Raw genomic sequence first — 118,931 nt, 5'->3', positions numbered from 1 at the left:
TCTGCCTCTACTTTATATGTGGACGCCTGCCACAGCATGGCCTGCCAAGCGGTGCATAGGTCCACACCCAGGATCCGAACTGGCGAACCCCTGGCCAGCAAAGCAGAACATTCGAACTTAGCTGCTATGCCCCCTGGCCGGCCCCTTTGCTTTGATTATTTTTAAGAACAAAAGACTCTGAAAGAAACTTTGACCTTCCCCCTAACAGCCTAAAAGAATTTAACATAGAAGGCCTGTTCCAGGAACGGGCTAATACCATAAGATAACTATAGTATAATGTAAAATAAGTGTGAGTAAGTGTAGAAAGGCACAAGCAAGTCTATTTTTATCAAAGTTCTGTCTCTCAGGTCACATTTTCTCTAGATGGCCCAGCAAACACTTGCTTAACGAATATTTGCATTTCCATCTTCCTCCCTTTTGAAGTCCCCAAACATAACCCCAACATCCTCTTTTGTCATTCACTGAAGACAATATTTAAGGTGGTGGCTTCAGCCAATCTGGTGAGTTTCTCAGTCTTCCTGGGTTTCTCCCATGTATACATGTTATTAAACTTTGTTTGGTTTTCTCCTGCTATTCTGTCTCATGTCAATTTAATTCTTAGACCATCCAGAAGGACCTAGAGAGTAGAGGAATATTGTTCTGCTTCTATGTTCTTGGAAGGAAATATCATGATTATTAATTTGTCTTCTCAAATACCTCAGTACTAGGAAGGGAAGGGTCCTGGATAGTGAATGCAAATATTCAGTCACCGGAAAAGTGAAGCATCCCCTGGAAATTAGCACTTTAAAATACGTGTCTGTAACTGTCAAACTGAACTTCAAATTACAATGAAACCATCAAATTTACTATCCAGTAAGGCCCTGAGCAGCCTTTTTTTGCCTTCTGTCTCCAATATTTCAAACTTAGATGCTCCGATATCAAAGGCAAAAGGAACTCCTTTGAATTTATCCTCCTTCTCCCTGTCCCTGCTCACTCTATGGGACAAGCACTGAAGAGCAGGGAGACAAAGCAAACGTGGGCAGAAGGAGAGTGGCTAATCTACATCCTGGATAATTGCAACAGGTCATTTTGTTTATCTAAACAAGCACCTATATTGCATTTAATGTATGCCAGGCATAGATCTAAATGCTTTACAAAGAATAACTAATTCAATCCTAACATCAATTCTGTAAGATTGGTTCTATTATTAACTATCTTTTATAGATAAGTTAAGAGGCATAGAGAGGTTAAGTAAGTTGCCCAAGGTCACACAGCTGGAATTTACATCATGACTAACTGTAGCTTTACGTGTACAAAGTTCAAAGATTCTGCATTATATTAAAAAGCTGCAGAAACCGATGATGAGCTCATTTTCATTATCACTTGTAAAAACTATTCAGAATATATAGTATTAGCCATCATTACAGAGTGACTTTCTTAGGGACCAGGCAGAGTCCTTTAGAGGTACAGTCCCATTTAATGCTCACTACTGCCCTGTGAGGTAGGTATTAGGATTCTACTTTGCAGATGGAGAAATAGGAGAAGTGATCTGTGCAAGAGCACATTGTAGTTGATAGGAGATCCAGGATTCAAAACTGACTTTGAAGATGGTGCTTAGCCCAGACTCTAGGAGGAGGCTGAGATCCACTATCGAGAAGAGTTGAACACAGAGTCCAAACCATGCAAGTCAGTCTGGCTCATGGTGGCTAGCCACAGAGCCAGAATTCTCAAGCAGTGTGTGAAGTGACTGGGGTTTGGAGACTCACCTGAGCTCATACTTTCCGGACGTGAGTGATCACTTCTGGGGCCTGGGGCAGGGTCCCCCATCTTTGTCCTCTTTCTCTTGGCCCCTTCTTAGTTTCTGCCCTCCACTGCTTTTTCTCTTCCCCAGACCTTTGAGGGGCAGGGAACACAGGTGCAAGACTTTGCCTTTCTTTTCCTTTCTCTAAACACATAAACTCTCTTATGGGTTTTGTCCCCCTTAGTAACTACATAGCACATTATAAAGTCACAAGAACTTTTAACACCTCACACTTCTGTTGTTTAACGAAATGTAAGTGGAACTCAACTTCATCGTTCCTTCATCTTTTGCTGGCTTACCTCTTAATCTTTCAGGATTCCAGAGCCACCAACTACTACCCCTTCCATAAGCAAGCCCATTTCTCATTTTCCATATTTTTTTCTGCAAATTTCAGAATGAACATTTTTTGCCAAGTGTTTTTCTCTCTTTTTTTTAATTGCATGTTTCTTTGGAGAGTTTCCATTTTAAAAATTAAATGTGGTTTTGGATAATAAAGGATTGTTTACCCTTGAACCTATTCTATACATTTTATGTAATAATTTCCAGCCATTGATCTTTTACCTCTAAAACAATATTTCCCCTATTTTTCTGCTCCTACAGGTGTAAGCTCCTTCCACCTTCCTCCCTCCTCCATCTCCATCTGCCAGTTTTGATTTCTGGCCAACCTCTAGACACACAGTAACTGCCAGTTCACCTGGTGGGATCATGCCCTTAGTATAGAAACACTGTAGAAATTAGTCTGACCTGCTTGTTCTTCAGGCTCAAATGGCTATGGATGTGTTTTTTGATAAGAAAGAATCCATTGCTCATTCAAAATGTGGAGCTAGTGTGTGTTGTTTAACGAGGTGAGGGAACGTAAATCATTCCAATGGGTTATTCACTAGGAATCCTGGCATCTCCCTAACTATCATTTATCTGATTTGTGTTTCCAGCCTTTCTGTCTGGGTCATTTATTACCTGTTACTTTCTAGGCACCGTTCTAGTCACTTTTACTCATGACTTGTCTGACTTTGGGAAGTCGGTGGTGGATCTCAGTTGCCCCAGTATAAGTGAGGGGCTTGTATTAAGTGATCTCATAATTTTAAAGCCTCTAAAAGCAAAGGATGCAGGAGATTTTATTTCTTGTCTTAATTTAGTCATTAAGTTGCTGAATGCCGCTGAGAACAGTGTTTAGTCTCTGGATCTGTCTCTTCCTCTATAAAATAAATGGAACGTACTAGAGTACGTTTGAAAAAGTGTGTTCCAAGGATCTTTGTTAACAGGCTTATTTGCTTATTTCTAGGAAAAAAGGGTTTTGTGTTCAAGAAGGTCTAGGAAACACCGGAATCAACAGGTTTCTTTACTCCAGGACTTCTCAGAAACTTTACTTTGTCAATTTTGCTTCATGATTCACCAAGGAGGAGAGAGCAGATATGTTTCCCAGACTTAATTGACAATGAAACCCTTTTCCCCAGAAGCATCTTTGTAGTACTAATAAATTGTCCTTCAGAAAACATTTGGGACATGAATTACTATATACCTCCAAGGCCCTTTATTGCAGCAATACTCTCTACCCTTGGATCAATTTCATGTCAAATACCTGCCAGTTTACGTTCTAACATAGCTGTGCTGTGCTTCCTTTTTCTCTTCAAGTTACGCTATCGAGTCCCTTGATACACAGGCTATAATCTCACCAACCCTGAATACATGGCCTACAAAATCATGCCTCTCATTATCGCTTTGGTGAATAGTGTTGAGAACCAGCGCACAGTACGTTTTGTGGGGAAATATTCCAAAGAGTAGCACAGGGGAGGCTCCTTGGGAGAAAGGGATGAGATAAATGAACATGAGAAATAATAGCATTAATACGGCAGATTTCCATGAACTCTCAAAAAAATGTATTTGACATTTTGATGACTAAATAATATAGTCTTTCCTGTCACAGGACTTTGTTCCAGACCAAGACTGTTAGGACTCAGAGTAACAGAGCTGGGCGGCTCCATGCAAAAGTCTGTGGGCAACATCTGTCATGCTGGAGATCATTAATGTTCAATTGCTTCCCATTGTCTTCATGTTACTCAACTTCATTTCATTGTCATTGCTTCAGCGGGGGATTAATCAACAATTTATGGGAAGACGGGACTTGGAATCAGGGCAATCACAATGGGGCTTCAGTCCAAGGCAATGGTAAGGGAAGCAAGACACAGTTAAAACACTCCTGATTTGTGAGAACTTGCTGATAATTTAATTAAACAAAAATATCCGCGAACAATGCCAACATAATCCATATTCCAAAAGGAGAAAGAGCATACCTGATCTTCCTAAAGAATCCAGAAATGATTCTGGCCTGAATCTAGTTGGAGCTGGTCTCTTTGCCACTTTACTCTTCCTTAAGAGCTAGAAAGAAGCTGAGATGAGAGAATCAAGTTAATGGTTTTTCTGTATAAATCGGTTCACCGTTATCAATACTAGTGGAAATCATGCTTCATTATTGTTTCTGAGGTCACTTCACACAACTGCAATATCCAAGTAATATGTAATATTTACAGTTTGATGAGATGGGGAAAAAACCTTTCATTGGGAATTATTTTTAAAAACTTCACAAATTACTTAGGTGTCTCCATTTTGCACATATATGTGCATGCATTATGATTTTATTAGATTTAAATGTCACATTAAATAATTTAGTGATCATCATCTCAACGTATGTCCCGAAAACATTTATGAACCTGTGTTAAGGGAAACGGAGTATAAATTCTGAATTAATTTGCCTAAGTATCTGAACTCATGCAATCTAATTATATAATTAGAATAGTATAATTTTTGATATACACACTAATATCTTCTGATACGTTATAATAAATTATTCTGCAGAAAACAGCCAAATTATTTGCACAGTAAAATTCCAGGTCTGCAATATTAGGACCCGCTAATTTGTCCCAATTTAATAGCTAAAATAAACTGTTAATATATTCAATCAATATTATGCAAAATTGTCATACATCTTGACAAAGCTAAATCTTCTTGAATTTCTGATATATCTCATAATTCTGAGACCTACGTGTTCACACAAGTGATTTCTAATAATTTTAAAACCTCAGTTAAGTTTTTGATATATAAGCTGCCCGCTGATCTTGGGATGGGAAAAGATGGACCAAGCTCCCCCCACCCCCCACTTTGTTATTCTTTTGGGGACAGCCAGGCCACTCCAGATGGTGTGTTAGTGTTGGACATAGCTTTGGAGAAACTTCAACAGACGAAGGCTGTAATGTCAGGATTTTGCTGTGCGTCGTCCCCCTTCCCCCCCTGCAGTTCCCAGGGTAGGAAGGTGCTGAGATGGAAGCCGAGGGACGCCCGCCCACCTGCCACCACCTGTTCCTTCCTTCAGCCCTCTGCTATAAATTCTCCTCCTTCAAAGATTCATCCAGCACTCTCCGACAGCTACTGCGGAAAAAGCGCTCCTTCCCTATCTGAGCTTCGGGAAAGATTTCATCTTCCTGAAAAGAAGTCTCAGGCTTCCCCAGAGGACTTGAAAGGCCCTCCCGTAACCAGCCACACCAAATTCTGCTACGAGAAGCTTCCCTTCTCTTTTTCAACTTCACGTTGGGAAAATGACTTTCTCTTCAGCATCTCAATTTCCCCTAAATTTTGGCAAGTGAAGAGACATCATTTTGGTTATCCAGTAGGACAGAAGGCGGAGTCCCGCACTGTCCACTGTACACTTTGATTCCACGCGGGTTGCTTTGTGTATGACTTATTTGCTAAGAAGAGGCACGTTGGGGAGCCGCTCCACAGACCAGCCCACGGGCAGGTCCTAGCCGGCGAGCGAGCTCCGCGCCTCCCACCTTCAACGCCGGGGATGAAGTCCTGCAAGCCCAGCAACCCGGCGGCGGCAGCGCGCGCCGCGGCCCCGTGCGCGGGCGGCTCCGAATGCGCGGGCACGTGCCCCGGGGCCGGACGGCTGGAGAGCGCGGCGCGCAGGCGTCTAGCGGCCAACGCGCGCGAGCGCCGCCGCATGCAGGGGCTCAACACGGCCTTCGACCGCCTGCGCAGGGTGGTCCCCCAGTGGGGCCAGGATAAAAAGCTGTCCAAGTACGAGACTCTGCAGATGGCGCTGAGCTACATCATGGCTCTGACTCGCATCCTGGCCGAGGCCGAGCGATTCGGCTCGGAGCGGGACTGGGTCAGTCTCCACTGTGAGCACTTCGGCCGAGACCACTATCGTCCATTCGCGGGCGCGAAGCTGCCAGCAGAGAGCGAGCCCTACGGCCAGAGGCTCTTCGGCTTCCAGCCCGAGCCCTTCCAGATGGCCAGTTAGGGCGCGCGACCCCGCCGCGGTGAGAGGCCCAGCGGTCGCGCTCCCGAGCCGCAGCCCTCCTCCAAGATACAACAGGGGCGTGTGGTGGCCTAGGATCATTCTTAGAGTAAAATTAGCGAACTTTCAGGTTACTTTTACTCGCAGCACCAAGTCCTACGGACGAACGATTTTATTGCCTTTCTTTTTTCCTCCTTATCAGTGTGTTGTAGATGTCATGGATGGATATTGTGATGGTTTGGGTTGCTGTGCAAATAATGCCCCCTCTCCCCTTTCTGGACTACTTTGAGGGAAAACAATCTTAAGAAAAAATAGGATTAGGCTATACTGCTGTTTTAGTCCTCAAAGAAATAATGACTTTCTTAAACTTTGTAAGTTTGTCCTGTTCGGGTGAAGTTACAGTATCCATTACTTGTGTTTACTTAAAACAGAGCTATCTTCCTGTCGTGTAATTGCATTTATGCTTAGTGCATTGTTTGTGCATGCATGAGGTAGTGAGACTTTTTTTTTTGGTAGAGTACGTGGGCATGAGTGCTCTGTGTTTTTAAAAACTGTGTATACATTATTAAAATACAGATTTTGTAAAATATAAGTAAAAACGTCGGTTTGTTTTCCATGGGAAGTGCCCTACTAGTTTCCTGATGGCACTAAAGGCCTCTTTGCGGTGGGGACACTGAGTGCCCACCTGAGGAAAGATGTGGAGTGTTTCTGTCTAATCCCACTGGTTGGCAAATGTGCTAGTTTGTAATACTTGGTCCAAAAAGACAAGCTGATGAAAGTCCGAGTAATTAATTTGAAAGTTTTCTCTAACAATTTGGAAATATAAATATATTTTTCATGTTTTTTAAAAAAGATTAATTAATTGAAATATTTAGTTTTTAAATAAGTAGATATACAGTTCCTCAATATTTTATTTTCCTTATTAAGCCAATTAGTAACTACTGATTCCTTACAAATATATATATTTGTTCCTCTGTAGGAAACAGACATTGAGAGAAATAATAAATGTTGCTTTTGGAAGTGATTTCCTTTTAATCGGTACAAGTTGAACAATGAGAGGTTCACTACCATCAAGGCCAATCAAGATGGGAGCAAAATAATACACATGGTATTGGTTTGAATTACTTTTATAAATTTGCTTAACCATTGGATGGATAAACCAGAGCTTTTATGTAAAGAGTGACTTGGTAGTCAACAGCCCTGCATGCATGTGGGAGAATGCCTTACTAATAATTAGAAAAAGCAGGACTCTAATTATCTGTGCATTTGGAACTTGTCACAGGTCAACAAAAACAGCAACATCCTCCAACCCCTTTTTTTTATGAATTCCAACACCTAACATCAGACACAGGCATCTACTTGCAATTTGTCTACAAAGTCTCCATTAAAAATTTTCCTTTTTTATTATCCCTAATTATCAAAATCCATTTGGTTTGTAAGGAGTGAAGTATCTTCCCAAGCCCATAAATTAAAACTTACAGAGTCACAAGTGTATCTCTAGAAATCCATTGAGGAACTAACACTGAGTTTCCCTTTCCTTTTGATATCTGTTAATGAGAAACGGAGGTGGGCTCAGGACTTTGTTTCTTCACTGCACATTAGAGTAAAGTGTTTAACCTCTTGACTTCAACAGCTCTGAGAAGGTGCTGTAGTCCAGCAGACAGCGCAGCTCTAGAGTGACCATGCTTGGACCCCTTTCTGGCCATACTCCACTTTGCGGTGTCCACCTGGGCTGATGGCAAGGCTCAGGGCATCTGCCTTCCTCGCTCTTTGGGCACAATAGTCTCCTGATCTAGAATTAAAATGCTCATTAATAATCCCAGTAAGCTTGTAGAGTTTGAGAGTGAATAAAATTAATGCTAAAAAAAATGTCTTGTGTTAATCAGAGAAGGTCTCAAAGATGTGTTGATTATTAGTCCTTTTTCAAGCAGGGCTCACATCCTCCTCTCTGGATGGTAGATACCTTGTAAAAGAGAACTGTGGTTTTCATTTTACCTCTATGGCTTTTACTACAGAGGTTTAGACAGAATAAACAGTCAATAAATATTTCGTTTTTGGTTATTAACAGCAGTTTCTTGATGAAATTGAACAATTGAATTAAAATGATGGGATTCTAATCTCACGCCTCTCCTTTCCCCTCCCCCACTCCTTCAAAAGAATGGGATTCTGTTAAATATGATGCCTTTAGCTGCCTGTTTCTGTGTTTTGGAAATCTCTGGAAGCACCTTAGCTCTTACCAAATCCCTATGCTTTCCACCCTACTCAATGTACCATTTTTTCCTAGAAGACATTTGAAGGAAATGTAAATCAGTCGCAGTGACCAAATCCAATCTTTCATAAACCTCCTCAAACTGTGTGTTGGGAAATCCATCACGGTTTATGGATTAGGAGCTTGCATAAAGCAAGTGTAAAAGCTTTTTGAAGTTAAGATTCATTTTTTTTTTTTTTTTGAGGAAGACTAGCCCTGAGCTAACTACTGCCAGTCCTCCTCTTTTTGCTGAGGAAGACTGGCCCTGAGCGAACATCTGTGCCCATCTTCTTCTACTTTATATGTGGGACGCCTGCCACAGCATGGCGTGCCAAGCGATGCCATGTCCACACCCGGGATCCAAACCGACAAACCCTGGGCCGCTGAGAAGCGGAACGTGTGAACTTAACCGCTGTGCCACCGGGCGAGCTCCAAGATTCACATATTATTATATATAATAGAGTTTAGATCACCAAGCAACCTAAAAGTTGCTACAATATTCTATACTGTTCACCTTTGAAAATGTGTGTTCTTTCTAGTTTGACAAGAGGACATAATTAAAATTCAAAAATATTCTTTTACCCGGGTTCCCTTTTCTCATTAATCAACAAATATTATCAAGCGCCTACTCACACCGAGGCTTCCTCGACACTATCCTTGTCCTTGAGTAGGCAGCCAAGAAGAGTACACATGTGCTGATCAATAGGCAGTCCTAAACAGAGTGGAGCTGAATGCTTCAACAGTGTAGTACTTGTAATATGTGCCATAAGAGCTCCTAAGAGGGAGCATTAAATTATAAAGGAACACCCTCCCCGAGGTAGGGTTTCAGTTCAGTTAGGTATATGCCAGCTCTCCCTAGGTGTCAGCTGGAGGTTGAGGCCCCAAACCCCAGGGTCAGCAGTCTTGAAGAATCATAAAAAGTGAACGGGGCTATCCAGATGGGAAAGGCCATGTGAGCCAGTGGCTGTCAACCCTGACTGCTCATTAGAATCACACGTAGGGAGTCGGAAAAAACACCAAGCCTGGAGCTCCCAGCTCAGGAATTGATTTAACTGCTCTGCGGTGAGGCCTGGGCATAGATATTTTTGACATGCTCCCCAGCTGATTCTAATGGGCTGTCAGAGTTGAGAACCACTTAGTTAAACAATATCTACTATGACACTATTAACCTCATTACCCCAAACTGATTATATTGACTTCCCATTCTTTGTATTTGCAGATTTTAAGAAGGATTAGGCTATCTTTCTTAACATCCGGTACAGCCAGTTTCTTAGTTAATGAGATGACCTTTATACTAATGAAGATCTAAAATTTCTGCTAGATATGAAATAGATGGAGTGTATTTTGATTGTGGTTAATAGAGCTGCAGGATTCAATAATTAAGGATCAGTTTGCTTAAATTTTGCCATCTTACAGTAAAAGCGGAGTGCTATTCTTGGACTGAATTTGGCTAGACTCTGTTCTCTGCTTAGGCATCACTAAAAGATATCTCTTTTTGCTACCTACGGGTGAAAGAAATTTCAAAGTGCATATAAGACCATAAATATGTGACCAACCTTCTCACACGCATTCCCCTCTCTGGTCATGAATATACTAGTGAGTGCAGGCTTTGACAGGTGTTTTATGGAACTGACACAGGACTTTTGGACTGCTGTTTCAAACTGGTATTGTATCCAAAAAAATACTTGAGCTGAAAGAAAACTACTGAGAACAAGAACTGACTCATCTCACGTACAAAGTCTGGGACCAAAATATAAAACAAAACAAACCCAACAATTAATTGAGAATAAATAAAATTTTATTTAATGAATAAAGAAACAGTCCATCACATCCTCTAAATTGCTTTTTTAAACATCCAGTTTGAATTAAATACTGACTCTTAATTCCTTCTTTTCTTCTAATTGCAAAGTTTCCAAACAAAACACAACCTCCAACAAATCTTTAAGAAAGCACGACTAGGAAACAGCAAAGGGTGTCATGGAGATGACGTGGTCTACCAGAATACAGTACCATATACCTCCTGAAGAAAGACACAGTTTATGCTCACAAACGTTTTGGCTTAAGTGATCACTGGTTTTCAGTTCCACAGAACGTCTAACATGCACAATGCAGAGGAACAGGAATAAAAGCCGAGATGCATTAATTGCTTCCTAGCAATAGAGGCAAAATATACAGTTTATGTAATTCACGCATTTCAAAATGGCTATCTTAATGGTTTTTCCATTAGGATTTCAATAACCAAAAAAGGACTTTAGAAAATAAGTTGACTCAAGCTTCCTAAGATGGAAGCATACCACGTTTGTGAGCTTTCTGGGGCCTGGTGTGTTTTCAAGTGGAAAGAACTTATGCAGGAAGAGAAAGGAAATGCATAAAAGGTGTCACTTGATTCGGTTTGAATTAAGTTAGCTATGGATGCTCCACGACTCCTTACTTGAAGTGTGTGTTTGTGTGTGTGTGTGTGTGTGCACATGCCTTCAGGCACATGCACGTCTTTTGTCAGTCCCCATGGCTGACATGAATCTTCAGGGTTGAATTCAGACTTGCTGTAGCTGAGAATGCAGAAACAGAGACCAAAGGATATGCTCGTTTTTGAAAGTCTATATCTATCTGTTATCCTAAAGTTGATTCATTTTGGTGTAAGGCTGCTGACATGCTAGCATGGAACGCTTCTTCATTACGGTCTGGACCAGTAAAATGGAATTGCCCTGAACTGCCTAAGTCAAAAGAGAAGACAGGACTTCCTTGCTATTTCTCGGTGCCCTGTGGAGTCATTATTTCCACCAGCTTCAATCATAGACGCGGGAGTCAGAGTTCCCTTAGGCTATTCTGCCTGGGTCGAAATAAGTTTCCCTGGAATCTGCCTGCAGAATGCAGATAGGATATTTCTTGAATTCATTTGATTTTCCTCTAGATTTTTTTTTAACTGCCTGCCATCTTGGAAGAAATTCCATCAGTGTGTACCATCCTTCTAAGGAAAAATGAAGTAGTGGGGTAGGAAAGAAATGAGAGTTTTTAAAACAAATTAACCACTTACTTTGGAGAAAAGTATTTTTAACATTTTCCTTGGGGGAAAAAAAACACCTGCTACCGCTTTTTTTTTAGGGTCTCTGAAGTAAACTTTTCATAAATATTTATTTATTTATCCTACCTTCCATCTTCGTAAATGCTCAAGTATTTTGCTTATTTTATAGATGAAGAAACAGAGACCCCAGAGTTATAGAAAAATTAGAGGATGTGTCTGAAATTCATCTGAGTTATTAAAATCCCCCTTATTTCTAGGAATTCACCTAAGAATTCACCTAGAAATTCACCTAAGAATTCCTAGAAATAGAGAGCTCTCCTAATGCTGTTAAATACTTTACAAATTTTTATCTCAACAGGGAGGTAATGGGGGAGAAAGGTAAGCCAAGAAACTTAATACTAAAGATAGCAAAAATTAAGTGAAAATTAATCAGAAAAGAGGATAAGTTGTCTCTGAAATCAAAATACTGAAAAAATAAAATTTAATTTACCAATATGTATTAAAAAATACAGTTGCATTCAAATTATCTCATTTGAATTATTTCAGGATTTTAACTCTCCCTAAAATACACAGGAAAACCATTTAAACTATGTACATACAGGTGTTTACTAATCTTTTAGTAGTGTGACCACCATAGTCAATACTAGTATAAATTAGTTCACTGGATTCTTGGACCACTAATTGCGGGGAAATTACAAGTCTGCCTCTAGTTTGTAGATAACTCACTGGATCTGTGTAGAAACAGGTTCTTTGTAATTTTGGGACATCAAGCAATTCACTCTTCCCATACTATATGAAAATAACTCCTGTTTCTCCTGGTTTTAAAACACCTCTTATTGTAGCAAAACTATACTTGGATCTCTATTTATTTCCAATCTAAACTGGTCCAGCTCTCCACTCCGCTGGTCAAGCATCTTTCCCATCTTTAAGTCTTATTTTTTAATGTGTCTCTGTTTTCAGTTAGGAGGCTGAATGAATTTCTTGGAAAGTTAAAGAACATTCTATGAGAAGTCTACTGGATTTGTTTGATGTTTTAAGAAGACCAAACCCTAATTATCTTTCTGTTACTCTAGAGATATTTAACCAGGTTATAACTCATGTAGTAATTTATACAATTTGAATAAGAATAATTTTTAAAAATCATTTTTAAGTATCAATTTGTACATTAAAAAATTGCTCCTATCATCATCAAAAAGTAAACTTGGGGGCTGGCCCCGTGGCCGAGTGGTTAAGTTCGCGCGCTCCGCTGCAGGCGGCCCAGTGTTTCGTTGGTTCGAATCCTGGGCGCGGACATGACACTGCTCATCAAACCACGCTGAGGCAGCGTCCCACATACCACAACTAGAAGGACCCACAACGAAGAATATACAACTATGTACCGGAGGGGCTTTGGGGAGAAAAAGGAAAAAATAAAATCTTTAAGAAAAAAAAAAAAGTAAACTTGGAAACTAAACTGTTTTCTGCATTTTAAAGAGAAACATACATTTATTTCAGCCTTAAAATATTTATTGTCAAATAATGTTGAAATATTTTAAATTTTGTTATTAGGAAAACATTTTCTATTCACTTTTATGTTAAAATCTTCTGGCAAATTAGTATTTGTATTCCTCCACAGTACAGCTATTTTCTTTATGCTTATTCTCAGCATTTCTGGCACAATTCTCAGAGGATTGAAAAGTGCGTTCTTTCTCTATTCCTTGCAGTTTCAAGGCTATTGCTCTTCAGAGTGTGGCGTGGCCATCATTTATGCGTTAACAAAAGGCAGCCTGTTTATGGTTTTGTAATACCAAGTATGCTAACTAATGTAATTAGACAGAAATAAGAGGCAAACATACTTTTAACAAATATGCAATTTTTTTTTTTGCGCTGCACAGATTTTTAAAAACATGGTATTGGCAACTTTTTTAGCATACTGATGACCACTGCATTGTCAAAGTTTACAAGATGCTTGACATTCTTCAAACAATGCTTCATTAATTAACTTTCTGAAATATTGATCCGCTTAAAACTAGAAAAGGCAATTAGTGGTGAAAAGGACTCCAACAAGCCCTATTGCAATCTAAGTAACTGTTCAACTGGTAAGGCACGTTGATTTTCAACTCAACCTTCAGCAGAAATACTTTGAGTCCAGGTTACCCAAAGACTCTGGAAGTGACCTTGAATAATGGTCATTATGAGTAAATTTGCCTTTGAGTTTACAACCAGCTTATAAATAGCCCGTATACACAGTCCAGGAGCTCAGCTTGGAAAGTAGTTTGGGAGTGTGTGAGGAAGAGGAGGACAGGGGGAGGCTGTGATCAACAAGAACAACTTGGGTGTGTGACCCAGTCAGTTTTCTAGACCTCTCTTCATAGCCTTTTTTTTTTTTTTAACTTTGCCAGGAATTCTATCAATTAGAAGTTGACAGGAGTAAGAATGCAACTGCTTTAAAAAATGCAGCACCTCTGTGAAGTTAAAAGACTCTCAGGCATTCAGAATTTGTTCAATTGGACTGCTTTCTTCTGGACAACGAGCCACGATGCATGGAACTGGAGTTAGGTTATTTTGGAGCATGAAGCATGCTGGCAGGCCGTGGGGAAGGGGTGTGAAGGGATGGGTTACAGCAGGGATTACAGAACATGGGGCACAGGGCATCTGGGGAGAAAAACATGGAACAGGGGATAGATGCAGAAAGGACCATAATCACTCCAGCTTTGACACATCATAGACACAAAAAAGGAGGGGAAAGTAGTCTCTCTTTTCCTATTGGCTGCTTTGCCTAGGTCCCTCTTCTTGGGGTTATAACCCAATCTAGTGTAATAGATACTGTAACTCAGTCATGAATTAGACTTCTTTTGGGTTCACTTGGGAATCTAGCATTGGGTGATGTGGATATGTGAGGAAATATATTCTGAGTTTTAAACAACAAATTTACAGTGAACATCTAGATGGCAACCCATTTATCATTTGAGGAATATCCAAATTAACCTGTTGTCACAAAAGTCAGCTTTGACTCCCCCGGGAATTATTCTCCATGCTGTCTCATTCAAACCTCTGGCTCTACCCAACTGCTTGTCTCCTAACCATTTAATCTCATTGGATGCCTAGAAAAGTTAAGTGAGGAATAAAATGAGAAAGATGTATTCAAACCAGTCCCACTATTTGGCAATTCAGATTAAAACCTAACTTTGCTGAAGGGTGCTATGTTTCCAAAAGGCGGTTTGGTTTGTGTGCGTGTGTGTGTGTGTGTGTGTGTGTGTGTAAGATTGACCTTGAGCTAACATCTGTGCCAAACTTCCTCTATTTTATGTGGGGTGCTGCGACAGCGTGGTTTGATGAGTGGTGCTGGATCTGTGCCCAGGATCCAAACCTGCGAACCCTGGGCCACAGATGTGGAGCGCACGAACTTAACCACTGCGCCACTGGCCGGCCACAAAGCAGTTTGGTTTTAATGGTATGTTTTCTTTCTCCATTTTCCCTCTGATCCCCGTTTCCATGGCTAATCAAGTTATGAAAAACCTTCAGTTGTTTGGAGAGAAGGGTACTTTTGGGATCTGGGCTGCTTTTTGAAACAAAGGGCCAGAAGAGCTGCACCGACCTCCCTCTGCCCCCAGTGCCTTTCTGCAGGTTTTTGAGCTTACTCTGGGGCCTTCATGAGTGCTCTGTGTTTAATGAGCGTAGAGCAAAATAGTAGGGTCTAACAAGGCTAAAGGGCGTGTTTGTTTCTACTTCCCAGGCACGCACTGCATGTGCAAAAAGGGAGGGTACGCTCTTCATCCAGGCCGACAGTATAGCCTTATGCCGTCTGCAGCCCTTTGGACCTTGCTGGGTAGCTTGTGTGATCAAATCATGGTAATAAAATGATTTTTTTCAACCTCAGCTGCTCATTGGAATCACCTGGGAAGCTTTAAAAACTACTCATGCCTGTGCCATGACCCCAGAGCTCACCGATTTGGGGTTGTGGCCTGGACATCGGGATTTTTCAAAGCTCACCAGGAGATTGTAATGTGTAGCCGAGGTTAAGAACCACTGCTCCGAATTCAATTCACTTTGTTTAAAAACACACTGACTTACATAGAATTTTTAAGTTCAATTTAGGTTGATAAATATTTATTGAGTGCTTACTCTGTATAAGGCACATGGCAAACTTCTGACACAGTCCTTACTAAGAAGTAGCTAAAATCTAGTGCAGGCAAGACTGGGCTAGTGCGAGCAGAGGGACAGGCAGGTATATGGAGGCTGTGTTTTATATAAAATACTGTACAAAGTAAACTTCTCTTCTTCCAGCCTCAAGAAATTTGCTGTAAGCTTTCAAAGAAAGTAGAATTATATTTGATTGAGGTCTGGGGGATAAGAAAATATTTCAGAGTCAGTAGCGTTGGAGATGGACTGTAAGGAACAGTTAAGGTTTCCGTAGGCGGAGACTGGGGAGAGAGCCTTCCCGATGGAGGCAAAGAGTGGACTGTAGCTGGAAAGCAGGGGCTTATCTTAAATTTGCTGGTGCACTAGGTGTGTTTTCTGAGCAGCGGATGAAAAGCTTTGGGAGCATATTGACTTGCCTTGAATACCACAGGGCAGAACAGCGGGTACCTGGATTGGCTCCAAGGAGCCACGGGGGGTTGAAAATTGGGGAATGATATGATTGGAGCAGTACTTCAGGAAGAATGATCTGATGCTGAGATCCAGGCTAGATTCAAGTGGGGAGAAACAGCGGAACTAGAGGCCAGAAGACCAGTTAGTCTCTTATTATGGTTGAAGTCGGAAGTACTGAGGGAAATTAAGAAAGTAATGAAAGTCTGAACTGGTGAATTGGAATGGATGGGGATGGAAAAGAAGGCCTGAATATAAAAGAAATAGTAGAGTTAGAATGAACAGGATTTGTTGATTGATTGGATAGAGGAAGAAAAAAAATGACTTGGATGCTTTTTATTTGGATAACTAGGAAAGTGATCGTGCCGTTAATAGAAATCATTAAACCACGCTGAAGAATGTTTATGAAAGGGAAGATGATGAATCTGATTTTGGATACGTTGAGTCCAAATATATCCAGCGGAACTAAAATTTCTTGTATTAGTATCCCTTGTTGTAATTGAATTCCAAGAGCATTCTTAAAGCAGGGCATTGATTCGTTCAACACAGTGGCTCTCAATAAGGGGAGATCCCGTCTCCCAGGAAACATATGGCAATGGCTGGAGACACGTCGGGTGGCCTGGCCTAGAGAGACAACCAGGAGAGTGGCTGCTATGTCATTGGCATCTAGTGGGTAGAGGCCAGGGATGCTGCTAAACATCCTACAATGTGCAGGACAGTCCTCCACAACAAAGAATTATCCAGCCCAAAATGTCAATAATGCTGAGGTTGAGAAACCCTGCTTTAACAAAATCCAATAGTTCACATTTCAGGAATTTTTAGGTTTGCTATATTTTAGGTTGGACAGCTCCACCTAGTGTTCAAATATAATATTTATCTTTGTTCTGTGTTGAACACTAGACAACAGGTAAAAAATACTTAGAAAGGTAAGACATACAGAGATGAAGAATATCCTTTCTTCATCCAGACAGTTCAACAGAAGAACTGTCTAGAGTTTATACAAATAGATGTAAGGAGAAGATCGGTGCACAACTGTGGAGAAGCAATCCTAGAATTAGAAAGTGCTCTGGTCATAAAGAGATTTCATAATAAAGTCAATAGCAAAAAGAACATTTTATAGGATGTGTTCTGTACGAAATGCATTCTGTTTCATTACAGTTGCATATATTTTTACTATTGTTCCTGCATACATGAAAAAGTAAAAAAACTAATAATTCTGTTAAATAATTGACTGAAACCTTTATTTCTTAAGAATGTAACCTCTCGCATTTTTTTCATTAAGAAATAAAGATTGAAAATAAGATGATTTTAGAGTCATGAAAAATATAGGATGAAGAGTACTGGAAACTTCTATTTGATAAAGAATAGATTTTTGCCCCGAGAAGTAGACTCTACATGCCTTGTATTTTACCTCTCCTTCTAGATTGTGAGCTCACTGAGGACGGGACTGTGTTTTATTCATATCTTTGTGTCACCCACGGTCTCCAGCATAGCATCTTATACAGAGTAGAAACACAAATGATTTTTTGAGTGAATGAATTTATTTTTATACTGGAAATCCTTGCCTTGAAGTGAAGAAGGTTTCAAGCCTTTCTAAGCAATTACTACTTGTTCGCTTGAGTAAGATGCCAGGAGAGGGTGCCTGGCTCAGAGACCACCAGAGACCTGCCCACAGGGAGTCGGAGACAGCCACCTCCAGTTCATTTCACTGGTGAATCTGGAGCAAACCATGCTGTGGCGACAATTCCTAGGGCAATTTTTGCACTGCTGTGTGAATTGTAGATTCTCTTTCTACTACAAGATTCATTCATCTAACAAATATCTACTGAATGTCTACTGTGTGCTAAGCACTCATCTAGGCACTGGGGATATCGCAGTGAGTTTAAGTCTAAAAATTCCAGAAATTGAGAGGCACCAATTTTGAATTTGTGAGTTAGAATAAAGATGCATACTCCGCATTCCTCCCATTTTCTCAGCTAGCATAACATTTTCTATGTAGAAAATGCAATTTCAGTAATGATATCAAAGCAGTCCACAACTCTTAAAGACCTCTCCTTTCACAACCACTGCTTTGCTGGGGCAAGTGAAAAACAAGACTCTCCTATCACCTCTCTCCTTGTTTGCATCTCTTCCTTCCTCACTGCCTCATGCACTCCAGACTTTCGGGGAGAAGGGAGGAGCAGGAGGGTCAGTATTTTGTGGGAAGATGATGATGACTCGCGCATATATTGCAAGTGGCAATTGAAGCTAGTAGTTTTAAAAGTGACCCTGTAGAAGACTTCTTTCTGGTTGGTTTATTAACAAACTTTTAGTTCTAGAGTCTAGGGATATAATAAGTTGGAAAGAGAAACCACTCACCATCGTATCCAAAAGAAAATGGACAGACAGGCTGGTGGGGCTACAGAATAAGTGCACTGTGCAATATTGAGTGTTTCAATGAATTTTTTGCATCTCAAGCACATTTTGGCACCTTATTGTGTGGCTCAGTACACCCAGGATAAACAAATCAAAAGTGCTTCTCCACATATATGAGTTGCATCTCTAAATGCTAAGTTCAAGCTGATTTAATGAATCCACAAAAACCATTGCTATGGATGTAATCAACGAAAGGCGATGCAGACCTCCCCACTTTTCGCCTTTGCATTGTCCGCTGAGTTAGTGATACCTAAGGTCACTACTGTCTAACTCCTCTCAGCCCGAGCCTATGGCCCCTAATTGCCCCTAGAAGGGCCTAAACATCCCTAACACAGCAGGGGGCAGGGGAGCATGTTAGCTTTTTCCCAAAGCAGTGGATGGCAGCTGCATGACATCTTTGGTTCATCTGTATTGTATTCTCACTTTTTGTTGGAATCTTTAAAAGGCACAGCCCTCCATCTCTCCCTCAGCCAAGACTGCAGGAGTCCCTAGCTGACTTATTCAAAGCATTCCTTGCCACAGGTCCAGCAGCATGGGAACTTACTCAAATCCAGTTGCTTGGAAACCACCGTGTCTGGCTTGTCCTCCTTCCCCCTCCACAGTCTGCCCCCTTACACAGCAGGCACCCAGACATTCTTAAAGTTCGTCACTCTCCACTACACTCCGAGAAGAGCATGAATACACCATTGTGCTTTCCATGGAAGAGAAGGCAGAGAAAATGTCAAGTCCTTTACTGGTGAGAGATCCATAGCGACTGCCACTGGGCCGGACGGACATGGGCTGTGGGATCTGCTGGTGCCACTGGGCTGGAAAATGGACCAAATAACATGTTACAATCAAAAGAGTACAGTCTAGCAGGTACACTGCAGGAGTGCGCTCTGTCCTCACTCCAGCACTCTCCGTGGCATCTTGCTAAGGCGTTGAAATGTGTCTGGGTCTGAAATGCCTCATTTGTAGAAGAGAGCCGTAAAATCTCTCCTTCCCTGTTAGGAATAGGGAAACTGGGTTGGTGATCTCTTAAGCCCTAATTCCAAATCTATGATTCTAATCCAGTAAAATTTGGGACTATAAAAAGGAAGAATGGGTGACTAGTGTGATTTCTGAAAATTATTCCCTCTTGCTGACCCAGTGTGGGATCTGCCAGGGGCAGTGTAGTGAGGGCTGTAGGCTCTCAAGGGAGGGTACTTCAGAAGGTGGAGACAAGAAACCTGTGGAAGCGGAAGCCAAAAGATAGGTCCAGCCCTCTGAGAAGTCTCTACTCCACACCCTAATCACCCCAATCAGCCATAAGCAGGTTCTTATGAGTTACATCAAGAAGACTGAGAAGTAACTTATGTGCAATCAACTATGGTTCAGTGACAGACGAGAATTTATTAGTTTCCATGTTCATCAAGCACGGTCCAAAGGAGATCCTGTTTTCAGCAGACACTGTCCTTGGGCTTGAACATGGCCTGAATGAAATATCCATCAAAACCGCACAGTCCCCGCTGTTGTCTCCAACTCAGAAATTACCGAGCAGTCTTCTGATTAGTTTTCCAGGGACCTTGATGTGGAGAAGTGGGCACATCGGGTGGGAAACACTGAGGCTCTGAGTCCTGGAAAACTATGGACCCTTTCAGGTTCCCATTTGTAAATTGGCCCTTTGTTGATTTCTTTATTTTGAATTAGTTTTTCAGATGCTAAATACCTCTGAGTGAATTGATAAAATCAAATTTTGGAAGCTATAAAACTGAGGACAAGAGGCCAGCCAGGTGGCGCTGTGGTTAAGTTTGCACATTCTGCTTCAGCAGCCCGGGGTTCACGGGTTTGGATTCCGGGTGTGGACCTAAGCACCGCTTGGCAAGCCGTGCTGTGGCACATGTCCCACATAAAATAGAGGAAGATGGGCACAGATGTTAGCTCAGGGCTAGTCTTCCTCAAAAAAAAAAAAAAAAGAAAAACACCCCAAAACTGATGACAAAACATAAAGAAATTCCACTAACAATCAGGCACTCAGTGAGGCCACTGTGAACAGCTAGTCAAGTCTCTCCCTCATGCCCTCCTCTCTTAGCCTTTCCCTGCTCTCTCTGACACCTTAACCGAGCTACTGTAATTGCTACTGTTGGAAGTCCTCCTTTCAATGAGAGGGGAACCCACTGTCCCTGTTTCTTAGGCAGGAAGTGGTGGGGATAGGGGATTCATTTTAGCCCAAGTTCTCTATCTCTGCCTCCATCCCCAGGTCCCAACTGAGGAACTAGCGCCCCCTATTGTTGATGCTGTGGAATCAGGACAGGAGCTGGGGAGAGGTGAGCCGGGACAAATTGCAATGGGAACCCAGTCACCGGCAGGCAGGATTGGGACAAGGTTCATTAGTTTCAGGGCTTATTGGTACTGAGTTCCTTAGTTGGGGACCTGTTTCCTTCTGACATAGTGAAGTGGGCAAAATGGCTAAGGAACTTAGCCTAGATTAAGAAACATATCACTGGTCTCTCTCTCTCCCCACCCTCCCAGGGGAAAGTACATTAGTGTCAGCTTCCTCACAGCTGAATTTCTTTTCAAGTCCAAGGATCAGGGAAAATAACCAGAAAGCTATATATTTCCTCCAAATATTAAACCTAGAGAAAATGCCAAGCCACGGCCCCTCCTGTAGTGCTACTAAGAAAAGGGATACCTGATGTGCATCTATAAATAGCAGGGGCCTCAGGTTCTAGACAGAGTTACTCTTATTTGTTATTTTGGTTAATCATTAACCAGTATGTAATGAATAAGAAAGTTATCAAGCTTACTGATTATTATTTTATTTCATTATTTACTTATTATTTATTTTTTTTGAGGAAGATTAGCCCTGAGCTAACTGCTGCCAATCCTCCTCTTTTTGCTGAGGAAGACTGGCCCTGAGCTAACATCCGTGCCCACCTTACTCTACTTTATATGTGGGACGCCTACCACAGCATGATGTGCCAAGCAGTGCCATGTCCTTACCCAGGATCCGAACCAGCAAACATCGGGCTGCTGAAGCAGAACGTGTGCACTTAACCACTGTGCCACCAGGCCGGCCACTGATTATTTTTTTAAAAATCACCCTTCTTGGTTAAGAAATTTGTCTCCAAAAAATACCAGTTAATGTCAAAATTATAGAGGAGAGGAGTAGATTATACAAACACCTTAATAAAGGTTAAATTGTTAAATCTTGTTGAAAATTAGAAACATAGCTCAAAGGAACAATACAAACACCTGGATTTGCATCTGGCTGTAGTCGTTTAACCTCTCTGAGTCTCAGTTTCTTCAGCATTTAAATGAGAGTAACAACAATTACAATAATCTCATGGGTTTGAAAGGATCTAAGGGTACAATTTGGTAAATTACAAGTCACTATACAAATGTCATTTGATATTATTATTATTATACAGCTCTGTATTGTTAGTCTGATTGTGGGGTTAGGGCAATAAATATTTATGGACTAATTTAACAGATGAATAGGGTCAGGAAAATTCTGCTAGGGGGAGGTCTGTCTGGGGTAAATGACAGGCAGTGAGGAGGGAGTTCCAGTGGTGGCCCACAGCAGCAAGGAGTCGGCCTGAAGACGCTGGATGATTAGAAGCACAAGCACACGTGCGCTCTGAAGTAGCTCTAATTCCTAGTATTAGAGTCTCTCTTTTGGAAGAAGCTTAACCTCATAGTGAAACGTAAAAGTGTACAAAAGCTGTGAGGTGACTAGGATGAAATGACTTTTAAAATCCGTCCCTTAAGCACTAAAACATAATCTAACCAATTCATTTATGGAAGCATATTGCACCTATGCTTAAAAAAAAAAAAGATTTTTGAGTTGCCTATGATACACAGATGTTTGACCAATGCCATTACACCTACCGTATATATCCAGCCTGGCAGTGCATGACACGATGCCTGCTTCATTCTTGGCTGACAACGTGTACCACCCAGCGTCTGATTTCTTGGCTGGCTGGATGAGAAGGCAGACATACCCAGTTGCGTCCTGGTGCATACTGGAGGAAAGAAAGAATATATTCATATTGTATTTGGGGACAGAAACAGCCTTGTCGAGTTTAGGGCTCAGGGGAACTCTTGGGGCAAGTGGAGCAATGCTGTGCTCCCCTCCTGTCCCTGCCCCTAGGGAGAGGACAGGGCACTCAGCTTAAGGCAAATATCAAAGGCACACTTGAAGGTGAGAAGAAGTCACAAAAGAGCAGCAGTGAACCTGATGAGGCCGAGGTGAGGGTCGACAGCCAAGGCTGAGGCCTGCTCTTGCCCTCCCCACTGCTCCAACTCTCCTGGAGTTGTACTCCTCCACCAGGGAGATTACCACTCGTCACAACCAAAGCCCAGAAAAATCTCTTTTCCAGACGAGGTTGGAAATTTCAACAGAACTTTGTTAGGAAGCTGTGGGAATGGAGACCAAAACGAGAGCCCAGGGATGGGTGAACTGTGAGCGGGGAGGGGGTTATTTCTTAGTGTAACCGACTGGGCATTCAGCATTCCGTAATACAGTTCAGGAGCAACTCAGCATGCTCCCTTCTGTTTTCTTTATGTCAGCAGTTCTCAACCTTGGCTGCATATTGCAGTCCTGATAATTACTCCAGAATTTCAGCCTGGGTTTAACATGCTGCGTCAATTTAGACTGAAGTGTTAACTCAAGAACATTTCTGCTCTTGCCTAAGTTTTACCAGAGAAAAATCCTGACCTATATATACATAGCCTTCTTAGATGCGAAAATTCTGCAAAACCTGATAGCTACAACACCCTCTGGCACAAATTCAGTTTACTGTGAAGAAGTAATTCTCAGTGGAAATTTTTGTACACAAGCTACCTTTGTTTGCTTGCCCCCTTGTGGCATAAAACCCAAATGACAAGGAAATAAGATTGGTTAAGGGCCATCAAGGGGGGCACCCACTTTAAGAAACTGGATCCTTAAAGTTACTTTAAAAATAACCACGTAGTGATGGCTGGAGAAGGAGTGTAACTGCCTTAATATTTTGTTTTGCTTTATCCTATTTTAACTTTTTACTGTCAGAGGTTTTCTGGGTACTTATATTACTGAAGACACATGACAAAAAATAGGAGGATCTCCATAAATTTCTCATACATTTTTTAAACTTAAAAATTAAGCTTTTAAGGGGCTGGCCCCATGGCCTAGTGGTTAAGTTTGGTGAGCTCGCTTCCCAGGCGTGGACCCATACCACTCATTGGCAGCCGTGCTGAGATGGCAACCCACGTACAAAATAGAGGAAGATGTGCATAGATGTTAATACAGGGAAAATTCTCCTCATCAGGAAAAAAAAAAATTAAGGTTTTGGGCCAGCCTCAGCAGCCTAGTGTTAAAGTTTCGCATGCCACTGCTTTGGTGGGCTGGGTTCGGTTCCCGGGCACAGACCTACACCACTCATTTGTCAATGGCCATGCTGTGGCAGCAGCTCACATACAAAAAGGAAGATTGGCAACAGATGTTAGCTCAGGGTGAATATTCCTCAGAAAAAAAATTTTTTTTTAAATTAAGCTTTTAAAACTGTGGGACATTCATACAATAGACTACCTTTCAACAACAAAAAGGAATAGATTCTTGATATACACGATAACATTGATGAAACTCAAGTGCATTATGCTAAATGAAAGAAGGCAGATTCCAAAGGCTACAGACTCAGTTGGGTGGCCCAAGAAGCCCCACTAAGCTTGGAAGTGCCTTTGAACATGGATGGGGGCTGTACCTGATCCTCTCTCTGGTGAAAGGGATGGTCTCATTGTCCTTCTTCCAGTAGAACACAGGTGGTGGCATGCCTATCACGCGGCACTCCAGCCTCACCGGGTGGCCTTCGGGAACCCCGCTGTTCTGCAGTTTCTCCAGGATAACTGGCGCTTTCTTCACCTCTTTGGCTGAATGAGAGAAGAATAGTTCTAGTTTGACTAGTAAGTGCCTTGGGGTTCATGCCTCAGACTCATCATGGTTCTGGAGTTTAGTGGAGTGGGCCCCCACCCACCTTACCGCCTCTTCAGAACACTTCCCAGGCCTCAAAGTGAAGATCACTGGCTTGATAAAAGCTCCAGAAATGATTAAAAAAGAAATGAAGAGACTGTCTGCACATCTTATGAGAGATGACACTCAAGGACCTGGGTCCCACACAGAGGATGCAAATGGTAGGTGTGGAATTTAAAGAGTTTCTTTCATTGCTCAGCAGTCAATTTTGAGGAATAATACATTTTATGTACTGAATATATCCTTTCTCTTTTTTAGAGGACTTTATTTTGAGGAAGATATATTAATTTTTCCTCAACTTTTTATTTTAAAAGAGTTTATAGCTACAGAAAATTTGAAAGAAGTATACTATTTTTTTTTAAAAATATGAATTATGCTTCCCAAGCAGGCATTTTTGTTCTGGCCAGAACCAATTAAGGCAAAGATACCTCATATTTCAGAGATCCAGAGTCAATATTTTATTAAAATAGTGGGAAAAAAGTAAAAGCTGGCAATCAATATATGCTTGCACAATGAGCTTTTCCTAGTCTATTGGTAAGAGGAAATTAAGAGTGAGAAAAAGAAAAAGATATATGGGGGAAACAGCCACTGGCCTCTAGCGAGGATTAGCATGCTGGTTACCCTGATTTCCTTTAGGTGCCACACATGGGAGAAAGCCTAGCACTAGAATTCGTATATTCAGAAGTCTAATTCTGGCTCTACTACTGCCCCCAGGTGATGGTGACTTCTGTCCTTGTTGGTAGGCATTACAGCATTTTGTTCACATCATTTTATAAGGTGAAGGTTCATTAGTTTAGTTATCAACTCAACGTTTGTTGAGCACCTTCCGTGTTCCAGGCACTGAGTCAGACACCAGAGATACACAGAAGAACAAGTCAGAATCTCTGACCTTAGAAGCTCATAGTTTCCTCAGGGAGGCAAAGGAGTAAACAATTACACAGAAGGCCGTAAGTGCTCTAAAAGTCTCTCCTTTTCTAAGTGCTAAGGAAACAGAGGAGGATGCCTGATGGATCCACTGTGCCTTGGTGGTGACCTTTGGATTGAGCCTTTGACGATGAGTAGGAGGTTGCTAGGCAAAGAAGGCCATTCCAGGTAGCGGAATCACGGATGCAAGGGCGTGGAAGCTTGGGGTCAGGGCAGAGCTTAGTGTGTTCCAAGGGTGACGAACTGCAGGGCCAATGACTTGAAGTCAGTGATAATCAATCGATTAATTGATTAATTAACTATTACAAATTACAATGACTCCTACTTATTGCATGCATAATATGCACAAGGTACCATATTATGTTTTTAGCTTACTAATTTGTTTTTGAAAGCAATGTAGGAAATATGGCCCTTACTACAGGGAAGGGAAAAATGAAGTTAGACTTGGTGGGGCAAAGCACTAAGGAGTTCTTTCAGACGTTCTGCATACTTGGGCAATAACTTTGGAGGGGGTTATGTTTAGGGGTCCCAGCAGCAAACCTCACCTACTACAGTGAGCTCCAGACTGAAGGAATTCTGTCCGGTTTTGTTGGTAGCAACGCATGTATAGGTCCCTGCATCGCGTTGAGTGAGTGGGTCAATGAGCAGAGAGTGGACTCCGGTCTCCCTGACCAGCATCTTGTGGGAGGCATCTGGTAGCACAGGTTGGCCATTGAGCAGCCACGTCAGCTCTGGGGGTGGTAAGCCACTCACCTAATAAACAACAGGACAGCTGAGGCAAATGACAGACTGATGACAGGAAGATTTATTTGGTGGCTGAATTCTTCATCCTTGTCTGGCACCAAACAGACAGTGAGAGAAAATATGGGGTGGTAAAAAACCTCTCTGTGGGGGCATCAGGACAAGAGGGGTCTGAATTTAAACTGTTTAGTATTTTGACCCCAATTCAGGTCATGATTATATTCTAGATTAGAATAAATGACAATTAAAAAGCTAAATAGATTGATAACATAGGCCTGCAGTGTCAATTTCAGAGATGATATTTGCTTACATACCTAATAAGCAAGAGGTCGCCAAGAAAAAAGCAGACATTAAGCCAATGTTCTCAAACCTTGCTGTGTATATAATCACAGGAGGAGTATTTGACAATCCCAATGCCCACTGACTGTATTAAATCAGAACCTCTGGGGACGGGACCCATGGGTATCTTTTAGGGTTTGGGGTAGAAGAAGTAACGGTCAGTCCTGAATATTGTTTAGGCAGCCACTGGGAGAATGAGAACCACTTAGAGAACTGGCTCATACATGCTTAACCTCAAGCTGTTACTAATTTACGTCTAAATTTCCCTTAGCATTCCGCATCTTTGTCTGGGGCAGAAGGGGTGACAAGTTTCTCTTCATGCTGAGAGATATCCACACTGCTCAACTGAACCTAGTTTCTGGTCAAAGACTCGGAACGTAGAACAGCTAAAGGAGATGGATGCTGATTAGGATGAGAAACCAGCTTCTGTTTTCATAAATTGCCCTGGAGCCATTTTTTCATGACTGTAATTTTTCCAAAGGCTATGCCTCACAGCAATTCACTCCGAGGACGCGAAAATCACACCTTCGGCTTTACAGTAATAAAGACTTTCCAGGCTCCATATGGAAAATGTCTGAATTGTATCACCTTTCTGGTTGTCTTTTACGAGTGCAGAGTTAACTTCATAGAGAACCAATGTAATTTTTATTAAGATATAAACACAAAAATGTCATGAAATCCTTTCGTCTGGTATTAAGCGGTCCAAAGGGCCTTGTGGGAAAAAAGTGATCTTTCTCCCTTCCCCAGTGCTCCTTTCCTTGAAAAAAAACCCAAACCAAACAAACCATAAAACAAATAAAAATAAGTGCAAACAAATAAACCAGTATAAAATATGAACAGATCTGGAGCCAAGGATGGGTGCTAGAGTCTACCTTACAGTCCAGCCGACAGAGGCGCCCCTCGTGAGCCACCAGATCCCCAGGAGCCTGCAGGAAATGTGGTCGGAAAAAGCGCTCCTGCAGGGGCTCTTTGTCTCTTTCTTGCACTCGGGACCTTCCTCTATAACGACAAGCATGTTCAGGAATTAAACATAGAAACTAATTTACAAACTTACGACAGTAGGCATTTAGGCACAGCTATAGGGTCCAGAGAACAGATATTTTTTTGTGGGGGGAGAGAAAGGAGGTTGCTAGACCAAACAAATAATAATACAAATAATAAATAATAAATAATGATGTAAAACACAAAGTGGTAAGCATCTCCTACACTGCAGGATTATCTTGTGAGATCTGAAATCCAATAAACAGGCTTTAGCTTCTTTCTCTCTGAAGTCATTCTGGGTTAAGTGGCTCAGCGCCCCTTATCTTGGGTTGACCAGTTGTTCAAAAGTTTCAAAATAAACAAATAAATCAGTATTCAATCTGAACCTCAAAGAAGAGCCAAAAGCAAAGTCTTGTTTATTACCCAGAACAAGGCAGTGATAATCCCTGTGTCTGTGAGTAATAGAATTTAACCTGGCTAATAAATTATGGCAGACCATTAGAGATGATCATGAACTAAAACTGGTTAAAACCGACCAACAGTAACAGCTGCTCTTGAAGAAGAAACAACAAAATGAAGATGAAAGTATAGTTGCAATGATGGTGAAATACTGTATCTGAAACGTGGGTCTCTATTTTTGTTCCTTTGGTAAGTCAAATTCAATTCATCCACGTCAGCAACTGTGGAATGCTTTGCTAAGGCTTTGTGGCACCACAAGACTCAAGAGAAAGCCAGGCTCTTTTTTCTTAGTGGTTAGTAAAACCAGAGAGGAAGAAAGCCAGTTACTATATTGGAGACAACCACAACCAAAATATTTGATCTATATACACATAACCGTTAATGGCTTCTGTTTCATTAAAGAAAAGATGGTAATTTAATTCAAAGAGTCCAATTTAGATATTATGTGCACAGGTGCTACTGACGGTTGCAAATTTTGAACCATTAAAATCGTGCCGTAGATCTGTGCTGCCCAAATTCAGTGTGCTTATGAATCACCTGGGGATCTTATTAAAATTCTGATTCTGATTCAAATTAAGATTCTGATTCAGAAGGTCTGGGGTGGGGCTTGGGATTCTGTATTTGCCACAAGTTCTCAAGTGATGCTGATGTTGCAGGGGGAGGGCTACCCTTAAGCAACAATCTGTGAACTCAATACTTTGGTGTACACTGTAAGGGATGGATGCTTGGGAGAGACTAGAGGGGGAAGTTCTTATTGTCTTTACCTGTGAGACTGACCAGCGGATGTTAGTCGACTGCGAATGGGCAAACCTTGTACCATCAAGTGGCCAGAACAGCTGATTCTCCCCTGAAAAAACAGAAAAGGAATGAGATTCAATAAGAATTCCACATTTTTTCAATATATAAATTTTTCTGGACTTGAACATTATGAAGCTTTTGGCTAACTATTATGAGTTTTTCTTTGGATCAGGGGATGAAAACAATATAATGTGACTTCTTAAATAACTGTTAGTATTCCAGGGGGAAGGATTTTTAAGAATATTGTGATGACTTTCATTTTTAAGCTGAGAAATGAACAGAGCACAAATGTAAAAAAATTTGAATTATTGTGAACTTAACCTTATCTGCAGCCACATGCAGAGATCATGGCCAACTATTTTTATACTTTACTCAATAGAGATTATCTTCAAAACTAACAAACATTTTAATAGGAAGAGTGGGCGAGATTAGAAATTATGGTTTTGTACTTCCTATTTAACAGTAGTGGAAGATATTTTATTCTGCCATATCTTTTAGGGGAATTTTAAGTCTTGATCTCATTCAGAAAAGCAAAGTAAAAGATTATGACTTTCTAATTTTTACCAATGAAAAAGGACCATATGAGTTTGAGGGATAGTCACAAGCCTTTATAAAGTAATTTGCTTATTCTCAAAAGAACAAAAATAAGAAATCATTCTTTGATAGAATGACTTATTGACTTTTCAAGAAAGTCAATGAATTGATAAACACAAGATTTAGCCCAAGAGATCTGGGACATAAGGAAGAAATACTAATGTCCTTTGACAAAGGCTGAAGATTTGAGAGATCCATCAGTGTCTAACTGATCTTTTAAGCTGTGATACTGTGCTCTCACTACACACAATCACAATGCTTCTCATTCATTTTCCTCAGCAATCCTTAGTAACTCGCACTTCTCAAGGTCTCATTCACAACATCTACTGCTCCTTCCTCTGAGTGCAGCACAGCGCAGAGCCCTGCGTCTCCACCTGGGGGTTGGCAGCCATGATGGTGTAGTTGCCATCGTCATCGCTGGTGGTAGATTCAATGTGCAGAGAACATGTCCCATCTTCTTCTCGCCTCATTTTGCAATGCCCATTTCTCTTTGAAATCTGCTTCCCATCTTTGAACCAGTAAACCTGAAATGAAAGATGATCAAGGGAATATACACTGTTCTGTCTATCTTTAGAGGGAAATGAAGTAGGGAGTAAAGTGAGGCAAGGGCTGATTGCCATCTCTACAGGTGACCCATCCCTTATAAAGTACTTAGAAAAAAGTGATAAAAATGGCAGTATAATATGCTCCTCCGCTTGTACATATACAATGTTTAAGTCAAAAATTCTACAAAATTTAGGATCGAGATAAAGCTTTTGCCTATTTTTATTGTACTTCATAATTACTTAAAAAACCACCCTAAGGACCAGACATGTCTTCAAAGCCAAAATAATGAAAACCAAGAGCTGAATCTTTTCCCTTCATCCTGTTTACAAGCTTAAGTCTTCTGTAGTCACAGAGTCTCAGGTCCTAGAATAGCCCACCTTGCTTGAAAAGGTAGTTTGGTTTATTATACCAAGTGGAATGAAGCCAGGATTCACTCAACTAAATTTCTCATCTGGCTAAAATTTAAATAAATATATTTTCCAGATTAAGTTCTGCATGTATCAAGGAGATTTCTCAAAGACAGGAGGAGAGAAAGTACTGGCTGCAGCTGCCGTCCTCTACATTTCCTGGTTACCTAACCATACGTGATAACGCCACGGCTAACGTTTGTGAGAGCAGAGTGGAGAGATTCTCTGCCGCAGCCGCACTGAGTATCAATCCTTCTCTCAGCTGACTGCCAGAAAATCTGGTGACTCATAAGATTTTTTAGCAGTCAGTGATAATGACATGACATTTTCAGCATTTACCAACCTAAGAGTAATGATACAAATATAGTTCACTTTGTACAACAACAGGAACTGTGTGGATATTCAATAGATGTTAAATAGGAACAAAAATATCAATTTGGTGAGTTTGATGGCTGACAGAATCAATAGCCCAAAATAGAAGATCATGACTAAGAAGTTTATTTTAAGCTTTTATTAAAATTCTAACACCCATAAGTCTGATTTATTTCTGGCCTGACTATTTAACAATCCTATTCCTGAGTGTCTCTTTTTTCAGTCAAATTATCTGGGCTTTGTCAATTTTCTGTTATTGGTTTTCATTCTCTCTGTAGATGCTTCACTAGGGTCTGATAAGACTTTCCTGAAGGCGCTGTCTACAGTCCTGCACAGTTGGTCGGCCAGCTGGCTAGTCATCTTCCCCTACCTTTGGAACAGGTATCCCAACAATTTTGCAGGTGAATGTGACTGGAGAGCCTTCTGTGACACGGAAGTGCTTGAGTCTTTTGTCAAAGATGGGAGCAATACACTTGCCCGTGGGGATCTCGTCATGTTGGATTTCATCATCTGATTCATCAACAGGGGTACGTTCCAAACGAAACTCTATTTCATTCATCAGCCTCTGCTCAAAGCTTGAAATTTTGTACTCCTGTCAAAATGGCAAACATGTTTCAATTTCAATTTTTATAGGTGAGGAAGAAGTTGTCTATCAGTATAACTTGAGGATGCAACTCATTTTTAAGACTCAGATGTTAGATTTATATCACAAAACTCAAATAAACCAGGCATGTTCCATTTCCAGTTCCTCACCATGGAGCACTAAAGGTGATTTCAGTGTCTCTACTATAATCCCAAACTGCCTTAGTGAATCCTGATTCCTCACCTTGAGCATGGAGCCCCAGTAGAATCCTGTAGGGAATGGAATGAAGATGGAATGTAATTTCCATAACTATTATTCATGTCCATTTCAATATGTAGAACCGCCCATATGGTATCTTGGCAAAGCTACTCTGAACTGCATTCTGATGCATGCCTGCATCACCAACTTCCGGTCTCTACCGGACATTCCCATCTGCATGCTTGAGGGGAGCCTGTCTTGAACAGATCTCCCTTGACCTCACATTCACCTCCATTGCATCTCTCTGCTCCCCTCACAACTAAACTATTTCAAATAATTTTCTCTTGTTATGGGATCATTGCCTTGTTGCCTGTTCTCTCACAAACATACTCCAATTAGGTTTGTGTTCTCACCGTTCCACCAACATTACTATTATCAGGGTCTCCAAATTTGCCATATCCCGTTGTCACTTATCCGTTCTTACTTTACCTGACCTCTCAGCAGCATTAGACACAGATGGCTACTGTCTTCTTTTTGAAACATTTTCTTCTCTTGGTTTTCATGACACCAAACTGGTTTTCCTTCTCTTTCTCTAGCTGCTCCTTTTCAGTCTCCTTTGCTAGCTCCTAATCCTAGGTAGGTGATCTCATCCAGTCTCATAGCTTGAGATACCTTCTGTGTGCTGATGACTCCAAATCCACATCTCCAAGCCTGATCTTTCCCCAGAACTCATATACCCAATGGTCCACTCTACATCTTGGGAGTCATATACCAACGATTTACTCTACATCATGGTGTGGGTGCCCAATAGGCATCTCAAACTTAGCATGGTCCAAACACGACACACTTGATGTCTGTCCCCCAGAGATGCTGCTACCCTGCTCACCCTCATCTCAGGAAATGGCGCCACTATTCATCCATTAAAATTTCTTAATGGTTACTCTCAATTTCTATACTTATCGCAAGGTGGAGAGGTGATAGCTTTCAGACTGCCACAGGGCCTCAGACCACACTTTGAGTGTACCGAGTTAAACCCTAAATCTAGTACTTAGCCCGAATTCCTCTCTCTCTCCCTGCCGTATGCTAGCAAGCTTAAACGTCATCTCGCCAAAGCAGCCTTCCCAGGCCACTTCATCTCAAGTAACTCTCCATTCTAATTCTCTACATAGTACCGGTTGCTATCTAGTATTTTTCTTGTTTGTTTATTGATTGAATATTTCTCAACATTAGAATGTTAGCTCCACAAGGGCTGAGATTTTCTTTATCTTGCTCCCCACTATATCAACAATATGTGGAATATTGAATGCCTGACTCATGGCAGGCACTCAATGACTAACTGAAGAATGAGTGAATACTCGAATGATATGGGGGCAATCACTTATTCCAACACTACCACATCTTTAAGGAATCTGGAGCCAGGTGCTTGGAGTGAGGGTGAGACCTCTGGTTAAACTTGTGACTCTAGTGAACCATAATTTTATAATTTAGGTGGGCTCCATGGAAATGGTACCTGAATGCCACTGACATGGAATTTGGAAGCACACAGGATTCATATGATGTGTTCTCAAGCTATTAAATCACATTACTCATGTCTTCTAGTTATTGTCTTATGCATATTATCACCTGAATTTGTGTAGAATTGGAACTTAGAAAACACAGAAACCAACAATTTCTTGGTTTTAGTTTCTTGGAACCAATCATAAATCTGTCCCTCTCAGACACGTCTCACACTGGGTAGGCAAAAAAAATCCACAGCTCTTTTGGGGTAGAAAAAATGATTAATCTCCAGTTAAGCTTATTAATTTTTAATCAGGTAATTGAAACCAGTTAAAGTAACAAATTATTCACTTCTACTAAGTTGAAACCTAGTTTAGTTTAAAAGTGCTAAGACTTTTCTACATTATAGAATTTTTACAAAGTCAATAATTAGAGCTTCCAACTAGCCACCTATTAGGTTGGACTATACGAAATTGCCATTTTTTTGTAGGTCAAAAATGGTAGAATATAACCAATTTCATATGATTCAACCTAACATTTTCCATAGATATATTCAGAAGATCCCAAAAATTTGAAATATTTTGTAGTCTTTTCAGTTTAAATTTTTCTTCTTTGTTGAATTGCATTCATGCTTCCAAATTGGCATTATTTTTCCTTTTCACAAATTTGTTTATTTTTTGGGATGTGTAGGAGTAAAACCGAAGAGTTATTTTATTCCTTTACCATATGAGGTAGGTTCTAAATGGTAGCTTTATTACTTTGAAAATTACATTCATAAAGAATAATTCACATAGTTCTCAGACCTCGCACACAGATCCTAGAGTTCAGGGAACTCCAGACTTTTCGTGAGGGTGGCAGGAGGTCCTGGCCGTCTATGGTTTCTCAGCTTGTTTCATTTAAGGCTCCCAATTCCCAGTCCGTTCCATGCCGCCTCTAGCCGCTATTTTAATGGGGTCCTTGCTCCAAGCTAAAGAACTTTCTCTGCAGCTTCTCCTACTACATGACAGGTGAGGGCTGGTAAATTCCTCTCTAATTACATTGTCGGAGTTATTATAGGGGGAGATGAATTCCTGAAATTCTATATTGAAAGTATGAACTAATTTTTCCAAAGAAGTGTTATTATACATGGTGGTGAGCTCTGATTACACCTATACTTCAGGAGTGTGATGAGTGATATTCATAAGGGTCTTAAGTGCCTGCCTGAGAATATAAATACCACATTGTCTCTAGGTATTCCAAACAGCTAATTTTAGGAACTTGACTTTATCAAGTTGGGGCCTGATTTTACAGAATTTATAAACGTTTGAATTGATTTAGCCAAAGGGACTACAGAAACAATATGATGAAAATATGCACATTTTGTTTCACCATAAATGTATACATATTAGTTATATATTTATTATTTTACCAGTACTACAGATTGGGAGGTAATGAGAATAGAAAATTCAGTGAGTTATTTAAAATATACAGTTCATAACTAGGTACTAAGGATACAGCTGTAACCAGATTTTTTTTTTTTTTTTTTTTGCAGGGGAAGATTTGCCCTAAGCTAACATCTGTTGCCAGTCTTCCTTCTTTTTCTAGAGCCCCACACCCTGCCAAAGCCCCAGTACGTAGTTGTGTATAGTTGTATGTTCTTCTGGTTCTTCTCTGTGAGCTGCTGTCACAGCATGGCTACTGACAGACGAGTGGTGTGGTTCCACACTCAGGAACCAAACCTGGGCCGCCAAAGCAGAGCACACTGAACTTAACCACTAGGCCATCAGGGCTGGCTCTGTAACCAGATCTTAACTGGAAGTTTCTATTGAGGCATCAAGATGGACTAGATATGAGAAAACAAATGGTGTAGGAGACAAACTACCTTCCAGATATTTCAAAGCAGGTGCTTAAGGACACGTTAAGTGATTTAAATCCCTCACCTCCATCAGAGATACAAGTCAGGAGAGAGGAGATCCAGCGAGAGGACTTTGGAGAGAAATGCTAATGTCTATGAGTCTCCTACCTCCACGTCCAGCCCCAGGGTACCTGCTTTTCACCTCGTGTCTAGCCAGGGAAATTATATAAACCCATTTGGAGAGCTTGCTGTCCTTCCACATTGCGTTGGTGTCTGACTCCTGCCTAAGAAATCTAGAGTGAGGGGCGAGGCACCTTTTTGCTGGTGGGCAAGCTGAAGGCTGCTTTGGGTAGCCTGTACTCCTTCTGCATTGTGTCAGGGCAGAGGACCTGTGATGGTTCCTGTCATGCCTGCATGGGCCACATACAAGACAAAGCCAGTGTGGGGTCAGTTTTATTTCTCCATGGCTGGGAAAGGAAGGAGTCAGGAACAGCAGTTAGTGAGGTGGGGGAGAAGGGAGCAAAAAAGAGAGAAGTTGGCCATACTTCCCTTCCTGGCTTTAGGTTCACCATTTGCAGCAGTCCCTGGGGTGTAGGGTGCTAATGGGGGTGTTTGTGTGGGGGGTTTTATTTTTGAATAAGGATTGGAGTCTTGATTACTACAAGGGCTGGAAACCATAGAGCTTTTTATGAACGAAAAATGGCCAAAATGTTGCCGTGGTTTTCTTTTTTTGCTGAGGAAGATTTGCCTTGAACTAACATCTGCTGCCAATCTTCCTCTTTTTTGTATGTGAGCTGCCCCCACAGCATGACCACTGACAGACGAGTGGTGTAGGTCTGTATCCAGGAACTGCACCTGGGCCGCCGAAGCAGAGCAGACTGAAATTAACCACTAGGCGACTGGGGCTGGCCCCAAAATGGTTTCGAGATTGCCAGGAACAGGAGAAGAATTAGTCCCATTGGATAAATAAATGGTTAATGGGAGAAAAAATAAAAATTCTTTTTATACATATTTGTTTAATGTACCAGTTATATGACATAATGTATAAATTGCAGGTGAACAACAAAATAAGAAGACTGTAGATCAAGGAGTTTCCATGAAAGATTTCATAAAATATTTGGGAAATTGAATGTCAGGAACAAGGAAACCATGCAACTGTGTGGCAGGGATATATGGCCTGTCACTAAAGCACTGAATCTTTACATCTGAGTTGTTGACAAAGTGTACACCATCCCCCAAACAGGAATTTATGTTTTTTATAGTCCTTTGCAACTAAGAGTTGGTTATTCCAAGGATGATTACCCTTATTACATAAATCAAGGTTGTCATTCCAAATTATGACTGATGGGACTCAGACTTTGTGAGGGAATTTGCAAACTCAAGCAATATGTTTCAGTTAAATTGGGAGGTGCTTTCTGCACTGTTCTGCACAAAGGCTGCACTACTGATCCACTGTGAGCGGATGCACACTTTGAATTTCCAGAACTGGTTTACGCTGCATTCTGCACTCTCCCTTGCCTTTTTCCCTTTGTGAGTAAAAGCGGGAGTTTCAGCATCAGCTGCCCGTAGGTGATATCAGTGCTCAAAGGAGAGAATATTTTTTGTGTGTAAATCTGGCCTGTATGGCAATCAAATCAATGACATATGACCCATACTTCCCAGGCTTATGTTAAAGACCTTAAGTGAAACTGAATTGCATAGAATTTTAGTTGCTCTACGAAAGAAAATGAAAAGCTGAAAAAAATATTTCAGAAGACTATGCCACTTGGAAATATCATTCTGTTTTTTTCTTTAAAGATAATCCTCTTAAGGCTGATGATGTGACAACTTGAGACATTTGACTTCTAGGACACATCTGCAGAAATTTTCTTCAATTTGGAGAGTGCTTTCCTTTTTCTGAGAACCACAGGGTAATGACACATCCCAATCAGATATGGCATTTCCAAGGCTCTGGATTTCCAGAATGTGGGCCATCATCCAACACTTACTGCCCTCAGCTCACTGCTGGCTTCCTCTACTCTAGGTTCTGAGTCTGGGCTTAGGGCTCAGATAATCAAATAGAATCAAACCAGTTGGAAGAGGCTGCTCAAAGGGGTCCCAAAAAACTCTGGGTACGATGTTCACTCAAGAAAGACTTATGTGTTAAAGAAAGTGTTCTCCTTCGTTCCAAGGACAGCCACAGTCTGGAGAGCAGATAAAAGATGCCTAGATAAACTTGGAGGTGAACATATATAGAGGATGTCTTCTTTTACTATTTATCTAATAATTACATGCTACTTTCAATAGAAAGAACAGGGCTTCATTGCCTGCCTGCTGTCTCTGTTGTCAAATTCTTAGTAAGCACCTACTATGTGCTAAATACTATGAGAGGCAATAAGGATACAACATTTTATAAAACACAGACTTTACCTTCAAGGAGGTTGCATAAAAATACTTTAAATCCAAATTTTGTCCTTAAGAATAAATAATTGCTAAAAGATGCACAGATTTGCTTTACACTTAAATGTTCAGTTAACACCAGAGTTTAGCTTAATTTCAGTGTCTTTTTGAAAGTTTTCATCTTTTTAATCAGTTGATTAAAATAGGTTGCTACCATAGCAAGCAGTATCCATAATTAGGTATAATCAGAAGATATATAGTCAAATGAGATATTTTCCATAGATAAGAAACAAATCCAAATTTTTCTACTTGGTCAAAAGTTTCAGTATCCTATCTGTAAATAGTGTAAATCCCAAAGTTGTGTGTTAATTCAGCAAATATTCACTGAACACCTACATGACAAGGATTAGCTTGTGACTAGCATCCTGGGTGTGGCCAGGGAGACGACATTGTTCCCCTAACCAGCGGACATCACTGTTCCCCTAACCAGGGTTCTACACACCCAAGGCGTGCAACGTAAGGCCCATGGCTGTGTGGAAGACTTATTAGAAAAGGAATGAATGGCAAGACTATTTGCCCACAAGAGAGGATTTTCATAAAGGATTCATGGTAAGAGATGAAAGAGGTAAGATTTAAATGGAGGAAATGACTAAGCGGCTGAGAGAAGAAGGGGATTAGAGGAACAAAAGGGAGACCAAGAATTACGTACTTCTTTCCCCCTCCATCGTACATGGCAGTATCTTGGAACCACAGACAGTTTTAAAAAGCATTCATTTTAAAAAAGGGAAGGAGGAGCAGAATAAACAGATGGGAAGGTTTCCGGAGAAATGAGGTCAAGGAGGAAAGTTGAAATAGGACATTAAATGTGTGTGTGTGTGTGTGTGTGTGAGTGAGTGTAGATTGAGAAATTAACAGTCAACAAATATTTACTGGGTGCAGAAGATCATGCAAAGTCACGTGTGAATTAGAATCGCTGGTCATGATGGCTCCATTACATGCTGTGATCCTGGGTTCCTTTGACCTCTCAGACTCACCTTGCTAACCTAAACCATTTAAATTTTATTGCTGTCCAATGAAGATCCACTGGGGGTGAATGATTTTCTTCAAAATAAGAAATGATGCATCCTAAAATGTTGAAATCGGTTGCCTTTCTCTTGGCTTATCCCGAACCCAAAGAAACTTCGTTGTCAGTTTAGAAAGCTAAGAATTTTAGTCAATATGAACATCTGAAGGGATGATACCTTTATATTTCACAAAGTCTTAAGAATCAAAAAACAAGTGTTAATTGCTAATTGAAAATGTTATATGAAACGAGTAAGAGGATCAAGGTTGTAATGAAATATTACAACAGGGAAATACAAAGTGGGAGATACATCAAAGAAAACTCATTTTCTAAAGCATAATTTATAAGTTTGAGTTCTGGGGAGGAAATGGTTTATAGTCAGTAATACTCATTGTTTAAGGACTTCTGATTTATTTTCATGCTCAGTGTAATGTGGTGATGCTAGACCATATAAATGTTCTAGGATGATTACTACTCTTCATTTTCTTAGGACTAAGATAGGGCAAGAGTTCAACTTTCTGGACCTAAAAGTTTTCAAAGCAAAATAAAGCAAAACAAAGGCGTACTCTTCAGAAGGAATCATTTACTTTCCCCTGTAATGTGGGAGCTATTACGAAAATGAGAAAATAGATTATTTTGATTCCTGTGTCCTCAGCCTGCAGGTATAGATGGCTATCAATACACGTGCTTTTTATGATTGTTCTCCACTTTTCTATTGTTCTTACACTTTTCTAAGCAAATTTGCTTCTTCCTAACTTCACCAACAGGCCATAGTACGTTTTAGACAGTTCTTCATGACATTTCACTATCATTTCTCAAGGCAGCAATGGACAAAACAATATTATAATATGGTCATTGTTTTATTCCTCAAAACCAATATCTCCCAACCTAAGGCAAGCATTCCATCTCAGACAGCTCCTTAGTTTTCTGAACTGCATTTATGCAGCTTGGCTTTCATTATCCATGACAAGGTTGCTGTCTGAGACCAATTCTGTAATCAATGCATCATAATTCTCAGAATAGTAACTCTCAGAACAACACTGATGCATGTCACAAATATTCAGATGGAGAGGATTGAGATAATTTTTGAGACTGCTCCCAGTTCCTGCTATTAGCCCTGAAGCTAACTCATGATGGAGGTTTCATAAAGAGTTCTACCGGGTTTATGGCGCGCAACTCGTGGAAGCTCATGTTTACATGTAGTCACATTTCAGGCGATTAAGAGAAAAACCTGGCTTTCCCCTGAGTGGGGCAATGGATTAGCATGGATTCTACCTACAGAGTAACTATAAAAGTAAAATCAAACAGCCTGTGTGCTAACCTGGTATCATTTTTACAGGGTTCTAATTGCTCCCTGTCTGAGTTGTAAAAGACATAGGCTGAACACAGCTCTGATTGTGATGATACTCAGAAGGATTAACAACCACAAAGGTGATGACAGTGTTACAGGAAAACAAATCTGTGTTACAGCAACATTTATGGGGCTTGAAGGTAAGTGTTGTCATAAAACTGGGAAAGGCTGCAGAGTTTCAGGGAAAATGTGCAAGTGTCCTGGAGACCAGGGCTATAGTTCTAGTTCTACCACTGACAGTTTGACAGCCATGCCTCAGTTTCTCCATCTAGAAGATGGAAGAGAACAATAGTTGCCTTGGTATTTGCTTTCCAGAAATATACGTAATTTGGTGAGAGAATATATGGAAAGTGTACTCAATTATGGCAAGCTTAAATATTCTGCTTCAATTCAATAATTTAAAGTCAATTTTAAAAAGGTTTTAAGCAGCACATTTTGGAAAGAATCCATTCAGTAAAAATTGCCCAAGATAACACAATGGTAAAATCCTATATACCCACGGCTCCACTAGAAAAACGAAGGAAAATAGCATTTGGTCTGGGAAATTCTAGAGCCTTGTTTCCAGGGGTCATTTGTGTCAAAAGTTCCACAATATTTGGCATATAGTTTTCACTGAAATTTTATGGTATGTTTCAAAATAGATTTTATTAGTTCCCACCTTGGGAAATCAACCAAGGGTTAGATTATTAAAATATAAATCTGCATTTAAAAAATAACCAACTTAGAAAAAGCAAAAGTGATTGGCTCAAATAAGAAAATAGTCTTCTTTTATTTGATGTTCACATATGACTTCTTTTTTCTCCTTCAGCGTGAACACTCATTAGTAAGCAAGGAGTTGTACAGTTTGAACCAAACGGTATTATCAGATATTAACAGATATTTCGCATGTTTCGACCTAACGTAAAGATTGAGAGGAACTGGTGAGCAGACCTCCAGGCTCATTACATTGAAGGAGTCAGATAAAGGACGGCTTGGAACCTCAGTTCCTTAAAGTCTAGCTCATCCCAAGGCCCAGGTATTGAAATATCTCAAAGATGTGATGGTGTTTGCCAGTACTGAGCTGAGGATTGCTGGAACGGACAACAGACTATCTAGTCTCTCTTTCTTTCTATTCTGGGTAAATGCATGGAGACAGGTAAACTGAATTAAGTACTGGGGTAATCAAGAACTGAAGATCCATGTGGGCGAGTTTCCTACGTGACTCTTGGTTAATTTGTGCTCTACCTTCCAAGACTGCAGTGTCCACCTCACTGAGGTCAATGAGCATTCAAGGACTGAATTAAGCAAAATTATGTTCCTTACAACGAAATTTCAATAAACCATCTGAACCCAACAATCTTACCTGCTGGTTTGATCTGACATCACTGAAATTCATTTTTTTCCCCAAGTCTAGAATCACTGCATTCTTAGCTTCACGAATGTAATCATCACTCACTGGTTGGGCAGACTTTGTATTTTTCTTCATTAGTCCCTGGGATGGCCTGTAAAATAAATTCACACCTGACACACCCATGAAAAGCACTGGCCAGTGTACAAAGGCCTAAAAATCAGAGTGGTTGAAATGGCAGCCAGACGCCAGGAGTCATCAGGCACTAATGGAGGGCTTCTTGTGTGCAAAAGTTGAGCCCTGCAGAGAATCTGTGTTTGTAGAGGTGTTTTCAATATTTAAATTATTACAAATTATTTAAAGTAATCGGTACCCTTTGTCCTAAGGAGTCCAATATTCATTTTGTGTCTAAGAGAGAGGATTGTCTAGGACTACACTAAATGAGAGTCCTGTCCCAGACCAAGCTATTCTACGCTATGTCCCTTCTTGAGTAACATCTTTTATGTCAAGAACCCTCGGTGACACTTACACAGATGGTGCGCTTCTAGGCAGCCCCATGGCATTGGTGGGTGGGATGGCAGGGAGAGAAGGTAGAACAGAGCTGAGGAAAGCCACTGGGTTCTGAATCCGGCTGGTGGGAGAGACAGGAGTTGGGGATACACAGCGGGGCTGAAACTGGTTTCCACTGGAGATGGAAAATGTGAGTGGCGGTTGTGCTGGTTCTATTGGACCTGGAGGGGGTGGCTCATTTTGGATAGAAAACCCTCCTAGAGGTTTGGTTTGCACAGAGGGGTGAGAAAGTAAGAGGCTTTCTTTGCTCACTGTCCTCTGAATGGCTTGAGGAGTGCTGCTCAGGGTGAACACTGGAGAGCTGGAAGGGGACACGGCTGCTGCGGTGGTACTCATGGAGGGAAAGAAATGCTTTGGCCGGGCCAAGCTGAATGTCTGTGAAGGGGCCTTCATCTGCTTGCTGGACATTGTCACTGTTGGAGGAGCCACGGAGTTCAAAACACTCATGTTGAAGGGGAGCTCTTTAGGAGATGAAGGAGGTGGGTTCTGCAGCTGCTGTTGTTCCAGTAAGACTTGGTTGTGAAGCTGTTGTAACTGACTGGAATCGCTGCACACGCAACAAGAGAGAACGGGGAGAGAGAAGGGAAACCCGTCACCATCAGCCTCACCTTTCAGCAAACGTACAGACAGGCTGTCTATAACTTTATGCTGATTAAGAACACACAACCAGAGTCACCCAAAATCACCTTGTGAGTTGTTTCTCCTTCTTTCTACGCCTGTTTCATCGTCAGTAAGAAAGGAGAAGGCCCCACAACACACAACTCCAAGAGGTATCATTCACATTGTATTCTTTGTGCTGGGACCCTGGAGTTATACAACATAGCAGCCCAATTTCAGAATGTTTATAAATTAGAAAAAAGAAAGAGAAACAATGCTCCTCTTGTTGGGAATGCTCAAAGTTCTGAGACAAGCAGATGGTATGTCAGCTTCAGGATGGAAGGCACTGAGCTACACGCTGATGTGAATTACTGAAGGGCTCGAGTTCTCCCAGAATGTGCTGTATTCTTCCCTCTGCCTCATTACAGAACGAACTTTAAGAAGGCAGCTGGATGTGTCTTGGTTTTTCTCATCCTTTCCTGACAACAAAGCTTTATAGATAAAGTGACCATACATCCCGATTCACCCTAGGCAGTCCTGGTTTATGCCCGTTTTCCTGGCATAATTATTAGTAGTGCTCTTTCACTCTAAAAAATGTTGTGGTTTGAATAAGAGATTATATGGTCACCTTAATTATAAAAATTGCCTTAGACTTTTCCTGTTCCTAAAAGGAGAAAGATCAAGCTGGGAGCATTTTCTCCATTTATAGCACCTGAGCCACAGAAGTATTACTGCGTATGATTTGCCTTCAGTCCCACAGTCTGTTTAATTTCTCTTGACAAAACAGCTAACTATTTTTGTTTTAAAGATTCATTTTTTAAATTTATTTTTTATTTTTTTCCTTTTTCTCCCCAAAGCCCCCCAGTACATAGTTGTATATTCTTTGTTGTGGGTCCTTCTAGTTGTGGCATGTGGGACGCTGCCTCAGCGTGGTTTGATGAGCAGTGCCATGTCCGCACCCAGGATTCGAACCAACGAAACACTGGGCCGCCTGCAGCGGAGCGCGCAAACTTAACCACTCGGCCACAGGGCCAACCCCCAACAGTTAACTATTTTTTAAGGAAGAAAACGGAAAACAAAAATGCTAAAAATCATATATGAGTAAAGTTTTCAGGGCTGTCAAACTTTGCTGTTTAGGAGAATTTATACTTGAATAAGTTATCATAGGAAGATGCGCAAGTGAGACCACAGGGCTTCAAGGCCATTGTGGTTTTATGTTATTCGGAAATAGAGGTTGCTTCTGGAACATAGAAGGTGATCTGCTGGACATGAGATCTATTAAAAATGAAAGGTTTTGTATTTTCATACTGTCAGGAAAGTCAACACCAACAGCAATGCAGTTGAACCAGAAGGTTCTCCAAACCTCGATTTTTCTTAATTCTTGGCGTTCAAGAACTTTTCCTTTCCCTTCATTAACATTTCTGATACACGATATACGGAAAAGTAACTTCACAAAATAGAGACTCATCTCCATTTTCATTACTGCTGCCAAATGCCACAGACTGTGCAATCCTTTGTTCGTCTATGAAAACTCTTGTCTTGAGTTAAACTAAGCATTCAGGAATATTAGCCACTTGGCACAGTAACTTTCTTCTCCTCCTCTTTAGAAGTGAGTGTTTAAGCTGAGAGAACAAAGTAATATAATTAAAGATTAGTTAAACCTTTTTATTTCATCATAGATGAAAGATTAAGCAATCAAGAGAAGCAGAAATATCGTCGTTAGATTATCCTTACGAAAACAGATACAATTAACATTGTGTCTGCTGGTGTTAACTTTCCCAATGGTATGAAAATGCAAAAGCTTTAAATTTTTAATGGATCTCATATTCAGCAGGTCCTATTCTGTGACTGCTATAGCATAATGACAATGCTATATGGTGTTCAGGACAGGTTTATACTGTAGTCTGAGTAAATTTTAAGCTGATGATATCACAGAAATATTTTATTGTAGTTATGGAAATAGAAAAAAATAGTATATGAGAAGTAAGTAACCTTAGGAAGATAAGGATGGTAAAAAGGGGCCAGGAAATCATTTGGTATTGAAGGATTCTTATTCTCCTTAGTTCCCATTGAATGAAAATCAAGAACCAGTTTTTTACTGTAAGTAAGACTTCAAATGGTATCTTAGCCCTTATCATTCTATGCTGCATATTGGATTATAGAGGGTCACGAAACTTAAACATGATGAGGTCTGAGATTCAGTGTCAAATTGTTTTGATTATCTAGGATTCTGGAAGAATTAATTTTAGAGTAATGTCTCTTTTTGTTTGAAAAGATTTTTTTCATTTTATTAAATGCTGTCTTGTTTCAGAAGGGATTTAAAACAGCTGTTTGTATCCACTTATTCATTACATCATGGCGAGGTGTCAATTCCATTATTCAATGAACTTTTATTGACTCTTCTATGTGTTGACTTTGTTAGGTACTGTAGGGGATAGAAATATGCCAGAGATAGCATGAGCTATTCAGGGCTCAAAAATCTTACTATACATCCATATAACACAAATAACCATGGTTATTTACAGATAACATATGGGACTTACTATTTAATAATAAAGGTACAAAGTGCAATGAAAGAATAAAGGAAGGGAAGATTAATTACAAAGTGTACTAGTTTTAAAATCCTCAGTTATCTATCTAATTCAAAATAACAGCCTGTCATAAATAGCCTGTCATAAGCTCTGCTGCTCATTTCTTGTTGCTATGAGGATTTCTGAAATCAAGTTTATCCTCAAGCTTTCTTTCTGTAGATTTATCAACTCTCTCAGGTTACCTGAAAATATCTTCTCTTTTGCCACAACTTAATTTAAGATAATCCACAACATTATGCTCAAGAATATTGGTTCTCCAGACAGACTTAAGTCCTAATCTTGGCTCTGCCACTCACTATCTGTGCGGCTTTGAGAAATCTCTAGACTTTTCTGACCCCAATTTCCAAATAAGTAAAATCTCTTAACGTTGTTGTGAGAATTGATAAATAAATCACCTAAAACATATAACTGATTGATAAATGGTGGCTATTATATTTTTTAGTTTTTGAGCTACAAATATCAATTTCAAGATTTGTAAGAATGAAAATTAGAGTTTCAGAATTACAAGAATGCTTTTCGTTGTGGTTTCTGGAATACAAAAGAATTTCTTAGGGATTTTGAACTGTCGAGATAAAATGTCAAGACTTAATGACAAACAGAACAAAATGAACTTAGGACACTGTGTCAAATACTTTTGAAAGCAGTTTTGGCAACAACAATTTTGGGCAGTGTGTGCTGGAGCCAGCTCTCGATGGCTCTAGAGAGGAGATTGTGCATATCTCATCCCAATTCCCAGTTCAATGACCTTTGTTCAGTAGCTTGAAATTGGCCATGGTGGGAGGAAATTGGCAAATGCTACAAATCAGAGCCTCCCCGCCTCCCTCCATTGTTAAACATTTGCCAGCACATCACTGATTAGGACAACTAATTTTGAGTAAACGTGTCTCTGTAATCAGCTTTTAGCTGTGGTTTTAGCAGTGGTTACCATGCTGGCTGCATGTTAGAATCACTCAGAGAGCATAAAAGACAAACAAGCCTCACTGCTTTGGGCACCACTGCTCAGAGAGTCAATTGGCCTGGGAGAGGATCCAGGCATGGTTATGACTATCTCTTTCAATGTAGGCCAGTGGTTCTTAAACTTTACTGAGCCTCAGCACCCACTGGAGGGCTTGTTAAAACACAGATTTCTGGGCTGCACCCCCAGAGCTTCTGATTCAGTAGGTCTGGAGTGGGGCCTGAGACTCTGCATTTCTGTCAAGCTCCCAGCTGATGCCAGAGCTTTGAGCAGCAATGCTCTAGGTGATTCTTGCATGCATCCAGGACAGAGAACCACTTTCCCCTAAAGCGCAGGCTTTCCCCATACATTCTGATTTTCGTCTGACATTTTACTCACTTTAAATGTTAATTATTGTTTTTTCCTGCATACGGAGGGATGTGTCTATGGGGTGGGGTTGGGTGATAAAGGGTTGTAACTCGGATTCTCCAGCTCTAGACCAGTAGTTTCCAAAATGGCAGCACATTAGAACAAGCTGTGGAGAGATTCTGATTCAATTGGGTTGGAAGGCACAAATACTTTTGAAAAGCTCCACATTTTATGCCAGAGTGTAGCCAGGATGAAGAATCAGTGCTCTAGACAGCTTGATATTCAAGTTGAAACTTTCAAAGTCTGAATTATCTAGGCTTTGATGATACAATGTTTAAAAATGACAGTTTCTCTTTCTGTTGCAGTTTTAAGATCTATAAGAACTATGTCTTTCTGTATGAATGGCAAATTGAAGGAACAAGCTGAAAATCGTACCTTTGAGATTATTCAGAGAGCTAATACATTTTAATGCAAAAATCTAAAAGATTAAAACCAATGAGGTAAAAACCAATAAGAAAAGGTTGTAAGTACGTGGATTCATAAAGGTTGCATGTGTGTGTGTGTGTGTGTGTGTGTGTGTGTGTGTGACCATGTGTTTAACCCAATGTTAGTTTGGGTTTTCTGCAATATGAAGGTAAACCTGATCCTAACATACCTAAGAGCCCCTAAACAGAACATCTTACTGGGTAAGATGAGACTCAGCAAGGATGCAGTTCCCAAGGGGATTGTTATGAGTTACCTGTGCTCACAACTCCTTTCTCTGAGAACTGCCTCGACCCACAGTTTTGACTTGATCTATTTGACTCTTCCCTGCAAACATAAATCCTCTGCATCTGACCTGGCTGGACCAGTTGGCATTTGGAATCGAGCTGCTGAGAACCATTTAGTTAGCAGTGGAACTTGATGCAGATTGTGAGGTAGAACAGGACATGCCATGATGGGCCAGATGTGAACTGATGAGTCTTCAAAGAGAGAAGAGTGGAGCGGATATGCAAGGGAGAAGTGAGGAGGTGCGTGGTCTGGACAGAGGCTGGACTGACCAGGTGTCCCAGCTCTGAAATCTCTAGCTCTCCTCCGCACAGGGCCTGGCTGCATTTGTCTCCTGTTCCTCCTGTATCCCTAGAATAACCTCTTCCCCTCTTTTTCCTTTAAGTGGATTCCTATTTCCTGCGGCCGGCAGGACTTTGAGAGGACAGAGGCATTTCGGGATGTGACTTGCCAAGAAGCATATTTTATAACATTGAATTTTGTGCCTAGAATTTTGCCTTATCTGGTAGTGAGAAGAATATAAAATGAAACAACATGAACTGCTTCCAACCAACAGCTTGTGGTGAGCAGAGAGAAACACGTGATGGGGGTGATGGGGGTATGTGCAGCTACCGTGGATTTTAATGTTGATATGTAAAGATTTATGTACATAATATTTTATCATTTTGATGTATGGATCAAACAGAACATACTCGGAGTATCACGTTCTGTGTTTGCTTTTCTTTGGATGAACATTGAACATTGCAACATGGTTCTGATGGGAGCTTTCTAGAGAGTTAGGTGACAACCCCATCAGGCTCCTGAGGGGAGTCTGAAAATCATGACTTCTTCTTTTATCCCATTTATTTATAGGAAACCTACTGTGTGGTTGCTATGGTATATCTAGCAATAGCCAGGAACTATCCAAAATATACTATGTATCTTTTCCATTGTGACTACAAAAACTTAAGTTGAAACAGAAATGGGAACTATAAGGATAAATTAGAGACTATAAGGATTATTAGACCCAAGAAAGGGCTCTTTGAGTGCAGAGATGCTTTATCCGGAGCCCTCTAATTTTAGACAAACATCTTTTTGAGCTAGTTTAGGTGTAACATTTCTTGGAGGTAGAATGTTAATTGTAAAGATGATAGCAATAGTACACTTACATTGATATAAGGATGTACAGTTTGCAAAGCATTTAATGTGCGTTTTCTCATTTCATAATTTCCTTTTTCAGCTCCATCATTTTTAAGAAGGGCAGACTCAGAGAAGCTCACAGGCACTCTGATTATCCACTTTAACTTTTACTTACAGTTTGGGTTTGGCCAGAACTGGAGGGGGCTCTTTGACAGGTGAAGAAGGCTCAGAGATTTTTGCTGCCTGTCCATTGAATCTGTCCTGGAAAGAATCAGGCCTGATCTGGTTGGTGGTCACCATGCCGCCCTCAGAGGATGCTTCACTTCCTTTGTCATCTTCAGGCAGGTTGAAGTGCACACGGAGCCCAATCCTTGAGCTGGACCGGGGCTCGTTGTGGTTCACCAGAACCCCTTCAAGTTTGGGTTTCGGGGGTTGTTCCACAGAAGGAGGCTCTGGGTTGGGTGAGGATGGCTGTTGCTCAATAACAGCCAGGTTGGTGGTGGAGCTGGCTGAGTGAAGAGACCCATTATTTCTGACGTCTTCATTTCCTGAAAGGACAATAGCAGGACCTGTGCTATTAGCCTCACTGGACAAGACTGAGACAGGATGGTAATCCTGAGTGGGGGCATGTATCTAAACCAGGTGAGTGTGCTAATGGGAAAATGCTTGTCAAAAACAGTGAACATAATCTGGGGCATTAAAGAATGGTGAGGATACAGGAAAAAAACTAAGCTAAAATGCTAAGTACAATTTTGGAAAGAATATTAGAAGTGTGTTTAAGACCAAAGAAATGTTTTCTTACGGAGTATAATAGGTAACAGCAGGATAACTTGGGTGGTGGTTACAAATGCAAAAAACAATTGAAATTTGGATATTTTTCAAGAACACTTTCCCCGATAATTCAAGTGTTTTTTAGGGGAGCCAAGCTAGCTTCATATGAAAAGCAGTGAGAAAGGATAATACAAACGCTCCATACTCACATTCAAAGTCATAGTCTAAACTGTTCTGGCATCTAAGGAGCCCTTACCTCTTACATCCAGCTGTGCAATGCTGGACACGGTGCCGTACTTGTTGCTTGCAGTACACGTGAAGCACCCAGAGTCTTCTGCAAATACTTCAGCAATGACCAAAGTGCAGATCTCCTCTAAATGCCAATAAAACAGAATGTTTACTGACTTAATCATGGAATTTACTGATATCAGATGATGATTCCATAAAAGTCAATGTAAGAAATTGATTGTATTAATTGTTTAAAAACAATTGTTTGATTGAATTGACTTATTTGAAGTCTAAATGAGTCAAAAGATGTTGAACCAACAACTCCATACAGACAGACTGAGTATTGACAAGACGATTTTATGATAATAGAATGTATTAAATACCACGGATTCCCAGATCTTCTTCTGTTTTTATGTCATCAGTCCAGATGACAAAAATGGAACTGAGAAAAAATAAACTTAAAAATCACAAAAACAAATTAGAGGTTAAAGCAAAAGGAGGTTTGTGTGAGATAAAAGGATTAATAAAACTTTTTAAAACCCAGGTCGCTCACTATTTCCATGGGGAAATTTTACCATGACGTAATTTCAAATGAAGGTCACAACTTAAAACTGGACAATAAATATCCTTCTTAGCTAATAGGAATTAGTTGATAGAGTAACTTGAAATTCTGGTGAAAGTAGAGTGAAATGCATTTTTTCCTTTGTAACAATATGGCAATCCTTGGGGATTACTCCAACACATAGCACAAACCCCTCTTTGAATACTACAGAGGTGATTCCCAGATAGAACCATAAGATGATAGCCTAGAATTATTTTAGTTAGCTATTCCTTGATAGCTAATAAAGAGAGGTGTAAGATGGCAGCATAAACCTCCTGTTATCACTCAGTAGACCTGACATTAAAAACACCATTCATAAAAGCATAGTTGTATTAGGGGAGACTTGGCATCTCAGTGCTTCATGAGAACTGAACTGAATTAGCTGGACAACCTCTAGGAAAACTGGCCCGGAGGACATGGTACTCAATAACTCTTCATCCTCCTCCTTGCTTGTTAGCAGAATCCTGGCTTTGTCCACTTTCCTTGGAGTGGTGACGGGCTTCAAGGCAAGCCGGCCTCTCCCGGCCTGAGCTGGTGAATTGTGATTGGTCTAGCTAAGTCAGTCATGCTAACTCTGTTCTCACTAAGTGGTGGCATATGATACACAACCTGGTCAATGAGATATCAGGGAAGGTTTGCTGGGAGTTTCTGGGAAAGTTTTCCTTACATTTTAAAGGGGAGAAAAGAGAGTATTGTTCCCTATTTTTGCCTCAGGATATTGTCATATGCGTGTAAGACTCAGAACTGTGGCAGCTATCCTGGGTATATGAGTAGAACCAGCCTAAGAGCATATTCTGAAGATGGAAGAATGGAAATGGAAAACAGGCCCCAATGATCTCTGAGATGCTAAATTAACCAGTCTCAAGACTGCCATTTCTTAGGGCTTTTTGCTACATGAGAAAATACATTTTTCCTATTGCCTAAGCCACTTTTAGTTAGGTCTTCCTTTCTTGCTGTTCAAAGAATCCTAAATGGTGGAGAGGCAAAGTTTGGTTTTGCTGTCTCTGTCCTTTTTCTGAGCCCTTGGCCTTGACTTCCTTCTCTCTCTTCCCCACACATTTGTGCTCTCATCTTTCAGCAATCTGCTCTCAGAAAATGATCTGATAAGTTCATTCACGCTACACTATACCTGCCCGATAAGATAAAGTATTCTATCTCCAAAGTGTATTTGCAACATACAAGGTGGAAGGAAGAACTCTCTGGCTGTGAAATTTTAGGTCATGGAGCTGGGAAATGCAGGACTTATTTTGGGCGGGGACCCCTTTTGGGTGACTCTGAAATTATTTTGTGTATGAGACTGCCTAGTGAAAAAATCTTCTCTGGATGAAAGTATCAAAAGCCTGAAATATCTTCAAGGGGAGAAATACTGCTCCACTACAAGCAATGCAAAGGTAAGACCACTCTGGTCTTTACTACGTTCCCCCCAGGGCCTGGTATAGGACTATGCAACATGGATGTTCAATGTCTCCTTCTGGAATGCCTTTTCATTCAGTCTTCAGAAGAGAGAATTATAATAATGAAATTCCAAACCGTCATTCTTACCCAGGGGTACAAACAGTCTGATTTTTCAGGATGATCACAGAGAGGACATTCAGGTGTTTATGCTATAGTTTGTGAGTGGCTTGTGTTTTCCAGAGGTAAGATCTTCACCTACTGTCCCTTCCATGTGGTCTTACTATGCTCCCAACCAAATCTAATACCATCATGGACATTTTACTGATTCTGCAAATTTCAAAATCTGATGCATAAGTTTTGAGACACACAGGCTGTGGAACTGGAACTGACCTAGCATCATGGAAATTGCTCTGCCCACCTTTGGGAGGTCATGAGTGGGGGCCAAGAAAGGAAGGAAAATATTCCTGAGAATCATTCCCCAATAACCAAGAACCAACTGTATTCATATTAGACATTGTAGATATATTTCAAATTTTCACAAGCTCCCCTCCTTTCCTTATCTTACAGTAACAGCTAGAGTTGGTTTGGATCTTCTTTCTAAAACTTCATTTTTCACTTTTTCTTGACACCAGTGTAATTTCGATATGTTTTATTTTATATATACATCAAGTCACTGATCACATACTAATAAATTAAAGTTAAAATGATCTTTACCTGGCTCTGCCATGGATCGGGGTTCTAAAAGAAAAAAAATTGAAACATTCTGAGCATTTATTTTACTGAGAGGCTATATTTTCATCAGAAGTTTCCTATAGAATTTCATAGTCTCTTGCATACTCACCAGTGATTTGATAAGGTTAATCTGTAAATGTTAACTAAAATGACCTAAGCATCAATGACCTTGACAGGGACAGGACAGTTGTCCTAGAAGAGCAGCAAGAGAGCTGCTAACTAAACAATGTTGCCGTGTCTTGGGACACACGTGGGTTCCACTCAGGACACATGATGCTTAGGTGAGGAAAAGTTACTGAATTAGCTGGGATTCAGGAACGACTTGCTTTTATTGGTACCCATTCAGCCTTACTGGAAAAAAAGGTTGTGAAGACTGAGAGATCATTCTCGGCTTTGGGCTCTCACATCCTAATAAAATGTAGAATGTACCTCCCGCTCTAAGGTTCCTAGTATTAAGAGCCTCAGGATGGACGACAGGTTCCTCGAGAGCAGGTTCATTATTTTAAAATCCTCTGGCATTCCTGAAAGTGCCTGCATGGTGCTGAATACAGGTGTTCGATTAATGTTTCTGGAGTTGCAGGCATTCAGTGAGTTGTTGTTGAACTTAGTTACAATCTTCTACACTGATAGAACTACTTTTTTTTCCCTAAGTTTAAATGGTATTCAGAATATATTATTGTTGCTGCTACTGCTGTTAAACCTGACAGTGGTTTGACCCATATATAATACTGATCCAAGTATTACTATTTTGTGATTGGCAGAGACAAAGTGACCAAAAAGCAACAAATTTCAATGTAATTTATGACTGAAATGAGTCAAGGGGAAAGCACTGCATGACAAGAAAAGAAGAATTAACCACTTGAATATGTAAATAATTCTCAGAGTAAAAAAGAATAAAAACCAGTAAAAACGAGCAAGGATATGAACAGGTAATTTTTAAAAAAAGAAATAGAAAGACAAATACAATAAATATGAGAAAAAGTTCCATCCTACATCTAGTTAGTGAAGTGCAGATTAAAACAAGTGTTCCCATTTTGGGCTTATAAAATTAGTGAAGATTTAAAAAAGATGTTTAATGCCATTGTTGGTGAAGGTGTGACATGAAGAGCCTTCCCATATATTGCTGGCTTTGGTAGAATGTAGCCAGGGCAACATGTGTCCCAGCTCAACTGGGCAGACCTGGCTTATTCCTGGGATCCCTGTGTAATTATTCACAGCAGCCTCTTTCATTCTCCAAAGTGTCCCAGTTTGGATGATCAACTATGTGATCATCCTATATTTAGTTCAATCTTTTGGGATGGCATTTTGGCAATATATATTAAAAGCCTAAAAATATGAATTTACAGTAGCAATTCCAGTATTCAAATTTATTCTATAGGTATTCACAAAGATTTCCTCTGTTAACATGCACTGAAACATAGTTTATAACAGTAAAAATTTGTGAACAATCTAAATGTTCAACAAAAGGAGATAATAATACGTACTTATATATACATATTATTGTATCATATAGTAATAAATACGAAATTGATTGTATTGATTTATTTTTAAAAGTAAGAAACATCTATACGTATTAACATGGAAAGATGGTCATGAAATGTTCAGTGAAAAAATAAAAAAGTAAATTTACAAAAAAGAGTGTGATTTATTTTTATCTAAAAAACATGCACAGAAAAAATTTTGGAGGGTGTGTGTCAAAATATTGATAGTGTTCAGTTTTGGGGAGTATGTTTACAAGTGATTTTTATTTTATTCTTTTTGATTATATTTTTAATTATTTAAAAAGTTATAAAAATAAATGTATACAATAAATTTATAAAAATAAATTATCGGAAAAATAATTTTAAACAATTAACTTACTTTTCTGTAAAATCCTAAAATCTGGAGAATCTTCTATCAAGGTCCCTTCTCTGTACCACTCAACCTTAGGAGATGGAGCTCCTTTTACTCTGCATTCAAAGACAACCAGCTGACCCTCAGAGGCTGATAAATTTTGTAACATCTATAACGAGAAGAATAGTGTTAGAACCCAAAGTTACAGTTTTGACATCTAGCTCCAGAGTTGAATTTTGAAAAAGATACCATTGCCCCCACATTTGGATTTTCTCCAAATCTCTCACATCTCCAGGAGCTTCAATTCTGTGGAAGTACATTGAGTGTATTGTTGAAGACAGAATCATCTGAGATCAGATGAAACTTTTTCCCGTCTTCTTCCTTTTGCTGTCTGTTGCGGTGTCAGACAAGTTCATTACATACTAGGCGAAACATTTGGAGTGTTTGAAAAAATACTAATTTTGGGTAAAGTATCTCTGTTCCTAAATGCCCAAGTGGAGTTTTGTTTCCAGATATAATAACAATAAAATAAGTCAGCAGTGAGTATCTGCTAGGTATGTAAGCATAGGAGTAATACATTATTCCACACAAGAATGTTGCTGTCCGTGAGGTGGAATAGCTCTGCAGCCCAAGTAATTAACTCTGTCTTCCTGGCTTTGTCCATTCTGTAGTCCTGGAAATGGACTTTTATTTTGCAGTTTTGTTTTCCTTCTGTGGTCTTTACAATATAGTCTCGATGATGTGTTGAGGGATATAAACAATGACAATCTCTATAAAATCATAGTCACATGTGGAGTCTTGTGTCATTGTAAAATGTGTTGTAAATTTGTGAAGGAATCATTAAATGCTTTTCCACACTTCTGTGGAAAAAAGTTTACAAAATCCACTTTGAATTGTAGAACATCGGTGTATTCTAGAATAGACTCTACGGAACTCGCATTTTCCTTTCACGAGTCTTTCACTCATGATCTGTGAGCTGAAAGTCACATGTTCATTTGTGCAGTTGGTACTTCATTTGATTATGAAATGCTTCTTTGGAGTGTGTGTGGGCATATTTTTCCTTTTAATTTTGGCCTGAAGATTACAAACATGGAAAGGTTATCATTAAACTTACTCCACAAGCTCTATTAGTAACAAAGGCTGCAAAACTTTCTCTTATTACAATTTTGGGGTCTGCCTTTAGGAAATATTGGCTCTTGCTTCAGAGAAGGGGAAAGCCAGTCATTGTTTTGCTTTTGTCATTCATTCTTATAAATATTTTGTGATTGTTTACAACTCTTGTCTGAACAACTTTGATATTTTGTGCCCGGTCCTATTATGTTTATGGCCTTTGTCTAAAGAACATAAGGAGTTGCGATAACCACGTGGCTTTAGCTACAGGAGACTTTTACCTCAGAGGGGTGTGTAAGTTGATATTGTGACCGCCAGAGGGCGCTGTAGTTCAATGTTAGTGTTTTGTTCTTTTTTGCTTTCCCAGATTTGTTTGCTGAAGTAATTCAGGATGGGATTTGCACAGAGTGGTTTCTGAATTAATAAGGACTATCTATCAAAAACTTGTTTTCTTTCTTGTCTACCCAAAACAACATCTTCTAGTGACGAGAATGGTATGCTTTCAGTAAACAGGGAACATCAATGAATCTTGGGTGCTCCTGGCAAGCTGGTGAACAGACCCTCTACCCCGATATTTGCGCAAATTCTATGCTAAAATGGCAGCTGCGGGGTCTATTGAAAAGTTTAATGGAAGTCAGACATACCCCTGGGATTTGTACATAATGGAGTTTCATTTTTTCTTGAGGTAAACAAATTAGAAAACCAAACCAAACCAAAAAAAAAAAAAAAAAAGGTCGCTGAGGCAGAAGGGATTGAATAAATGAAATATGGCACATTTTAAAAATGGATGTAAGCAGAATGAGGTCAATCTATGTGTTCTGACATGGCTCGCAGTTCATTTCAGATACATGAGCCAGTTCTCAATCTGCAAAGTTTACACCAAAGCCCTGCTTGCAAAAGGACCTCCTTGTGAGACTATGTTGCTCACAATTAAGGCCAACATTAGTTGGTTGTTTTGTTCACTTGACATTGAAGGTTCAGACCTCTGTTCTATTTGAGAGTCCAGCCAAGATACCTGAGATACTACAGTATATGGAATATGCCCTTTAAATGTCTGTGATGTGAGATGGAGGCTCATTCCAGTGTGACATGTCATCAATACTCAGTAAAGGTGCCAACGGTCGTCTTACAAGCTACTTAGAAAAAGTTGTTGAAAGTCATCATTTGAAGGATAACAATTGTTATTGCTGAACACCGTGCTTTCCTACAAAAGTCTCACGAGAAGGAACAGGCTCACATTGCTGCACTTCAGGGTCCAAATCAGTTACATCACCTGAACATAATGTAGGTGGTGCCACGTTCAATGCAGCCATAGGCATTAGGCTGTTACAGACTGGATCATATTTATCTCAATTTCACTGAACACAAATAAGACAAATGAAACATTCCCCAACTAGCAAAGATTAAGTTAGTCTTAACTAGGAATTATGGATCTGGACGAAAGTCGTTATAACCAAAGGTCTACAACCTCCTGAGGTAAACAGTATCCAAAGTGCAAATCTGCCTTGTGTGTCATCACCATACTGATCCTCTGGGAAGACATTCTTTGTAGGGCGACTTGACAACAGAGCCTTGAGAAGCATGTCTTCCAAGGCCATTTGATATTGGATTTTTTTTTTTCTATTCCTCCTAGAGACACTCTGAAGCCACAAAGTGATGAAAGCAATAATTCCTCTGAGCTGAAATGGAAGTTTTATTCACCACAGAATAAATATTACTATGTGCCTATTTTGTGACAAGCATGTGCCAGGTGCTGTAAATGTGAGTTGGAAGGACACAGTTCCTGCTTAGGAGATCTATACCTACAAGCATAACAGAGGGACATCTTTGAGAAAGAGCATTTCCCATATTGGTTAAAAGATGTCAGCTACAAGGTTCATATTATTGTTTTATTCCTTTTTTAGTTCAGTTGATATTTTTGCACCTTAGGCGATGCTGCAGTGAATGTGAATAGGGCTTTAGGTTGGAGGTGGATCCGAGCAGTTTTTACTAATGATAGAGAACTGTTTGATTGAAGACCCTTCTGCCCCTTGACTGTCACAGGTGCCCAGTACAACAGTTGAGTCAGAAAAGTCTCTGGAACTGTCGGGATGTGGAGAGGGGCCCATGTAATCTTCAGAAATCTGAATCGAGCCACTGGCTCAGTTATTTCAGAGTTTCCTGCCTCTGCTATTATATAATGAAGTGCACTTCAAATTCGCACTTCCCCTGCCCCCTTGCACTCTTCAAATTACTGCTGAAGCAGCTGGAGCCAGGGCTGCTGCAGCCTTGAAAGCCAGCCACAGCAGCTGCTGTTGGAGTGGGGGCAGCAATAGGAGTAAGATTCTAATTTGATCATCTACCGCCCTTCACACTCAAGAAGTGTGAGCGCTGTTTTCCCCTCACAAGCGGAGCGAAAGTGTTTTTGATACTGTATAGAGGATAAAGGATAGTCTGTCTCCATAAAATATTTAAAAACATAGGTATCACCTTTGAGTAGAGCAATGAACTAGCATATGAAACCCCAGTATTCTCTCAACTCTACCACTGTTTTTCTGGGCACCCTCCTTTTCATGTTAACCTTCTTTAAAAAGAAAATAATATCAGCACTTCCCTATCACCAAAGGAGGCAGAAGGAGTTCAATAAAACTCTGCTCTCTAATTGTTGCTTTAAAAAAGTGGCATCTTGCCATTACTGGCAAAGAAATGCTTTGTTGGGCAGTATAGAAAGTGAGCCATGGGGACTGGAATGCCAGAAGTCCCTAAAGAAGTAAATAGAGCAGGAATAACCAGGACAAATATATGGAAATGATCAGTTATCATGGCTCATGCCACGTGATTACCGTCATCGGTGACTCTGACTCAGAAATTTTCTAATGACGCTGGCGGTGACTGTGACCTCAACCCCGTCCTCACTGACGGAAACTAACGCAAGCACACTATGGCTGATAAGTCCCTCTGGAATCTGAGCCGCAGCCTGTTCCAGTGCCCTACGTCTGAACAACCCTCATCCCATTTATGGAGGCAAAAGCACACATCCCGAGGGCTGAGAGACTCATCAGAGTGAGGGTCTTACTAAGGACCGTTTTCCCACATGGAGCTAATGTTTTTGGAGCTTTATCTAACAAATAATATATACTAATGATTAATTCATTTTGCCATTTTTATCAAAGGCATATATGTATCTGCCAATCAGAGCATCTATTTAGAAGGAGGTAATTGGAGTCACCACACAAAAGCAGCAAAACATATTGCTTTAGGGGGCCGGCCCAGTGGTGTTAGTGGTTAAGTTCGCACACTCTGTAGCCCAGGGTTTGTGGGTTCAGAACCCAGGGCGAACATACACACCGATAATCAAGCTGTGCTGTGGTAGCATCCCACACACAAAATAGAAGAAGACTGGCACACATGTTAGCTCAGCAACAATCTTCCTCACACACAAAAAACCAAAAACAAACAAAAAAACTGTTGCTCTAACCAGTCCTTGAAAATTAAATGTAAAGAACGTGTCAAAGTCCTATTGGACTTTTTTTGAAAAACAAAAATGGCTTTGGACCTATTATTACCTTTATGGACTCCTATCTAGATATCAGAGACAGCCTTCAAGGGGCTTGGGAGAGACAGAAAAGTAAACAGCTTTATTATTGTGCTAAATGTCGCACCAGAGGTATGCACCAGGTGATATAGATGCCGGGAAGACAGAGAATCTCAGAAGATTTGAAACTGAGTGGAGATGAGGAGTCCTCTCTGGGCCTGACTGGGCAGACGGTGGTGAGCAAGAGAACAGGAGAGGAGACTTTAGTTGGAACTGGGTCTAAATTATTCTCTGGTTTACTTGCCCTTAAATAGTCAGCACTGTCTCTAGGTTGTGACAGATGGGCATGACAAATTAAAGTGTCTTGATTTCTGGGGCACTTTTAGCTCTGCTTTAAGGCTAGGTGACTTAGCAGTGAAATAAGAGACAACTAGAGGTAGCTCTATAAGCTGTATTACACACACACAGAGTCCCCTTAGAAATCATCATCAAAGTCGTGTATTCACCAAGTCACAAGATGTCGCTTTCCTACTTCAAGTATTTGAAAACAGTAAAGTTGAAATTCCAAAAGCATGTTACAAGAAATGAACCTGAAAAATTGAGAGGCATCTTATGTTTCACATAAGCATGTTTGCTTGACTCATGTGAATATGGATGTGACAAACATGTCTCACCGTATGCTCTGCTTGATTTTGGAAAACCATCCTGGACAAGCTGATATAGTGAAACTTCTCTAAAAATGTTGTTTCTGTGGAAATTGTGGATTTAGCTCTTCCTTTAGGATCAGTACTCATTGGAAAAGACTCTTGTAGCCATTTTGCTCTAAATCAGGATTTCTCAGCCTCATGACTAGTGACATTTTGGGCGGGATAGTTCTTTGTTGTGGGAGGCTGTCATCCTATGCATGGTAGGATGTTTAGCATCTCTGGATGCCAGCAGCACACTCTCCAAGTTGTGACTACCAAAAATGTCTCCAGACATTGCCAAATGTCCCTTGGGGGCAAAATTAGCCATGATTGGGAACCATTGCTCTAAACTAAAGCATACTTCTGAGAGGGAAAAAATCTCTTTGGGCCTAAGTTTGGCGTTCATACAGCAAAAACTATAAATCCAGGCATATATTCCATCCGTTTGGTCTTACTAATACCAAAAAAAATCCAGTGTGACTCAAATTTTCACCTTTGAATTTATTGTCTTGGGGAACATATAACAAAGTCTATGTTATATAAGAGAAAGAACAATAGACTGAGAATTGGGAGAACTTGTTTCTAGTCCTGATTTTGCCACTAACTAGTCCTGTGACATTGGATAACTTGCTTAATCTCTCTGGCCCTCCATTGGTTTTTCCATTTGTTAAGGAAAGTACCTGAGTAAATTTTCCAGTTCTAAAAGCAAAGACTGTGAGACACACAATTTGATGCCACCACAATAGTTGATACCATGGACTTAAAAAAGAAAGCTATGGGGGCTGGCCCCGTGGCTGAGTGGTTAAGTTTGCGCGCTCCGCTGCAGGTGGCCCAGTGTTTCGTTGGTTCGAATCCTGGGCACGGACATGGCACTGCTCATCAAACCACGCTGAGGCAGCGTCCCACATGCCACAACTAGAAGGACCCACAACAAAGAATATACAACTATGTACCAGGGGGCTTTGGAGAGAAAAAATAAAATCTTTAAAAAAAAAAAAAAAAGAAAGCTTTGTCCTAGAGTGAGGCTTTGTATTAAGCCTCTTAAGATCATTTAACTTCATTTCCTTGAGCACCAAAGATGTGTACCTGCAACCCAATTGTTTTGAAAGTCCATAGAAACCTTTGGAGTAGTAGGTGGCTGGAAATTTATCTCTTGATCCAGAGGTGCAGCTACTGTGTTTAACAGCAACGGAAAGGCCAGAGAGATCAACGTGGCCAGTGGGGAAGACATTGCTCTCATTACACTGACTGTTACTAGAAATCTGGGATTTGAGGCGATACGGTGACAACCACCGAAAAACTCCCAACTCCTATGCTATACTTTGACCAAAATCCTGAGTAAAATCAGCAAATCTTAGATCTTACAACTTTGTTTGGGAGTTGTGGTGCATTTAAAGCCATGACAGAAAAAAGTACTATTTTGATTACCTTTGTAAACACAGGAGCTGCAATGATAGGTTTTCCATCCAATCCTTGCAAATAGTTGGTGGGGCTCTGACACTGTTAGAAGGGAACCAACAATAGATTCATTGTCACTAAAATTATAAGATGCATAGATAGATGGATAGATGGTTGGTAGATAGACAGATAGATAGATATAACAAATCTACAGAATTTGGTGTATGATATTAATCTAAAACCAAAGGACTGATGTTTTCTAAGTCTATGAATCACACACTTGAATTTTTAGACTGAATTGATTGTACTTATTTCTAGAAATACAATATAGAGCTATGTCATTAACCCTAAACCCCTGAAGTGGTTCCACAGAACTCTTGGGGCTCCACAGAACACAGTTTGAAAACTACTGGATTAGATGTGGATTAAAATGTGACCCCTCTGCATTACTAAATGGATTAGGTAAGTAACTCTGCTTAAAATGTTTGAAAAGGCTTTAGATCAATGTATTTAAATATATTTATTGATGATGGATAAATATGTCAATAACATATTACAAATACATTTAGATTAGTGTGATTCCATATTTTTAAAAGCATATGCATACATATATATTCATAGAAAATGCCTGGAACCATCTGCTGGAAACTATCAACAGGAGATACCTCTGAGGAGTGGAACCATGACTAAAGTTTTTATTTAACATACTTCTGTACTTTTTGAATGTTTTTAAAATAAGCATGTATTATTATTATCATCATAATGAACTTGAAGGATGAGAGCCTTTAATGCTTTCTAAAAAGCAATTCATGGTTGCTCCATCTTAGAGACTAGAACTCTTTCCAGCTCTGTGAAACTGAGTTTCATGTTGTCCTGGGCCAGTATGAGAGCTGGCAGTTCACTGTCTATGTAATCAGTGACCTTCATAAAGCTAGAATATCAGAGATTAATTTGTGAAGAGTTTCTTTTCCTATGAAATTTGCAGATGAAGCTACAGAATATGTTGCCAAAGTGATAGGAACCACTGATACCATACATCAGAAGTACAAAGTGATTATCAGGATTGTGGAAATATGTTGCCCAAGATCGTTATGAAGTTGCAACGGAGGAGAGCACAATCATGCCATACTAGATGGTCATGTTCACAGTGACTGCCTGTCACAGTCAATGGCACCTTTGTTTTACTTAGATTCTTGTACCTGCTGGATGGTTGACACACTGGGCTTGGCCACCACATGCTGGGCTTGGGGTACTGCTGAAGGAATGGTTGCAGAGGTAGTGGGAGGGGATGACACCTCACTTGGCTTCTGGATTCTGGGAAATGATTAAAATATAGATTATAAAACAAACCTATCATTGTGAAAATTCTTCCAGCAAAGCTAGTAATGCCATCACTGCTCACCCCTCTGGTTGAAGGGCTTCCACTCTTGCTAAAGACACCAGTCCCCAGTCACGTCAGGAAGCAACAAAGCACTGGACTTGAAGGGACCTCGAGGTCTGGGACATGGGCCTCTCCCCCATAATCTGTGGGGGTAGATGACCGATAACAGGATGGGCTTCCCTTTTGTCTGGATGTTACCTCTCTCTGCCTCAACTCCCCTGTCTCCAAAATGGAGAAATAATAATCCTGTCTCATAGGGCTTTTGTGTGAGATGCTTAGACAAGTGCATGATATCAAACTATTTTATATATATCCCAGGCATCTTTACACAACCTTGGAGGGGAAAAGGGACACCCAGTAACGACAGATTCAATTTTTCTCCAGCCAGGCAGGATGGGGTCTCAGAAGCAGAATTATGAGTGATAACAGAGACAACCAGTGTCCCCAAAACATCTATTTTCTTCTTCTACAATAATAGAATCCCTGATTTCTTTACATGGCTACTCTAAATAAAGACTACATTTCCCAACATGCATTGAAACTAGGTGTGGCCACATGACTACTTTCTGGTCATGAGATATGAGTGATAGTGATGTACGTAATTTAAGGGAGATGACTTTAAAAGGAGAGCAGGGCATACTCTTTATTCCTTCCAATCTTACACTAAGAAGATGAGGCCACACCTTAGAATGAGATAAAGCAGAAAGCTAGAAGCAGACAAGAACCCAGTGGAATGTGAAACCATTTTACCAGCCAAATTCATATTTATACATAAATGAGAAATAAATACCTATCTTACTGAAGTCACTATTATTTTGGGTCTCTATTACACACAACTGAAGCTAAATCCTAACTTCTGCCAGTAGTTTTAAAGAAAATAAACAAATGAGATATTTCTTGCTTAAGTTTGCATATCAAAATTCATACCCATTAGGCTTGTAAGCCATGTTATGAGAGCCTTGAGGAAGGAGTGATGAGTGTGCAATGGAGAAGGAGTTAGAACTTAAGTGGGTTTTGAAAGATAAATAGGAGTTTGCAGGCAAATGAGACTCGCGGTTTACAAGAATTTGAGAAAAGCTGGGTGTTTAATACTAAGATAGTCTTAAACGATTTGAGACTATACACACACATTATAGCGTGTCAGGTATTTCAAAAATTAATATTTGACTTTTTAATACTCCTTTTTATGGGTTGATGAATTATTTTACATGAGTTAGGGATTTCTGTTTTTTAATAGAGAAAACGAAAGCTTGAAAAATAAAAAGGAGATAGGGAACTCCTAGCAAAGTGAGCAGCTTGAACAAAAGGTGAGAATGAACTGTACATTGTCTGAGTGAGATGGCAGCAGTGTAAAGAGCCTGAGGTGGGAGGAAGGAGGAGGAGGCAGGAAAGCCTGGCTGCTACTCTACTGAATAAGGCTTTGAATGCCATGTTAAGTTTCTTTAAAAGTGTTGTTGTTGTTGGTTTTGCGTTTGATTTTTATTTTTGCATAGATAATAAGCTTTTTCAAGTCAGGAAATGATAGGATCACATTTATCTTTTAAATAATAATTGGTTGTAGTCTGGAGACTGTAAAAGAGAGAAAAAGGCTGGAGCAGATAGGAGAACCCGTAAGAAGGTGCCTGGTACCAAGAGGTAGGAAAGAAGAGGAATTGAACCAAAGTGCTGTGAATGATAAGGAAGAGAAACGGAGAAGTCATTTACTCTGGTTATGAATTTTCTTTCTTTTCTTTTCTTTTCTTTTTTTTTTTTAAAGATTGGCACAGCACCTGAGCTTACATCTGTTGCTAATCTTTTTTTTTTCTTTCTTCTTCACTCCAAAGCCCCCCAGTACATAGGTTGTATATTCTGTCGTAGGTCCTTCTGGTTGTGCTATATGGGACGCCACCTCAGCCTGGCTTGATGAGCCATGCCATGTCTGCGCCCAGGATCTGAAGTGGCAAAACCCCGGGCCGCCGAAGCAGAGCATGCAAACTTAACCACTTGGCCACAGGGCCAGCCCCTGAATTTTCTTATCAACACTAAAAGCTAAAAGCAAATTATCATTCCAAGGTAGGCATACACAAAGGATTTTGAAGAATAAGACCTGATTTCTGCCCTTTAGGAATTTACTCTGTGTAGGGGAGGTCAGAATACTATGCCAACAGTTAACAGCTCTTCAACTAGTCTTCCAAATTTTGCCATTTGTTTTAGGTAATCTCAAGGAATGGCTATTGTGTCTGCTCCCAGTTTCCATGCGTTTTGTCCACAGCCTCCTCTGTCTGCAATGCCTTTCCCTCCCTTGTTTGGGGGTGTCCACCTACTGTTCTTTTAAGAATCAGCTCAAAGTCATCAATACTGTGATGCCTTTCCTGATCTCTCTTTCTCTTCCCAAGCAATCAATAGTCCTTTGTATCAAATCTTATACATCCTGCACATGGTTAGATCATAATCTATTACACCTTATTACTCTTTTGGTTTATATGTTTGGCATACACTTTTTGCTATATTTGATATATATTTCCCTCTACTAGACTTGAGTCTTTTGAAGGCAGGAAGCATCTGATTTTCCCTAATACCTATTGCATCTAGTGAAGTGCCTGGTGCAAAGTAAGTGCTCTGTCAACGACTATGGAAAGTAATGAATGGATGGATGCAACCCTGTTCAGTACTTAGTACAATTGTTTAGCAAAAGGTTATGACTTGCCCAGATCACTCTGTATAATTTGGAATCACCAGGTTTTCTGTTCTTGTGAGTACTGTTATTCGTCAGAAACATAAATTTTTCGAACCACTGGGGTTATTTGTTTTTCACTCTGTAGGTATAAGTATGATGATATTTCATAGGTGATATCTCATTTTTAAAATATTGGAAATATTAACGTGAACCTGCTACGCAAGACTTAAGCAAAAGAAGTAGTGTTTTCTCCAATCTGCTCAAGTTTTTTTTGAAGTCACACCCTGGAGCCAAGTTCTGCTAACCAATTAGAAGCTTTCTGGGGATCTGAGGATGCTAAGGCTCAGAGATAGAAAGATAGAAAATTAGAATTACCGATTCATCTCTTCCTTGTTAGGGTCCCCTTCTGAGTCAGAAGAAGAAACCCCTGGAAAAATAAAAATAAAATAGAACATTTTTAAGATGAAAATTTCTTAAACTGCCTCCTAGGCACTTGAAGACGTATAGAATGTTAGCCCTAGAAGTGAACTCAGTGATTCTCTACCACCCAATTTTGCAGATAAGGAAATAGACTCTAAGTAGCTGAAGGACTTGCTCAAAGTCACATGGCTAGTTACTGACAGAGTTTAAATTAACTGGCCCATATTCCAAGTGTTCTTGTATGTAAAACACCTGCTGATGCCTGTGGACTAACAGAGCAGTCCGCAGACATGCTGTGTGTGGCATCCAACATAAATCCTCTTGCACTTGGCCAACACAGATTAAATAAAAGATGGGATTACACTGGATTCCGAACATTGTAGGTGTAGGTGGATGCTCTTCCTGCCAGTCCTAATATTAACAAGTCACATTTCATCTCGGGAATGGGGGTGTTTGAAGTTGTTACCACAAAGAAAAAAATCAGCAATCCAATCTCAGCACTGTTAGCAGAGCTTTGATCCCGGATTTACTTCTCAAGATAGTGAATTCCAGGAAGACACAACAGAGCTAAATCGGGAGGTATTTACTGTACTCGAAAAATCTGAGGATAAAAACATACAACACATTTCTATTCATGCATGTATTCAATAAATGTTCATCAAATACCCACTATGTACTTGTTACTAGATAAGGTATTGGAAGTAGAAAGAAAAATGAGACAATCCTTATCCCACAGTCTAGTTGGTAAATGGGCATTTATACCACAATAATCCAATATTTAAGTGCCAAAACCAAGGCCTCCATAAGGTATTATTTATGATAAAAGTGCTAAAGCATAGTATCCATAAAAAGCCTCAGAGGATGAGATAAATAGCAACAGAAACTTAAGTAGCTATATAAGGAATGTAAATTGATTTCTTCCCTAAAATTAGTCAGACAAGTTTGGTGCTGATGTAAACGCCTTTCCAAGGCTCCCAACGGTCTCACTGCCCCTACACTTGACTCCCTGCAGCATATGCTCAACCAGGAGCCAGAGTGACCCTAGTAAAAGCTAAGTCAGATCACGTCATGTCTCTGTTCAGAATTCTCCAGAGCTTCCCATCTCTCTCAGAGTAAAAGCCAAAGGCCTTGCAATGACCTGCAGGGACTTACCCCAACTCCATGAGGACAGAAGTTCCTGTACTCAGGACCCTCCTGTATCTTTTATTTTGCTGTTCATCATCGTATCCTTTAGTAAACTGGTAAACACAAGTAAGTGTTTCCTTGAGTTCTGTGAGCCTCTCTAGCAAATCAATCAAAACTGAGGAGATGGTCATGAAGACCTCTAATTTGTAGCCAACTTGGACGGAAGCTGTGGGTAACCTGGGGAACTACTACTTGAGATTGGCATCTGAAGTTGGGTGGGCAGGCAGGCTTGAGGGACTGAGCCCTTAACCTGTGGAATCTGATACTATCTCCAGGTAGATGGCATCAGAATTGAATTAAATCGTAGGACACCCAAGTGGTGTCGTGGAGAGTTGCTTGTTGTTGGTGTTGGAACCCTCCCCCAACAAAACACACATTGGAATTGGTGACCGGAACCATTTAATATACATAACATATTACAGTAGTCTCCTCTTATCCACAGGGGTACATTCCAAGAAGCCCCAGTGATGCCTGAAACTACAGATAGTACCGATCTCCACATGTACTTTGATTTTTCCTACACATACATACCTTGATTTATAAATTAGGCACAATAAGAGGATATCTGAATTGCCAGTATCACTACTCTTGCACTTTAGGGCCATTATTAAGTAAAACAAGGGTTACTCAAACACAAGTGTAAGATACCATGACAGTCAATCTGATAACCCAGATGGCTACTAAGTGACTAACGGGTGGGTAGCATACACAGCATGGGTATGCTGGACAAAGAGATGATTTACATCCTTAGGCAGAGGGAGTGGAAAGGTGTGAGATTTCATCAAGATATTCAGAACAGCACGCAATTGAAAACTTACGAGTTGTTTATTTCTGGAATTTTGCATTTAATATTTTCAGACCACAGTTGGCTATAGTAACTGAAACTCTGGAAAACAAAACTGTGGATAAGGTGGGACTACTATATGTATTTTACTTATTTATCTCATTTATTTTCTGTCTCTCCCATTACAACATAAATTCCATCTGTCCATGAAACTAGGGATTTTTTTTTTTAATGCTGAGGAAGATTCGCCCTGTACTAACATCTTTTGCCAATCTTCCTCTATTTTTTGTATGTGAGCCACTACCACAGCATGGCTACTGATAAACAAGTGGTGTAGGTCCATATCTGGAAACCAATCCTGGGCCACTGAAGCAGAGTGCACTGAACTTAACCACTAGGCCATGGGGCCAGCCCCTAGGGATTTTTGTCTACAGTAATGTGTCGCTTAATGATGGAGATATTTTCTGAGAAATGCCCCATTAGGCAATCTCACCATTGTGCAAATGTATTTACACAAACCTAGATGGTATAGCTTACTACACATCTAGGTTACATGGTATTAATCTTATGGGACCACCATTGTATATGTGGTCCACAGTTGACTGAAATGTTGATATGTGGTGCATAACTGTATTTGGTTCTCTGCTGTATTCCCGCTGCCTAAAATAGTGTGTGGTAGAGTAGGCCCTCATAAATATTTATTTATTATAACTATATGTCTTACTAGTAAGTACCATGATCTAAGAGTATTTTGCTTTACCTTCTATATAAATCTCAGCAGAAGTTGAGTCTGTCCCATAGATGTTAGAAGCAAAACAGGAATAGCGTCCTGTGTCTTCTTCAAAGGCTTCAGCAATGGTCAGTGAGTGCAGATTTCCTGCCTGGATGATGTGAATGTCTGGGGAATTTTCAAGCTCCTTGCCTTCACAGTACCACCTGCGAGGAAGGGAATATTGGACATGACTGAAATGTGAGAATTAATAACATAGATGGCTCCAGGTGTTCCCGAAGAAGAGAACTGTGACAAACGTATTGTCAAAATATTAAACAATCCACTATTATGATACAATTTGCTTGTAACAATGATAAAAGCTGGCAGTATTCAAATCACATTGACACTTTACTCAGGAAATTAGAAAGTGGCTCCTGTTAAGAATGATACAACTGAGAGAAGATGGATGAGAAAGCAAACACAGCTAACTATGACAAGCAGAATCTTTGATATGAAACTTGGCTTCTCCTAAAAAAAAGATTTACAGCTTTCCTTAATACACATTAAATAAGTGCTACTTTAGCTTATTTGGAGAGAGTCTGAGGGATGTTAAAGGTTTGTGAAATTGAGTGCACTCATTCCCTACTATCAAAATGCATCTGACCTAGCTAAATAAACTTAATTTGTTTGGTTACTTGAGTCATCAGAATAAGAAGGTTGGGTCATATTCTCCCAGGAGTGGCCCAACCCTGGCGAATAACCTAAGTGAAGTATGCTATGGTATTTTATTTTAAATCTGTAACTTAAAGTTAGAAATTTTTATTACAACATGGTTATACATGTTAACTATGTTAAGGAATACAAAATAACCTTTTGTCCAAAAGTTTACACAAAATAACACATAAAATAATGTTTAAAATGCAGAGATGTGTGATAAGAGAAATAGACATTAAAATTATATGGAAATATCATTTCTCATGTAACAGATGGCAAAAGTCTAAAAGTTTGACCACTCTCATACACTGCTAATAGGAATGTAAAATGCTACAACTCTATGAAAGGAATATGGCAATAGCTGCCAAAATTATAGATGCATTTAACCTTTGACACAACAATCCCACTTGTGGGACTCTATCATGCAAATATACTTGCATATACACAAAATGAAAAATATACAAGTTACTTATTTAAATAAGAAAATATTGGAAACAACCCAAGTGTATATCACTAGGAGACTGATGAAATAATGGAACACTATGCAGCTCTAAAGAGGGTGAGAAAGATCACTGTGTACTGATGAAGAAAGAACCCCAAGATGCATAGGTAAAATTTGAACAGTAAAGTGCGGAATAGTGCATATAGAATGATAACTTTTGCATAAGAAATGTAGGTGTTATGGGTTGAATTATCTCCCCCAAAAAGATATGCTGAAGTCCTAACCCCCAGGACTCGAGAATATAACTTTATTAGGAAATGGAGTCTTGGCAGGTATAACCAAATTACAATGAAGTTATTAGGGTGGGCCCTAATCCAAAATGAATGGGATTCTTCAAGAGGAGGAAAACTCCATGTGGAGACAGAGACACACAGGAAGAATGACGTGTGACGACAGAGACAGAAATTGGATGCAGCCGCGAGCCAAGGAATGCCGAGCATTAACAGCCACCACCAGAAGCTAGAAGAGGCAAGGAAGGAGTCTGCCCAGAGTCTCAGAGGGAGCAAGGCCCTGCTGCCACTTTGATGTCAGACTTCCAGCCTCCAGAACTGTGAGACGGTACATTTCTATTGTTTAAGCCATCCAGTTTGTGGCACTTTGTTACGTAGCCCTAGAAAACGAATAGAGGGGGCAAGAAATAAGGTCTATTCATATTGTTTGCATTTGCAAGAAAGAAAGAAAACTGGAAAGAATGAAGTGAAAATCAAAAGCGGCTACCTATTGAGGATGAGGGGAAAGCAGACTGATGAAGACAGATAGGAGTGTGATGTCTCAGTGTACCTCTTTTTATATTGTTTCCCTTTTTTGAAATAATAATTATTAATCAACATTGTAATAAAAAGTAATTAAGTGGGGAGGTGTTACGACTATTCAATGTCAAAAATTAAGCAGTCTTGGCAATTGCTAATCTTTCTTGCAGTTTCAGATTTAACCACTCAGCGCTTTAATCCCTCTTTCCCATCATTTATAAAGCAGCATTCTGGAGCACATTTAAGAAAACTCACCTATTCAGCTACTTCCCAACAGTCGAACATTCCTCTACTGTTCCATAAATATGTCATATTCACCCCTACATTCAAGTCTCTGCTCACGTTTTCCTCTTCATATGAGATTCCTTTCCTCTGCCTTTTAGCTACTGGAAATATAACTCATTTATCAAAGTTTGGCTCAGATATCACCTCCTACACAAAGTACCTTTTACCATCAATTCTCAATGATTGTTACTTTCTCTAACTCCACTTTTTGAAAACCTGTGCTATGTCATGAAAGACCTGATTATACACTATCTTTTATTATTCCCTATTTTGGGAATTTGTCTTGTCTCACCAATTTCGCTGGATTTTGGTAAGTTCTTTGAAGGTAGGGACTGCGCATTATATGCTCTGTAGCGTCCACAGTACCTAGCACAGTTCTCTGTACTCTCTCTGTTGGCCATCTTATCTCATCCCATAGTTTCAAGTATCGCCTCTATTTGGGATAACATCCAAATCTGCCTTTCCAGCCCTGACTTCTGGACTCCTTCTCTCATCACTCTTCTTTCACTATGTTCCAATCTCATTGGTCTTCTTTCTATTCTGTGAACACATTAGCTATCCTCCATTAGGATTTTTGTGCTTCCTGAAATCTTCTTCCCCCAGACCTTTACAAAGATAGGTCCTTTTCATCGGTCAGGCCTCAGCTCAAATGTGACCTCCTGAGAGAGTCTTCCCTGATCCTCTTCCGAATATAGTCCCCTTATCCTCAGATGCTCTATCTAATTACCCGCTTTTGTTATCTTCACAATACTTACTACTACCTGAAATTATCTTATATACATGTTTACTTTGTTACTGTTACTCCCCCCATAGATTGAAAGTCCATGTGAAGACCTTAGTCTTTTTTTTTTTTTTTTTTGAGGAAGATTAGCCCTGAGCTAACTGCTGCCAATCCTCCTCTTTTTGCTGAGGAAGACTGGCCCTGAGCTAACATCCGTGCCCATCTTCCTCTACTTTATATGTGGGACACCTACCATAGCATGGCTTTGCCAAGCAGTGCCATGTCCACACCTGGGATCCGAACCAGCGAAACCCAGGCCGCCGAAGTGGAACATGCACAATTAACTGCTGCGCCACCGGGCCGGCCCCGAGAAGACCTTAGTCTTATTCACCACTATAAACTTAGCACCTACAACAGTGCCCTGGTACAGGTAGAAAATATGTGTTGGGTTTGTTGAAAGACCAAATGATGGAAAGAATTGATTGTTAATATTTTGTGAGTATTTGTTATTCGCTTCAACAAATTCTATGCCAGTCTTTGATTTGATGTGGCACTAGCAGTGTGTGCAGCTGCTTAAATGGGTTCATAAATCTCCCAAAGCATAAATCTCAACAAGACCCCAAAGAGCTTGTGTGAACAAACCCTCAGAGCATGTATAGTTCCAAAAACAAATAGTGGGCGTTCAGTCAAACATGACATATTGAGCACATGCGTTAACCTTTACGTCCCTCCTGAAATGCCTCTTAAATTAGAACAAAGGAATTTTAAAATGGTATAAAAGCACAAGGACAAAAAGAATAGGTAGGGAGACAACAGCAAGCCTGAGACCTCAAAAACTTTCGGAAGGTGGAAAGCAGACTGAGGAGTCAGGAGAGTAGAAAAATCTGAAAACCAAGTGCCTACTTGGGGGTGTCAGCGAAAGAAGCCAGTCTTTGTGGCAGAACCCCAGCAAGTTTTAGGATTTGGAGACACAAGTGCGGGGATGTGGAGACACACTATGGGGGAGGATACACAGAGCTTAAAACAGGGAAACTAATTTCAAGTTTGGAAAATGAGCATTTAGATCCCCACAGCAGGTCACATCCTCTCTTCAGAGCAGTTTAGAGGATGTCCTAGGATGAAGGCTGAGTTGCCAGATGTCTGAACAGCTGGTCCGTATTGGAGCAAGAGGAAGAAGGGCTTCAGGAGAGACTTCCCTAGGGAAAAACAGATGGGCCTGGTGGCTTAATTGCATGAAACAGAATATTTAGTAGATATTTTACAAATGTATTGGAGAATTGAGACATATTTGTGATAGGACCACAGAACTAAGCACGTGAGAAAACAAGACAGTAATCAGCTCCAGGTCAAAATAAAAAGTTACACAAGCAAGAAAACATTCATTTTACCCTTCTGGGCTTGGCCGTGAATAATGCTTATATAGTAACAAAAAGGTAAACATTAAATATTTTTAAACAACAGTATGATATGATTTTATTGAGGCAACGAAGGAAGGAACAATGGAGGTGCTCATTTAGTGAGGAGTGCTAAAACCCCATCTTCTGGAACAGGAAGTCAATAGAAAATAGCTAACATCAGCATACCAAGCAACAGGGTGTAAGCATTTTGAAGCAATTCTCGAAGTATAGTTCACTTCCTGTGAAGACAAAACTACTTTCATATAATACTAAGATATTATTTGCCTTTTCACTGTGTTGACATTTACACCGATGGTGAAAAGTGACAGTGGGTAAAATTGCTGGTGTTTTTGCAGCACAAATTAAGGCAGGGTCACAAAACTGACTAGTGGTCATGTTCTTCATCACCATGCTCACAGATAAAATAAAAAAATTCAGGGGCCAGCCCTGTGGCTGAGTGGTTAAGTTTGCACGCTCCGCTTTGGTGGTCCAGGGTTTTGCTGGGTCGGATCCTGGGTGCAGCCATGGCACCACTCATCAGGCCATGGTGAGGCAGCATCCCGCCTGCCACAACTAGAAGGACTCACAACTCGAATACACAACTACGTAGTGGGGGTTTTGGGGAGAAGAAGGAAAGCTAAAACATTTTTTAAAAAATTCAGTTCACTTAAAGATGTCCTTAATGAAGCAGTAAAAATCACGACTTTTATTAAATCTCAACTTTGAGTCCATGTCTTTTTAACATTCTGAGTGGTGAAATGGGAAGTAGCATAAAGCATTTCCACTGGATATGGAAGAGCCCTTGTGGTTTTTTTGAGTTGAACTAGGCACTTAATGCATGAAAGAATATTTTAACGTGAAAGAACAACTGACAAATTATGGTTATTTAGACTTGGGTATTCGGCAGATGTTTTCTCCAAAATGAAGGAAGTAAGCCTGTCATTTCAAGTAAAAATAACTGATAACATTTGTTGCCAATGAAAAAATTTGAGCTTTCAAGGAAAAATTAGAGTTTTGGAAAACTTGTATTTCCACAGTGAGTTTAGGACTTCCCAATACGTAAAGACTTCTTGATGAAAACAGTGACGATGTTAACAAATGTGGGTTTTTAAAAGATTATATAATAAAATGTGTCAGTATCTGGTAGATCTGCATTACTCACTTTCCAAATGACCAATGTGCGATGTGATCTATTCAAAGTTCAAGACAGACAGAGTTTTAGCGTAGAAGAGTACAGAAGTTCATCGGAATGGTTTCAGACTTCACATTGCAACTAAGCTTTAAGAATGTACTGTGAGTTGCGTTTTGATGTAGTATCAAACAAGAGTAGCCACGTTATCTGAAAAGGCTATTAAAATATTTCTCTTATTTCCACCTACATATCTGTGGAAGGCCAGAATTTTTAAATTACTTTAAATTACTTCAATCCAAACAATGTATTACAAACCAAATGCAGAAGCAAATATGAGACTCCAGTTGTTTTCTATTAAGCTGAACATTAAAGACATTTGCAAAAAATGTAAAACAATGCCATTCTTCTCATTAAAAAACTTGGGGGAGGGCAGGCCCTATGGCCGAGTGGTTAAGTTCACATACTCTGCTTTAGCAGCCCAGGATTTTGCTGATTTGGATCCTGGGTGCAGACAGTACTGCTCATCAAGCCATGCTGAGGCGGCGTACCATGTAGGACTAGAAGGACCTACAACTGGAATATACAACTATGTGCTGGAGGGCTTTGGGGAGAAGAAGAAAGGAAAAAAAAAGAAGAAGATTGGCAACAGACATTAGCTGAGGTGCCAATCTTAAAAAAAAATTTTTTTTTGAAAATACAGTTGTTTTCCATAAAATTATTTATGTTAGTGTGTTTCTTATTGTTATTTAAAAATTAATAAGTACAAAACTATTCAAAACATTTCTCAGTTTTAATTTCTAATATGATAGATATTAGATATTATATCTAATATTATAGATGTAACTCACATAGACAAAACTTCTTATGGGCCTCAATAACTTTTAAGACTGTAAAGGGGTCTTGAGAACAAAATTTTTGAGAACCACTGGCATTTTATCTAGAAATCTAGAGGTAAATAAATAGGAAACTGAAAAAAGTGTTGAAAATGGTCTATCCTTTAATATTATTTGACCTTTTAAGCAAAGTACCTGTATCAATTTGATAAAACAAATATAAATAACTATTTCAAAACAAATAAACAAATACCTTCCCTTATATAAACATTATAAGGTTATCTCGTTTAGATAACGCTTCTCTTCCTTACCAAAATGAGAGTGGAAACATCTATGAGCAAGTGGACAGCCAGAGGCGATAAGTGGAATGATTCAAATGCCCAAACTCTCTGTCAGAAGCATTTGTGTCCTTACTCAGATGGCCAGGATGGCTTCTAGCCCCAAAGAACAATCAGTAACAGTCACTCTGACTTGAACACAATAAACCACTCAGAAATAACGCACCCACCAAGCTGCCTTCCAAAAAAGTATTTAAATTTATCCCACTATCCTGAACAATTCTGAAGGTAAGGAGAAAAACATAGTCTACCCAAACGTCTATCCATGTTAGGGAATGCTTTCATAGAAATGCCCTGACCAGCTGCATGTTTTTAGAACGCCAAATCCCCATGACACAGAATGGCAGCGAGTGCCAGCCGTGATTCATGGCTCAGCAGAAATGAGCCAGTGAGCTGGGGAAATGTGGCAGGTCCAAACAATAAAGAAGGACCCCACCTTACTGCACCAAGGTTAGCTGGCCAGCTCTGCTAATCTGGCTAGCTACCAAACCAGGGAATGGAGACACTGAAGGGACACACTTTTCAGATTTAAGTGGACTTTTGGGCTGCATATTACCATTCTGCTGTTAGGTTACCATTTTATCTAAAATATGGCTTGGATAAATATTATGACTCATTGTTTTAGCACATTAGCAACTTCAAAATGTAATTTGAATGTGTTATTCTGACTCACTAGTAATAACGCTCATTAAAAGAATGATTACTCAGAGCCTGTCTTTAACCCTGACCCAGCTCTTCTAATGTCCTGTCCCACCTCTTATTATTTACCTCCTCATACCCTGTTTGTTTCCTTCACAGAACCTATATATCACTTATAATTATATATTCCTTTGTAGGTTCATTTGTTTAATATCTCTCTCCCTTCCTGAACAACAAACAAACACCACAGGGTAGAAATTATCATGTTGTTTTGTTTACCACTTGTTTATCTGGCTCCTAGCACAGTGTATGGCACATTGTAGCTGCTCCAAAAAATGTTTGTTGTATGGATGCTAAATGAATGAATTCAAATTAGGATTATTATAGCCTCAAGCCTGTTTCTTTTTCATTTTTCAAGGCTTGGGGGCTGGAAAAGAACTTTCCTTGAATTCTCTTTAACGAGCTTGGTCTAACAATGCCTGATCTCATAAGTGAAGAGTGTTAAGACTTGAAACAGCCAAAAGGCAGTATATTTGCTTACTGACATCTTCATGTCTCTCCATGCATCAGAGCGACTCTCCATATACAGAGTGCAACCGGAGTATTTTGGACAATAAGATAATAGTAGACATTTTTTAACAGGACTCAAAAGTTATGTTGGCTTTCGTGGCACAATTCAGTGTTTCGTATGTCCTGTTTGACTGCTACTGAGTTAACAAACTTAATTTTTCATGTCCAGTGGCTATATTCCACTCACGGAAGTGTCCGGGTACAAGTGGGGAGGATATGTCTATGCTTTAGATTTTATTAAAGTTTTTTGAGTTCTTCCAGGTGGAGACGTCTTGGTAACTTAAGAAAGCATAAATAAGCAATTAGCTAATATCAAGACATCAAGACCACCCCTTACCACATAGCCAACTTTAGACATAATAAAAGCAAGCATGAATAAGCATGAGGATCAAAACAGTCCTTAAAAGGGGCTGGTCCCATGGCCAAGTGGTTGGGTTCGTGCGCTCTGCTTTGGCGCCCGGGGTTTTGCAGGTTCAGATCCTGGGTGCAGGCATGGCACAGCTTATTGGGCCACGCTGGGGTGGTGTCCCACATAGCACAGCCAGAGGCACTCACAACTAGAATATACAGCTATGTGCTGGGTGGCTTTAGAGGAAAGAAAAAAAGAAAGACTGGCAACAGATGTTAGCTCAGGTGTCAATCTTAAAAAAAAAAAAATCCCTAAAATAATTTTTTAAAGGACTAAATTATTTTAGGCAGGGCTGACTGGAAACTTTTTATTGTCTCCTTCTAGAATTCTTACCTTTTCTTTTGCTCATAGTACTTACTACTATATTACTACACAATTTACTTATTTACTAAATTCACTGTTTATTGTCTATTTCCTCCTCATCTAGAATAGAATATGGCAGGAAATTTTGCTTTATTTACTAATGAATCCCAAGTGGCTGGAATATTTCCTGATGCATGGTGAATGCAAATAAATTTTTATTGAATGAATGAACAAATGAATGTATTGAATTTTCTAGTTTTGTTGTCGTTGATGCAGTGTACCTGAACGTTTCCAATGTTATATATTTTAAGATATAATTTCCTCCTTTCTTCTGTTTGCTGTGTTAAGTTTTCTTTCAGAATAAATTTTTCTGTTTGTTCGATATGGAGCCACTTTGATGATGTTGATTTTGTTTATCCCAAGAATTCAAGTTTGGCTTAACACTATATTGATTTATTCTTGGGGCTGGCCCAGTGCCACAGTGGTTAAGTTTGCACGTTCTGCTTCTCGGTGGTGTGGGATTCACCGGTTTGGATCTGGGTGCAGACATGGCACCACTTGGCAAAAACCATGCTGTCGTAGGTGTCCCACGTATAAAGTAGAGGAAGATGGGCATGGATGTTAGCTCATGGCCAGTCTTCCTCAGCAAAAAGAGGAGGATTGGCAGAAGTTAACTCAGGGCTAATCTTCCTCAAAAAAAAAAAAAAAAAAATCAATATTCTTTACTGTATTAACAGAGCAAAGGTAAAAAAATTATATATTCAAAAATTTGATAAAATTCAACATCCATTCATGATTTTTAAAAATCTTAATCTTCCCAAATAAAAGAAACTTACAACAAAATCCTACATAATGGTGTAAAATGGAAAGGATCCTTTTTACAATCACAACCAAGACTAGAGTACCCAGTATCACTACTTCTATTCAACATCGTACTAGAGGGGCTTAACCAGCTCAATAAGCTAAGAAAAATGAAATACAAGATACGGGATTAGAAAGGAAGAACACCTCAAAAAATCTGTAGATAAATTCTCATGAATGTAGTAAAGTTGTTGGTTAGAAAACCAATATACGAAAGTCAATTGCATTTCTATATATAACAAACATAGAATTAATTTTTAAAAAAATATCATTTATATAGCCTAAAAAATGAGTTACCTGTGAATAAATCTAACCAAAGATTTGTAAGACTCAGAAAAAATTACAAATCTTTTTTGAAAGACATTAAAGAATACCTAAATAGATGGAGAAATACACTGTGAAACTGAATATGAAGGTTCAACATTTTAAAGACATCAAATTCTCCCTAAATCAATCTACAGATTCAATGCAATTCCAAAAATCTTAATAAGTTCTAAAAAATTTTTGCGTAATTTGATAAGATGATTCTGAAATTTATATAGCAGAGCAAAAGGCCAAAAGAGCCAAAAGTCCTTAAAATGAAAAAGCTAGAAATCAAGAACTATGAAAACTCTAATGTAATGTAATAAACGATAGGAAATGAATGGAAAGCCCAGAACTAGATCCAAACATTTATGGGATTTTTGACTTACGATGGAGCTGGCACTATACATCAGTGGGGAAAAGATGTACTTTTCAATCAACCAGAATGGAAACAATTGGTTATCCGATCTAAAAAAATTAAAATGCATTCTCTGCTCCACACCGTACACAAAACTCAACCTCAAATGGAGTAAAACTCAAATATGAAAGGTAAAATTATAAAAGTTTTAGAAGACAATATATTCAAGAATATTTTTATGACTTCAAGGTTAGTAAAAATTTCTTAAGCTAGATATAAACTATAGAGACCAAACCCATAAAGGAAAATTTAATTTGATACTAAATTTAAAAATATCGAATTATCAAAAGGTACGATAGGGAAAAAAAGACAAGTCAAACTGGGAGAAGATATTTTTATAACACAAGTCATGTGATCAGTATCCTAATCATATTTTTAAAAGTCTTACAAATCAGTAAGAAAAGAACAAACAAACTGATAGAAAAGTGAGTGAAAGAAGTAAACAGGCCTTCATGGGAGATGAAAGCTGAATGGTCAATAAACATATTTTTAAAAATTCTTAACCTCATTAGTAACTATGGAAATGAAAATTCAAATCACAATGAGATAACACTTCATACTCATCAGATTGGCAAAAATTAAAAAGTCTGATAATATCCATATTGGCAATAATATAGAAAAACCAGAACTCTTATAGAATGTTGATGAGAATGTAAATTGAAACAATTCCTTTGGAAAATAATTTGGCATTATTATAGGTGAAGTTGCACGTACTCTGCCAGCAATTCCATGCCTAGACACACTCACACACCAGGAGAATATATTAAAACGTTTATAATAACATTGTTCATATTGGAGAAAAAACTGGAAACAACCCAAATGTATATCAATAATACAATCCACTAGCTTTACAGTAAAATACTATATAGCAACAAAAATGAGTAAACTAGAGTTACACACAACATCATGGATATACTTTCTAGAGAAAAATTCAAGTAGCAGAATAATATATACATTATGATTTCACGTTTGTAAAGTTTTAAAATGTAAAATTTGCTAATATATTTCTTAAACTTTTTATTATGAAAACTCTCAAACATACGCAAGGTAGAGACATTGTATCATGAACCCTCATGCACACGTCACTTAGCTTCAACAAACGGCACATGTGTTTCTTCTATATTTCTCCCTTCTCCCCATCTTGAATTATTTTAATGTAAATCCAGGACTTTGTGTCATTTCACCTGTAAATATTTCTGTACCAATATTGTTTAGCAACATAAGAATATGTTGTTAAACTATGAAGAAAAACTGTCAAGAAAAATTTGGAGAGAAAACAAGATTTGAGCTAATGGTTTCCTTTGAGTGGGGAAGAAGAGACAGGATCAAGAAGACACTAGACTTAAAAATAATGGTAATATGGGTAAGATGTTTGTGCTATTATTCTAATACCATACATATATTTATAAATATTTTTCAGTATCTATTCAAAATATATCTAAAAAACAATTCAGTCTGGTGATCCTTGTCCCCTGTGGGAGTATATATGGGGAGGTTGAGAGACTGATTAAGGAAAATTGGCAGGCAAATGACAGGGACTTCTATTGAGCCCCTTGGAGAGCTTGACTTGTAGCCTCTGGAGTTTGTGGGGGTACAGAGACTTATACCCAACACTTGCCTCAAAAACTTTTAAGGTAAAAGGATATTTAGCATTACCCTCTTAAGAGGGAAGAACAGGAGAGAGAACTTCAGTGGAAGCAGCCTACATTTCCAAAGTTTGCAAGGGTGAAGATGTGGGTTTTCCCATGGGCCAAGTGGATACCACAGAGATTAGCCTGGTTCTCCATCGCAAAACAGATCCCACCCCAAAATACTACCTGCTAGAGTCTGTGAGGCATGTGCTGTTGGAATAAAGACTGAGGAGCAGATGCTAATATATTAACTAGAGATTGCAACATCTGAGTCAAGGAACAAGACAGAGGACAGTCCCTCCAGGTGAAGAGGTCTGTGAAGAAATTGCAAACGTTCTCAGCACAGAAACAAACAGCAGTTTGCTAAAACACAGGTGTCTGGGCCTCACCCCCAGAGATCCTGATTCAGTAGGGTCAAGTCAGAACCTGTAAATGTGCATATCCACCAAGGTTCCAGGTGATGCTGACCTGCTGGTCCAGGGATCCCCTTTGAGGAGCCTTTGCTAGGAGGCTCTCAAAATCTAGCATCTGCCCCACTCTCTGGATTGATCTCAAACCATTTCCTCCTCACTATTTATGTTCTGGTGGCATCATTTCCTTCAGTTCCTTAAAGTCAACAACTGTCTTGCTGCCTCGAGGGCTTCAAATTTGCTATTCTCTCATCCTGCAACACTTTTCCCCAAACCTCGCTTTGCTGGGCTAACTCTAGTCAACTTTTTTTTTTCTTTTTTAAAGATTTTATTTTTTCCTTTTTCTCCCCAAAGCCCCCCAGTACACAGTTTTATATTCTTCGTTGTGGGTCCTTCTAGTTGTAGCATGTGGGATGCTGCCTCCGCGTGGTTTGATGAGCAGTGCCATGTCCGTGCCCAGGATTCGAACCAACGAAACACTGGGCCGCCTGCAGCGGAGCGCACAGACTTAACCACTCGGCCACGGGGCCAGCCCCTCTAGTCAACTTTTATGTCTCAGCTTATGTATCACTTTTCAGGAAAACCTTCCCCAACCTACTAGCAAAGGTTGGTCCTTTTGCCATATGCACCCTCCTTTATAACATTTATCACAATTGTAATTATCTAATCATTTGTGGAATTTTTGTTTATTGTCTGTGTTCCTTACTAGACTCTAAGCTTCTGGAAGGCAGGGAATTTTTTTTGTTCAATGCTTTAATCTTAGTGCCTATAACAGTTCATGGCACGTAACAGGCACTTAACATTTGTTGGATGAATGAATGAATAACAATATCTAGATTTTTCCCAAAAGGTATAAGAAAAAGCCTCTAAATAACATAATATTTAAAAATATTTGTATTTCACATTATATATCATATATAATTATTTATAATAATATTTTTAAAATTCCCCTATACCATTTAAAATATCCTTCACCTTTATAAATAATTTATTTCCTTTTTATCTCCTCAGCACACCACTCACAGGCAAATGTCCAGAGGTCGCAATAGCAAAAGTTAACAGCCAAAGCAGGCATTGACATCTATAAAAGGTAAATTTGTCCTGCTTCAGAAGGTTGTGTACAAGCAAACGTACTTAATGTGACCCAGCTGTACATTCCGGGGAAAAGAATTTGGAGTCAGGACACAAAAAGGGATCACGGCCATTTGCTGTGAATTCCTGCAGACTCTTTCATCTGTGGGTAATGCATGAACGTATTTCATTTTCTAAGGCAACTCCTCCAATGAAGCTATGTCCGAGATAAACAAGCTTTCAAAAATACTGGTGCCAACCCTACAAAACAATTTCTACCCCAAAACTTGGAAATCAACAAATACATGCAAAAATGATTTTTCAATTTGCTGGACTAGGGTTACAAGAACATGGATCAAATACTGATTGCACTCAGGAGCAGAGATACAAGGTTAAATTTCAGTTGCCAGGTATACTTATCATTTTTCTTGCAAAAATTGCAAAAAGGATAATTTTCTTATTGATTGTGATGTTCCTATATGGCAAACCAAAATGTCTCATTACTATTTTAATGCATTTTCAAAGGAATCCTTTGAATCAAAATCTGCGCTCTGGGGTTCTATACAGGTGCCTTAGGAGTTTCAGTGGTGAGCAAGCAGGTAGGGCTGCAGTCTCCCTCCATCCCAACTCTCTTTAATCCCCAAAACACTAATTTTATCTTTAAAAAATGTGTATGTAAAGTATACATTGGGGTAACATATATCAGATTTATTGTGGGGAGAAAAATGGGAGGAGGAGTTACCACTAAAAGAAGGTTGGAAAATACTACTGCCAATCTAGCACTACTGGAAGTTAGCTCCAATTGTTACCTGTAAATATAGTCTCTTTGTAATTACAAAGATATTGTGTCCAGACTTCCCCATGTCCAGGTCATTCCTTGGAATGTCTCCAGTTCCACTACCCTCTCGTTTGACCTTCAGTCAGCCTATTGGATATGGTCCCTCCATTTTTTCAGACTCAAATCATCAACCTCCATAAATCAGCCACCTCTTCCACTTTCTCAGTCCTTGCCAGTGACCCCATTGTTTTCTCAGGTTCCCAGCTTCAAACTTGTGGAGTAAATTTTTTACTCATCCTCCTTATCTAGTCAATCACCAAGTTCGGCTTGACTTCTTTTTTTCTAAATATTACTCCCTCACTTCTTTTCTCTGCTTTTCCACAGCCCCCACCACAGTCTGATCAGAGAACTGATGCCTGGGATACCTTCCACAGCTTCATAAATGGCCTCATGGCTCCTTTCTTTTCGAGTCTGAGTCATTATTCCAGACCAATTCTACATACATGCTTCCTTTCATCGTCATCTCTCCCTACCCACAATCTTAAGTGGTTTCTAGTTGGTTTTGAAACCAAGTTTGAACTATTCTGCTTTGATTTCAAGGCTCTTCAAAATCATCTGGCTCTACTCTCCTTTCAAATTAGGTCAGTCTCCTTCCTGTCAGATAGAAATATTACTATTCCAGCATCTGTGCCTTTATATAAACATATTGAGTTGACCTGGCCAAAAAGGACCCATCCCTCTACCTACTTCTTCAGTCTTTTCTCTCATCTTTGCTCATCTGGTGCCCCGTGTTCTTCATATAGCCAACTACTTGCAGTTCCCTGAAAACACTTGTCTCTGGGCCTTTGTGCTTGCTTTCTTCATCCACCATTGGTCTCCTCAAATTAAAGAGGCATCTCCTGTGTTAATGCTTCCTCTATCCTGCACTTCAGGCAAAGTAATCACGTCTTCCTTTGAGCTGCCATTGCATCCTATACATACTTCTGCTGTAGCCCTTATTACACAATATTGCAATGTTTCGATTATGTGTCTGTCTGATTGCTCTGTTAGATTGTCAGCTATCCTTTCAGAATAGTTTTAGACTTGGTTTCAAAACAACGTCCCTGACTCCAATAGCTCACAATTGCTTTGTACTCCTGGTGAGTCACTTTAGTAACTCAGTAGGTATTTGTTGAATGAATGAATGAATAAATGAGTAAATTTCTATATAAATCCTTCTCGATCTTGAAGGTTCAACTAAACCCCCGCATGTATCTGAAGCCTTCTTTGACCTTTCTAGTTCTCCATCCCTTCTCTAAAGCTTGATAGCTCTTATGGTTTGTACTATAAAAATTAGGAAATTTTCCTCAATTGAATTGTAAGCTCCTTGAAGGGCAGGGACACATCTTATATTTATATTGTCTCTGTCACTGCATTAAGCTCACAGTAAAACTAAATAAATATTTCCTTTCTGATTAGAGTTGTGTGAATTCTGTGCTTGGAAAAATGACAGCTAATAGTCTACCTGGAAAATTCCAAATTTTTTCTTAATATAACTGTAGTCATGAAATTAAGTACTATTAACTCAGAAAATATTTAGTAAACACTGCTAATTTCTTGGCACCAAACTAGTGGTTGGGATACAGGCATGAATTCTATCAGTAAAGAAATTCTTCCCAGGTAAAATTAGTGTGGCTACATGGAAGCTATATACATTTTTTCACTTTCAAATTTGTAAATTTATATTTGGTTGACTCAGTAGTTTTTGAGTGACTACCAGATTACTTTGTTTTTTGGGGGTAATGGGTACCTTACAGCTCTTCCTGGCTGATTTTTCTGACGGCAGCACTAAATTCTTTTTTGTATTTGAGATTGTTGAGGTCAAGAAACAGGGAGAATGAATCCTGGATGATCTGGTCTAATTTTGTTTGGCCCAATCTATGTCCAGAAATTAGTGAGTTGGACAAGGCTACTCTAAGTAAGTCATGTATGTACCACAACTTGAGTGCTCACCAGCTTACTTAGACTGACCAGATGCCACTGAGTGCTACTCATTACGGTGCTGTGATTACGTCTCATCAGAATTACTGACCAGAGTCTCAGGAAGTGTCATCAGGCATCCTTAGTGTTGAAGGGTAGACACTGCCCTGGATTGTTCAGTTCCAACTCTTTACCATATCTTAGGCCAACTCTCTCACTCCTGATTTAAATCTAAGTTGAGTTTCTTGTTTCTTTATGCATTAATTTACTCAGTGTTTCTTAGTGACTACTATGGGCCAGAAGCTGTGCTTGGTGTTCAAGATAGAAAGGTAAAATGACAGAACCCTTGCCCTCATGGAGGTCATTGGGATAAACAGATAGTAAAATGTATATGCCATTGTAGAAATAATATTTTATATTGCCTTATATTGCCTTTGAAAAGCAAAATTCAATATGTGAATATGTTTTTGGATTAGAATCCATTGAATCAATATGCATATATAAATTACAATATTATGAATACCATTACAGTCCAATAATATGAACATTCTGTAAGAAAAAGATGAGGCTCTGCTTACATACCTAGAGTAAATGTTAAATAGTAATGAAGTCATATTCTAGTAGTAATTCGGTGGTTAGGGAGGAAAAGTAACTCATGTTTTGTCAGGTTTTTTTTTTTTTTTTGAGGACGATTAGCCCTGAGGTAACATCCGTGCCCATCCTCCTCTACTTTATATGTGGGACGCCTACCACAGCATGGCTTGACAAACAGTACATAGGTCCACACCCAGGAATCAGCAATCCCCAGGTCGCTGAAGCAGAAGATGTGAACTTAACGGCTGTGCCACCAGGCCAGACCTGAAAAGTAACTCTTACGGGACTCTAAATACCAGTTATTCTCTACGAAAGTAATACACTTCATGCACATTATTCACATATTATTACATTATAATGTTAGAAGTAGCAAATGTCACTCTGAGGCTAAGGCTGGATCCAGGTTTTGTGGGGCCTAAATCTCATAAATGTGGAAGGGCCCCTTAAAAAAATAAAATAACATTAGAACGCAAAATTAGGTGTAGCCTATGCAAATGAGGAGGCTTGAAGCTTCACAGAAAAGCTGACTGGTAGGCACAGAAAAGATGAATATCCACTCTACTCAACAGTCACATTAGGGGAAGATTGAGCATTAGAGAGAATAGTGTTCATTAAATGAATCTCAAGAAGTTTACAATAAATACATGTAAAATGAAGCTTTAAGTTGACCTTAGTCACAGCCTTATTCTATTTTTATTTCTATCAGCCTGTATTCTATTATTTTGCTTTCTCTAAAATTAAAAATATACCCCAGGTATTCATTGAATAAAATCATAAATATTTTCTTTTTTTTAAACTACAAGCTGTAGACCTGTGCTAATACCATAGTCATTAGCCACACGTGGCACTGGGCACTTGAAATGTGGCTACTGAGGAACTGTGCAGCTGAGGAACTGAATTTTAAATTATATTTAATTTTAATGAAATTAAATTTAAAAACTGATACCCAGCTCAGTTACTACAAAATTTTTAAGTACCTTTGGAACAACTTGGGTATGTCAATCTACTTTTTCAACTACAAATCTTTTGAAATCTAAATGCAAATTAAGTATTTCCTAGGAAAATTTAGCATGCAACTGGAATGTGCTGTACATATAGAATTCACACTGGATTTTGAAGCCCTGGTATGCAAAATAGAATGTAAACTATCTTATTAATAATTTTTATATTGATTACATGTTGAAATGATAATATTTTTAATATATTGGTTAAATAATATATATTTTAAAAATTGAATTCACCCCGTTCTTTTTACTTTAAAAAATGTGGTTATCGGAAAATTTTAAATAGTACATATGGTTAATAGTATATTTCTGTTGGACAGTCTGCTTTAAACTCTGACTGTTTTTCTCAAAGGGAATGTACAATTTTTGACACCACATACTTAAAAGGTAAACTTGGGGGGATCATGGTAGATGGAAAGCAATTACCGAACGACACTAATGGGACAATTTTACCTTACTTGAGGTGGTGGAATTCCTACCACTATGCAATCCAACTGTACTCTGGTTCCTTCTGGAACTTCTCTGCTCCGTAACTTTTGAGTGAACCGCGGAGGTTGCCCCAGAGGCTCTTCATAGTACAAAGATGAAGGTGAAGACCCTGGGGTGGTGTCTCCACCAGCTGCCTCACTGGCAGACTGCTCAGCTTCTCGCCTCTTCGCTTCCTGCTGCTCAAGAGCATGATTCACTTCATTATCCCTAGTATCTGTAGGGATAGGGATGGGAACAGAAGATCTTTCTCGTCTTTCTGATAGATCTGAGAAACTGGAGCTGTTTTCCTGCATAACTTTATTTTGAGATTCCAATTTACTCTTGTGGTTTTTGCAGGCACGAGGTCTAATCCTTTTGGAGCTATGGGCTTTGAAAAGGGAGGACAGCTCTTCAATGAAATCGGCAGCCTTATTTAAGAATACTTTCTTGGACTGGGTTTCAGAACTATACTGCGGCCTTTTTGTCTCCTGGGGGCTCTCTTTAGAGCTGGTAGCACTTCGAGAGTTATCCTGGCAGAAGTTAGAGTCAAAACTTGATTTTGGTGAGTGCTTCATCGGATCAGAAGAAAGATGTTTTCTAATTTGAGCTTCATCTGCTTTCTCCAAAGGGTCGTGATTGATGGCCAATCTTGCCAGATTGACACTTTCATCCAATTCTTCTTGGCTCAGAAAGGCTGAAAGATCTGGAAGGTCATCTTGGCCTCCTCCTTCGGCAGCTCCAGAAGGACTGCCAAAATGGAAAGGGTTGGAGGAAGGTTCTGCTCGACTCCTCTCATTGTTTCCCCGATGTCTAGTTTCTGCTAAATAGCTCTCTCTCAGAAGCTGAGAAATGGAAGTAGAAGCTTCCATGCTGTCGTCTTGCATGCTGTCACAAAATATGTTAACAGAAAGTTTAGATTATTTCTAGAGAATACTAAGTCTATGTTTATTATAGATTATGGATTCTTAAGGACTTAAAGCTTGAAATAAAAAATTGTCCAATTTTGATACTTTTACAAAATTTACTTTAAAGACTTAAAGCTTATTCTCAAAATGTAAAATGAAGAGGAATTGAGTGAGAGTTGCCTGAAATTGAAAGTAAAAGCATGAGTGACTATCATTTTATTAAATTCTTTAAATACAAGTTCAATTGTGAAAGCTGTACTGTAACTATAGTGACATTAAATACAATTTCTAAACATAATTTTGAAAATATCTATGGAGGGCTTTTAGTTATAAAGTGCTTTCACACACAGGGATTTGCTCTCCATCCTTTCCTCTTTACCTTGAATGTAATTAAAAGATATTGACAACATAGTCTCATCTAGTTACTGAAAATATAAACTTGGTCTAGCTCATGAAAATAAATAATGCTTTTGTTTTTTGACTAGAAACAAGTTGTTCAAATTTAGTGTTGTTTATAGCCTCAACTTGCCTTTGAAAACGATAATGATTTAGCCTTTTCAAATAAAGTATGTTAATTTAATTTCTACAAAGATGTGAGCGAAGCCCAGGTTTTTAAAAATCTCTTATGTTAACATTGGTGAAGAGGAGATGCGGGAGACAAGGAAATGGGTGCAAGACAGGACACTTTTCACTTTATGTCCTTTCCTGACTTTTGAAATTTAATTATATGAGTATATTACCTATTTGAAAAATAAATAATTTTTAAAGTCTTAAGAAAATAGTACAATAACTTTGGTTCAAATTCCCCTGGACTAGAAATTTTGGTAATGCAAACCAATTTTATATTATTAATATTAGATCAATTTATTCATTCACACATTTACTAGAGGGATGGCAAACTTGTGGCCCATGGGTTGTTACCCCCTCTCTCTCCTCCTTCAAAAAGGCAGCTAACTGATTATAGTACTCTTCTCATTGACTTTGACTTTCTTAACACTTCACTTAACACTTTACTCCTTCAGTCACCACCAATCAATCAGAGATGGTAACGGAGCTGAAGACTATTTGCCATTCTTGGCTACTATGTACTGGGCCTTGTTCTAGGAAGACAGAGAAGAAAGTAATCTCCTAAATCGTTTTCAGCTTTAAGATTCTATGACAAAATTTATTTCAGTTCACTCCTCTCCTTTCCCTTACGTATGATAGCCTCACTTGTCACAAATAAGGCTTCCTAGGAACAGCCCTAGTTCTCAAACTTTTAGAGTGCCAAGCAGACTAACCTCTAAATTGGCAAAGTAGGCAGTCACCTTGAAAGGGAAATTAGAGATGGCTAAAAGGATCACCTACAGCAAAATATTTTTCCACTTGTTTGCCACAGCATGAGATTGCCATTACCAGAGTCAATTTTTTGGGCGAAGTTTGTTGTGCTTTAAAAAGAGATTAATTGAAAACGCAAAGATATTGGATGGGTGCAAAGATTTATCTACAAAAATATTCATCATAGTATAGATGATATTAAAAATTGAAACTACTTCCAATAAATAACTAGTTAATTAAATTATGGTATATTCATTAAATAGAACTATAGGGCTACTTTAAATCTTGTAGAACAGTAAATGATATACAAAATAGTATATGAAAGTGTAATTGATATCCCTATTGAAAATTTGTCTCAGTTGTGCATTAGCTATGTGGAAGGACAGTTAAAGATATATGAAATAAGTTGCAAAATGCTATTTGAAAATATAATTAATATACTGACTGAAAATGTTTCTCCTTTGTAAATCAACTATTTCATTAGCCTGGTTTGAGTTTATATATATACATATAAATATATGAGTGTGAGGAGGAAAATTAAGTGCTTTATAAATTAGGATGGTCTTCTCTCTTTTAGTTGGACAATACTGTATATTGTGTTTTAACGTAACTTTGTCTCTAAGTCTTTATTTTAAGATGGCTTTTATCTTGAGGCAACATGGAATGAACATTGGCCTTAGAATCAGGTAGATCCGTTTTCAAATTCTGGCTTCAGGGACCGGCCCTGTGGCCGAGTGGTTAAGTTCGTGTGCTCCAGGTTTTTGCCTGTTGGGATCCTGTGCGCTGACATGGCACCGCTCATCAGGCCATGTTGAGGCGGTGTCCCACATGCCACAACTAGAAGGACCCACAACTAAAAAAATATGCAACTATGTACTGGGGGGATTTGGGGAGAACAAACAGAAAAAAAAAAAAGAAAATCGGCAACAGTTGTTAGCTCAGGTGTCAATCTTTAAAAAAAAAACAAAAATTCTGGCTTCATCTCTTAGCAGTTACGTGACTTTGAGAAAATTACTTAACTTCTCTGGGCTTTGGATTCCTCACCTATAAAACATGGATAATATCTATTTCCCAGGAGTGAGGATTAAGAACATCATGAATGCAAAGCTCTTAAAACAGAGCCAGTCACTGTAATGGGCACTCAAGTGATACTGGTGAAAAACAGCACTTAGGTAAAGGTGATGTTAATGTTGAAGAACTTTCAAAAAGCTTATATTTATGGTGGAAAATAGAAACGAAAATACCCACATGACTAATCACTGCTCTCTGCAACAGTTTTTTTCTCTTTTTTAAAGAAAAAAGCCAACGGAGATGTAAAGGTGTGCCTGTTCTGATGCTGATGAGCATTAGAAATTATTATGATAACAAAACTTTCAGGGATTTAAAATAGAGGACTTCTTTAATGTTACAATGTAACATTTACTACCTACACTTTGGAGTTAGATAGGTCTGGTTCAAATCCCAGTTCTGATGCTTCCTAGCTTACTTAACCTCTGTAAGCCTCAGTTGACTTGTCTGTAAAACAGGAATAATGACATTAGTCATCTCACAGGTTGAAGTGATGATTAAATGTGCTTGGCGTTTAGTAAAGGTTCAATAAATGGTAGTTACCGTTATTATTATGATTATTATTACATAATAACTACAGCTACACATGATGATAAGAACTGGAAATGGAACTGGTGAAATGACTTGATCCAAGGACAAACTCTGAAGAGAAATTGAACTCTAAATTTGTAGTTAATTCAGTGTTATTATATTCTATTAAAATATGTGTAGTCTCATGAATGAACTGTGCTGCCTTCAGATCTTGGTACATATTCTCTTCGCTTGGGCTGCTCCTTGTCCCCATCTCCCTTCACTACCTTACTGGGCCAAGTCCTACATCGTCTTCAGTTCTTAGCTGAGATATTGCCCTGGGATTTCTTCTTTTCTCTGGGTCGAGTACCTCTCCAATGTGCCCCTAAAGCTCACCATCCTTACCCCCAAACACAGCACTTATTACAATATATTAAATTTGCCTATTTACTTTTCTGTCTACCTCTCTTTGTTTTGTACACCATCATCTCGTACATACACAGCTCATAGAAGGTGATCAATAAATATCTGTTGAATTCTTTTGTTCGTTAGAATTTTTTGCTAAGTCTGTTATATTTATCTTTTTTTTTAATTGTGTGGTAAAGCAAGACAGATAGAAATCATATTTACAAAGAAAACTTACAGACACAAAGAAAATATATAAAAGTAACAACTTCGAGGTGACCTTCAAATGAAAACTTATTGATGGCAGATAAAATAATTGGAATTGTGCTTTGTTTTCATACTAGAAGTATAAAAGAACATCTGATTATAATCGGAAACCTGCATTTGAATCCCAACCCCAACTCTAAATAACTTTGCTATCCTGAGCAAGTAACTTAATGTGTCTGAATCTCAATTATCCTCATCTATCAAATGGGATAATAACAGTTTCATCTCAGAGGGTTCTCAGATGAAGATGTATAAATTGTTAAACTGATAAATATTACCTAAAATAGGAAATACAAAAATGTATCACTTTCTCTTTCAAGCATTAATGTAAAAACCATCTGTTATAAAATTTGTACTTTCAAAAGCTCAAGTGCTACTATGGATAACCTAGATTTCATTTAGTCATCTAATAAATATTTATTGAGCCTCTGCTACGGGCCAGGCACCGTTCTAGGCACTGTGGATTCAGCAAGGGACAAAAGACAAATTCCCTGTCCTCATGGAGTTAACATTCTGGTGGGGAAGTTATAAATGTTAAAAAGAAAAATAAAGTAGGACAAGGTAATAGAAAATGACGGGAGCGGGAAGAAAGTGTGCTATTTTAGCTGGGAAGGTCAGACAAAGCTTCTAATGCAGTGGAGAAGTGAGCCATGTGACCCTCTGGGGGGAAGAAAGCTCCTCACTGAGGAACAAGTAAGTGTCAAGGCCAGGGGAGGTGAATGTTTGCTGTGTTTGAGTCAGGCCCGGTGTGCCGGGAGGTGAGCAAAAAAGGAGAGCAGAAGGAAAAGAAATCAGAAAAGTATAAGGCTAGACCATGTAAGGCCTTGCAGACCATGGGAAGAACACTGACTTTTATTAAATGTGTGAATGGGAAACCATTTTAAAGTTTTGAGAAGCAGATGATATGGTTATATGGTATGGTTAATCAAGACAGACATTAGTAAATCATGTAAACTAATTTGGCCACACGGAAAGCTTATTGAATGTTCTTTACTTTACTTTGCTAAATATCTTTATTTTTTCCCTAGGATTTTTCCTGTAAAGAGGATCTGCCCTAGGAACTTGCTGAAAATGTAAAAGTCTGGCTCATAAACACAAAACTTGATGCTGAAAACTTTGAGCATATTCCTCCTCATGTTAACTCAGCACCAGTCTTCTGTAGGCTCTAAGAAGACCTTGTTCTTGGAAATATCATGTGGTATAAACTCATCTTTTGGTTATAATATGAATATTTAAACTAGGGCATTGACTGGAGAATTGGCAAAACCTAATATGAAGTAACTTGGATTCAAATATAAATACTGAAGTTTCTTGGCTATAAACTTCCTTAGATACTTAAATGAGAAAGCAAATTTTGTTTCTAGGTCAGCACAAAAATAGCCTAATATTTAAAAATTATTTGTCTAGAGAGCTGGAATATGAAAAGATGAACATGTTACAGTAACTCACCTCTAAACTGAGGATGAGCAGAACCACCCTGCTTACTTCATAGGTTTGTTTGTGAAAGTACTTTAAAAATGCAGAACACTATACAAATTTAAGGTAATCCTTTTCTGCTGATGTGTAATTATTATACCTAGAATGTTCTTTAGGGGAAGAATAATTGACAAAATTAGACTTTGATCCCTCTCTTTAATGCTGGCATTGACCTGTTTGTCTTGTCTTCTATAGCCCACGATGTCACACAGGAAAAGTATCTGAATCAGTTCTTCTGGAGAAACTCTTGCTGGGCCAAGAACTAAATTCCATTACATAGGAACTAGTGCTGAAGGGTTGGGTACAGATCACGTTTTTAAAATTTGGCTGCAGATGGAATGCAGTTTGAGCTAAATCCTTCTTCATTGTTATAGTTTCCATCCTCTCACTATTACAGTGATCATCCTCATCTTAGTTTTATTGCTAGTCTATTCTTGGTGTGAGTGGCGTTAGTAATTTACTAAATTGGTATATACTTCATTATCAGAATAAGAGGTTGAGATATATAGAAACATGTCAGTAGGATTATGGAAATAATATAAGTACCACTCTCTTAATTCCTCTTTCAGTGTGAAAGAGGAAAAACAGTAGATAAAAACAAATACAGACAAATGTATATGTTAGAAGAGAATGTTGAAGTAAAGAGACAGAGCAGAGGTGATACATAGGAGAATTAGTAGGAATCTGTTTAATTAGGGACATTCCCTAAAGGGCAAGGGTTAAAGGAATGAAAAGATTTTTAGATAATGGGCCAAAGGTGAGTAAACCGTTCTTGTACTATCGTTTTAATTGAATTGGTAAAAGTAGGAAGGAAGGAAAGAAACCAAAGATTTAGTTTGAGTGGGACGAAAAGAGATTGGCTACTATGAAACATACTATGTGTGTTTTCCGGTGCAAAAGAGGATAAACATGTAGGGAAGCACTAGTGTAAAGGATACTGAAGCCAGAGCCCAAAGTTAGCATTTAATCTGAAAGATAGCAAAGAAGTAGTATAAAAGTAAATTCTACAACCCCTAGAAAGGGTAATGGAAGGCAAGCAAGAAGATTTCAGGAATCTAGGACCAAAAAGAGAGTTTAGTGGTGAGAGATTTTATATCATTCTCAACCTCTCACCATTCATGATTAACTTAGCTCTTATATAGGAAATCCCAAAGAAGAAATCCCCATTAACTCAAAGATTCATTTTAAATAAGAAAAAATTTTAACATTTTCATCCTTCTTCAGCCTCTTAACATTTGGGTCAATTTTCCTTAGGTGATTAAGGATTTGAGAAAAGATAACTTCCATAATTAAATTGACATAACATATTTGTTAGTTTGGGAGAGGAGCAAGTGCCCCAAGTAGGCTTGGGGTCTCAAGATCTAGTTCTGGTTCAAGCATTTGGTGGGAAGGCTCTGTTGGGCCCCTCCCAGAGCGTGGAGTACATTGTGATTCCAATTGGAGGTCTACGTAGCAAACAGCCTGAACAGAGTTTGTCAAGGTGACTCTGGTTATATATGAGCTCTAATAACTCTGTGGTTACTGCAGGTGAATAGTCACACCAACTTTTGCACCCACCAAAAATGTGTCTGCTGAAAATATGTTTATAAATCTCTCAACAGACCATTCTATCTGTGCTTGGTTTGTTTCCTTTAAGCAAACGCACAACGCCCTAGTAGTTTTAAAGGCTCTTTGTCAACTATGAAGCATCATAGAAGTTTTAAAAAAAATCTCCGTGGTGCTTGATTCTTCTTTATCTCTTAGAAGAGGGAAAAAGTTAAGAAAATCTTTTCTTTTTTTGTCTTGTTATATATAGGCAATAACACTACATGATAAGCAATGCCTATGTCAAATCTCAATGCCAATGAAGGAAACGAATTATTTTGGGGTTAGCAATATCATTCATCTTATATTTTCAGGTTAGTGAGCTGAGTTCATTACTCCTATTACATATAGGAATTAACTGCTGGGAAATTTAGCTATTACCTTTTCGTATACTAACACTTAGTTCATGAAAGTCCTTTTGCAAGGAAACCTGATTTACCTGCTGTCCCACTTCTTCAAAAGTAAATGTGAAAAATCATCTCTATGAATTCCAAAACACAGCCTGGATAGAACTCATTCAATTTCTTGTGTCCATGAATTGCGATTCTGAGTCCATTCCACTGAATATGTGCCTTTGTAAGCACGTTGTAATAGAAATATGTAATAAGGGCTGTATTCCAAATTATAGATAAATGGAACACTGGGGCTTTAACACATTATTACAAGTTCCAATAGCATTAGCAATAGTCTATAAGCGGGAATAGAGACAAACTTCCAGAATTTGGATAGTATCCAACTGTTTGTTTCAGAGTCCATTATTATAAGATTCTGTAATGTCTATAATTTTGTCTCCTGACAAAGTAAACATAGTGTGCATGTATTTCAAACTTCCTGGGATGGCCTTGATTTTAAACATTTCGCTTGTTGTCAAGTTACGTGTCAGATAGCACACCTTAATTTTTGTTTAAAAATGTTTGTTATAGTTATAAGTATAGACATTCTCAATTTCCTAGAAAAGGATTATGGATTTTATGTCAACTTAAGAGTGATTATTAAGGAGAGACTAAAAAGTTATGACAAATTTTTAATTTAGATGTTATAGAACTCATTCCATCATTACCAATGTGAAAGTAATTGAATCATAATTTTTTTAGAAAGAAAACTATATAGCTGTTTTGTTTCTTTCAAATTGTTTGATGCTAGTATCTTTAACAAGTATGGGTAAATATCTGCTTTGATAAGATAATAAAATTTCTCAGCACCATTACTGTAATGTTCACTTTTTGGGGATGGAAATGAAGATTAACCCATGTTCTCTTTTATTTGCTTATATGGTTTTTAGAATATAATTCAAGATGTTCATCTAATTACTGCTAATAGTGCAATGTACCAGGCCAAACACTTGCCACTGACTGTCAAGTGTCTTTCTGATGCAGCTGAAAAGGGAGGGGAAGAGAGAGAGTGAGAGAACGAGTAAGCGAGAGAGCGAGAGAGAGAGAAAGGAGAAAGAAAGAGCAATGTCCTTTGAGCAAGACTTTTTGCAGCTGTTGTGTACATTAATCCAGGGAGCAGATCGCCCAACACTAAATATAGCAAGCATATCCTTTTACATGATAAAAAAATTTAAAATGAAAGTCTTTAACTATGGAGTCATATTATTTTAGATTTGATTTCCTTTAAAAAGGAAATAGGCATTGCATACATATTTTTTATACAGACACCATTGTTTTAATAAATGAATGTGTGGAAAATGCCAATGATATATGCAACACGTTACAACCTCCTCTATTGAGATATTTTTCCTTAGGACCTAAGTAGGCTGTGATCTCTGTGAGAATCATCAATCCCCTCCAAAATCTTTACATGTAGCAAACTTCATTTTTCACGTAATTTTGTATCCCATCATACATAATTAGAAAGTTATCCTAGGTTTCACTCGGAACAACTGTAATTAGGTCTCTGAAATATCCCTTTTCCCATTGTCAGTGCCCTGTTATCAAAACACACTTGAGAACTTCAATCTGGATATTACCTTTCTTTTTTTAGTTGACCCAGATGAGGATGTTCAGCTCAGGCACTCCACTGTGATGATAATATCCGAGGAGAACTTTCAGATGAAAGCACAGGAGAAAAAGAGAATTCTTCACGCCCTTGGAAATAGACAGTGGCCGTCCATAGAGAGTGAGGAGTTAACCTCAGCTTCAGTGAAGATGGCTGTAAGAAGCTGGACAACCTGTCACCACCGGAGCCAGAGCATTTGTCAGCTCGCAGGTCCCAAGTTATTTTGAGCTGTATAAACCATGTGCCTGTGAAACATTCCACCTGATTGGACAGGAGAAAACTGAGCAAAGGGATTCCACAGCAGGACAGCACCTATGGGCAGTCGGGGTCAATCGGTTTTTCTACCTATAGAATTTCACTTATAGCTAGAGGCCCAAGTTGTTTATTGATTTATGTTTGAAATTAATATTAAATTCATTACACCACATTCCATCTGTCAAAGAAAATGGCATTATTTTTAAAATATATTAAAATTAATTTTTAAGGGCCTTAATTTTAATTAATGGGAAATTGACTCACTTAATCACTGATATGTTTTAGGAAAGTTAACTATAAAAAGCCGATATGAAGCTGAGGTCTAATATTTTAAAGCTGAGACTTTTTTGAACGGTTTTTCCAAGGGCTAAGCAAAAGTAGAGCAGATAACTAACATTAAAAGTTGTTAATTAAAGATCACAGAAAAAAATGGAGAAGAAAAAACCAGTAGCCTGAGAATAAACCAGTAACAAATTAATTTGAACAAACGTCTTCAGAAAAAACCTAATCAGATACTGTTTGAAAGTCAAAATTACTATATAGCATAATATAATACAACTCCTATTCATGTATTACTACCTGGAATAACTTTATATATGTTATTGAGAAAAAGTCTATGCCAGATGTCTTCTTTCCCAAGCATTAACAATCAATAAAAAAGAATCCTTAACCAAACCAACATCTTCTCAAAAATCTACTCTGTCAAAGTATAGCTTCTTTGATAGTAATTTCATACATTTTCAGAATGTGAATTTGGAAAAAAAGTTAACCCCACTTAAGTACAGTGTAAATGTGCTATAACATTATTAATCTTGGGAGAAGCCTAGGTTTTGAAAATTCAGATAAATGCCATTGGTTATTTTTTAAAGGATCTTTCTTGGATCTGGATAGCGTGAAATGCATTGGCTTAAATTTAGCTTTCTTACTTAAATCACAACAGCTTGTAGTAGTTCTTCCCATTCATTCATTCGACAAATATTTACCTAATGCCTACTATGTCCCAGGTATTGGAGATAAAGCAGTGCACAGAATGTACCGGAATCCTGACCTCATGGAATTTACTGAGAGATCTTTTTACCCTTTTCAGTAATCTTGAGACTCTCTATAGAATATTGAATAAGTATAAAATTTCTTTGTTTATTGTGGTCACATCAGAGGTTTCACTATGACTTTTTTTTATGGAACTTTGTATTTATAGGGCAAAATGAAAAAGAGAATTGAAGAAAACTTTTAAATAATCCAAGTCAGAAGAACTATTACTGAGGAGGGAAAAACGGTACAAGAAGAACAGAATTACGAGGATAAGTCATTTTCACTACTGCAGTATCTAGATCTTCAACGTACAGGTTCACTTGCTCTCTGACCTAATCATGTGCTGCTATTAACCTCAAGACTACTTAATTGTGTTTCTGCATTTTCTATTTATACAGATGCTCCAACAATTTCTTTTTATTTGAAGAGAGGATCTTCCCCCGACTATCCCACTCAGATCTTGAGGCATAATCATGTAAGTGGGGCTGGGTCTCGGGTGGGGATGTGGGAAGGTGGAACCTCTATTTCGGGTAGCAACTAGATGTGCAACAATTTGATTTTCCAAAGGGAAAGGCTTACACGCACTGTAAGTGAACACATTTCTACTTCCCTGCGAACTGTGCCGTGATAAGCTGAAAGGTAAAACAGAGTTGGTTGGTCAGTGGAATTAGAAAAGAATTAAAATAGAGTTAAAGTGCAGAAAAGAGTTATAGAAGAAAGACAAAGAATTTTTGAATAGCAGTAATCTTTCTCTTCTCATTTTTACTGTAACATTTTCAAATACAGATAGTGTACAAAGTTTTTGAGCTCTTTGAAAAAAAGCTGGTTATAAATATTTTAAATACATAATATTCAGCAACTGTGGCTATCACACTTACAATACATCAAACTTATATTCTAGATTCTAGTTTTTTAAAATTAGTTTCTCCTCCCAAGTAACAAATCCTTTACCCTGTATATCATCACAGTAATTGTACAAACATTATACCACAAATCTACTAGTTCAGATTTTACCAGTTTATTGGTAGAAAGAATAATTTTTAAAACTTAAAAAAAATCCAACATAGTTAAAAACAAATTTGAAAGGTGACAAATAAATACAAGCTTACGTGTTTTAAACCTTCCCCATAAAATAGAGTGGCTCACCAAACACATGTGTTTATTGTGGTTTGAACATGATCCTGCGCTTGCCTTCAGCTGTTTTCTTAATTCAGCCACTCAGCTACAGAAACAATTTACTCACATTGAGATGATCCACGGGAATGTCAAAGAATCTAGAAGATCTATGGCAGAGGAAGTCTTCACTTGGAGGATAAGCATGAGAGAATTTCTGTGCTTATAAAATTTTTGTATTTGCTATTTTTCCATATTGCTATAAATTTTAATTCTTTAAAAGAAATTGCTCATATATACCAAAGTTTTAGTAAACTTTGCTTAAAGTTCACAGACTTATATTTAGCTAACCCCCTCCAGGATCAGATGAAATAAAACCCCTCTATGTCTTATTTTTAAAGAACAGAGACATCTACGTATTTTCTAACTTTTGTTAATGGGAAAAATACTCACACCAGAGACAAGTTCTTGACCATCCAAAACAATATATGTATAGTGGATTATAAAGGGTCTGATACAATGTAATTGAGAAATATAATTAAATCCTTAAGAAATTTCTTTTTCGTCTAAAATAGTTTTGAAAACTCTTGCTTAAAACTAGAACTAAAAATATTTAAATAGCTATAAGTTTAAAACCTATTTAGTTTTAAAAACTAAAAACATTTTTAAAAAATACAAACGGAATACCCATTTTAAAATATTATCTTGAAAAGTAAACTTGTGGTTACCTGTCTTAGGAGAAGCACCATTCCTATATCAATCAACCAGGATCATCCAAAGTCCAAATCTCACTGCCTAACTTGTGTCTGCCACAAAAGTAGCACGAAGGAAACATGATACTGCCCCGCCAGAGTAATGATGGGTATTTACAGGGTTCCAGGCAGATCCAGGGGCAGTCATTTAGAACAGATTGCTCTTTCAGATCAGCTTTAATAACTCAGTCTGCACGATGTTCTTAGCCTGGAGGGATGATGGGGGTGTATAATGACTAAGATGACTAGGGAAACAGACTTTCTTTTTTTTTTTTTTTTTTTTTTTTAAACAAAGGCCCTGCTTTACAGCATTTTCCTTTTTTTTAAAAAAAAGGATTTTATTTTTCCTTTTCTCCCCAAAGCCCCCTGGTACATAGTTGTGTATTTTTAGTTGTGGGTCCTTCTAGGTGTGGCCTGTGCGGCGCCGCCTCAGCATGACCTGAGGAGAGGTGCCACATCCGCCAAACCCTGGGCTGCTGAAACTGAGTGCACAAACTTAACCACTCGACCACGGGGCTGGCTGGCCCTGGGAAACAGACTTTCTTAATCTCTCCTTAGACTAGACGAAAAGGATAATATTGATGAAATTTTAAAAGATAAAGCATAAGGAACTCACAAAATATCCATACACAGGATGCATATGACATGTGTAAATATCTGTATTTGACATAAAACTGAGAATGTGGTCAATACATTTATTAAAGTAAATATGGGAAAGCAATAAATTATTATAATACTTAATGTGTGCTCCCTCAACTTTAGGTTAATTAGATTAAGGCTTTACTATGTGGTTTCTGTGAAAACACAATAAGGCTTCCTTTGTGCTTTTGATATGGAGGACATGTTAAAGTTTATGCTTTTCAAAAAGTATTATTTCCAAGAAGAAAATCTGTTCCCAGAATTTTTTAAAGAGCATCTGTGATTGACGGTAAGTTACTGAAGAACCCAAACAATTAGTGTCAAGTACAGTATGTAATCCTGAGGTGTGCAGTTAATCTCCACTTCTCACCACATTAATATAATGATTATATTAACACGCCTATAAATATATCATCCCAGTAGAAATGTTAACATTCCTTAGCTATGTGCTAGGCACTGAGCTGAGCTCTGTAAAGATATTGTGCTTTATTTTATGCATTCCTTCAACAATCTATGAAGCAGGTACTGTCGTAATTTTCATTTTACACAAGGGAACCTGGGGTTTAGAAGAGGTTAAATACTTGCCCAAGGTCACACGACAAGTGAGTGACTGAGCCAGGATCAAACCTAAGGTTGACACTAAGTCTGTGCTTGTAACCACTGCAAATATTTAAATGTTCACATTTCTAAAGTAACCATGAAAAAAAAAGGGTAAAAATGAATATAAAACATACTCTTTTAGTAAGTATTTTAAAGGAATGCCATGTAGAATTTTAAGTTTATAATTTTGCTGACTCAAACCAACCCTGAAATTCTTTCGTATGACTAAAAAGACAAAAGGAAGAGAAAATATAGAAGGAGAAAAGCAAATGCTTTCTGATAGACACTGTCTGCGATCTGTCAAGCTGAGAACCTGAATGGATATGTATATGGAAACATTAGGCATTGATGCTGAAAGGTAGGGCACTGGAGGGCGGTCTGGATGCTTTGACAGACCTATTTTTTTGTTTCTATTTATGATAGTCATTTTGCTGAGACAATTTAAGAGCTTTGTTCTTTTGAAAGTAAATGTAAATGCTTTGGCGTTATTTCTCAGCACATCAACATGGGTCAATAAATTTTTTGCAAGTTAGGGGTAGGAAAATAACAGTTGGAATATTCTCTCTTCATAACGTTAGCACTGGATATCTTAAATGCCAGTATGCCAGGCTCTGGGTGATTCCACTCACATTCTATTTTTGGGCAGCATGGACATCTCAGAAAGCTGAAAACAAAGTTCAGTGTTCTCACGCATGACCCATATAATCACACTAGCAATAATGATGTGAAGGAAAGGATATGGGAATTAACACTTTTTCCCAGTGTACTCTAGGCTGGGAACAGCCTAAGTTATCTCTTATTTAATACTCACAGCAACCCTGGGAGGTATTGCTATTTGCACATTACAAGGAGGAAGCTAAGGCTTAAAGTTTAGCTTTCCCAAACATACCCAACCAGCAAGCTGCATAGCTGGGTGAATTCAAACATAGGCCTTTTAGTTTAAAGTGTATTCTCTTTTTGTTGGCCCCCATTGCCTTCTCATGAAGAGCAATTATGCAGGTTAGTTAAAAAATTGGAACTTACCCAAAGGAGGAAATTCACCATTATTTTCATATGTGTGGATGGGCAAAGAGTTATTAAAGCGATTGCTTTGATTTAAGGGACTTGGTGTTTAACAGAAGCAAGAAGAGAACAGAAAAACAGGATATGACTGAGTCTAGGGCTGCTTTCTCAAAGGAGACTCAGTACAATTAGTTGACTGAAATGGCAAGGGCTGACACACGTTTCTGAGAATTTATCATCTTATCACATGACATTTATCATGAAATTAGTAAATGTTGAATGGAAGCAACTTGTTGCCAAGGTGGGAATAGTACAAAGGAAGAGTTTGGGAAATAAAAACCACGGAAAATTTAAGGAGAATTTGTATTTTATATCTCTATCCAAGTTCACATTTTTATTTTCTTATGGATCTATCCATTTGGTGTTTTCTCGCTTTAGCAAACTTTTTATCAAATAAAGACAGCAAACTTTAACGTAGGAAGACTTGGAAAACCCTTTTTGTTTTGCCTTTTCATTCATTCTGCTCATCATCCAATTGCACTTCATTCCAAACTGAGAACGGATGAGTTAAAACCTAAACAAAGTCTCCTGTTAATATCTTAGAGATCCTCTCCTTTCATCTTCAAGCCTAGACAATAAGCTTTAATTCAAAATGTAGGTAGTAATGTCAATAAAAGGGGTAAGTAAACATACAATGTCACAGAGAAGTTACACACAAGAATTTACCACAGTGTAAACTGAGCTGGGGATAAATCTATTTGCAGACAGTCCACTGGACTGGCAACATTGTGCGAATTACAACAAAGAATAAGAAAAGTCTTGGTTTAATCAGAAATGTCATCATTTTGATCCAATAAATTATAAACAACCTTTCTGATCTTACCTGCCACTCTTCTATACAAATTCTTGTCTCAAAAAGTTCCACCAAAAGTCGCTTGCCTTCTCTTTCCTCCCCGCCTTTGTTCACTGTTTCTTCCAATTATTATGTAATTAAACAACTAGTGGTTGCAACATTTCTTATATTGCTGAATTAAACTAATTTTTCATTTATGTATTATGCTTTATCTGTTTAACTAGATCAACTCCTTGAGAATCAGAGCCATAAAAAACAATTCTTTATAGGCTACCCACTTACAACCTCAAGGCACGGCACAAAGCAGACACTTAATAAATATTTGTCCATAGCGTGCCATAAAAATGATGTATTAACTGTTGAGGTGTTCTAAATTATTCACTAAATTCAACAAATATTTGCTAAACACTTATTGTGCGTCAGGACAGATCAAATGATTTAAACTCTCAGCAATATTAACTGATTTAACTGTCACTAACGGTTATATCAGTTTAACACTGAAACACTGTTAGTAATCAACTCAGATGAGAAACGGAGCTAAAAATGATTGAACACTCATCGTGCACCAGTCACTGAGTAAGGAACTATATGTGCTTTGGCTCAGTGGAGGCTCACAATGGTTGAGATATTGATACGGGGGACCCATGTTTTTGGAAAAGGCTTGGGGCTGTTTATACACCCACCTTGCCCAAGGGTTCTTCTGTAGGTGCTTCATAAGAAGCACTTTCATAATTTTGCATCCTCCTGAACTGGCTTACTACTATTTTTCCAGCCCACTTTTGCACAATCTTCACTTTACAGCAAGTCCTTGTTTTCTGTCCACCCCACAACATTAGACTCTTTTTTGCTTCCATAGACTGCTTCTCTTGAGTTTTGGACTTCAGGAGCCTACTGCCCATAGCTGAGGGGCAGTCCTATCTACTTTCATGCCCTCGATTTTGGGATTCCAGCTCAAGTCACAGACTGAGCTCCCTGTTTTCCCAGAAATCAAGAGTACACTTAAACCACATAAAACATTTTTAAATTTAGATCATGATTTCAACTATTTGTGAATGACTCCAATTGGACTTCCTGAAAGGTAGATAGCCAGAATGAATTAGTTAGCTCTCTGATTGATCCTAGCTGACTCAGCCCAGTGTCCATATCAACGAAGCTTTGTTGTTCATATTTATTACATGATTTAATTTAATACAACAATCTAGGAAGTATGGGTAGTTATCCCCATTTTATGGAGGATGAAACTGAAACAATTACATGCTACTGTGGTTGTTGCAAATTCAGGGATCTGAAAAAGTCTCAGGAAGTACACCTTGAGGTTGTCTGAGGTATACTATATCATTACCCTCTTTTTATAGAGGAGGAAACTGAAGATCAGAAAAAAAATTTGCACAAGGTCAGAGCTGTGACTCACACCCAGGTCTACATGATGCCAAAGCCCCAGCTCTTCTCTATTACACCACACCCCGCTTTCAGAAGAATTCAGGCCTGTTAGTAATGCTTTTGGGAATCAATACGGAGAAAAACTCAGAAAACGTAGAGTAACAAGAAGATTTCCAGTGATATTGGGATTGTGATGATTTAGTGACTTCTTCCAAAGTCCTTCCAAGTCCTTGGAAATCTGGGTGATTCACTATCTCTGACTGGTCAAAGTAACAGCTTAGAGGATTTGAAGCACAATAAATAATAACCAGTTCTCTCAATGTATCTCTATCTGCAAATTACTAGACATTAGGCATGAGAGACTATATGGTTACTACATTTTAAGTAGACATTTACTTAGCATTTCATCTTTTTGAAGTTGTTTACAATCACGTATTGGTTATTATGCTCCAGTAAAACAATAGCAAAAAGAAAACAACACTACTGCCCTTGAATTTGGTCTTTATTAAGATGATTTTGTATATAGGACAATTAAGTACTAGAATGGCCATGCTATATGTAAATATAAATCAGCAGTAAAACCCAGATTGCCAAGTTTACATTATTAATTTAGTTTAATAAGAGCTATTTTGGGGAACATCTTAAACTTTATCTCTTACAAAACTGGAGCAATAAATATGTGCCAAATGAGACGTAACAATATGCTTTGAATAACTGAGTATAGATCCAGCTAAAGAAACATAAGGGGGCCAGCTCTGTGGCTGAGTGGTTGGGTTCTCGAGCTCCGTTTTGGCAGCCCAGGGTTCAGATCCTGGGCGTCGACATGACACCGCTCGTTAGGCTGTGTTGAGGCGGCATCCCACACACCACAACTAGAAGGACACACAACTAAAATATACAACTACGTACTGGGGGCTTTGGGGAGAAAAAAAAAAGTAGGAAGAAAAAAGAACAAGATTGGCAACAGTTTTTAGCTCAGGTGCCAATCTCTAAAAAAAAAAAGAAACATAAAAAGTGATTATAGATTACTTTCTATTTCTAGTTGGTAATTATAACAAATACTATTTTACTAAGTCTTAAGAAAACTATTTGTGAGAACTAGATTAGTTTATTTTATTCATTAAAATGATCTAATTGGGGGCTGGCCTGGTGGTGCAGTGGTTGGGTGCTCATGTTCTGCTTTGGCCACCCAGGGTTTGCCAGTTCGGATCCTGGGTGTGCACATGGCACTGCTTGACAAGCCATGCTGTGGCAGGTGGCCCACATATAAAGTAGAGGAAGATGGGCACAGATGTTAGCTCAGGGCCAGCCTTCCTCAGCAAAAAGAGGAAGATTGGCAAATGTTAGCTGAGGGCTAATCTTCCTTTAAAAAAAAAAAAGATCTAATTGCTCATAAACTTTATTTTGAAGGTCATTTATCTCACTGTACTAAAAACTTCCTCCCTAGCTACTGTGGAAAATCTCATAAAACAGAGACCCAGATTTAAAAAAAAATTCTTATCTGCTGTTTAATTTTGAAAGGTAGTGGTGGAAGGAATTCAATCACTATGTTAACAAAAAGAGGCAGCTGGACTGCCTATTTGGTGATCATTCACTACGTTTGTGTTGGGATGAAGTAGTTGGCTGTAAAGTTATTTTATGTGATTCTCTCCTCTATTAATTAGAAAGATAAAGTCAGAAAATGTTCCTAAATTCGGGTAAAGTTTAGCTCAAACAATGAAAAAATAAATGAAGGAGCTGGCCCAGTGGCATAGTGGTTAAGTTTGTGCACTCTGCTTCAGCAGCCCAGGGTTCAAGGGTTCAGATCCTGGGTGTGGACCTACACACTGCTTATCAAGCCATGCTGTGGAGGCATCCCACATACAAAATAGAGGAAGATTGGCATGGATGTTCGCTCAGCGACAATCTTCCCCAAGCAAAAAGAGGAGGATTGGCAAGAGATGTTAGCTCAGGGCCAATCTTCCTCACACACACAAAAAAGATGAGCATAAAAGTCATTGCAAAATCAAGATCTTTAAGTACCTTAAACTCAGAATAATGATGCATATAAATCAAGTTTAAGAAATATCCTTTGCCTCTGTCAGAAACAAATAATAATAACTAGTACAGGAAGATGACTAATTTTAAAGTTGAGACACTGATATTCACCCTGTTTGGTTTGAAAATAGAATTAAAAAATATGTATCAGTAAGATGGCAAAAGAAGAAATCGAACAAACGCTATAGTTAGGCAGAGAGTAATTGTATTTAGAGCTGGATTCCAACTCCACCACTTATGATCAGAGAAGCCTCAGGCAAGTTATTTAATCTCTTTGTACCTCAGTTTCCTCATCTCTAAAATATAGAGAGAATAATAGTACTACCTCATGGGATCGCTGTGAGAATTAAGTGAGTTAATACCCTTAGGACAGTACCTGGCCCCTAGCAAATGGCCAGTGAATGTTATCTTATTATTACCATTCTTATCATAAAAAGATGTGTTTTAAGTAACATCTTTTAATCTGGCTTTGTGAAGTCACAGAGAGTGAAGTATACACAGTTGCACTGAGCTATAAACTCTAAGGAAAGGCCAAAGGCTCAATGGGCCACCTAGACTGATGACTCAGACACAGCAGCAGTTCAGGTTTCCAGACTGATTCAGTCCTTGGCTTCTATCCTGACGCTGACAACAAGAATGCCAATTAGTGCCAAGAGTGATGAGTTTTTCTAGCAGGGGATGCTGTTCATTAGAGATTCAAATCAGACCACTTACATCTTGTATAGAACATGAATAGTGATCAGCTGAGTTCAGATTCAAACCAACGACAGAAGTAAAATGCTTCATATCTGGTTACCATGCTCCTGAACTATCTGCTTCTGAATTCTAAATTCTCAACTCAGCCTCTGCCAAGGGGCTAAACATAGCTAAAGGATTTCAATTATAATTTGATCTGACAACCCAAGTATCAAACAAGCCTTCCTTAGCCAAATAAGTAGAGAGGCGACAAATATTGGAGCAGTATATCCATACTCTATAATATATGCTTTATGACAAGAAAATAAATAATTGAGGGTATTGGTAAATACCTTATTTCTCATCTGTTCTAAAAAAGGATGTCAGCATAAGATCGGTAGTCAACTTAGGTTAACAAAACTACTGTTAAAGTTAAGTGATTTAGAGAGGAGAAGTCTAGGGAAGTGAGGGCTATCTTAGTTTTTCCATGATTCTAAATTGTCTGATAGACTAACGTTGAACTCATATAAACACCACGTGGAATTATATAAAGCAGATTTATAGACTACTAAATAAACACTGCTAATGATAACGATGATGAACAGGGGCAGGAGTCAAATACAAAGAACAGTGATGTTTTAAATCCTATTATTTAAATGCTTTTATGTGTTAACACTGTATTTGAAAAGTGTTTTATTGTTTTTTATTAGCTCTTTCTCATCAGAATCCTGTAAGCAGATCTGTTCTAATACTCATGTTTTACATGTGAGGAAACTGACGTACAGAAAGAACAATTAACCAGTTAGAGTTACCCGGCAACTCAAGACTAAAAAAAATCTGAGTATTAAGAGTTAGTATTTGCATAGATCACTATTTTATTTATCTTCAAGTTTTGATGAACTGTGGCAACACACGGAATGATATGATTTAGGAATTACTAGAAGTATCAGTATCTTTTACTCATCTCTGAATCAAATTCATACCAGAAAAAGGAAATGTCTTACCATAATTCTGTTCTATCTTGACATTGAGAGTAAAGGTGCTAATCAAAACTCTATTTTGCAATTTGATCTCCAGGTAACCTATTCTTTTTTAAAAAACTTATTTATTTTTAATTGTGGTAAAATATACATAACATAAAATTTACCATTTTAACCATTTTTAAGTATACAGTTCTGTGGCATTAAGTACATTCATGTGGTGCAACCACTACAACCTTCCATCTCTAGAACTTTCTTCATCTTGCAAAACTGAAACTATACGCATTAAACAATAACTCCCCATTGCCCTTTACCCCCAACCCCTGGCAACCACCATTCTACTTTCTGTCCTTACGAATTTGACTACGTATAGTTCCAGGTCACCTATTATGAACATTCAAAAATGTTTTGTGTTTTTAAAGAAAGCTTAGGGGAAAATTCCTTAAATTACTCATTTCTCATTAGTCTCTTTAGTAAGATTCTGTAAGGGTTCTACCACATTAGGCTAGTTCTAGCCAGTCTGCGTTTGTAGCACGTGAAATGGCTAGTACGTCAGATGGGAGGCAGGGGCCTCCAGTCTGCAATGTGATTTACGATTAGTTCTCCTACCTTGCCAGTGTCCAGGATACTTCTGCAAAGTACGGCAAGAGTTATTCGCATGTACTGCCTTTCATGTCTCACATCCTTTCACATCTTACATCTTTATACAGTTACAACTGTCACCGACTAGTTGCCCCAGGAACTCAAGGGTGGGTTTGGAAGCATTTAACTGTTTTTCCAAATTGTTTTTTTTTTCCTTTTGTCATGTTAAGGAGATGCAATCACCAACCACCCTGGACCAGATCAGGCTCCACCACAAGAGCTATGCCTGTGACATTTGCTTCATTTTAATGCTAAGATCTCCTCTCCAGGAGGAGCTTAGGCCTTATTAACACAACCTGCAGTGTATGTGGAAGCAGGTTTTCCAACTGAGCCTCCACAAGCGAATGCATACCTCTCCGTTTTGAATATTCATTCCCCATCCAAAATAAAAGGTCCCTGCTTCCCTTTGTTTGGGGAAGCCATGCCTTTGGAAATGATTTCTTATGGTCTCCTATTTGCTGCAAATATACCTTACTTTGTGAGACACCTAATTCTGGTGGAGAGTCTGATTTAACTTGCCAGGCGGGAACCCACTTTGGTTTCAGTAACACAATCACTTACTTTTTTTTCCTTGAAAGTTCTAAAGAACAAGACCTAGTAAGATTATTTCAGGGCAGCATAATTTACATATTAAGAGGGAAATTTTATTCATGATAAAGCTGGCTATGTTTTTATAGCATGGTTTTGTCAAGCATTCTAAGCTGTTTCACAATACTTAAGAGCAAATACAGTGAACCCCAGAAAGTGTGAAAGCACTGGTTCCTAATCTTTTCAAGTACAGGACGCCTTATCTCTTTTTTTGAGGAAGATTAGCCCTGAGCTAACATTTGCTGTCAATCCTCCTCTTTTTGCTCAGGAAGGCTGTCCCTGAGCTAAGATCTGTGCCCATTTTCCTCTACTTTATATGTGGGACGCCTACCACAGCACGGCTTGCCAAGCGGTGCCATGTCCACACCCGGAATCCGAACCAGTGAACCCCTGGCAGCCGAAGTGGAACATGCAAACTTAATTGCTAGACCATTGGGCAGGCCCCAAGATGCCTTTTCACATTAAAAAATGTTGTGGTTCTCCCAAGTGATGATAAATATAATATTTTATCTATTGATTTAGAAAATATATAATGACAAAAAGCAACCATTAATTTAACACTTATTTCTAACAAATTTATGTTTTATTAATTGTAACACTAATAAACAATATGTTTATTCTATTTTCAGATAATGCTTGAGGTACACATGGATTTGTGGACCCTTTACAATTGCTCCATAACCCTTCTAGGGTTCTTTCTTACAAGTTGGAATTCACTCACCTAAGGAAAAAAAGCAGGTTCTAGCTCCAACTCTCTCTCTCATTAGCTATATGACCTTGAGCAAATCATTCCGTATATTGTTAATTCATCTTTTCAGTTACTGAAAAGCGAGGAAAATGTTTGTTTTGCTTACTTCAGGAGATTACAATGAGTATAAAACTTAGATAATATTTAAGGAATTTAAAAGTCTAAATATGATATATAAAACATAAAACCTTTGAAAGTGCTGTATAAATAAGAAAGAATTTCATATTACAGGAAACACATGGAGGCATCAGCAGAGCTCCTCTAACGCTCTGAAAATTAAAATAGAAAAATCAACTTACAGTGACTAATGTATGCAAATTTAGGCACCTTAAGAAAAGAACAACTGTCATTCCAACATACTAATAAAGATGTTCATAAAGAACTACTTGTGATAGCAAAAAATTGGAAACAACATACTTTTTTTTAAAAGATTTTATTTTTCCTTTTTCTCCCCAAACGGCCCCCCCCCCCCCCCCCCCCCCCCCCCCGGTACATACATAGTTCTGTATTTCTAGTTGTGGGTCCTTCTAGTTGTGGCATGTGGGACACTGCCTCAACACGGCCTGATGAGCGATGCCACATCCGTGCCCAGGATCCCAACCTGTGAAACCCAGGGCCACCGAAGCGGAGCGTGCAAACTTAACCACTCGGCCATGGGGCCAGCCCCACAACATACTTTTTTTTAACATGGAAAGATAATTATGATATATAAAAATTTTTAAAAGTCTTCAAACAGAATTTATAATATGTTTTATTTTTTTAAGTTGTGGAGTACAATGGTTTTAACAATGATTATATCTAGGTAGTGGAATTATGGGAGATTTTTCTTTTTTCTTAGTTGTACTTTTTATTTTTATTTATTTATTTTTGAGGAAGATTAGCTCTGAGCTAACATCCACCACCAATTCTCCTCTTTTTGCTGAAGAAGATTGACACAGAGCTAATATCTGTGCCCATCTTCCTCTATCTTATATGTGGGACACCTGCCATAGCATGACTTGATGAGCAGAGTGTATGTCTGCGCCTGGGATCTGAACCAGCAAACCCTGGGCCACCGAAGTGGAGGGTGCAAACTAACCACTGTGCCACTGGGCTGGCCCCTTAGCCGTGCTTTTTAAAAACTTCTAAAAAGAGTATATTATACTTATAAACAGAAAAAGATAGTAAAATTCTCCCTGCAAGGCAAAAAAAAAAAGAAAGCTTCAAGGACACCAGAAGAAGAAAGAGCAAAATTTGGCTATACCCTAACTGATAGTATCTATCTACCTATCTATCAAATATATGTATGTATCTATATACAATGTTTGTGCCTATATCTGTATCTACGTCTACCTCTATATCTATATCTGAGGCAGTAATCAGAATGACAAACAGGAAAGGGAAATCAAAAAATCAGTGGTGTTCATCTAAGAGAGCCCATATTGCATCCTCATGGTGGTGCTGAGAGCCCCAGGTCAACACTGCCAGAGGCCATGACCAATTACCTGCCTTGCTTCAATCCATGTTCATGCAGCAGCATTCTGATTTCAATTTCATTTTTTAAAAAATAGATTTCCTTGTAGAGAAAAAATAAGTTGATAAAATAATATGACATTTGGTTTGCTCTAACGCCATCTTTCTCACTGTAAATTAACAGATTGGAATTGTGGATGCTGCGTTACTCTCTTGGGAGTTTGGTTAATGTAAGAACTCTGCTAAAGGACTGGGTCATTGTGAGAATTTTTGAAAAACAGCTTAGGTTTTTGAGCTTGAACAGCTGAAGACTAGATGATGGAAGCTGGTGATTTCATCAAGGTAATTACAAGCTGCAAGATCTTATGACAGTTAACCAACTGGTCTTCCCTAAGAAGCAATCCTGTAATTCAATGTGTGACCTTTAGCATGAAATAAATATAAGGCAGGTGTGTCTTGGAGAACTTGCCATGAGATATTTCCACAGTATGAACAATGGAGATGGCATTTTAGCTATGATCCAGCATATATCATTCTTAGTCTGGAGTTGTAGATAAACTGAGGACCAGAGAAAATAATTCAGTTACCCAAAATTGTGGTTGATATTAGCTCGAACTTGAAATTATAATTGATGTCTCCTAGTCCAGCATATGATACTATTCTCTACAGCCTTCGTGAAATAATAGCACAGCTGTAAAGTGTGCATATCCATGATTGTATCTCTCTTCTCTGCTTTAATAAATATTTATTGAGTAACTAGTATGTTCCAAGCACTCTGCTAGGTTAACATTTTCTTTAAATCTGCTCTGTACATTTTGTGTGTGTGTGTGGGGAGGAGATTGTTGCTGAGCTAACATCTGTGCCAATCTTCCTCTATTTTATGTGGGATGCTGCCACAGCATGGCTTGACGAGCGGTGCTAGATCCGTGCCTGGGATCTGAACCTGCAAACCCTGGGCTGCCAAAGTGGAGCATGTGAACTTAACCACTACGCCATCAGGCTGGCCCCTCCTCTGTATGTTTTATAATGTGAGTAAATGTTTGACATTGGAAGTAGGGTGGAGGAAAATATGGCTGTTTACTAAGAACCTAATACCTGCCAGGAACTGCTCTAGACACATTACATCTTATTTCATTTATTGTTCACTAAAATCTAAGGATATGTACCATAGAAGTTCTCTAATGATATCCTACACAGATGTACTTCACTCCATTGGGTCATACCCAAGATTAAATCCATTAAGATTAAAAATCATTATTATTGAAAAGCATTTATTAATCATATAATTATATATAGCACTGACATGGCATCATAATTGAATAATCTTAGAGTAATGGGTTATTAATGCTCACTTAAAACGCAGACTGTAGGCAATGACAGTTCCCCTTTAGGATGAATCAACAGTTAATACTGCTAATAGAAGAGGTTTCTCTTATCTCTTTCTACACACTTAAGTATTCCCCTAAAATTTTTTTTTTAAAAAAACCTCACAAAAGATCATATATTGTGTGATATGCCCAGTATAGGCAAATCTATAGGAACAGAAAGTAGATTCATGGCTGCCTAGGGCTGTGGGTGAGGGGAGTGTTGGAGGAAAAGAGGGGTGACTACTATTTGGTATGGGTTTTTTGTGGGGAAGGTGATGAAATGTTCTAAAACTGATTGTGGCATCAGTAGCAAACCTCCATAAATATAGTAAAAACCACTGAAGTGTACACTTTATTTATTTATGTTTTTATTTTTCAGGGAAAGATTCACCCTGAGCTAACATCTCTTGCCAATCTTCCTCTTTTTTTTCCTCCCCAAAGCTCCAGTGCTCGGTTGTATATCCTGGTTGTAAGTCCTTCTAGTTCTTCTATGTGGGCTGCTGCCACAGCATGTCTACTGACAAATGGGTAGTGTGGTTCTGCGAATGGGAAGTGAACCCGGGCTGCTGAATCAGTGAGCACTGAACTTTAACCACCAGGCCATCAGGGCTGGCTCTGAATTGTAGACTTTAAATAGGTGAATTGTATGGTGTGTGAATTGCATCTCAACACAGCTGTAATTTTTATGAAGTTTTGAATTTCTGCTGACCGAATGCACAGTCCCTTCAGATCAACCCTGTGAGACACCCTCTTCACAGCACTGGAGGGTTTTACCATTAACGAGTTGTAACTTCAAAAAGCAATAGGTAATATAAAAATGAATTCCAGTACAGAAGACAGGAACTTAGAGAAACCATGGAGAGTGATAGATAAATACCCCAACTGGGAATAACTCATGTGCATGGCAAAATAAATCACCGGTCTAGTTCTTTATGAAACAATAATACTGAGAAAATCCTGCCCCCTCCAGGATTCTGTTGTCTGTCTTCAACAACTCTGTACTTCACCCATGAAAAAAGCACACTGTTGCCCATTGAGTCCTAATTATGTTATCTCTAATCTTTCTTTTTTGGCTCTGCAGTATCTTATCCATTTTTTTATGTCACTTGGAGGTACCCTTTCCTCATTCCTCTTCCACATGGTTTTGCAATTTTCTAGGACAGCCTCCTCCTTTTACTCGAACACTTGGGAAAAAAATAAAACAAAACAGTACCTATACACCCAGAGATCCCCAATTCAACAAGGTGAAAAGGGGTGGTTCAGATGAATATCTTGAGTGAGGATGGACATAAAATTGCTCTCTTAATCATTAGATACCTCGTTACTAGGCAATATTAAATCTTTCAATCATCCGGACATCCCCTAAAGAAATCTCTTGCTTTATCTCCCAAGGGGAGTTCTGGGGGAGGGCCTTACCTGGCACGAACTGCAGTGGAGCTCCACAGACTAAGGAGAGTTCCCCCGGGGCTCCCGGCCCCTCACCTTGCTTGTTGAGGGCAGGGAAAACTGCCGTGGCTTTCCCTTCCTGGGCTTGCCCATCTTGCTAATTTTAGGCTGCTTCCTCATGTGGCTGCCATGGGTATCAGAGCATGTGGCTCCCCTCGGAGGAGCTATTTTCTCCTGTGAGTCTCACTTGTTTGTTTCCAACGTCTCTTCCTTCACTCTCCCCTCCCCACTTCTGTGGGGTTGAGCTATTTCATAGTATTAAGTAAAATATCTTTCAGAATTATGCTTATTCTAATCTGAATTTATTTCTGAATCCAAGGGACCAAGAAAAAGTTGTTGTACTTTCCAGTAGCCAGATTTCCAAATCATGTTTATCTAGCAAATGTTTACTAGGTTTCTACTGTGGATAAGACGTTGCTTTAGGTCACAGGGATGCAATGATGAGCAAAACAAATGTGTATTTCACTGATGTGATCTTGATAACACAGGTTTATCAAACTTCCACTGTGTTCTGTGCTCTCTGTTAGGCCCTGAGATCAATAAGGTAGAGCCCCTGTCCTCAAACAGCTCACAAGATATTTCAATATACATAGAGATTCAAAGAGGCAAGGCTTACAAATTCCTGTTGAGATTTAGTTTTGACATAATGAATGGATTCACTCATTTAATCAGTAAAAATGAACTTTACATTATTCTAAGAACATAGTACTCTTGTAGGCATTGAAATGATAAAGAAAAAAAAGTATAAGGCCCCAGTGGCCAAGTGGTTAAAGTTCTGCATGCTCCATTTTGGCGGCCCATGGTTTACAGGCTCGGATTCTGGATGCGGACATAGTCCGCTCATTAGCCCTGCTGTGGCGGTGTCCCACATGCAAAGTAGAGGAAGATTGGCACAGATGTTAGCTCAGGGCTAATCTTCCTCAAGCCAAAAAAGAGGAAGATTGGCAATGGATGTTAGCTCAGGGCAAATCTTCCTCACAAAACAAAATAAAACAAAACAGAACAAACAAAAAAGTATAATACAGATCCCTCCCTTAGAAAGATTATAATCTAAACAAGGAACAATTGCTCATTTGACAAGTATTTAATGAATACTTATTGTATACATGTTCACAGTTTTCTCCACTGAGGGCTTCTTAATTATCTTTTTTCTCTAAAGATATTGTTTTGAAAGATTTCGTACAATAAATAACATTTTCCAACAATTTATTTCTCATATTTTATTATTCAATAAATAACATTTTCTAATGATTTATTTCTCATATTTTATTCAATAAATAACATTTTCTAACAATTTGTTTCTCATATTTTATTATTCCAAGATAAAAATTTTTCCAAGTATAACTTCTGACTAATATGAAGCAATTTGCATTTGTTCATTCTTGGGGATATAAGTTCCTAACCTTAAGTTAGCAGTCTGGTGAGGGAGGAGACAGGCAATTGATTATGCTGTAGTGTGGCAAGTTCTACAACAGAGGATGGCACCAGAGACGAGGGAGCCTCCCAACTGGCACAGACAGGACAACTCTTCATAAAGAAAGTGCTACCTGAACTGAGTCTTGGAAAATGATAATCTCACTATGTTGAAGGAACTACATGAAAATGTAGGAAGGTGTGAGAAAGTGTATTTCATAGCTCATAAAATAAAGATAAGGTGTGATTTGGAGGATGTGGCAGGGATGAGTTTGCAGGGGAGGATAAAAACTTAATTATGTAGGATGTTGAATGCCTAGATGACAAAGATTTTAAAGAGATATGATCAAATTTACACTTTAGAAAGATCACCCCCGTGGCTGTGTGGATGGACCAAAGAGCCAAGACTATAGGTGGTCCACAGGCTGTGGCAGAGGCTCAGGCTGGAATTGATGATAGTTGGAACTGAGGAGTGATAGGAGGGCTGAAAGGTTAAATAATTACGGTCACAAAGCAAAGAAATTTTGTCTTCATATGTTATGGGCATAATCAAACAAATTGCTTATTAACTTAAAGGATATAAATATTCAAACCCAGTAGACAAGTTGGGTATGCTAATCAGCGTCTCAAGGCTCTCCTGTATATCCTCCTGAGCATTGTGCTCTTCTATGGAGCCAGAGGGTTTGAAGAACCTGGAGAAGTCATTCCAGGTGGTAAAAACACAGATGAAGGCATCAATACAACAAGACACATCTGAATATATTCAACTTAAGATTTTTTGAGGTGATGGAGTTGTTAATTAATCTTATTGTGATAATTATTTCACAATACGTATGTGTATCAAATCATCACATTGTACATCTTAAACTTACACAATGTTATATGTCAGTTATATCTCAATAAGGCTGAGAAAAAATTTTTATTCAGCTTGAACAGTGTAAGACTGAACATATCCATTATTTATCCATATTTGTGGATAATTGGCTCTGTAGGTTCATGGACTGAGCATGTCTTCTATGTGAACATAACTAAGTTCCCCAATACTTAGAAAGAGGTCCTTAGCACCTTGCCAAGTAAAGACAGGTTATGAAGCTCCAAGATCCACGGGGTAAACTTACACTGATCACTATGTGTGTACGATATACTTGGCGGAATGGAAAAATATCAGAATGAAGTTCAGTAAGTTGCTAGCAGTGTGGATCTCCTGGGGTGATATTTCTGATAGTTATTTTCTTCCTTATATTTTACTGAACTGTTTAAACTATTAACAATAAGTATTAATATTTTAAAATAAAAGCTATTTTAATTTTTTAAAATGAGAATTTTCCATACTAAACAAATTTAAATTTAAAATAGAAGAGTCTTACATTAAATAAAAGAAACTATCTTATCCAGTCTATTTGTAACTAAGTTAGAGAAGGATGATAAGATGTGTCACTCTTATCATAGATTAATTCAGTGGATAATTATATTCTCCGACAATGCAGTTTTTTTTTTTTAAAAGATGTTTTCCACACTCAGAACAATTCTAACATTCACCGTTCCACAGAATTTCTATTTCACTATCAACACTATCAGAGCTTGTGAATGGGAGTAGTTTGAAAGCTGCTTTTGGAAGTTAGCTTGCTGGGTAATGCTTCCTTTCAAAGACTGAACAGATGAAATTGTTGGTTGTTTCTTGAAAGTGAACAGCACACAACACTTCAATTCACCTCTTAATATCCCTATGTTTCCAAAGAGTAATCACCCTTCTCCACTTTTTTAAGGAAAACAGTAGCTTGAACTGCATGGCATTTTTCTTGGGCAAACATTTCTGTCATTTTAATATGGTTAAACTGTTTTTAGGCAATGTGGAGGTGGCAACTATAATTTGTCTTCCAGGAACACTCTGTCCTTCCTAGTCACTACTGCTCAACTGTTCCCTCAGGCTATCAGATCTTATGTTGAGACTATAAGGATACATTTTTGAACTCTAATGAAAATCTGTCCATTCCAATGTCTAGGTTTTATTTATTTCTGGACACCAGCTATTATGACAATCTTTTTCATTTTTCCAAAAGAAAGCATGAGTAGCAGTACACATTTTAAAAAAATTTGCAATCAATGTGTATAAAAGTTATATATATGCTGACAGCAACCAACAGTTGGTTCTAGAGTACATAAGGAGTTCTGTCAGGGGGCAGAGTTTGAAAAGCTTTTCCATCTCCTTACCTTTGTGGTCCTCTGTGCTGCTTTCATAAGATTTTTAACGCTTAAGAATCTGAAATGTGTTGTCAGTTCCTCTTACAAAAAGTGGTAATCAAATAAGATGCAAGGCTGTTTCTTTTATACCATTACTTGGAAAGTTATTAATAAAGGATTCAATAGATGAAAACAATCATGCTGTGGCTAATTTTCTATTCAAAGAAATAGTACTGTTAATTTGACAAAGACCTGTAGTACAATTTGTTTTAGTTCTGATCCTATTTGAGGGCAGCGAGGCATGCCACTTAAAAATATACATATATAATATATGTATGTATATATGTATGTGTGTGCATATATATATGTTTGTTTATACATATATATATATACATATATATATATATATATATATATATACATACTCTAATCTCATCCTTTGACTTGATGAAGGATATATTGCTGATTTGGGTTGGTAAGAGACATGGCACAAGGAACAACCTAAAGCGAACTTCCCAGATTTCATATTTCTGACAGCTAAATTAGAACTTTGCAACCTAAAATATCTTTATAAGACCCTTCAAAACGAGTAGCAACAAAATAGTTCAATTTACTACCCAGAAGTTTGACTGTTAAGCTCTAATAGTTGAGATTCCTCCTCTTTATTGCTATTTTGATTATTTTCTTTAAAAGAAAAACACATATACTTAAAACATTCATATAAGTATAGATCTCTCACTTCATACTATATTGCTTTGATGATGCTTATTATTAATTAGAACTCATAGAATCCTTATCTTATGATTGCTGTGGGATAAAATTAATCTTAAAGCATAGTTTATCATACGGTTAAGTTCTCGTTTTAAAAACTTTTATTCCTTACTGCCACAACACCCTCCCCCCTCGCCCCCGCCCCGACATTTTGATCACTTTCTCTATTCAGAAAGTGTAGGAATCACTTTCTGGAGGAATCACACTGTAATTTCAAAGGCATGAACACATCCCCACATACTGGTGAAGGGCCACATTACATGTGATTTTTCAGGCTTATGCCTATTTGACTGCCCGATGAATTCCTGTAATTAGGGGATGGAAAGCAAACATAAAGAAATTATAGAGTTATAAAAAGAGAGCATTAAAAAGATGTTTCAGGTATTCGTAATATGAACAGTACTATTGTTTCACACTGGAATACTGAGAAGGAAATTGAAGCCAGAATGAAAATTTGGAGCAGGAAAGGAGGTTAGCATAATTACAAGAATAAAAGTTGAGAAGGATTCTATAATAAATATACAGAATTATTATTCTTTATGTTGTAGATTAAATGGCATTTATCATAACATATATCATCAATAAAATTGTTTTGCTTGCATCTATTAAAAAAAGAGCCAAATTTTCTTCTGTGCTTTCTCATTTATGTGGCAGAAGAGAGTTTTTTCTGCCATCTCACTCACTTCTGGGCTAGGCTCACAGCCACCTAGGATAACAGATAAAGGACGTTTTATAATGCAATTTAAAAGGAAAAAAAAGTTATGGCTGAATTGTATCCTCCCAAATTCATATGCTAAAGTCCTAACCTCCAGTACCTTAGAATATGACTGTATTTGGAGACAGGGCTTTAAAGAGGTAAGTAAGGTAAAATGAGGTTTAATGGGTGGGCCTCAACCCAATTTGCCTGGTGTCCTTAGAAGAAAAGATGAGGACATGAGAACACACAGACCAAGGAGTGGCCATGTGAACACCCAGGGAGAAGGTGGTCACCTGCAAGCCAAAGAGAGACGCCTCAGAAGAAAACAAACCTGTGAACACCTTCATACCTGACTTCTAGCGTCCAGAACTGTGAGAGAATACATTTCTGTTGTTTAAGCCATCCAGTCTATGGTATTTTGTTACGGCAGCCCTATCAAACTAATACAGAAACACACTCTGGATTTTTCAAACTTAAGGTCAAAACAGAAGACTTGATTTTTTTCTAGTCAAAAGGTTTCCTAGTCTTCCACCCAGTTCCCTCACCAGTCATTCTCATCTCTGCAAATGCCCTCAAGTCAGAAAACTACCAGTGACTCATCATTCCTCCCATTCTCTGATCCCCTGCAAGCCGTCCGTCACAACCCTGTTAATGCTATCCTCAAAGTATGTTTTGAATCTACCTTCCTCACTTTATCACAACCACCTTAGTTCCCACTACTAGATCTCCCATTTAGACTATTGCAAAAGCCTCCTAAATCACCTAACTTCCTCCATTTTCACCCTCCTCTAATTCAGCAATCCTGTCCAGTTCAGCTGCAAAAGTAATTGCTTTCTTAACGCATATAATCATTACTCCCCTCTCCTGGCTAAAACTCTTGAGGTACTTAGAATAAAACTCCTTAATGTGACCTACTTGATCTACACTCTGACTGCCTATCACCAAACATAGCTAGTGCCTTGTGCTCCATCTACATTAATTTTCTTTCAGTTCCTGGAAAATGCCAAGTTCTTTTCTGCCTCAAGGGCTTCACTTTGCTCCCTCTATCTAGAATGTTTTCTTGTCCCTCTATAGGGTTCGAGCCACCTCTGTTTTCAGTTTTAACAGCAACTTCTCCGTTGAGGCCTTCACTGTCCATTTTATTTCAAAGACTTACTCTATTATTCTCTACCCCTTGTTTGTTTGCTTAGTACTTATTACAATTTGAAATACTTTTATTTGCCTGCCTACTTGTTTTTTTCCTATCTCTACTACTAGAATTGGGAAGGCAGAACAGAATAGGTGTTCACTAAAAATGTGTTGAAGCATCTTGTAAAAGATCTGACTGCCTTGTGTACATTTCAAGCTGAAGTCATAATGCTACATTAAAGACCAAGGAGAAGAAATGACCATAGAGCCTGTAGGAAGCCAAGAAAAGAGAAGAACTCTCCAGATGGAGGGACTCACTGAGGGACTGAAGAAAATGTGGTTGTGCAATTGCTTCACTGAAGGCTCTAACCTTGGAAAGCAGGAGTGCGTAAAAGGACTAGAAGTGTTTTTTCCAGTTGTCCATTCAAGGTGGAATCTATGATTTGGTGGCAATTGGTGACAAATTCTTTTGGACAATACCATCTTGTCCTTTAAAAGTTAACAATAAAGAGATTAAC

The 118,931-nt window shown here is 38.8% G+C and overlaps 2 protein-coding genes across 8 annotated transcripts; one reads left to right on the top strand and one right to left on the bottom strand.

Annotated features, from left to right (window-relative positions):
* Positions 1-267: 267 nt before the first annotated feature.
* On the top strand, positions 268-8,182 carry ATOH7 (atonal bHLH transcription factor 7). The gene has a single exon (XM_070226203.1). It carries the CDS (start codon positions 5,619-5,621, stop codon positions 6,075-6,077), a length of 459 nt encoding a protein of 152 aa, XP_070082304.1. The 5' UTR covers positions 268-5,618; the 3' UTR covers positions 6,078-8,182.
* Positions 8,183-10,102: 1,920 nt separating this feature from the next.
* MYPN (myopalladin) lies at positions 10,103-112,399 on the bottom strand. 7 transcript variants are annotated; one of them, XM_014733228.3, is made up of 21 exons: positions 112,194-112,303; positions 94,634-94,923; positions 85,115-86,014; positions 67,089-67,264; positions 64,315-64,366; positions 61,102-61,216; positions 59,933-60,004; positions 53,222-53,363; positions 51,344-51,367; positions 48,662-48,778; positions 47,810-48,182; positions 41,216-41,803; positions 40,702-40,840; positions 30,825-31,046; positions 29,504-29,653; positions 28,502-28,584; positions 27,170-27,296; positions 25,763-25,970; positions 24,028-24,193; positions 22,178-22,311; positions 10,103-19,134 (listed from the first exon to the last, which is right to left on the bottom strand). In XM_014733228.3, the coding sequence occupies exons 3-21, from the start codon at positions 86,011-86,013 to the stop codon at positions 18,965-18,967; spliced, it is 3,957 nt and encodes a 1,318-aa protein (XP_014588714.1). In that variant the 5' UTR covers position 86,014; positions 94,634-94,923; positions 112,194-112,303; the 3' UTR covers positions 10,103-18,964. The 7 variants fall into 7 exon arrangements, 6 of the variants coding, with proteins under 6 accessions (XP_014588714.1, XP_070082049.1, XP_070082054.1 ...); XM_070225948.1 differs by lacking the exon at positions 112,194-112,303 and adding an exon at positions 97,791-97,855 and having other exon boundaries at positions 94,634-97,232; XM_070225953.1 differs by lacking the exon at positions 112,194-112,303 and adding an exon at positions 97,791-97,850 and having other exon boundaries at positions 94,634-94,907.
* Between the last annotated feature and the right edge of the window lie 6,532 nt (positions 112,400-118,931).

This window comes from Equus caballus, chromosome 1 (assembly GCF_041296265.1).
Source record: "Equus caballus isolate H_3958 breed thoroughbred chromosome 1, TB-T2T, whole genome shotgun sequence".
Lineage (NCBI taxonomy): Eukaryota > Metazoa > Chordata > Mammalia > Perissodactyla > Equidae > Equus > Equus caballus.
This window is presented reverse-complemented; position numbering and strand designations above follow the sequence as displayed.

Coding starts and splice junctions, on each gene's coding strand:
- ATOH7 (XM_070226203.1), top strand. CDS start 5,619: ATGAAGTCCTGCAAGCCCAGCAACCCGGCGGCGGCAGCGCGCGCCGCG.
- MYPN (XM_014733228.3), bottom strand. CDS start 86,013: ATGCAAGACGACAGCATGGAAGCTTCTACTTCCATTTCTCAGCTTCTG. Junction 41,804..47,809: donor GTTCTGGCCAAACCCAAACT/GTAAGTAAAAGT, acceptor TTGCGTGTGCAG/CGATTCCAGTCAGTTACAAC. Junction 24,194..25,762: donor TCTGGAGCTCACTGTAGTAG/GTGAGGTTTGCT, acceptor TCTCTCATTCAG/CCAAAGAGGTGAAGAAAGCG.